Source organism: Capricornis sumatraensis, chromosome X, assembly GCF_032405125.1.
Source record: "Capricornis sumatraensis isolate serow.1 chromosome X, serow.2, whole genome shotgun sequence".
Lineage (NCBI taxonomy): Eukaryota > Metazoa > Chordata > Mammalia > Artiodactyla > Bovidae > Capricornis > Capricornis sumatraensis.
Window position 1 is genome coordinate 78328690 of NC_091092.1, and position 140927 is coordinate 78469616.

At 39.9% G+C, this 140927-nt stretch overlaps 2 protein-coding genes and 1 non-coding gene across 5 annotated transcripts; 1 reads left to right on the forward strand and 2 right to left on the reverse strand.

Annotated features, from left to right (window-relative positions):
• Positions 1-12203: 12203 nt before the first annotated feature.
• LOC138072096 (small nucleolar RNA SNORA11) lies at positions 12204-12332 on the forward strand. Its single transcript, XR_011144246.1, has one exon. It is a non-coding gene; the product is annotated as a small nucleolar RNA SNORA11 (small nucleolar RNA).
• A 26986-nt stretch (positions 12333-39318) lies between these two features.
• On the reverse strand, positions 39319-109436 carry TAF1 (TATA-box binding protein associated factor 1). Of its 3 annotated transcripts, XM_068963364.1 has the most exons (39): positions 109317-109436; positions 108182-108296; positions 107923-108039; positions 101468-101587; positions 100126-100367; positions 99509-99727; positions 98901-99119; positions 98330-98537; positions 97047-97223; positions 96572-96699; positions 96367-96474; positions 96061-96234; positions 95150-95323; positions 94813-94917; positions 93113-93313; positions 92800-92941; positions 92293-92423; positions 91540-91620; positions 87428-87577; positions 87129-87248; positions 86674-86849; positions 85733-85911; positions 84087-84300; positions 83457-83622; positions 81928-82139; positions 78573-78681; positions 78278-78376; positions 77821-77998; positions 74623-74690; positions 73197-73319; positions 72304-72396; positions 72135-72219; positions 50881-50948; positions 50217-50333; positions 50062-50067; positions 46361-46486; positions 45068-45224; positions 44336-44513; positions 39319-41110 (listed from the first exon to the last, which is right to left on the reverse strand). In XM_068963364.1, exons 1-39 carry the CDS (start codon positions 109434-109436, stop codon positions 40891-40893), a joined length of 5625 nt encoding a protein of 1874 aa, XP_068819465.1. In that variant the 3' UTR covers positions 39319-40890. The 3 variants fall into 3 exon arrangements, with proteins under 3 accessions (XP_068819465.1, XP_068819466.1, XP_068819464.1); XM_068963365.1 differs by lacking the exon at positions 50062-50067 and having other exon boundaries at positions 100126-100304; XM_068963363.1 differs by lacking the exon at positions 50062-50067.
• Positions 109437-128538: 19102 nt separating this feature from the next.
• LOC138071289 (rho-related GTP-binding protein RhoG-like) lies at positions 128539-129339 on the reverse strand. The gene is made up of 2 exons (XM_068962812.1): positions 129307-129339; positions 128539-129129 (listed from the first exon to the last, which is right to left on the reverse strand). Exons 1-2 carry the CDS (start codon positions 129316-129318, stop codon positions 128539-128541), a joined length of 603 nt encoding a protein of 200 aa, XP_068818913.1. The 5' UTR covers positions 129319-129339.
• Between the last annotated feature and the right edge of the window lie 11588 nt (positions 129340-140927).

Consider the following 140927-nt stretch of genomic DNA (forward strand, 5'->3'; position numbering starts at 1 on the left):
ATTCAATATCATGGTAATCCAAGTCTATGCCCCAACCAGTAACGCTGAAGAAGCTGAAGTTAAACGGTTCTGTCAGACGAGTGTATGCTCCTCGGTTTTTGTCTCATCACAACAAAGATTTGGAGTGACAGACATTAAAGCCCCCTAGGCGTGTCACAGCTCTCGGGTCTTGGACAGTGTTATAGTTCTCAGGTCTCGAACAGACCGTGTTATAGCTCTTAGACAAATCAGTGTTACAGCTCAGTGTTACTTACAGCTCTATTTCATTTAGAAGATATCAGGAAAACCCATCTTCGAGGCGTGAGGGCACATCAATCCAAAGACGCGAAGAGAAGAGCACCCTAGCACGTGGGGGAAAGAGAGAGCTCTTTTTATGTTTCTCTCTCCCTGGACCTATCCTATGTAAATTGGGCCAGCCTGGAGTGTTGTTTGTTTTACCTGAGGTCCTCACTCCGGTCCTCAGACCTTCCTTTGTTCTATTTTCGTGGGCTTTTCCCTTCCTTGTCTTGTAGCCACCGCCATTTTGGACTCCTTTTCCCTGTTCTACCTACCTAAGATTCCCCCCTCAAGAGATGGGAGGCCCAATTCTTTGGGAATAGGAGCGTCAAGGTCTTTCTGGCTACTTCCTGCTGAACTGGAATGGCGAGGGGTATTGGGCCTCCCGCTCTTGCTAGTCTCAAGCCTCAGAGTCCTTATAGTGGTGTCCGTCTACGGGTGTGTGATATTTTCTGTGGTCAGCTGTAGTTTTATATCTTTGTTGAACTGGCACTGCATGTTGTAGCTTGTTGACCTGGGCAGAGACAAAACAGGTTAGACAATTGTCAGTACATGGAACAATCATAAGCATCGTCAATTCAGCATAACGAGGACTAGTAGGGGCATTAGCCCATTTTAAATTCATATTGCCAGGATGGCTCAAGTCCCTCCTTGTTCAGGGATCAGAAGATCTATCTCCTGTCTGTTTTGGAGTACAGTCCCTACCAAGCTGTGTTGGCTCTTTAGAGCTATCCTGAGAAATCTTACCCGTAGAAACCAGATTTGGGGGGTGTTCATTAGACTGGCACTCATTTGTAGTTCTGAATAGGAATCTGAGATCTCCCAGGGGCTCACAGGTGTATTGAGTGTCCTCTTCTGTTTTCTTCCACAGCTTGACTCATGAGTAGTGAATCCAGGTGTCATGTCCTGGTACCTTGACTGCTGTGGGGGTAGAAAGTATTACAGGGTAGGGGCCCTTCCATGTGGGCTGGAGTTGAGCCTTTGGGGACCCATCTTTTCAGACTTTAATTAGGACTTGAGTCCCTGGAGCGGTGACTCCTTAGAATCTTTTGGGTCCTGGTTCATACCCCACAAGCGTATATCCTGTTGGAGTTGCCCAATGGCCATGGTATAAGACTGGAGGGTCTGAACCTCTGGATCTAGGAAGAGGTCATTGACATAAACAAAAGGTCTCCCATATAGCATCTCATAAGGACTAAGACCAAGCTGTTCCCTAGGGGCAATGCGGGTGCGGAGGAGAGCTATTGGCAAAGCCTCCTTCCATCCCAGGGAGGTCCCCTGGGTTATCTTTTTTTATTGCTGATTTTAAGAACTGATTGGCTCTTTCTACTTTTCCCGAAGATTGAGGCCTCCAGGCACAATGGAGATAATAAGTAATGCCCAATGCTTTTGAGACCCCTTGGGTGAACTTGGAAGTAAATGATGTCCCATTGTCACTTTGTAATGACGTGGGCAGACCAAATCTTGGAATGATTTTATGGAGCAGTTTTTTTACCACTTCCTCAGCCTTTTCAGTCCGGGTGGGAAAGCCTTCAATCTATCCTGTGAATCTATCTATCACGACTAATAGGTATTTATACCCTTGAGAAACTGGCATCTGGGTGAAGTCCATCTGCCAGTCCTCTCCTGGGTAGGTCCCACGTCGTTGGACAGGCTGGGCCAGCTGGGGTCTTTGAGCTCCTTGGGGGTTGTTTAACTGGCAAGTGGGACAAGAGGAGACCACCTGTCTTATAGTTGTTTGGAAGCCTGTTCCTCTGAAGGACCTTTCTAGTAATCTTTGGAGGGCCTTTTCTCCTAAATGAGTGGTGGCATGTAAGGAGTTAACCAACTTCCATTGGAGGCTCCCAGGCAGAAAAAGGAGTCCCTCCTTTTGGAACCACCCGATATGATCTTGAAAGCCTTCACTCTTAGCTTTAAGACTCTCACCTTCAGTATATGAAGGAGTTTCTGGCAAATTGGTCTGTGGAACTAAGGTGGCAACCCCTATTAGGTCATGGTTCTGTAATGCTGCTCTCTTAGCTGCCTGATCAGATTCTTGGTTTCCTTGTGCCACTTCTGTGCTCCCTTTTTGGTGTCCTTTACAGTGGGAGACTGAAACCTCAGTGGGCAGATGGACTGCCTCCAAGAGTCTAAGAATTTGATCACCATATTTGACTGGGGACCCTCGGGTGGTCAAGTGGCCCCTTTCTTTCCAAATAGCAGCATGTGCATGTAGCACCAGAAAGGCATACTTGGAATCAGTGTAAATGGCTATTTTTTTTCCTTTTCCCAGCTCTAAAGCTCGAGTCAGGGCTATGAGCTCAGCTAATTGGGCTGAAGTACCTGGTGGCAGAGGCTTAGCCTCTATGGTCTCAAAATTGGAGACTACTGCATACCCGGCTCTTCTTTTTCCATCTAAGACAAAGCTGCTTCCATCAGTACCAGATTTCCTCAGGATTGGTCAGAGGATCTTCTGACAATCCCTCTTGGGGTTTTGTCCAGTGGTCCAAAGTTTCTAGACAAGAGTGAAAGGGGAGAGAGCCCTCGGTGGTAGGCAGGAGGGTGGCTGGGTTAAGAACCTCACAAGGCAATATATAGTGAGGCCTGGATTTTCCATCAGCATTACTTGATATTTGAGGATTCTTGATCAGACATCCATAAATGGTCTCTCCGATTTAGGAGTTGTTTTACTTCGTGGCTGGTAAAAAATAGTTAGTTTGCCCCCAAAGGAGAGTTTTAAAGCATCTTCTATCATGACTGCAATAGCTGCAAGATTTCGAAGGCAGGGGGCCCAGCCTCGGGCAGTTGGATTGAGCCTCTTGGATAAGTAAGCTACAGGCTGGGGCTCAGATCCCAACCTTTGAGTTAACACTCCCAAGGCTATTCCCTCTCTTTCATGGACATAAAGTTGGAATGCTTTTTCTGGATCTGGCAACCTCAAGGCAGGTGCCTGGGTTAAGGCCTGTTTTAGTGTAGCCTCTGCCTTCTTTTGAGGAGTTTCCCACATCAGTGGAATTGAATCATCTCCCTTTAAGCTTTCATATAAGGGCTGGGCAATTAGACCATAGTTGGGTATCCAGATTCTACAATACCCAGTTAGCCCCAGGAAAGCTCTCAATTGTTTCCGAGTTGTGGGGGACGGCAACTGGAGGATTCCTTGTACCCGATCAGAGGACAGCCTCTTGGACCCGTGTGTAATCTGAACTCCCAAGTTAGTGACCTTTGTCTTGACCATATGTGCCTTAGCACAGGAGACTTTATATCCCCTTTCTGCCAAAAAGTTTAGAACCTGAATTGCATGTTGTTGGGCACTTTCTCATCTGGAGAGCAGATTAGTAGGTCATCTATGTATTGTGATATTTTCCCATTAGGTCCCAGGTCCAGATCTAGGAGATACTGGCTAAGGGCCTGTCCAAACAGGTGGGGGCTATCTCTGAACCCCTGAGGTAACACTGTCCAAGTCATCTGTTGGTGTTTTTCTCCTGGGGCCTCCCACTCAAAGGCAAAAAAATATTGGGATTCTTTAGCCAGCGGTATGCAAAAAAATGCATCTTTGAGATCCAAGACTGTAAACCACTTGGCACTGGGTGGGATTTCTCCCAAGATTACATAGGGATTGGGTACTGTGGGATGGAGGGGGACTACAGCTTCATTTATGATCCGGAGATCTTGAACCATTCTCCAGGTCCCATCTTTTTTCTTTACTGAGAGGATTGGGGTGTTACATGGTCAACTGGTGGGACCAATAGCCCACAAGCAAGGAATTCATTTATTAAAGGCTGTAGTCCCTCCCGAGCCTCTCTTTTGAGGGGATATTGTTTCTGGTTAGGAAACCGAGTGAGATCTCAGAGGACAATGATGACCAGTTAAGCTTGGTGGGCTCGTCCAGGAATTCCCTGGTCCCACACCTGGGGGTTAGTTTTGTTTTCCCATAGTTTTTGGTCCCTCTCTATTGAAGAACGTGTAATGGGTTCTTCAGTAGTAACCAGGAGCTGTAGAGCTCTAGGGGCTGAAAAACTTCCCATCACAAGGGTGGTCCCTAATTTAGTGAGTATGTCTCTTCCCAATAAGGGAGTAGGACACTCAGGGACCACCAGAAACTGGTGGGAAAATATTTGCCCATCCCAGCAACAAAGAAGTGCTTGGGTGAATCTTTTAGTAGTTGTTTTTTCCTGTAGCACCCAAAATGGTACAGCTTTGGGAGGAGAAGGCTCTGGAGTAGGAGATCAAGACAGAACAGGTAGCCCCTGTGTCAACCAAGAAATTTTCGGACCTACCTGCCACATCCATTTGCACCCTTGGCTCCAGCCCCATGATGGTTATCTGTGACAGGCAGGCTGGCTGGAGTGGGCTGCTTCAGTCCTCTTGAACCATTATGAGGGAAGGCTTGGCGCTTGACCTTGAGGCCCTTGGCTCCCGAGGGCAGAGTGCTGCCCAACGTCCCAGTTGATGGCATGTGTGGCAAGCCGTTTTAGACTTGTCACAGTTTGGACACTCTTTGGCCCAATGCCCCGCCTGTCTACAGATTAGGCATTTGCCTAGTGTCTTGTCCTTCAAGGACTCGGGGTTTGCCATAGGGCTTCTCTGGAGGGGGGCCAGCATCTGGGCATGCCTTGTCTCTTTCTCTCCCTCTCCTGGGCCTTGGCCTCCTTCTCCTGTTCTCTGTTATAAAAGGTATTGGTGGTTGTTTGGACCATTTCTTCTAAAGAGGAAGCAGGGTCCTGCTGCTGTAGCTGTTGTAACTTAATTCTGATATCTGATGCACATTGGGACAGGAATTTGTCCTTTAAAATCGCCTGTCCCTCGTAAGAGTCTAAGTCCAGATTGGTAAACTTTTGGAGAGCCTCTTTTAGTCAGGGTGCAGGCTGAGGCATGACAGCCTCCTGAATCCCTGGGCAGGTCAAGGCATGACGACCTCCTGGGACCGCTGGGACTGGCAGATCCCCAAGCAGGTTGAGGCGTGACATTTCAAGGACCAGATCCCTAGGCAGGTCAAGGCATGATGACCTCCTGGGACCCCCAGACTGGAGTTTGGGCATCCCCAAGGTCTCCAGCATGACCACTGCTGGGTAGAATTAAGGGGTTTGTAACTCATTGCTAGTTTGCCCACCATGGACGGGAATAGATATCATGATGTAACCTCATCCTACTTAGTACTGTTTGCAACCTGAGAGCCAGGCGTCCCTGGGTCAGGGTGCAGATCCCCAGGCAGGCTGAGGCATGACAGCCTCCTAGAGATTGAATCCCCGGGCAGGTCAAGGCATGACAACCTCCTGGGAACCCTGAGACTAGCAGATCCCAGAGCAGGTTGAGGCGTGACAACCTTTTGAGGACCAGCTCCCTAGGCAGGTCAAGGTATGATGACCTCCTGGGACCCCCAGACTGGAGTTGGGCGTCCCCAAGATCTCCAGTGTGACCAATATTAGGTAGGATAAAGGGGGTGGATATTACACAGTATTTCCCTCCCAAGGCCAGCTATTTTCTGGTTGTCTCTCCAGAAGATTGTAGAGGCAACCTTGTGGGCCTGGATGGGGCTCAGGAAAAGAGCATGAAACAGGAAGAAAGAGGGCAGAGCACAACCTTTGAAAGAATGACATAGCACAAGGGTATAACGGAAACCAATAGAATCAACTGGGTCCAAGATGACAAGTCAAATTCAAGTAAACCTTAATCCCCAATCTATAAACCAACAGACACACCCAGAGGTAGGACAGCTTCAAGTCACTGTCAAAAAACGGAGGAGTGGGTGGTTCCCCAATGGCTGGGATGATCTTCCCACTCATTAGCATATGAATTCATCCCGCTCGCAAAACCTAGCTTGGCCGCATTCCATGGCCAGTACCCTGTAGAGTGGGCGCTTCTCTCTGAATCTTAACAAGTCCAACTCTTACCTATCGCTTTGTCTCTCACTGAATTTTTGCAATGAGACATCAGAGCCTGAGCTTCATTAGGTCCTGAAGCCAGGCATCCTGGGTTTTGGTCGGTCTCAAGTCCCAGGAAAGAGAGCTGAAGGACAGGAGGAAAAAAAAGCAGTGGGAAAAATGTGCCAAGGGATCCCCTTCATAGTGTGCTGGAAATTTTGCTAAATATCTGACCGGTGCTCACAGTTTTCATTGGTCTGATCCTTGGCACAAAGAAAAGTAAGGACAGAAGAACCCCCACTGGCTTGTGTAACAGCTACTGGGGCTCAGCAGATAGCACCTTTGGGACATGCTGAGGAGTATCCTCTCCAGAGTCCCTCAGTTATGCCCACTGCCGCCCGCCTGTTCGCGGGAGGTTCGAGAAAACAAGAAATGAGAGATTGTAAAGGAATTAAGATTTTGTTAGGCATGTCCCTCCAGCCATAGGAGCGAGGACCTCCTACCTTAACCAGAGGTCTTCTGGAATCTGACACTGAGCCGCGTGAGTTTCTGCTGAGTTCATTTTTCACTGTCCCGGTTTCCAGCACGATGGGCCTTCCCCTGTGCTGGGTTTTCTTTGCGTTCAGCTTCTACCGCGGGAGCTTCGCTGAGTTGGGCTCCTGCTGTGCTTGGCCTCTTCTGCGTGGAGGTTGTTTCAGCCAGGTTAAACCCGAGTCACGACACCATAGATGTCAGGCGACTGGATGCTCCTCAGTTTCTGTTTCATCACAACAAAGATTTGGAGTGATGGACATTAAAGCCCCCTAGGCATGTCACAGCTCTCAGGTCTTGGACAGACCGTGTTATAGCTCTCAGGTCTCAAACGGACCATGTTATAGCTCTTAGACAAATCAGTGTTACAGCTCAGTGTTACTTACAGCTCTGTTTTATTTAGAAGATATTAGGAAAACCCATCTTTGAGGCGTGAGGGCACGTCGATCCAAAAACGCGAAGAGAAGAGTGCCCCAGCGCGCGGGGGGAAAGAGAGCAAGAGAGCGAGCTAGCTTTGGTTCCTCTTTTTATATGTTTTTCTCTCCCTGGGCCTGTCCTATGTAAATTGGGCCAGCCAGGAGTATTGTTTGTTTTACCTGAGGTCCTCACTCTGGTCCTCGAACCTTGATTTGTTCTATTTTCGTGGGCTTTTCCCCTCCTTGTCTTTTAGCCACTGCCATTTTGGATTCCTTTTCCCTGTTCTACCTACCTAACAGTTCTATGAAGACCAAGGCCTTTTAGAACTAACACCCAAGAAAAGATGTCCTTTTCATTATAGGGGACTGGAATGCAAAAGTAGGAAGTCAAGAAACACCTGGAGTAACAGGCAAATTTGGCCTTGGAATACAGAATGAAGCAGGGCAAAGGCTAATAGAGTTTTGCCAAGAGAACGCACTGGTCATAGCAAACACCCTCTTCCAACAACACAAGAGAAGCCTCTACACATGGATATCACCAGATGGTCAACACTGAAATCAGATTGATTATGTTCTTTGCTGCCAAAGATGGAGAAGATCTATACAGTCATCAAAAACAAGACCGGGAGCTGACTGTGGCTCAGATCATGAACTCCTTATTGCCAAATTCAGACATAAATTGAAGAAAGTAGGGAAAACCACTAGACCATTCAGGTATGACCTAAATCAAATCCCTTATGATTATACAGTGGAAGTGAGAAATAGATTTAAGGGACTATATCTGATAGAGTGCCTGATGAACTGTGGACAGAGGTTCATGACATTGTACAGGAGACAGGGAGCAAGACCATCCCCAAGAAAAAGAAATGCAAAAAAGCAAAATGGCTGTCTGAGGGGGCCTTACAAATATCTGTGAAAAGAGAAGCATAAAACAAAGGAAAAAAGGAAAGATATTCCCATCTGAATGCAGAGTTCCAAAGAATAGCAAGGAGAGATAAGAAAGCCTTCCTCAGTGATCAATGCAAAGAAATAGAGGAAAACTACAGAATGGGAAAGACTAGAGATGTCTTCAAGAAAATTAGAGATACCAAGGGAACATCTCATGCAAAGATGGGCTCAATAAAGGACAGAAATGGTATGGACCTAACAGAAGCAGAAGATATTAAGAAGAGGTGGCAAGAATACACAGAAGAACTGTACAAAAAGATCTTCATGACCCAGATAATCACGATGGTGGATCACCCACCTACAGCCAGACATCTTGGAATGTGAAGTCAAGTGGGCCTTAGGAAGCATCACTACAAACAAAGCTAGTGGAGTTGATGGAATTCCAGTTGAGCTATTTCAAATCCTGAAAGATGATGCTGTGAAAGTGCTGCACTCAATATGCCAGCAAATTTGGAAAACTCAGCAGTGGCCACAGGACTGGAAAAGGTCAGTTTTCATTCCAATCCCAAAGAAAGGCAATACCAAAGAATGCTCAAACTACCGCACAATTGCACTCATCTCACATGCTAGTAAAGTAATGCTCAAAATTCTCCAAGCCAGGCTTCAGCAATACATGAACCGTGAACTTCCAGATGTTCAAGCTGGTTTTAGAAAAGGCAGAAGAACCAGAGATCAAATTGACTATATCCGCTGGATCATCAAAAAAGCACAAGAATTCCAAAAAAACATCTATTTCTGCTTTATTGACTATGCCAAAGCCTTTGACTGTGTGGATCCCAATAAATTGTGGAAAACTCTGAAAGAGATGGGGATACCAGACTACCTGACCTGCCTCTTGAGAAACCTATATGCAGGTCAGGAAGCAGCAGTTAGAACTGGACATGGAACAACAGACTGGTTCCAAATAGGAAAAGGAGTATGTCAAGGCTGTATATTGTCACCCTGCTTATTTAACTCATATGCAGAGTACATCATGAGAAACGCTGGGCTGGAAGAAGCACAAGCTGGAATCAAGATTGCTGGAAGAAATATCAATAACCTCAGATATGCAGATGACACCACCCTTATGGCAGAAAGTGAAGAGGAACTAAAGAGCCTCTTGATGAAAGTGAAAGAGGAGAGTGAAAAAGTTGGCTTAAAGCTCAACATTCAGAAAACGAAGATCATGGCATCTGGTCCCATCACTTCATGCCAAATAGATGGAGAAACAGCAGAAACAGTGTCAGACTTTATGTTTTTGGGCTCCAAAATCACTGCAGATGGTAATTGCAGCCATGAAATCAAAAGACACTTACTCCTTGGCAGGAGAGTTATGACCAACCTAGATAGCATCTTCAAAACCAGAGACATTACTTTGTCAACAAAGGTCCGTCTAGTCAAGGCTATGGTTTTTCCAGTGGTCATGTATGGATGTGAGAGTTGGTCTGTGAAGAAAGCTGAGTGCTGAAGAATTGATGCTTTTGAACTGTGGTGTTGGAGAAGACTCTTGAGAGTCCCTTGGACTGCAAGGAGATCCAACCAGTCCATTCTAAAGGAGATGAGTCCTGGGTGTTCATTGGAAGGACTGATGCTGAAGTTGAATGTCCAGTACTTTGGCCACCTCATGCGAAGAGCTGACTCATTGGAAAAGACCCTGACGTTGGGAGGGATTGGGGACAAGAGGAGAAGGGTTCGACAGAGGATGAGATGGCTGAATGGCATCACCGACTTGATGAACATGAGTTTGAATGAACTCTGGGAGTTGGTGATGGACAGGGAGGCCTGGCGTGCTGCGATTCATGGGGTCACAAAGAGTTGGACACGACTGAGCGACTGAACTGAACTGAACTTCCCAGAACAAGACTTTAAGCATATCTATAGTAGTATAAGAATATCCAGCACCAAACAAGGTAAATTTCACATCTGGCATCCAGTATGGTTAGGACAACAATACTCCCCAATGCAATCTACAGGTCAATTTAATCTCTATCAAAATGCCAGTGGAAGTACTTTCCTGGTGCTCCAGTGGCTGAGACTCCCAGCTTCCACTACAGGGGGTGCGGGTTTGATCCCTGGTCAGGGAACTAAGATCTTGCATGCCACACAGTCAAAAAACAAACAAATAAACAACAAAAGAAAATACCAGTGGAGATTTTGCAGAAATAGAAAAACTCACCCTGAAATTCATATTGAATAGAAAAAGTCACCCTGAAATTCGTACTGGATTAAATACTGAAATTCAGATTGAATCTCAGTACAGTTCAGTCACTTAGTCATGTCCGACTCTTTGTGACCCCATGGACTGTGGCACACCAGGCTTCTCTGTCCATCACCAACTCCCAGAGCTTACTGAAACTCATGTCTATCACATCAGTGATGCCATCCAACCATCTCATCCTGTCATCCCCTTCTCCTCCCACCTTCAATCTTTCCCAGCAACAGGGTCTTTTCAAATGAGTCAGCTCTTTGCATTAGGTGGTCAAAGTATCGGAGCTTCAGCTTCAGCACCAGTCCTTCCAATGAACACCCAGGACTGATCTCCTTTAGGATGGACTGCTTGGACCTCCTTGCAGTCCAAGGGACTCTCAAGAGTCTTCTCCAATACCACATTTCAAAACCATCAATTCTTTGGTGCTCAGCTTTCTTTATAGTCCAACTCTCACATCCATAGATGACTACTGAAAAACCATAGCTTTGACTAGATGGACCTTTGTTGGCAAAGTAATGTCTCTGCTTTTTAATATGCTGTCTAGGTTGGTCATAGCTTTTCTTCCAAGAAGCAAGCATCTTTTAATTTCATGGCTGCAGTCAACATCTGCAGTGATTGTGGAGCCCAAAAAATAAAGTCTCTCATTGAGTCTCAAGGAACTCCCAAAGAGTGAAAATAATCTTGAAAATTAACAAACCTGGAGGTCTCACACTTCCTGGTTTCAAAATTCACTACAAAGCTATACAGCAATCAAAACATTGCTGTGTAAGGATAGACATAGACCAATGGAACAGAGTAGAGAGCCCCCCCAAACCCCTCACATCAGTTGATTTTTGACAAGGATGCCAAGACCATTTATTGGGAAAGGACAGTCTCATTAAGAAATAGTGTTAGTTTTCTCCCAGAGCTGGTTCTTCCCTGGGAAGATGACTTCAGGGGTGGCCACTCCCCTGTTCCCCATCCTCAGCTGAAGTTTGATGGAACAACTGGTTATTCACATACAAAAGAATGACATTAGACCCTTACCTTACACCGTATACAAAAAGTAACTCAAAATGGATCAAATACCTAAAATATAAAACCCTTAGAAGCCAACAACAACAACAGCAAATTCAAAAATTGATAAAGGACTCAAATAGGCATTTCTCTAAAGAAGATTTATAAATGGCCAACAAGCACATGAGATTTTGCTCAACAGTACTACCCACAAGAGAAATGAAAATCCAAATAACAATGAGATACTACTTCACGTCCACTTGGAAGGCTATTATATATATATAAATTTATATATTTATTTATATATATGAAACTAACAAGCATGGTTGAAAATGTGGAGAAATTAGAACCCTCATGCATTGCTGGTGGGAATGCAAAATTGTCCAGCTGCTATGGAAAACAGTTTGGCAGTTCCTCGAAAAGTTAAACATAGAATTACCATATGATCCAGAAATTCCATACCTAGGTATACACTCAAATGAATTGGAAACAGGGACTGAAATAGATACTTGTACACAAGTATTATTCACAGCATTATTCACAATAGCCAAAAGGTGGAAACAAACCAAGTGTCCATCAACAGAAGAATGGTTAGTAAGTAATATGTGATATATACATACAATGGAATATTTTTCAACCACAAAAAAAGAATGAAGTTCTGATACATGCTACAACATGGATGAATCTTAAAGACATTATGCCAAGTGAGAAGCCAGTCAAAACTGGAAAAATACTGTATGATTCCATTCATATGAAATACTTAGAGTAGTTAAATTCATAGAGTCAAAAAGTAGAATAGCGGTAACTAGGGGCTAGGGACAAGAGGAAATAGGGAGTTATTGCTGACTGGGTACAAAGTTTCTGTTTGGGTGATAAAGGGTATCAGAAATAGTAGTGATGGAAGCAAAACATTGTGAATGTAGTTAATGCTAGTCAACTATACATTTAAAATGGTTAAAACAGCAAATTTTATGTATATTTACCATGATTTAAAATACACACACACGTGTGGTGTGCTCAGAGCAGGGGCCCTGAAGAAATGGCTTACTGTTTACAACACACCCAACAGGAATCTGGGTTCATTGTGACAGGAGACACAAAATACGTGGCCTTTCCTTGAACAAGTACCCAACACATGTAAAAAAAAAAAATAAAATAAAATAAAATACACACACACACAGCACAGCACATCATAATCACATTGTTTACAACTGGTGATAAAGAAAAAATCTTAAAAGCAGCCAGAGAAAAAAGATATGTACAGAGAAATAAAGATAAAAATGACAACAGGTTTCTTGTGAGAAATATAAACTAGATGTAAACCAGAATTCAGCAGAGCAACATCTTTAAAGTACTGAAAGAAAAAAAAATGTTGCTAACTTAAAGTTCTATGCTCAGGGGCTATAATGGGGTAGCATGAGGGCTTCCCTGGTGGCTCAGTGGTAAAGAATCTGCCTGCCAATGGAGGAGACACAGGTTCGATCCCTGATCTAGGAAGATCCCACATGCAGCGGAGCAACTTAAGTCTGAGCGCCACAACTACTGAGCCTGTGCTCTATAGCCCAGGAGTGGCAACCACTGAAGTCCAACCATCCTAGAGTTCTTGCTCCGCAACAAGAGAAGCCACAGCAATGAGAAGCCAACTCACTGCAACAATAGAGTAGCCCCTGATTACCACAACTAAAGGAAAGCCCTCAAGCAATGAAGACCCAGCACAGCCAAAAAAAAAAAAGGGGGTGGGGAGGGTAGCATGAGCCGTCCTGAGCTGGAACCGCTCTATATTTTGACAGTGGTCGTAGTGGCACAAAACTACATGCATGAGTGGGGTAAGGAGAGGGTGGGACAAACTGAGAGAATAGCATTGACATATACACTACCACATGTAAAACAGCTAGTGGGAAACTGCTGTATAACACAGGGATCTCAGCCCTGTGCTCTGCAAGGGCATAGAGGGGCTGGATGGGGGAGTGGGGAGGAAGGCTCAGAACGGAGGGGAATATATGTATACTTATGGGTGATTCACATTGTTGTACAGCAGAAACTAACACAACACTGTTAAGCAATTATACTCCAATTAAAAGATAAATTAAAAAAAGAAAGCATTGGTTTACATTTGTTAATCCCAAACTAGCAGATGCAAACTAGTTTATACAGGATGGATAAACAGCAAGTCTTACTGTATAACACAGGGAACTATATTCAGTACCCTGCAATAAACCATAATGGAAAAGAATATAAAAAAGAACATATATGTGTATATCTGAATCACTTTGCTGTACAGCAGACATGAACAGAACATTGTAAATCAAGTATACTTCAATAAAATAAAAACAGATTGGTAACTGTAAAACACGTGTGATAAAATTGCATAGAACTAAACACACATACAAACACAAGCCCAGATGAGCATACGGAAAGCTGGTGCACTATGATAAGGTTTATGGATCTATGTCAGTTTCCTGGTTGTGCAGTACACCATAGTTATGCAACATGTTACCACTGGGAGAAACTGCGTGAAGGGTGTTGGGATCTCTGTATTACTTTTTTTTTTTATCAACTGTCTGTGAATCTATACTTACCTAAAATTAAGAAGTTAAAAAAAAGAATGAGGGGTGTGTATGTGTGTGGAGAGAGAGAGAGAGAGTGAGATACATTCACAATATATTAAGTGTAAAAAGAAAGTATACCTGACAGACTTGCCAGTGGTTAGGAATCCACCCACCACTGCAGGGGACATAGGCTTGATCCCTGGTCTGGGAAGATTCCACATGCCAGGGGGCAACTAAGCCTGGGCACCACAACTACTGAAGCATGGACTCCAGCCACAAGAGAAGTCAACACGAGAAGCCTGCACACTACAACTAGAGAGTAGCCCCTGCTTGCCGCCCATGAATAGCAACAAAGACTCAGAGAAGCCAAAATTTTTTAAAAAGTATACCTCTCATCTAACACACACACACATGCACACACACAAGACTTCTAGATCCTCACATTCCCCTTGAGATATTATCTCCTTTCTCTCTTCCCCTTAATAGGAAAACTCAAGTGTCTATTACTCACTGTTGCCACTTCTCACCATCCATTCTCTCTTAAACCAACTTTAACTAGGCTTTCACTACCACTGCTGCATGGAAACGGTTCTTGTCAATAATACAGTTACCTTCATTTATTCAAATCCATTTTGCCTCAGTTCTCAGACAGCATCTTACTGGACCTCTGAGCAGCATTTTATATAGTTGATCATGACAGTACGTCTTTGTTGTTTATCTATTTTATATATTGTATGTGGTTAGGAATCTGCTAATCTCAAACTCCTAATTTATCCCTTGCCCTCTTTCCCTTTTGGTAACTATAAATCTGCTTTCTCTGTCCGTGAGTCTATTTCTGTTTTGTGAGTAAGTTTGTTTGCATCTTTTTTTTAGATTCCACATATAAGTGATATCATATGATATTCATTTTTCTCTGTCTGACCTGCATTATGTATTATAATAATCTCTAGATGACTTCCTTTTTAAAATTCTTTTCACTTGGCTTCTAGAAATTGTACTCCCACCTCCTAGTTTTCTTTTTACTTCACAGTCTGTTCCTTCTTGACTTCCTTTAATGAATCCTCTGCATCTTCCTGGACTCTCTATTATCAGAGGACCTCAAGATTCAGTCCTTTAACCACTTCTCTTCTCTGCATTCAATTCTCAGGCATCAATCTCTCCTAACCCTATGGCTTTAAATACCATCTACATAGTGATGATTCCCAGATGCATATCTCTAGCCCCAACCACTCCCCTCAACCCCAGACTCATAGAGCCAATTTCTTATTCATCATCTCCACTTGGGTGTCTAAATGGCATCTCACTGGGGAGGGAGGCTCAAGAGGGATGGGACTATACATGCTGCTGCTAAGTCACTTCAGTCGTATCTGATGCTGTGCAACCCCATAGACGGCAGCCCACCAGGCTCCCCCATCCCTGGGATTCTCCAGGCAAGAACACTGGAGTGGGCTGCCATTTCCTTCTCCAATGCATGAAAGTGAAAAGTGAAAGTGAAGTCGCTCAGTCATGTCTGACTCTTCGTGACCCCATGGACTGCAGCCTACCAGGCTCCTCCGTCCATGGGATTTTCCAGGCAAGAGTACTGGAGTGGGTTGCCATTGCCTTCTCTGGGATACATATATATATATATAAATAATTATGACTAAAGCACATTGTTGTATGGCAGAAAGCAACACAACACTGTAAGGCAATTATTCCCTAATGAAAAAAAGAAATAAATACAGAAGTTAGCTTTAAAAATTAATGGCATCTCAACCTAATATGTCAAAGGGTATTAGTCGCTCAGTTGTGTCTGACCCCATGGATTGGGGCCTAGCAGGCTCCTCCATCCATGGGATTTTCCAGGCAAGGATACTGGAATGGGTAGCCATTCCCTTCTCTAGTGGATCTTCCCGACTCAGGGATCAAACCCAGGTCTCCCTCATTGCAGGCAGACTCTTTACCATCTGAGCCACTAGAGAAGACTAATATGTCAAAAATGGAACTCTATTTTCCTCTCCAAACCTTCTTTTACTTCAGTGTTCTCCATTTCACTAAATAGGATCTCCAGCCTTCCAGTCTCTTAGGCCTGGGAGTCACTCCTGACTTCTTTCTTTCATACCTCACATCCAATCCATTAGCAAATCCTGTTGGTTCTACCTTCAGAACACAACCCCACTCTAATCCTCTCTCACCATCTCCATTACTACCAACCTCATCCAAGCTACCATCATCTCTTGCCTGGATTACTACAACTGCCTACTAACTAGTCTCCCTGCTTCTCCCATTGTCCCCTAATATTTACCACAAAGCTTAAAGTGAAAGTGAAAGTTGCTCAGTCGGGTTCGACTCTTTGCAACCCCATGGACTATACAGTCCGTGGAATTCTCCAGGCCAGAATACTGGAGTGGGTAGCCTTTCCATTCTCCAGAAATCCAGGATTCCTTTCCAACCTAGGAATTGAACTGGGGTCTCCTGCATTGCAGGCAGATTCACCAACTGAGCTATCAGGGAAGCCCAAAGCCTGAGAGATCCCTTTAAAAAAATAAAATAAAAATCATGTCACCCCATGCCTAAAACCTTCTAACAGCTTCCCATGCCACATGAACTTACATAATCTGGCACCTGGAAACCTCTCTGACTTCATCCCCTTCCTCTCTCTCCCCATGTTTACACTACAGCAGACATGATGGGCTCCTTGCTGTTCTTTTAACACGCCAAGCACCTCAACTATCTCAGTGTCCTTGTACTTGCTGTTCTCTCTGCCTGGGATGATCTTCCCCCAGATATCCACATGATTTATCTTTTCAGTTCATTAAGTTCTCTGCTCAAATATCACCCTCTCAGAAAGGCCTTCCCTGAACACTCTGTCTAAAATAGCAACTCACTCCCCTCCACACACACTCTCTCTCTACACCCTTACCTGACTTCAGTTTTTTCATAGTACTTATCACCACCCTCCATATACAGTCATCCCTCGGTATTCTGGGGGAGGGGATTGATTCCAGGACACCCTCCCCAACACCAAAATCCCTGGATGCCTGAGTCTTTTAATTGCATATAACCTATGCACATCCCTCCATATATTTTAAGTCATCTCTAGGTGATTTGTAATACCTGTGTGTGTGCTCAGTTACTTCAGTCATGTCCGACTCTTTGCAACCCTTATGAACTGTAGCCTGCCAGGTTCCTCTGTCCATGGGATTCTCCAGGCAAGAATACTGGAGTGGGTTGCCATTTCTTCCTCCAGGGGAATCTTCCCAACCCAGGGATCGAGGCCACCTCTCCTTTGGCTCCTGCATTGCAGGCAGATTCTTTACCTGCTGAGCCACCTGGGAAGCCCATTTGTAATACCTGGTACAATGTAATGCTATGTAAATAGTTGCCAGCATGTACCAAGTTCATGTATTGCTTTTGGAAACTCTAAAGTTTTCCCCTCAAATATTTTCAAGCCATGGTTGGTTAAATCCGTGGATTTAATACCCGCAGATGTGGAGGGCCAAGAGTATTTGTTTACTGTCTCTCTCCCTTCAGGAAAAAGGGGATTTTATTTTATTCTGTGCTATATTCCCAGCACTGAGATTACAGCCTGGCAGAGTATTCACTCAATAAATATTTGTTGAATGAATAAATGAATTAATGATTCTAGACTGAGTGATTTCACTTTCACTTTTCACTTTCATGCATTGGAGAAGAAAATGGCAAACCACTCCAGTGTTCTTGCCTGGAGAATCCCAGGGATGCGGGGAGCCTGGTGGGCTGCCGTCTATGGGGTCGCACATGACTGAAGTAACTTAGCAGCAGCAGCAGCTCTTAGAATAGGAAGTAACTACATAATTGAATAAATGTATCTCTATACCCCAGGGCCCAGCCTAGATGGTATCAACAAACTTTTGTTGAATCAATGAAAAAAGTCTATAAACATGCTATAAGTATTTTTAAAAATCTGATGATGATCCCATTTCTCCCTCTAGTTATTACTATTATTCTCCTTCCCTTCACAGCCTTCCAATTATCATTTCTTAGCCTAAAACTTTTTTTAAATAGGTATTTTTATTTATTTGGCTGTGCCAGATTTCAGTTGCAGCACATGAGATCTTCAATCTTTTTTTTTTTCCCACCATGTTTAGTTTATTATTCCAATGGCACTAATACAGCTGGAGGTGCTCAGTGACACTGTGCGGGCGGGGTTTCCTGCCTTCTAGCTTCTGTCCAAAAAGAACATCTACCCGCTTGTTTCTTGCCCCCTTCTGGAGGAAAATCCACTAGGGGCCATTTACCCAAATAAACCTTTTACTGCGTTTATTTTTAACTTTTTTTGACATTAAGTTTCCCTCTCAACAAAAAAGTATTGGTTGTCCCATCCCCTCACCCATCCCCACCGGCCAGATAAGTCCCTGCTCCGAGGGCACTTGTTGCCCCTGAAATCTGGAAATAAATATTGAAATAAACAGCATCAAGTGTTATCTTTATTTCAGCATGTGGGATCTTTTTTTTTTTTTTAAGTAGCAGCACGTGGGATCTAGTTCCCTGATCAGGGATGGAAACCTAGCCTCCTGCTTTGGGAGTGCAGAGTCTTAGCCACTGGACTACCAGGGAAGTCCCAGCTTAAAATTTTTTGAAACATATCACAAATACAAAACAATATATACATATATATTCATATGATTTAATTATTTAAATCATATATATGAATAATAAAAATCATATATGTATGTGATTTAAAGAATAATAAAATGAATACCCATGTAACCCACCAATCAGCTTGAGAAACAGAACATTGACAGAGATTTTAAAGCCCTCTGTATGCCCTTCTGCATTGCATTCTTCTCCTTCCCTGCAAGATAGAACTGCCCTGCAGGAATTTTGTTTTTCTTGATTGCTTTCTCACCTATGGTTTGGAGTTTTACATACATGGAATCATTCTGTATGAATTTTTTTGAACCTGACTTTTCTGTAGGATGTGTTTGTGGGATTTATCCATGTTGATATTGTAGCTGTAGTAGGTATTCATTTTCACCAATGTGTAGTTTTCCATTTTATGATTATACTGCAATTTATGAAGCCAAATGTCCTGCTGAGGGACATTTGAGCTGTTTCCAGCTTTTTGCTATTAAGATCACTGCTGCCATGAACACTCTTGAACTCTTGTACATGCTTTCTAGAACTTCAATACAAGACTTTTTCTAGTGCTCATGGCCAGGAGTAGAGTTGCTGAGTCAGAGAGCATGATCATTTCAGATTTACTCAATGTCAAAATATATCCAAAGTGATTGTATTAATTTACCCTTCTGCTAGCAGGATTTTCATTGCACAACCTCCTTGACTACAGTGATAGTATCAGACTTTTTAAATATTTGTCAGTCTGATGGGTATAAAATGAATCTCTTTGTGGTTAAATTTTGCATTTCGCTGATTACTGATGAACTAGTTCATCTTTTCATTGTTTGTCATTCCTTATTTTTCTGTGAAATGCTTATTCATGTCTTTTGGTCAGTTTTCTATTGTGTGGCTTGTCTTTTTCTTACTGATATATGGTAGTTAAATATACATTTCATACATCCTATATATATATACATTTTATATATTCTTTATATATATATATATATATATATATATATTCAGAATAGTTATCCTTGAAGTTATCAATTAAGTTAGAATACTCTGTCACACCATACACAAAAATAAACTCAAAATGGCTTAGAAATTTAAATATAAGACATGACACAGACTTCCCCAGTGGTCCAGTGATTAAGACTCTGCCTTCCAAAGCAGGGGGCATGAGTTTGATCCCTGGTTGAGGAACTAAGATCCCATATGCTGTGGGGTGCAGCCAAAAAAAAAAACATGCCACCATAAAACTCCTCGAAGAGACCATAGACAAAATATTCTCTGACATAAATCATATCAATGTTTTCTTAGATCAGTCTCCCAAGACAATAGAAATAAAAGCAAAAATACACAAATGGGACCTAATCAAACTTAAAAGCTTTTGCAGAGCAAAGGAAACCATCTACATAAAAAGATAATTCATGGAATGGGAGAAAATATTCTGCAAATGATGCAACCAACAAGGGCTTAATTTTCAAAATATACAAATAGCTCATATAACTCAATAACAACAACAACAAAATTCAATCCAAAAATGGGCAGAAGACCTAAATTGACATTTCTTCAAAGATGACATTTCTCCAACAGGCACATGAAAAGATGCTCAACATCACTAGTTATTAAGAAATGTAAACCAAAACTACCTTGAGGTATCACCTCACACCTGTCAGAGTGGCCGTCATCAAAAAGTCTACAAATAAAATTCTGGAGAGGGTGTGGAGAAAAAGGAACCCTCTTACAATGTTGATGGGAATGTAAATTGGTGCAGTCACTATGGAAAACAATATGAGTTGTTGTTAAAAAACTAAAAATAGAGTTACCATATGATCCAGCAATCATACTCATGGGCAAATATCTGGAGAAAACTCTAATTTGGAAAGACACCTGCACCACAATGTTCAGAGCAGCAGTATTTACAATAGCCAAGACATGGAAGCAACCTAGATTTCCATCAACAGATAAATGAATAAAGATGCAGCATATATATATATATGTATGTGTGTATGTGTGTATACACATATACACACCTAATGGAATACTACTCAGTGATTAAAAAAGAATGAAATAATGCCATTCACAGCAACATGGATGGGCCTAGAGATTATTATACTTTATGTACTAAGTCAGACAAATATCATATGATACCACATATATGTGGAATTGAAAAAAAAAGTTTCAAATGAACTTTTTCACAAACCGGAAACAGATTGACAGACATATGGTTACCAAAGGGGAAAAGGGGGGGCGAGAATAAGTTAAGATTTTGGGATTAACAGATACAAACTACTGTATATAAAATAGATAAACAACAAGGTCCTACTGTAGAGCACAGGGAACTGTGCTATATATCTTGTAATAAAGTATAATGGAAAAGAATCTAAAAAAGTACATATATATCCATTTATACATATATATTGTTATATATATATATATATATCCAGTTATATACATATTCAGTTATATAGATATATTCAGTTATATATAAACTGAATCACTTTGCTATACACCAGAAATTAAAACATTATAAACCAACTATACTTTGATTTTTAAAAAAATTATGTCTTTTGATGAACAGAAGTTTGTCTTAAAAAAAAAACAATGTTAAATATATCAAACTTTTCTTTCATGGTTTGTGCTTCCTATGTTTTGTTTAAGAAATACTTCCTCATACCAAGGTTACAGAAATATTCTCTTATATTTTCTTGTAAAAAGTTGCAAAATTTTGCCTTGTACATCTAGGTCCTTAATCCATCTAGAATTGTTTTTGCTTGAGGTATGAGGTAGTGATATCATTTCATTTTCTTTTTCCTATATAGATAAGCAACTGTTCCAAAGCTGTTCATTGAACAGTCCATCCTTTCCCTGCTGATCTGCAATGCCACTTCTATCTTCTAGGCTCTCTTTTCTGTTCTATTGTCACACTGCTGATTCCTGTGTCAATTTCAAAATCTCTTAATTATTGCTTTATAATGCATTTTGATATATGAAAGTTCAGATTTCCTCACCTTCTTTGTCTTTTTGGCTATTTTCAGTCTATTCCTCTTCCATACAAAGTTTAGAATTATTTTGTCAAGTTCTACGAAAAACCCTTATAGAATTTTGATGGAAATTGGAATCCATAAATCAATTTAGGACATCTTTACACATTTACAATATTGAATCTTCTTCTTCATGAATCTGGTGTCTATTTATTTGTCTTTAATATCTTTTAGTAAAATTTCATTATTTTCTTCATAAAGGTCTTAGAAACCTTTTATTTAAAATTATTCCTGGGCATCTTATTATTTTTGTTATTTTAAGTGGTATATATATATTTTAAAATTATATTTCTGTCCAATAATTCTTTGAGTCAGTGAAAATCTAGTACTTCCTACTCGTACCACTCCAAATTGGCACTCTAATTGCCAAATTCAATGGGTGCTTTTTAGTTCTTACTTGACTTCTTTTACACATTTGCTCACTGTTCTCTTGCAATCACCTTGCTGACTCCCCTACCTTTCCTCACGCATTAAATATTGGCTCTTTTCCCCAGAGTTCTGCCTTTGGCCCTGATCTCATTTCCATCATTTCAACTGCCATACGTAGGCTAATGGAATGTGAGGGAATTGAAACTTTCCCTTTCCTATATCAAGATGCATTATAAAGCAATAATTAAGAGATTTTGAAATTGGCACAGGAATAGGCACATGTGACAAAAGAACAGAAAAGAGAGCTGCAATTCTGGATGCATTAAGGACTTAGATGTGCAAGGCAAAATTTTCAACTTTTTACAAGAAAATATAAGAGACCATTTCTATAACCTTAGTATTGGAAAGGATTTCTTAGACAAAACATAGGAAGCACAAACCATAGAAGAAAAGTTTGATATATTTAACACTGTTAAAAGACAAACTTCTGTTCATCAAAAGACATCATTTTTAAAAATCAAAGTATAGTTGGTTGGCAATGTTGTTTTAGTTTCTGGTGTACAGCAAAGTGATTCAGTTATACATATAACTGAATATATATAAAAACAATATATATGTGTATATATATATATATATAACTGAATATATATATACTCAGATCTTTTACATTATAGTTTATTACAAGATTTTTAAAAATTAAAGTATATAGTTGTATTTCTTTTGTATTTCTTTCCAGAGTCTTTCTATACTTATTTAACAACAAAAAAAAAATGGTCATACTTAATTTTGTATACTGCTTGTCTCACTTGACATTGTAGCACAAATATTTTCCCACTTCCCCTGTCCATCTTGTGGCTGTATCTTAATTTAATTCTTTATTGTTGAACACTCATGTTTTCCTTTTTTTTTTACCATGCTGTGCAGCTTGTGAAATCTCAGTTTATCTCGGTTTCCCGACCAGGGACTGAACCCAGGCCACAGCAGTAAAAGCCCAAAATCTTAACCACTAGGCTACCAGTTTTTAATATTAAAAATAGAATGCTCCAATTTTTAATATTAAAAATAGAATGCTTCGATGAGCATTTTTTACATAAATCTTCGTGTTCATCTCTGATTATTTCCTTCAGTTCAGTTCAGTTGGTCAGTCGTGTCCGACTCTTTGCAACCCCATGAATCATAGCACGCCAGGCCTCCCTGTCCATCACCAACTCCCGGAGTTCACTCAGACTCACGTCCATCTAGTCAGTGATGCCATCCAGCCATCTCATCCTGGGTCGTCCCCTTCTCCTCCTGCCCCCAATCCCTCCCAGCATCACAGTCTTTTCCAATGAGTCAACTCTTCGCATGAGGTGGCCAAAGTACTGGACTTTCAGCTTTAGCATCATTCCTTCCAAAGAAATCCCAGGGCTGATCTCCTTCAGAATGGACTGGTTGGATCTCCTTGCAGTCCAAGGGACTCTCAAGAGTCTTCTCCAACACCACAGTTCAAAAGCCTCAATTCTTCGGCGCTTAGCCTTCTTCACAGTCCAACCCTCACATCCATACATGACCACAGGAAAAACCATAGCCTTGACTAGACGGACCTTAGTTGGCAAAGTAATGTCTCTGCTTTTGAATATGCTCTCTAGGTTGGTCATAACTTTTCTTCCAAGGAGTAAATGTCTTTTAATTTCATGGCTGCAGTCACCATCTGCAGTGATTTTGGAGCCCCCCAAAATAAAGTCTGACACTGTTTCCACTGTTTCCCCATCTTAAGATAATGTTTTTAAACTGGAGTTACTCGGTGCAAAGGGATGAAAATTCTTAAGGCTCATGGTGCAGTGTCAAATGGCTTTCAGCCAAATTGTACTAAGTTATACTCCCACACACAGTGTGTCAGGGCCTGCTTTATCATATCTTCATTATAACATTTTCTTTAAAGCAGTATTGTGTTCAAAAACATGGGTTTCAGAAACAGATAGTCCTGTATCCAAATCCTGGCTCTACCATTTATAAATATGTGACTTCAGAAGGTCACCTAATTATTCTGATCTTCAGTTTTCTCATCTGTAAAAATGGGTTTACTATCACCAACCCTGAGGGTTATTGTGAGGATTAAAGAAGATAATGTATTAGGTTGAAACATATTAAATCACCAACATTCAATCCTTTTGACCTACAAAAATGTTTTTTATATAGTTCAGTCTAATACATAAAATATGCCATCTGGCATATTATGTGATCAATAAATGATAGTTATTGAAGTTATTATTGTGGAAATAGGATAACAAAATTGAATGGCATCCTTACTGAGCATTGCCCACCCCCTCTACCTCCCCACCCTCCCACCCCCCACACCCGAGCCTTAGAAGAAATAAGCAGAGATAAACTCCTAAAGAAAAACTTCTGGCCTTTTTGCAAAAACAACAGAGGCTCCAAGAACAAAAGGGAAAATGGGAAAAAGAGACTAAAACTAGAGGGAAAGAGTGGGGAGACCACCTACCCTTTCCCAACTGGAAATATTTCTCGTCATTTACATTCAAATGTCCTTACTTTGTGAAAGATGGGAAAATACAAATTTCCTAAATTTGAAAAAGGGAAATGAGGAAACAAACTATATAAACAAGGAAGCTATAAACATAAAGAATACGTTTTGAGTCGATGTTTAGCTATTGCAAAACAGGGAGAAGGGAGAAATGGTGTAAGTCAATGTTTCTCAAACTTGGTCTCATAATAAGAATCACGTGGGACGCTTTAAAGCTCGTTTCCAAGCCCACATCCTAGTCAAACTGAACCATACTGTGGAGGAGGGGCTGGGAAACTTGTTAAACAAGTACCCCAGGGCATTATGATAATCAGACAAGTCTAGGAAACTGCTGTACAAATACCTGTAGCTTTCAAGAAGGCAGTAACAAATTCATAATTAACTCCTGGGTGAAGAATAAGGAAGTGGTTGGTGGATAGTGTAGGTAATAGGTAATACTGGTAGTAATAATACAATTAAGAGGAGTTGAAATGTAAGGAGTCTGGCAGAATTGCCTGTAGTTCTATAGCAGTTATCTCAAATTGCAATTCTCTGCTATTCCTGAATGAATCCATTCTTCTGGTAAAATAACTGGCTGTTTTATTTATTTTTAAGGTCAACACCTTCAGTGGACTTTCATACAAAGCAGCCTTTTTCCAACTTTCCTTTTTTTTGAAAAGTAATATTCCTCTCCTTGGTCTCTGGTTTGCTATAGTTTGCATGTCCTTAATTACCATTCCTCTGCCACTCCTAAATAAACTCATATTTCTGGTAAAAAAGAAACAAGTAAGAAATCTATCACAGGTTCACAACTTCCTTGTTATTTCTCCTCCTAGGAGGTGGAACTTAATTTCCCCTCACCTTGAGTGTGAACTAGACTTAGTAACTTGCTTCTAAGGAGCAGTATGTAGGAAAGAACTAGTAATTTTATAGTGCAGAAACCTGGCAGACAGTTCTTTAACCAAGTGATTGAGATTTTACATCACTAGTGATAAGTTATCTTGATATTCTGTGCACCACCTGGTATGATGTGACGAGAAATGAGAAATGCACGTCACTGCTATGGCTTTCTTCCTCCACATGCATAACAGCAGGATAATGAGAAAAATATCAGACTAACCCAAATTAAAGGCCATTTTACAAAATACTGGACCAGTACTTTTCCAAAGCATCAAGATCATAAAAGACAAGAAAAGATCAAGCAATTTTTACAGACTGAAGGAAACTAAAGAGACATAATGATTAACTGCAATGTGGTATCCTGGATTGGATCCTAGGAAAGAAAAAGGGTGTAAGTGAAAAAGCTAGTAAAATTTGAGTGGAGTCACTAGTTTGGTTAATAGAACTGCACCTATGCTAATTTCTTAGTTTTAATAAATGTACCATGCTGCTGCTGCTAAGTCGCTTCAGTCGTGTCCGACTCTGTGCGACCCCATAGACGGCAGCCCACCAGGCTTCCCCGTCCCTGGGATTCTCCAGGCAAGAATACTGGAGTGGGTTGTCATTTCCTTCTCCAATGCATGAAAGTGAAAAGCGAAAGTGAAGTCGCTCAGTCGTGTCCGACTCTTCACGACCCCATGGACTGTAGCCCACCAGGCTCCTCTGTCCATGGGATTTTCCAGGCAAGAGTACTGGAGTGGGGTGCCATCGCCTTTTCCGAAATGTACCATGGTAAGATGTTAACATTAGAGGAAATCAGGTAATGATATGGGGGGAATTCTCTGTAATATATTTGAAACTCTGCTGTTAATCCAGTTATTTCAACTTAAAACTGTTGAAGAAAAAATATAATTTCTTATGTGGTACATGCTCAGTTGCTCAGTCATGTCCAACTCTTTGTGACCCCATGGACTGTAGCCCTCCAGGCTCTTCTGTCCATGGAATTTTCCAGGCAAAAATACTGGAGTGGGTTGCTATTTCCTTCTCCAGGGGATTATCCCCACCCAGGGATCAAACCCATGTCTCCTGCGTTGCGGGCAGATTCTTTACTGCTGAGCCACCAGGGAAACCCTTCTTACGTGGTTGGTACACATTTAATGATTTTACTATTCTTTATATCTAATATATCCATTATATTCTTTTTTAAAGTATAGTCAATTTATAATGTTGTGTTAATTTCTGCTTTATAGCAAAGTTATTCAGCTATAGAGACATATACATTCTTTTTAATATTCTTTCCCATTATGGTTTATCACAGGATACTGAATATAGTTCCCTGTGCTATAAGTAAGACCTTTTTCATCCATTCTCTGTATAATACTTGGCACCTGCTAATCCCAAACTCTCAATCCATCTCTCCCCTACTCTCCATTATATTTTTATACACATGAACTATTTCATAGTTTAAAAACCAATAAAGGAACAATGTAAGGGGTCTAAAATAAGCCATCTGTGGAAGGGATATATGAATAATTTTTAAATAATTTTATTTGGCTGTGCTGGGTCTTCTGGATCTTTGTTGCTGTGCGGGCTTTTCTGTAGTTGCAGTGAGCAGGGGGCTACTCTAATTGCAGCATGCATGCTTCTCACTGCAGCGGCTTCTCTTGTTGCAAAGCACAGGCTTCAGCAGTTGCCTCACTGCTCAGTATCTGTGGTTCCCAAGCTCTAGAGCAACAGGCTCAGTAGTTGTGGTGCACAGGCTTAGTTGCTCCACAGCACGTGGGATCTTCCCAGATCAGGGATTTAACCTATGTCTCCTGCATTGGCAGGTGGATTCTCTTCTTTTCTTTCTTTCTTTCTTTCTTTTTTTATTTTTTTTAACTACAGAGCCAGCAGGGAAGTCCAGCATATAAAAAATTTTTAATACTCCAGATTCAATAAAGTTGATTTGGGATAAGCACAGGATGGACTGTTTTTGTAGGTAAGAACCTCTTATTTTAGCAAATATACTGAGCTCCATCTGATGAAATGAGATACTAACAGAATAAAGATAGTCTGCAAGTCATCAAGTAAGACAGTCCAAGGTAGAGGCCAAAGTCATCAATACTCTCCAGCACTGTGTAGGGGGATGTTCTGGTATCAAATCCATTCCTATACAGAAGGTGTATGCATGAGGTTATCACAGCTTGATCCCAGTCACTCAGATAAGCCCATGTAACAACCAGATTTGTTACCAGATTGCTTCCTGATGTGATGCAATAGGAAGCACACACCATCACTTATGAAACATCTTGTTTCTCTCTCTCCCTCGAAAATAAAAGTATTTTGAACATGAATAATTAAACCTCCTGGTCTAACTGTCCAGGATATATTTACAGGATATACAGGGAATAGGAGATTGTTGGGGGTGCAATCAGCCACACTGGAAGAAAGTGAAAGTGACTGGTTTTCTAAACAAACAAATGCCTTTTTTTTTTTTTAAAAAAAAGAGATGGAACTGTTAACATTTAGAAACAACTTAAAAGCCATGGGTTTTCCTGGTGGCTCAGTGGTAAAGAATTCGCCTGCCAATCCAGGAGACAGGGCTTCAATCCCTGATCTAGGAAGATTCCACATGCCATGGAACAACTAAGCTTGTGCCCAGGGACGGCAACTACTGAAGCCCACATGGCCCAGAGCCCAGGCTCCACAATAAGAGAAGCCCCTGCGATGAGAAGCCCGAGCACTGCAACAAAGAGTAACCCCAACTCACGGCAACTAGAGAAAAGCCCGTGCAGCACAGAAGACCCACAAATAAATACATTTATACATAAAAAAAGGCATGTGAGCCAAATACAATGTTTGAATACTGACTTCAACAAGCCAAATGTATACCTTTTTTTGGCGACAAATGGGGACATTTGAACACAGGTGGGGTATTAGATAGTTTGGGGGGATTATTGTTATTTTTGATATATGATAAAGGTAACGGAGTTCTTAAAGTTTTTATCCATAAGAGATGCATATTGGGAAATTTTCTGGCAAAATACAATATCTGGGATATATTTTAAAATACTGCAGCACCTCTCCAGGGCTCCCTTGGTGGCTTAGACAGGAAGAATCTGCCTGCAATACAGGAGACCTGGGTTTGATCCCTTGGTTGGGAAGATCCTCTGGAGAAGGAAATGGCAACACACTCCAGTATTCTTGCCTGGAAAATCCCATGGAAACTGGTGGGCTACAGTCTATGGGGTCGCAAAGAGTTGGATACGACTCAACAACTAACACAAACACACACTAAGCACCTCTCCAAGAAAATGAGGAGGATTAGATGAAAGAAGACTGGCAAGATGTTGATAATTGTTAAAGCTAGAGGAAGGGTTCATGAGGGTTCATTATACTCCTCTTTCTACTTTTAGGTATGTTAGAAAATTTCCATAGTAAAAATTTAAAGGTAAAATCCAACTTACTGCCCTGGTTCCAATTGTCTCCTCACTGAGCAATATTCTTAATATAGTATCTTCTGATATAGACTCGTCAACTAGTAGAGAATGTACTAATTAGCAAATATGAGTACTTGCCTATTTGTTAAATTTCTCATTGCTGGTTGATAAATTAATAAATGTTTACGTATTAGTTGGATTTAAAGTTTAGACACAGCTTCTGACTGGTGAGGCAGAGACCATGGGCTGGAATGAATGCTACCAGTGGTCAGCTCATTGGGTAGCCAATTGGTCTTCCTTGAGTGGACATATTACCTCCCAGCAGTTCTACATTCACTTTTTTACCAACATGTCTTGCTTTCCTACTTAAACTGAAACACTGGTAGATGGTGATTTAGGAATTGATGAACTGTAGAATTAGAACAAGGGAAGGTCCACCTCTCTTCTCCTACTCATCATTATTATTTATAATAATAAAATCAGAGTTAAGAGTTAACATATACTGAGTGTTTACTATGTGCCAGACATTATTCAAAGCACTTCACAATGTATTTTTCATTTAATCTTTAGGATTATCCTTCTATCCTGCATTTACAAATGAGGAAACTAAGGCCCAGGCCCATTGCCTAAAGAGCCCTATGAGTTTGACTTAAAAGCACTAGAACAGATTATCTTCATCTGAAAACAATGCTGAAGTCATCTGGTTTACTTTGTAAATCACATCCAGGAATGTCTATTATCTCAAGGCTCTGAAGCAGCATATCACAGAGACTCAGAAAGTAAATATCTCCCTGGCAAAATGCACAAGGGTAGTATATGTTGGAGAACAGAAGAGTGAATGGAAATTCAGTTATTATTTTGTAATGAGTACTGAGGGAAGGGGACAAGGCAGTATAGCCTCAATCTATCTGTATACTGAGAGACTGTCTTTTAAGTCTTGGGCACTATCTGTGGTAGGACATGACACCTAGGGAAAGTGCCAGGCTGTCCTCTTTACACAGCTGCCACTGAATCAAAAGCAGTTTAACTGCTTGAAATTTGAATAATTAGAGGTTTGCATGGAAAAGCTTGGAATTTGTATGTTACAAAATGAAGAGCCCTTGAAACTAGAAATTAATTGACTAAACTGGTATGTAAAATGTGTATAAACTGAGTGGATGTATTACTGTGTAACTGCCTTTGAAATAATAATTTAAAAAATCATCATGCTCGGATGGAGTTAAAGGGAACAACTTCCCATTTAGTTGCAATTTCTCATCTCACCTTTTTTTTTTAGTTTGCCTTTTATATTTATTTATTTTTGCATTTATTGTTCAGTTATACATTTTAATATGAACACAGTCGGTTTTTAGTTTGGGTAAGTTGATCTGGTAGAGTAACCTTCACCTTTTTTAAGAATTTATATTTTCTGGCAAATTCTGCCCAGTCTGATATTTACTGCTCACAGTTAGGAGAAGACATACTTACTTGCTGACCTGAGAGTTAAATATGTTAACTTACTGTTTGATTCTAAAGTTTAAAAAAATGAAATCATAAGAGAAAATGAAATGAGAAGCAAAAGTTTTAAAACCCCAAGTTTTGGGAATTCCCTGGTGGTTCAGTGGTTAGGATTCAGTGTTTTCACTGCTGCTGCCCAAGTTCAACCCCTGGTGGGGGAATTAAGATTCTGCAAGCCTCATGGCCCAAAACAGAAAAACAACTGTAAATTTTTATTCTAAACTTGAATTTCAGAAACACATCCAGAAATTTGGAAGAAAAGCTAAAATAATATTTAAATTACAAAAGATAGTGGTGAATAAATTCTTCTGCTTTTTTCATATTTGCAATACTTTGGCTTTATTATAGTATGGAGCTGTCTAGAGCAGGGGTCCCCAACCCTGGACCAGTAGTGGTCTGTGACCTGTTAGGAATTGGGCTGCACAGCAGGAGGTGAATGGCAGACAAGCAAGAAGAGCTTCATCTGTATTTATAGCTGCTCCCTATCGCTGACATTACTGCCTGAGCTCCGCCTCCTGTTAGATCAATGACATTAGATTCTCATAGAAACATGAACCCTACAGTGAACTGTGCATGTGAGGGATCTAGGTTGCGTTCTCCTTATAAGAATCATCCTGAAACCATCCCCCCACCCTGCCCTATTCCATGGAAAATTTTTCTTCCATGAAACTGGTCCCTAGTGCCAAAAAGGTTGGAGACCCCTAGCCTAGAGCCATCAGGTATTTGTTTTACTTTAAATATATTTATTTACTTGGCTGTGCTGGGTCTTAGTGACACATGTGGAATCTCAGTTACCTGACCAGAGGTTGAATCCATGCCCCCTGCATTGGGAGCATGGAGTCTTAGCCACTGAACCACCAGGGAAGTCCCTTGTATTTTACTTTTATTTGACTGCGTCATTAAGAGTTGTTTATTTGAAATAAAGGAGAGTCAAGTAAACTGAAATGTTGTTTTCTGACCCTGCCAGAAAGAGAGATGAAGTCATTACATGGTTCTGAAGCTTTCCCCTCTGTCGGTGTATATTCTCATCTAACAGTGACTCACCAAGGCACTGATTTTCAGCCAAGGGGATAATAAAACTGTAGGTGTGAGTGAAAGTAACTCTCCATGTGGGGGGAGAAGACTAACAGGGAATGGGAGTTTGAAAATGCCTCAAGTAATTCTAACAAACCCTCCTCTCCAGAGTATTTCTATTTAGTCTGGAATATGACTAATTGGTATTTGCAATTTCACATTAAGATCAAGATTTCACTTTAAGTTGCTAAAATAATTTAAATTGGTCTAAATGTGTGAACTACTGTCTATTCAGAAGAGACAATAACCACAGCTAATACTTATTGGGTGTGAACCATGTGCCAGGCACTGTGCTGAGCACTTCATAAGCACTATCTCATTTAATTCTCACCACAACCTTAGGAAACTGAATGTTACTTAATTGCTAGTAAGCTGTGGAAGCCACAAATGTAAGACTGTATTTCAAACCACTACAAACACTATTTCTAAGACACTTGGATATGAAATGTGGGATTTTGTTGAATTTTTCTTTCTTTGTAGTCCAGAAATAAATTCTACTGGAATCTGGAGTTACAGCTGGCAATTAGAAAGTTGCAGAATGAAAATGCATTGCCCCAACTTTTCTATTGTAAATTGACTATCCAGCCTATAACTAGCTTATGATTTGCAACTTAGATACTTTTGGAGAGTAAATATCATGAAATCTCAGACTACATCTCTTTTTAGTTTCTTAACCAGGAGTCTACGAAGCACCTGATAGTATATACAAAACTTATGTACACACTGCTATATTTAAAATAACTGACAAGAACCTATAGTACAGCACAATGAACTCTGCTCAATATTCTGTAATAACCTAAATGGGAAAAGAATTTGAAAAAGGATATATATATATATGTATAACTGGATCACTATGTTAACACACCTGAAACTAACACAACACTGTTAACATATTCCAATATAAAACTTCAAAAATTCGAGACAGCAAAAGAGACACAGATGTATAGAACAGACTTTTGGACTCTGTGGGAGGGGGAGAGGGTGAGATGATTTGGGAGAATGGCATTGAAACATGTATAATATCATGTAAGAAACGAATCGCCAGTCTAGGTTCGATACAGGATACAGGATGCTTGGGGCTGGTGCCCTGGGATGACCCAGAGAGATGGTATGGGGAGGGAGGTGGGAGTGGGGATCAGGATTGGGAACTCATGTACACCCGTAGCGGATTCACGTTGATGTATGGCAAAACCAATACAATATTGTAAAGTAAAATAAAGTAAAAAAATAAATAAAAATTCTTTAAATAAAAAAAAACGTTATGTGTATTTATATTTTTTTGTGGAGGGAAAATTCAGTTTTTACCCTATTTTCAAAATTGTCCATACTCCAAAAACTGGGTAAGATCCATTGTTTTAACCATTGTTTGAAAGAGAACAACGATAAAAGGCTGAAAATTCCTTACTGATAAGAAATCAATTCGTTTTAAGTTTACATATTGAGGCCTAGGAATTTTTGTAATGTATCAGTAATATGGAAAAGCTTTATCAAATTGTCCAAATCAGGGATTAGAGAAGGATGGGGTGGGGGGTTGGAACAAGTCTCCCTATCACTTGTTTTTTTGATTAAGTCGTGTCCAACTCTTTGTGATCCCATGGACTGTAGCCTGCCAGGCTCCTCTGTCCATAGGATTTTCCAGGCAAGAATACTGGAGTGGGTTGCCATTTCCTTCTCCAGGAGGTATTCCTGACCCAGGATCAAACCCATGTCTCCTGCATTGGCAGGCGGATTCTTTACCACTGAGCCACCAGGGAAGCCCAGCTGGGAGGCTTTAAAAAAAAAAATTCTCCTTCTAGACTGGTGAGCTTCACCACTACATACCTAGGAGTTATCTCACACACCCCTCCCAGAATCTAGAACCTTTGTTTACTAATAAAAGTTTATCTTAGTTCATTTCAGTTCAGTCGCTCAGTTGTGTCTTGACTCTTTTCGACCCCATGAATCACAGCACGCCAGGCCTCCCTGTCCATCACCAACTCCCAGAGTTCATTCAAACTCATGTTCATCAAGTCAGCGATGCCATCCAGCCATCTCATCCTCTGTCGTCCCCTTCTCCTGCCCCCAATCCCTCCCAACATCAGGGTCTTTTCCAATGAGTCAACTCTTCGCATGAGGAGGCCAAAGTACTGGAGTTGCAGCTTCAGCATTAGTCCTTCCAATGAACACTCAGGACTGAGCGCATTTAGGATGGACTGGTTGGGTCTCCTTGCAGTCCAAGGGACTCTCAAGAGTCTTCTCCAACACCACAGTTCCAAAAACATCAATTCTTCAGCACTCAGCTTTCTTCACATTCCAACTCTCGCATCCATACATGACCACTGGAAAAACCGTAGCCTTGATTAGATGGACCTTTGTTGGCAAAGTAATATCTTTGCTTTTCAATATGCTATCTAGGTTGGTCATAACTTTCCTTCGAAGGAGTAAGCATCTTTTAATTTCATGGCTGCAATCACCATCTGCAGTAATTTTGGAGCCCCCCAAAATAAAGTCTGACACTGTTTCTGCTGTTTCCCTGTCTATTTGCCATGAAGTGATGGGACCAGATGCCATGATCTTCGTTTTCTGAATGTTAAGCTTTAAACCAACTTTTTCACTCTCCTCTTTCACTTTCATCAAGAGGCTCTTTAGTTCCTCTTCACTTTCAGCCAAAGGGTGGTGTCATCTGCATATCTGAGGTTATTGATATTTCTCCCGGCAATCTTGATTCCAGCTTGTGTTTCTTCCAGTCCAGCGTTTCTCATGATGTACTCTGCATATAAGTTAAATAAGCAGGGTGACAGTATACAGCCTTGACGTACTCCTTTTCCTATTTGGAACCAGTCTGTTGTTCCATATCCAGTTCTAACTGTTGCTTCCTGACCTGCATACAGATTTCTCAAGAGGCAGGACAGGTGGTCTGGTATTCCCATCTCTTTCAGAATTTTCCACAGTTTATTGTGATCTACACAGTCAAAGGCTTTGGCATAGTCAAAAAAGCAGAAATAGATGTTTTTCTGGAATTCTCATGCTTTTTCTATGATCCAACAGATGTTGGCAATTTGATCTCTGGTTCCTCTGGCTTTTCTAAATCCAGCTTGAACATCAGGAAGTCGTGGTTCACATATTGTTGAAGCCTGGCTTGGAGAATTTTCAGCATTACTTTACGGGTGCGTGAGATGAGTGCAATTGTGTGGTAGTTTGAGCATTCTTTGGCATTGCCTCTCTTTGGGATTGGAATGAAAACTGACCTTTTCCAGTCCTGTGGCCACTGCTGAGCTTTCCAAATTTGCTGGCATATTGAGTGCAGCACTTTCACAGCATCATCTTTTAAGATTTGAAATAGCTTAACTGGAATTTCATCACTTCCACTAGCTTTGTTCACAGACATGCTTCCTAAGGCCCACTTGACTCTACATTCCAGGATGTCTTGCTCTAGATGAGTGATCACACCATTGTCATTATCTGGGTCGTGAAGATCTTTTTTGTTTAGTTCTTCTGTGTATTCTTGCCACCTCTTCTTAATATCTTCTACTTCTGTTAGGTCCATACCATTTCTGTCCTTAATTGTGCACATCTTTGCATGAAATGTTCCCTTGGTATCTCCAATTTTCTTGAAGTGATCTCTAGTCTTTCCCATTCTATTGTTTTCCTCTATTTCTTTGAACTGATCACCAAGGAAGGCTTTCTTATCTCTCCATGAGTTCTTGGAACTCTGTGTTCAAATGGGTTTATCTTTCCTTCTCTCCTTTGCTTTTTGCTTCTCTTCTTTTCACAGATATTTGTAAGGCCTCCTCAGACAGCCATTTTGCTTTTTTGCATTTCTTTTTCTTGGGGATGGTCTTGATCCCTGTCTCCTCTACAATGTCACAAACCTCCATCCATATTTCATCAGGTGCTGTCTATCACATCTAGTCCCTTACATCTCTTTGTCACTTCCACTGTATAATTGTAAGGGATTTGATTTAGGTCATACCTGAATGGTCTATTTCCCTACTTTCTTCAATTTAAGTCTGAATTTGGCAATAAGGAATTCATGATCTGAGCCATAGTCAGCTCCTGGTCTTGTTTTTGCTGACTGTATAGAGCTTCTCCATCTTTGGCTGCAAAGAATATAATCAGTCTGATTTCGGTGTTGACCATCTGGTGATGTCCATGTGTAGGGTCTTCTCTTGTGTTGCTGGAAGAGGGTGTTTGCTGTGACCAGTGTGTTCTCTTGGCAAAATTCTATTAGCCTTTGCTCTGCTTCATTCTGTACTCTAAGGACAAATTTGCCTGTTTCTCCAGGTGTTTCTTGACTTCCTACTTTTGCATTCCAATTCCCTATAATGTAAAGGACATCTTTTTTGGGTATTAATTCTAAAAAGTCTTGTAGGCCTTCATAGAACGAACCGTTCAACTTCAGCTTCTTCAGCAGTACTGGTCAGGGCATTGACTTGGATTACCATGATATTGAATGCTTTGATTTGGAAACAAAGAGATCATTTTGTTGTTTTTAAGACTGCATCTAAGCACTGCATTTCCAACTCTTGTTGACTATGATGGCTACTCCATTTCTTCTAAGGGATTCTTGCCCACAGTAGTAGATATAATGGTCATCTGAGTTAAATTCACCCATTCCAGTCCATTTTAGTTTGCTGATTCCTAGAATGTTGACGTTCACTCTTGCCATCTCGTTTGACCACTTCCAATTTGCCTTGATTCATGGACCTGACATTCCAGGTTCCTATGCAATATTGCTCTTTACAGCATCGGACCTTGCTTCCATCACCAGTCACATCCACACCTGGGTGTTGTTTTTGCTTTGGCTCCATCCCTTCATTCTTTCTGGAGTTATTTCTCCACTGATCTCCAGTAACATATTGGGTACCTACCGACCTGGGGAGTTCATCTCTCAGTATCCTATCTTTTTGCCTTTTCATACTGTTCATAGGGTTCTCAAGGCAAGAATACTGAAGTGGTTTGCCATTCCCTTCTCCAATATCCTGATAATTAAAAATTTGCAATTCTATATTTTTTCCAAAGCACTTATGTTTACCAAAGGATCATTATGAATATTGTCACAAGGACTATGTGTATCAGAATTATAGGTATGCATACTGAAAATGCACATTTCAAGCCCAGGAATTTAAATTTACAATAAGCAACCCCTATTTCCATATTGATGTGATGCTTGTTTTAAAAACAGTTGATACAGAGGATAGCATTAATTTGGGAATGTTGCTGCTTATTTAACTTATATTCAGAGTACATCATGCAAAATGCTGGGCTGGATGAATCACTAGCTGGAATGAAGACTGCCAGGAGAAATATCAACAACCTCAGATATGCAGACGACATCACTCTAATGGCAGAAAGTGAAGAAGAACTAAAGAGCCTCTTGATAAAGGTAAAAGAGGAAAGTGAAAAAAGCTGGCTTAAAACTGAACATTCAGAAAACTAAGATCATGGCATTTGGTCCCATCAGTTCATGGCAAATAGATGGGAATAAAGTGGAAACAGTGGCAGATTTTATTTTCTTGGGATCCAAAATCACTGAGGATGGTGACTGGAGCCACAAAATTGAAAGACACTTGCTCCTTGGAAGAAAAGCTATGACAAACCTAGCAACATATTAAAAAGCAGAGACTTCACTTTGCTGACAAAGGTCCATCTAGTCAAAGGTATGGCTTCTCCAGCTGTAATGTATGGATGGGAGAGTTGGACCATAAAGAAAGCTGAGCGCTGAAGAACTGATGCTTTTAAACTGTGGTGTTGGAGAACACTCTTGAGAGTTTATCCCCTGGATTGCAAGGAGATAAAATCAGTCAGTCCTAAAGGAAATCAGTCCTGAATATTCATTGGAAGGATTGATACTGAAGCTGAAGCTCCAATACTTTGGCCACCTGATGCAAAGAGCTGACTTACGGAAAAGACCCTGATACTGGGAAAGATTGAAGGCAGGAGAAGGGGGTGACACAGGGTATGAGATGGTTGGATGGCATCTCCAACTCAGTGAACATGAGTTTGAGCAAACTCTGGGAGATAGTGAAGGACAGGGAACCCTGGCATGCTACAGTCCAGGGGGTCACAAAAAGTCGTACATGACTTAGTGACTCAATGACAGGGAACTAAGATCTCTCAAGCCACATGGTATGGGGAAAAAATCACTTGGAAAGAAAAGAATCACTTGGGGTATCTGTAAAATATACAGACCACCAATTTTCCCTAGGCATTGTGACTCAAGAAGGTTGAACTGGGGCCTAGGAATCAGTGTTCTTGAAGCACACCAGTGATTTATCTTCAAAGTCAGGGGAGAATATTAGATTATTATATTCAGCAAATATTTGCAACATAATTCCTAAAACCCTGCAGTTGCCAAAGAAGCTTAACTAAACTACCAACAGGAAAAGACTGGCTATTTTTATACTGATACAGAACTCATGTTTTGGAAACACAATCCTGAGGTCACCTTTTCAAGCTCAATTCTACTCCCACTGAAAAATTTCCCACTACTTTCAGGATTTAGACAAAACTTCTTACCAGGGTCTACAAATGCCCAGAGGTATGGTTTCCTTCTTACTGCTTCTCTATCCAATACTCATCTTTCTGGTCTTAAAGGTGACCCTTCTCCAGTCCAGTTTCCCCATTAGTAAAACAGGAATAGTAACACCTATCTCAGATGGTTCAGGATCAAATGAGATCAGGTAAGAACTCTCTGTACGGAAGTTGGCAAAGTGAATGGCAGCTATTATTTAATCAAATCAAGCTCTGTTTCTAGTTCTTCACATTGAGTTCTTCAACCCACCTGCCATCTGGTTTTTGTACCCACCATTACAAAGAAACTATTTTCACAAGGCTCACCAACTACCAAGTCCAAATGACAAATTTCAGTCTTTATCTGACTGACCTTTCTGCAAGTAAGGGGGAGACAGAGGATGAGATGGTTGGATGACATTACTGACTCAATGGACATGAGTTTGAGCAAACTCTGGGAGATAGCGAAGGACAGGAAGCCTGGTGTGCTGCAGTCCATTAGGTCACAAAGAGTTGGACATACCTTAGCAACTGAACAACAAAAAATGTGTATCCTGGTTTCCTCATACTTCTGGCCAGTCTTTCAAAGTAACTTTCTTGGTTCTTTCATTGCTTCCTTTTTCAGACTTTTATGTTTTATCACAACAACACATGCTTATTTATACACCGATGACAGCTACTCAGCAAGGTCTTCCTTGACCATTAAATTAGAACCTTCACCCCAAACCCTCTCATATCACTTTGTCTTCAGAGTACTTCTCTCGCTCTCATTCACTTATCTGTCTTCCTCTCCCATGTTTTATTCACTGCTATAGTCAGAGCACCAACAATAATGCCTGGTACTCACTAGGCTCAATCAATGTTTCTTCACTAATTAAGTGAAATATCGCCCACATTTAATCACTTGTAGATTCTACCTCCCCTCAATTCTCTCAAATCTTTGCCTATTCTTGCATAAGAACTGACTCATACTTTGCTTAAATGACTCACACCCATATCCAGTCCTGTTCTATAGTCCATGGCCCAAACTGCTGCTAAAATTATCCAAATCCTTCAATAGATTCTTACTGTCTTTAGGATTAAGTCCAGATTCTTTTGCATAGAGAGCTCTCTGTGACCTTCATGTGTGCTTAGTGGCTCAGTCGTGCCAGATTCTTTGCAACCCATGGACTGTAGCCTGCCAGGCTCCTCTGTCCACGGGATTCTCCAGGCAAGAATACTGGAGTGGATCGCCATGTCCTCCTCCTGGGGATCTTCCTGACCCAGGGATCAAACCTGTGGGTTTCTTGTGTCTCCTGCATTGACAGGCAGGTTCTTTATATCACTAGCACCACCTGGAAAGCCTGGTGGCTCAATAAATGCTGAATGAATGAATGAATCCCATGTACCCATCCAATCTCCTAAACCAAAATTCTGGAAGTCACCTTCCATTTTTCCTTCTCCACTCCCAAATGCCAATTGGTCATCAAGTCCTGTTGATCTGTCCCCTAAATATCTTCCAAATTTACCCTCTTCCTCCCTATCCGAATGCCACAGTCCTAGTTCAACTATATTTGCCACCTTCCAAACCATTCTCCACACTACCACTGGAATTATTTTCTTGTAATTTTTATTACAAAAATAATATGTTCTTATAAAAATTCAAATACAGAAATAAAAGTACAATGCCCCAGCCAGTATACAAATAAGCATATAGCCCCTTCCCCTCCAATTTCATTGCCCAGAGGTTATCACTGTCAACCATTTTGTGTAAATCCTTTCAGACTTTTTCCTTTGCATATGCAAGTATATATAAACACATATAAATATATACATGTGGTTTTATCATTTATAAAAATGGGATCACACTTGTTACACATGACTCTTCAATTTATTTCATTCAATATACTAAGAATTTCTAAAACACAAATCATATTTTATCACTCCACTAGCACATTTCATTCTCCACTAGCACATTCTCATTAATATAAAATTCACATTCATTAGCATCAAATTCAAAGCTCTTGATGATATGCTTCCTGTCCATCTTTCAGTCTCACCTAGAGCCATTCCAGTATGGAGGGACTGGAACATAAACCACCTTAAATCCTTTCTGGAACAAGGCAGGTACAAACAAACAAACAAACAAACAAGGAACACACTCTGCTATTTGCCATTTCTGGAGTTTGGCCTTTTCATTTCATGTGACACTCTGCCTGGACTTTTCCATCTGGCAAGCTCCTACTAATTCTTCAACAGTCAGCTTAAAAATTATCTCTAAGAAGACTTCCCTGACTTTTTCAGACATGACTGTTCCTCTATTTTCTCCTATGTTTTATATCTAGCTTAATTGCACTTATCTTACAGTACTGTAATGATTTATTAACATGTTTTGAATTTCACTCTCCCTCCCCCAATTTAATGGTGAGATCTTTCAATAAAAGGAATGTGTCTTATTTAATTTTGCATCCCAAGGAGCTGATAGAAAGCTTATCATGGAGCAGATGCTTAACAAATCTGTTGAGGATTTTATGATTCTAGGAACATTTACTGAGTACCTATTCTGCACAGAACCATATCCTAAGCATGAAAAGAAACAGAAGACACAGTCTTTGCCCTAAAGAACTTACCATTTCCCTACCATTTCCCCTGGAGGGGGAGGGACAGAACACATTTACATGGCGACATATCATTTCTGACATATATGCTGTTTCAAAGATTTATAATTTATTTGCCTCCAATCCACTTAGGAACAAGGCATTGTATAATCAAATAAATAATAAATAAAGGGCAGTTCAGTTTGTCCAATAGGTTTATGGTTTTAGTGTGGTACAGGGTCCACCAGAACGCAATTCTCTGTCCCAACAGGGGGCTGTCAATGGTTACAGCCTGCAAATTAGAAAACTGAGATGATATCATGCTTGGAAATTTTCTAATACATCAAGAGGACATAAAGTTATTAAATATTTCATAATTTCTCTTCCTCCCCAGGAACAAAATGATACCAAGAGCAATTAATAGAGTTAAGGAGAGCATTGCAGAAGGAGGAGAGTGCTCTCTTTTTGTTAGTGGTGGGGGAAGGGGGTTGCCTGGTTTTAAATCAAAGGGTGGCACTGCCCCAGGAAAATCAAAAGAGTTAATTTATTATCATTTACTTATTATTTTTTAAAAAGCTACAGTATTAATTAATTTGGTAGTTTCAGGATCAGACACTGTAACAAATAAATATAAACAAATGGGGGAAAGGTGAGCCACCTAGGCTGGAGAACAGGGAAGGCGGACCAAGGAGGCCGAAAGGAAGCCTCATTCATCAGAGTCCAAGTCACTGTCCCCAGCAATGGAGTGGAAATCCTCACTGTCCTCCTCGTCCTCTGACAGCTGGACCTGGCTTAGTACGCTCGGCCCAGAGCGTTGCTCTTCCTCCTCATCTTCTTCCTCCTCTGATACCTCATACCCACCGATGCTGCTGAAGCTTGTGTCTTGGGTGTTCGACTTGGGATCAGGCTCCTCATAGCTCCCATAACTGAGAAAAGAAACATGTCATCTCTCAAGCTCGGACACCATCCTCTAGCTGACCAGTCCCGTTCTCAGTGCCACCAAGGGATCAGCCCATCTCACCTCCCCTGGCCACTAAAATGATGGCTCTGGACTGTTCTATGGGTACCTGAGAAAAAAATGATCCTATTCTAAAACATCAACTTGCCAACTTCATATACGCAAGAATCTGAATGAAACTCCCCTACACCTGAACAACACACTGCTAGCTTACATGACCATAAATGCTCTGATAAGCCTCGTAGGTTTGTTGACCACTTATAGCCTCACTCACCTACATATCCAATTAGTCAACAGTCCTAAAGATTCTACCTCTTCAATATATCTCACCTTTATCCCCATCTTTCCAGCCCTATTCTGCCTGCTTTGGCTTCATTCTTTGAGATCTCTGGCCTGCACCACTGTAATCAGTCTTCTTCCAGTCTTGCTCTCCCCAATTAATTTCTTCACATTTCTGCCAGAGTGCTCTTTATTTTTGTTTGTTTGTTTATTCTTAATTTTACTTAAAAAAAATCACACAAGTAATGAACGTTTACTGGTTTTAAAAAAATTAGAATATACACCAGAAAAAAAAGAAAAAAATCACCAATAACTCTACTACCCAGAGATAATCTTTCAGTATATGACCTTCCAAATTTTTTCTATGCAGTTTACTTTGATGCTTAAACATTTTTTTTTAATTTACAAAATTGGAATGCTCTATATACTCTTCAGGAATCTGCTTTTTCACTAACGTTTATAATGAACATCTTTCCATGTCAATAAACATACATCGATAGCATCATTTTAACAGCTGTGTGGTATTCCACTGTGTGGCTGTAACATGATTTATTTCAGTCTCTCACTAGAACATTTAACCTGTCTTCAATTATTCCACTATTAGAAACAATGCTGTGATAAACATCCTTGTACAAACATCTTGATGAAGGTTATTTTATTATTCCCATGGAATAACTCCCTAGATATGGAATTGGGAGGCCAAAAAGGATACGCATTTTTTAAGTTTCTGATTTGTAAAATAAATTGCTATACCTCTCTCACCTACCCCACTTTTTCAATTTCTATTACCAACCAGTGGTTTCTGAATGTCCTTTTACTCACATTTTTTCCAACACTGGGCATTATTATTCATTTTAATCTTTGCCCATCTGATAGGTAAAAAATTGCATTTGGTTGTTTTATTGCATTTCTTTGATTCTTAGGGAAGCTAAGTTTTCATAATTTATTGGCCATTTGCATTTCTTCTGTGAATTAATTCATGCCTTCTGCCCATCTTTCTTCTGGGGTACAGAGCAATCTTTTTAAAATACAGATTTGATCATACTACTCTCATTCAATGTCTGCTCAAAATTATCAGGCCCTTCATGATTTGGTCCTTATCTACCTCTTTAAACTGTCTCTATTACATGGATCATGATGAAAAGCACCAACCACACTGAGCTACTTGTATTCTTGAGAAGTGTTTCATGTCTCTGTGTGTTCATACATGCTCTTCTTGGTCTCTGGAATGCCCTTCCCTTTCTTCTTCATTTAGCTAATTCCTACTCTGATTCAGCTTAGTTTCTCTAACCAGCTCCCCTACTCCACTCCTACCCGAGCCCCAGAAAAATCCTGTGGTTTTCTATTACAGCACTTTTCATGTTACACTGTGATCATCATCTGTTTGCCTGTTTTAGACTTCCCACTAAACTGAACTCCTTGAAGGAAGGGATAACATCCTAGTTGCTTTTGTACTTGTGACAAATATTTGCTCGATGAATTAAGACTCTTAACTGCTTGCCGGATGTGTGCTTAGTCGCTCAGTCATGTCTGACTCTGTGACTCCATGAACTGTAGCCCGCCAGGCTCCTCTGTCCATGGGGATTCTCCAGGCAAGAATACTGAAGTGGGTTGCCATGCCCTCCTCCAGGGGCTCTTCCCAACCCAGGGATTGAATCCCGGGTCTCCCTCATTGCTGGTGGATTCTTTACCGTCTGTGCCACCAGGGAAGCTTGCTGGATACCTTTGGCTTAGATGTATCATATGTATCTTAACATATCCAAAGACAAATTCATTTTTTGCCTCCTTTCCCACTCCATCCAATACCTGTATTCCCTCTTTCTTATGTCAATGACATTCACATTCATTATGTATCTAATCTCCTTACCTCTTAAATCCAAATGATCTATCTTCTAAACAGCTCTTAAATATGTCCCTTCCCTTTCCTCCACTCCTAACAGATCCTAGTTGAATTTCTTATTATTGCCCTGAAAGTGAAAGTGAAGGCTGCTCAGTCATGTCTGACTCTTTGTGACCCCATGGAGTCCATGGCATTCTTTAGGCCAGAATACTGGAGTGGTTAGCCTTTCCCTTCTCCAGGGGATCATTCCAACCCAGGGATCGAACCCAGGTCTCCCACATTGCAGGAGGATTCTTTACCAACTGAGCCACAAGGGAAGCCCAAGAATACTGGAATGGGTAGCCTATCCCTTCTCCAGCAGATCTTCCCAACCCAGGAATTGAACCAGGGTCTCCTGCATTGCAGGTGAATTCTTTACCAACTGAGCTATCAGGGAAGCCCAATCATTGGCCTAGAGTTATTTAGCACATAAACTTGATGTTACTTTCTTTTCCTTAAAGTGATGATTCTCATTAACCACAATCCACATGTCTTAGCACGCCAGTTAAGGTTCTCTAACAACATAATCCCTTGCTGCTTCTAGAGTCACAACTCCCAACAACTTCCCTTTGGTCTGAAATTTCTTTGCTATATTTCTGTGCCTTTGAACATACTGTTTCACCTCTAAGGATCTCCTCACCTGTTGCCACTTATATACTTAGTAGACTTCTATTTATCCTGTAAGGCCCAGTTCAAATGTCCCCTCATTTGTGACACTCCCTGATTACTCCAAGCAGAGTGAGACACTTCCTCCTCCTCAGTGTGACTTGGCACTTTGTACTAAACTTATGCTATACAGCTCTTCTCACACTGTATTGCAATGATTTTGTATCAGTCTCTACCACTAGACTGTGAGCTCCTCAAGGGCAGGATATGTCTTGCTCCTTTGTGTATCCCCAAGGGCCTAGCATAGTGCCTGGCCCTAGTAGGTGCTCAAGCAATGTTTGATGGATGAAAGTAATATGATGCTGGACCCTCTGACATCACAGCTGAGCATTGATGCCACAGCCCCCGTAGCATGTTGCTATCGATTACCTGATATAGCTATCCTCCAAACCATGAGAAGCCTCCCCACTGTCTCCCTCATAGGACATCATGCTTTCTTCATTTTCCATGCCCATCCTTGTGTTTTCTTGAAGCATGCGGGGCTGTTTGGGTCTTATCCCACCAGATCCTACATCCGAGTCACTTCCACTTTCACTCAGCTGGATAGCTATGAAAAGAGAGAAATCCTGAGATAAGCTTGACAGAATTAACATCTTTGGCTTAGTCTTCCAGAACTAGTTAATCCCATGCATCTACACAGGTATCTTGCCCGGACTCTTCACCTCAGAGGACTGCCTAGGGTCAACACTGACAAGATTTATAGTTTGGAAAATGAGTTAAAAAACCATTTCAGTCCAATCTGTTTTTTTCCCCTATCATCTCCTTCTATATTCTTCCCCTACTATGGCAATTAATTCACAAAACATCTCTTTTTCTTAATTTTCTTTCCCTATTGCCACATATAACACATCTTTATCATTTTTATCAAGTATTCAAATCAAACTTGCTGCTTTGGCATTGCTTTTCTGACTATCATCTTTTTCCACCTATGCTGTATTTTTTCACCTCTTCTAAGACCAATGAATTTAATCATCCTATGAGTGAATGCTCAGCACCCTGAGGTCTATTAATGGGACTTCAATAAAAGAACAGCTTTTGGTAACAGCATATGTGGCCCAGAGCTTCCTCTGAGCCCTGAGTGTGCTATGGTGAGCTATGTACCAGAGAAAGGATTATCTCCTTCTTCATCACTCCCAGCATCTTCCTCATCATCTTCTCCTTCAGACATAAGCAAATCCTCATACAGGACACTGGCTTGAGGCTGTTGCACAGTTCCTTCCTCTTCATCTGCAAGATCACCATCTGCATCTTCACCTTCCTAAATGAGACCAGTTGAGACCATTAACTGACCAAGTAAGAGACCAGAAGCCACCACCAGCCGCCCCCTTGCTGCCTTATAAGATATAATTTTGGTGGATAGATTTGGTCAGCTGGTTCCAAGGATTAAAGTCATACTGGGCCTCACTATAGAGACCCTATGGTATCGCCTGGGGACTTGGCCTGTCCTGTACTTCTGGGGCACCTACCATATAAAGGTATAATGAAACCATAAGCTTTCTGTAAGCATACTCACTGGGGCTGGTGTCTTAGGTTTCCCATCCTCCTCCTCATCATCATACCCTTCAATATCTACATCAGAGTCTTCCTCGCCCAGCCTACCTCGGCCCTGGTGCATCTGAGTAAGGAACACAAATAGCACATCATTGAGGGACATGCCGGTAGGAGGAGTTAACCAGGGGCTCTCACCCAGGACAGATGCTCCTCCCTGATATCCCGGCCAACCCCACAGCTAGTGGGGGCTGTTACACAGCTCAAAGCATGTGCATTTTCCCCCATTCATTCTTTGGAAATCACAGGTAGGGTAAAAATTAAACCCAAAGAATAGGAAGGTCCTTGGTCTGTTATTAGTATAGCATCACAAGGAGACTTCCTTTCTAAACAAGCTTTCCCTAGCTTGTGTTGGACTCTTTGGGACAGAAAAACCCTCCTGGATTTTGCACTCGCCAGTGGAACCTTGACCGAGATCAGCTGATAAGATTTCTGGCTTCAGATCAGGAGTATCTGCTGATACCTCTAGAAAAGGCCAATTTAAAAAACTTAATTTTAAAAACAACTTTGATAACAGATGTACAGTAAAGTAGCAGGGCAATTATTTTGAACTATGTCTCTGAATGCAGCTGGTCTTTCCAGTCAGGCTACTCTGATGCCTCACACACTTTTCACACTTGTGTCTTAAGTTCTGCTGTGCCTGACTCTGCCCAGGATGACAGAAGACAAGCCAGTCACGTGACCTGCCACCATCCCACCTTGGAATCACATTTCCAGGCTTTCACTCCCAGGGCCAAGGGGTCTGATCATCATCCTTGACACATGTCATATATCACCACCATCACTCACCCATCCCCTACCCCTAAGCATACTACCAATCTCACTAAGAGAAAAAGACTATCCTACCTGTGTCACCTGCTTTTCTGGAGTGGCAGTGGGAATATCCAGGACAGACATATTGCTCTCATCTTGAAATACAGAGGCATCTCGAGACATACTGAGGGATGTGTTGGTATCATACAAATCAGGAGGCTGTGGCACAAATCATACAACTTAGCTTCTATTTAGTAAAGGGAGTAAAAAATTCAGAGAACTCCCCTTTAGTGCATTCACTGAAGAAAATGTCATGCAGAACAATCCATTTAAGGAAAAAAAAAACATAGTTTTGACACAGCATTATGGGCAAGTTTTGGGGTATCTCACAAATCTTGTTCATTCTATTAAAGAGGCATCCGATGTATATGATCAGAAGCCTGAAGTAGAAAAGCATCCAAGCTATGGGACAATTCTATGTCCTAATAGCCTCTCTGGTCAATAACCTAATTTCTTCTAAGTGTGGTCTTATTGCTTTTAGGCCCAGGGCTCCACACCACTGCTATTCTGACTGTTTTGGTGTAGAGACATCTAAAATGGGATAAAGAAATGTCAATTCCAACCAGAACATGGAAAGGGGTAATAGCTTCTGAGCTCACTAGAGGATAATACGAAGCAAAATAGCATGGTGAAAAACACGGACTTTGGAGTAAACTGCCCTAGGTTTGAGTCCTGGCTCCACCATTTGCTAGCTGAGTAACTTAAACAAATAACTTAATGTCTCTAAACCTTAGTTTCAATTTTAAAACATGGATGGTAATGTCCACCTCACATGGTTGTTGGGAAAATTAAGAGATGTGTATATATGCTCCTTACCCCATGCCTGGCAGTCAAAAAATTATAGCTCCCTTCCCTCTTCCCTCTCCTAAAGTGAAGAGGGATTTAGCAAATGGACTATTTAGTGAAAGGAGGGTGTGTGAAGTAGCTTCAGTCATGTCTGAGTCTTTGAGATCCTACTCTGTCCATAGGGATTCTCCAGGCAAGAATACTGGAGTTGGTTGCCATGCCCTCCTCCAGGGGATCTTCCTGATACAGGGATTGAACCCGAGTCTCTTATGTCTCCTACATTGACAGGTGGGTTCTTTACCACTAGCACCATCTAGGAAAGGAGGGCAGGAGGGACTAAAAATTAACAGGCTAGCAAAGCCTGCTCATTTAGGAAAGGGCTCTCTGAAAAGTTGGCTGAGGGTAGAAATATCACACAGTTATTAAAAATGTCTTCAGAGACCATTTAATGAAATAAAATGCTCATAATATAATGTGAAGTGAAAACAAGACACAAAATAATAATGACCAATTTCACATTATAAATGCACACACACACACATTACAGATTTGAAGAAACACACCAAAATGTTCACAGTGGTTTGGTTCTTTCTCGGTGGTGGACTTGATTTTTAAGTAATTTATTTATTCTGTATGTTTCCCAATTTGTCACAATGAACATGTTACTTTTATCAACAAAGAACCCACATATGTGTTACTTTGCTGTTGGTTTTGTTTTTAAAGCAAACAAACAAGGCTGAACAGGAACAGGGTTCTGGAGAAAGGAAAAACTGAATTCAAAAGGATTACAAGTGCAGATAAAGTAGTTGTGGAACAAAAGAAGAGAAAATTAGGGAATGAAACACTATGTGGAAAAATATACAGCAAGCAATTTTAGATAACATGTCAAGCTGAATGTATAGTGCAATATAAGCTGGGTAGAAAGAGTTGAGTGAAAATACATTGATTACCACCCATTTAGAGGTGGCAGTAAAGTATGATTACTATCATATTTCTACACAACAAAATTGTATTAAAAAGGCAAAGGCAAAGCACTCGCTCAGTCATGTCTGACTCTTTGCGACCCCATGGACTGTAGCCTATCAGGCTCCTCCGTCCGTGGGATTCTCCAGGCAAGAGTACTGGAGTGGGTTGCCATTTCCTTCTCCAGGAAATTTTCCCAACCCAGGGATCGAACCCGGGTCTCCCACATTGCAGGCAGACGCTTTACTGTCTGAGCCACCAGGGAAACTTACACACATTTTAATATTTAATAGCATTTGGGTTTGAGAGTAATATTAAGTAAGGACAATCACTCACATGCATCTTCCTCAGGTTCAGAGGTAATGAACTGGGCTTACTAAATGTGTATATATGAGTGAAGGCAATGATAAGAGAGTGAACTGGAATAATGAAGAGGCAATACCTATACCCTACTCTTACCAGGAGATCCTTTAACTGCACCAAACAGCTACTGCTCAGGAGGGAGCACAGTTGCCAGGTTTTCCTCAGCTATTTTTGAGACAGTATGGGAGGGGAAGGACTCACCACAGGGCTAGACTGATGCTGTCATAGACCAGAGCAAACCATGTGCCGCTCTCCTGAGGAATGATGGCTAAAACCCAGGCTTTAACTTACCAGAAAGGGTCTGTGGAAGCTGCTGGGCCTATTAGCAAATAGGACCTTCCTGGGGAACATCACTCACCCAAGCCCCCTTGACCCAATCTGCCCACATACTCCTAGAGCTTTTTCTTGTTCTGGGCCTGGAGGAAGTATCTTAGGGCTCTTTGTATTTGGCCCCTCAGTGACCTAGGTTTTAGGGTGAAAGAGAGAGTAAAAGATAGATAGGGAGACTGTATGAATGAGATATAGACAGCAATTATCCAACAAAGATCACACAGGCTGCATTTATTAGTTCAGAGTGAAACCTGAACAGAATGAAAAAGTTTTCCAGTGGGAATTGGGAGAAACTTGCATTAGAATATTTGTAAATTTGAAAGAACCTCTGAGAACCCTGTAGATGACTTTCATACACATAAGGAAATAAACATTTACTGAATGTCTACTGTGTGCTAGGCAAATGGCCTCATTTAATGTTTACAACAATCTTGAAAAGTACATTTTAGAGAAATGGAAACTGGATTAGAGGGGTCAATTTCCCAAAGTTCACAAAGCTAGATAGCAGCAGAGCTAAGACTCAAAGCCAGGACTGTTTTATACCAAACTTCATGTATTTTCCACTTTACCACAGTGCCTCCAACACAGTTATAGTCTGGTTAAGTCCTAGTCTTCAAATATGCTGGCCCTCTAAGAGTACAGTATAGATGAAATACTCTTAGTATATTCAAGGGTCAGATCAGAAAGACTAAAAATTTCTTATTAATCTTGCTCTCTAGTCTTTGACATGGAAATTTAAGAACATTATAAACATTACCTTCTTCATTTACAGGGAGAGAAAGTCAATCCAGGAAAATGGGTGATGTCTGAGCTACACTAAGACAATTCAGAGGGAATAATGTGGCCCATGTCTATACTCTTGGGATGTCACAGAACCCTAATGGGTGCTTCCCAGGTGGTGCTAGTGGTAAAGAACCTGCCTGCCAACACAGCAGATGTAGAGATGTGAGTTCGATACCTGGGTCAGGAAGATCCCCTGGAGGAGGAAATGGCCACCCACTCCAGTATTCCTGCCTGGAGAATCCCACAGATAGTAGAGCCTGGCGGGTTACAGTCCAAAGGGTCGCAAAGAGTTGGACACGACTAAAGCGACTTAGCACAGCATACACAGAACCCCAATGCTGGGGGCAAAGGAACTCCAGGGATTCAAGAGGATGCCTTTGGCCATGGTAGTCAGGAGTCTGGTACTCCTAAATACTGCCTAAATGACTAAGACCCCACCCCATTCATACATCCCACACCTGTCTCTTTTGGATCCAACAAGGCTACCAAGACCCATGGCCCTCACTCACCTTAGCCTTTGAGAAGACAAGAAAGCACACGAAAGGCATATGAAGAGGAAGGACAGAGAAGAAGGGTATCTCAGTAAATACATCTGTTAACATGCTCCCAATTTCCAAAATCAATAAGAAAACTGTAAGAGGAAGTTTCTAGTCCTCAGACTTACCTGAGGTGTGTAAGGCCCTGGGGTCATTGGGTCCAAGCTTTCTAATTCTGCTTCCTCCAAAGCTGCTTCTTTAGCTGTACAAATATCCTTCTCAAGCTGAGTCAAATGCTCATCATACTGAGAAAGAAAAGTAGAGAATTCATTCAACATGTGTTTTAGACATTGAGCAGCAAACAAAAATCCCTGTCTTCGTGGGAGGGAGGTTCAAGAGGGAGGGGACCATGTACATCTATGGCTAATTCATGTTGATGTATGGCAGAAATCAAACCAATGTTATAAAGTAATCATCAGTCAATTAAAGATAAATATAATTTAAAAAGTTAAAGATGAGCACAGAAAAATAAGTTTATAAAAACCACTTTCTGATGAACTTACTAAAGTGATGTCAGCCTGTGAAAAAAATCCCTGTCTTCATGAAGCTTCTATTCTTGTGGCAGGATACAATGATACATATGGTAATAAAGTAAATAATTATACACTTATTAAAAACATTTAGTGCTGGGTAAGAAAATAAAGCAGGGAAGGAATACAGACTGTGGGTTGAGGGTTGAGGTGGGATATTACATTTTAAAAAAGGATAGGCAGAGAAGGCCTCCCTCAGCCCTAGGGAACAAAAGGGTTCCAAAAAGTTAGATCCTACAGGGACCTCCTCTTTTTCACTTACCTCAGTCAGTGTCTGGTAACAGATGTTCACAATCTCCTGAGCAGTCTTAGTATACTGACTTTCAGGCCCTATAAATGAAAAAAGAGAATGCCATTACTTTAGCTCCAGAAATGCACTTTCTGTCACCAGCAGTGGTGTCCTCTTGTCCTGCTGCTGCTGCTGCTAAGTCGCTTCATTCGTGTCTGACTCTGTGCGACCCCATAGATGGCAGCCCATCAGGCTCCACTGTCCCTGGGATTCTCCAGGCAAGAACACTGGAGTGGGTTGCCATTTCCTTCTCCAGTGCATGAAAGTGAAAAGTGAAAGTGAAGTTGCTCAGTCGTGTCCGATTCTTAGCCTAGGTTCAAAAAATCATGCTTCAGCTTTAACTTGGACTCTTGCTCTAATTTTGGAGGTGGAAAATTTCAAACACACACAAAACCAGAGACACTAACATAATGAACTCCCATGTACCTCTTACCCATCTTCAACGATTATCTATAAATGGTCAATCCTGTTTCATTTTACACACCAACTTTCACACTCTTCCCAAATTATTCTGAAGCAAATTCTAGCATTTCATCCATAAATTGTTCACTATGTGTCTTAAAGGACTCTTTAAAAGAAATGAACATGGACAATTCTATAATGGTAGATACATGTCATTATACATCTGTCAAACCCATAAAATGTACAATATCCAGAGTGAACTCTAATGCAAACTATGGACTTTGGGTGCTAATGATGTAGATTCATCAGTTGCAACAAATGTATCCCTCTAGTGGGGGATGTGGATAACAGGGGAGGCTGTGCATGTGTAGGGGCACAGGGTACATGGGAATACTCTGTACCTTCTGTTCAATTTTGCTCTAACTGCTCTAAAAAATAAAATACAGTAACAACTATTAAAAAAACAATGACTGAGGATTTCCCTGGTGGTCTAGCGCCTAAGACTCCATGCTCCCAAAGCATGGGGCCTGGGTTTGATCTCTGGCTGGGGAACTGGACCCCACGTGCTGCAACAAAGAGCCTGCATGCCACAACTAAGAGCCAGTGTAGCCAAATAAATAAATAAATGTTTTTTTAAATTAAAAAATATATATATTATACCTAAGGTAGCTAACAATAATTCTTTAACATTATTAAATGGCCAGTCAACATTCACATTTCCCCAATTGTTTTATAAATGCTCTTTTACATTTTTGGGGGGAATTATAATCCAAATAAGGTCCACACACTGCATTGGACAGATGTGTCTCTTTAAGATAGTTAACCTACTGGGTGATTCTTAACCTAACTACACAGTTCCCCATACAGATTTTGTTATAAGTTGTAAATTGGTGGCTTGCAGGTCTATCAGTTTTATTTGGCTCACAAAAAATCAGTTCAGGTGGTGATCAGTTTGTGATGTGAAGAAATATCAAATTATTGTATTATATACCTGGAACTAATATATTGTTTAGGTCAATTATACTTCAATTTAAAAATCACTTCAGTCTGTGAAAACGGATTGAGCTGCGTACTCATACACTTCTGTATGTAAATTACACCTCAATTAAAAGCTTAAAAAGAGCTTAATTAGTTGGCTACATTTAACAATCAAGAGATTTCATATAAAAACCCAAATGTCTGGCTTCTCTCAAAAAATTAAAAGGTGGCAACACACAGTCAGCATTCTCACGCAGCACCAGTGGGCTGATCTGAGGAGCAGCTGCCTCTCTTAGATAAGGCATGTGTTTCACACAGTCCCTACCAGCTCTGCTTGTTTATGCCTGGAGCCTGAAAGCATCTGAGTTGTTATTCCCTGTCTTAAGTGCTTTATAATATTCTTTAATATACTATTTACTCACCTCCTCATTTGTAAAACAAATTTTTGAGTACCTCTAGGTGCCAGGCATAATACACAGACATGACTAAGATACAGACTATATCCTCAAGAAGCTTATGGTCTAGCACAGTGTGCGTGTTAGTCACTCAGTCGTGTCCAACTCTTTGCAACCCCATGGACTGTTGCCCTGCCACACTCCTCTATCCATGGAATTCTCCAGATCTTCCCAAGCCAGGGATCAAACCCAGGTCTCCTGAAATGAAGACAGATTCTTTACTGTCTGAGCTACCAGGGAGCCCAGTGAGACAGACTATAAACAAATGAGGTGATACAATGCAGTGAAAAAATACATAAGAGGGTTTAGTAGAGGCATAGAGGAGGAAGTGACCAATGCTGGGATGGAAGAGGCAAAGAATTAGGAAAGGCTTCATAGAGGAGGTGATCCTTGACTTAAACCTACTATTTATCAGGATGTAAAGTATAAAAAATATACCCCATGTGACATCTTCGTGCCATAACTACATAACTACTCTGAGTATTGTTATTAAGCTATTCTTCCCTGGTGGCTCAGCTGGTAAAGAATATTTCTGCAATGAGGAAGACCCAGGTTCGATCCCTGGATTGGGAAGATCCCCTGGAGAATGAAATGGCAACCCACTCCAGTATTCTTGCCTGGAGAATCCCATGGACGGAAGTGCATGGTGGGCTACAGTCCACAGAATTGCAAAGAGCTGGACATGAGCGAGCGACTAACACTTTATATTTTTTATACAAACAAATAAGTTCACTTAAGATTAAATTTCTCACAAGCATAGGTCCATCTATTCTTCATAAAAGATGTAAAATAAAGTTGTATCCTCACACAAGCTGCCTGTGCCAAACCAGAAGGAAAACTTAAGTCAACTAAAAGATATTCAGGACATAAAGACAGCCAGAGCTGGCTCACAGTCAGGAATAGTTTTGAGAGATAGGAGTCCACAGCTCAAGTTTCTGAGTTCTAATCTCCTAAAGCCACCAGTAGGTTGGTCCTCAAAGTACTGATGGAGACAGACTGCAAAAGTTATCATACAAGCTTTCATGCTGATTAGAAATGCATGATGCTAGATAAAATAGGCTGCATACTAGTCACAGGCTTCCTTTACTGAGCAAGTAAATCAGCAGCTTATGGCGGTATCCTGGCTCATACACCTACAAGAACCTGACTCATCGCTAAAATTCCAGCCTACAGATTAATTCAGCTCTTCAGTTCTGAAACTGAAACATAAACCAACCCTTTCAATATCTCAATCTTCTCATTTATAATGCAGGGAAAAATTAATTTTATACATTTGCAAAGTCTTCTCCCTTAAACCACTTTAAAAATGTGACCTCTTCACTCCCCATTTTCTTTGCAACACATAACTCTAAAGAAATATCCACTAATAATACTCCAGAATATAAAAAATATACTTATTCATATAGCTAATACACTTCTCTCTGTGTTTTAATTACTAGCTGTGTCTGTTCTCAGTTTTTGACAATCCACACTCTCAGGAGTTACAAGCGTTTCAGCTACTTAACTCTACATATATGAAAAGTAACACTGAAGTATTTTTTAATTTTTTTTTGGTATCCTTTTATTGTAACCTTTTATTTTGCATTGGTGTATAGCCAATTAGCAATATTGTGATAGTTTCAGGTGAACACTGAAGGGACCCAGTCATACATATACATGTATCCATTCTCCCCCAAACTTCCCTCCCATCCAGGCTGCCAGGTAACATTGAGCAGAGCTCCACAGCACTGAAGTATTTTTGATGAAAGATAGAGGCAGAGTTGGCAAACCACTGTTACCACCATCGAAAAAGGATAAAAATACCCAGATATCTATACTTATACCAGAAATTCTTGAATGGGGTGGTAATGAGAGATCCATGAACCCCCTGAAACTGCAAACAGAATTTTGTATGTAATATGTATTTTTTTGAGTAGAAGATCCACGTTTTTCCATCAGATTCTCAAAGGGGTCTATAACCACCTCCATAAAGCTAAAAATTGTGCTCTATATTCTGCAGTAATCAGGTGCTTACTAAAAGTAGGATGATCAGCTTTAGGTTTCACAGCTAAGGAAGAAAAGAGTCATCCAGTGAAAAGACATACACAGACAACAAGGCCTCTGTGGGAATAATAAAGGTGCTGGGGCTATTGTGGGGGAGAAGAGAGTAAATAGAAACTGAGTTTCAATTTCCCAGTCCCTAAAGAATTACTATACAGAAAATCAGAATTTAGCAAGAATAACTTCCAGAATGAAACAAAAATGAATATGAAAGATAAGGCTGTCTATGAATTACCACTGTGTCTTATAAGAGAACAAGTGACCCATTTGCAAAAAAGAAATGTTTTTGTTTGTAAAAAAGAAAAGTTTTGTTTTTCTTCTCTCTCCTTATTTAGTAAATCATGGCAAAGCAGCTGCAAATGTAAAAAAATATATTTATATTTATACTTTGCCTCATTCATAAGGACTGGCAGTGGCCTACAGAATCATATGTAATTCAAATTCAATGTCCCTAAATAGTGATAATTCCAGTGACAGCTTTGGAAAGTGGATACTTTACTAAAATCAAAGAAAATTCCTTTTGTCATTTCTAAGTTAATTTCGCTCTTTAGTAATGTCAGGAGAAGAAAGCTACAAGCTTTGTAGTTCTAGTAGTGAGATAGCAAACAAATTACTGCTATCTAAAAGGTTTCAGAGAAAAAATACCATTAAAGTTAAAAAATAAAATCTCAGTAGCAGTAGAAAGCTTTAAAATCAGTGCCAGATTTAATATATATATAAACACTCACATATTTTTTATTGAGGCATAGTTAAGTTACAACATAGTAATTCAAAATTTTTATACATTATATTCCCTTTAGTTATAAAATACTGGCTAATATTCCCTGTGCTATACAATATATCCTTGTACCTTTTTTATACATAGTAGAAGCCACAGTATTTTTTTAATTGAAGTATAGTTGTTTTACAACATTGTGATAGTTTTAGGTATACAGCAAGTGATTCATTTATTTATATACATTCTTTTTCAGGTTCTTTTTCATTATTGGTTTTTATAGGATATTGAATATATTAATAGTTCCCGATATTTAGCTATTTTACATATAGCAATGTGTATCTATTAATTTCAAACACCTAATTTATCCCTTCTTCCACCTTTCCCCCTTGGTAATTGTAAGTTTGTTTTCTTTTTTTAATGTTTTATTTATTTATTGACTGTGCTGAGTCTTTGCTGCTGCAAGAGGCTTTCTCTATTCATGGTGCATGGGCTTCTCGTTGTGGTAGGTTCTTTATTGCAGAGCACAGGGTCCAGAGCATGCAGCCTTGGTAGTCGTGGCACACAGGCTTAGTTGCCCCATGGCATGTAGGATCTTCCTGGACCAGGGATTGAACTCGTGTGCCCTGCACTGGCAGGCTGATTCTTAACCACTGGGCTACCAGGGAAGCCCTGTAAGTTTGTTTTCTATGTCTGTGAGTCTATTTCTATTTTGTAAATAAGTTATTTTGTATCACTTTAGATTTCACATATAAGTAGTATCATATGATTCTTTTTTATGGTTGAGTGATATTCCATTGTGCGTGTGTGTGTAAATTCTTTTTTTATTCATTCATCTGTTGATGGACATTTAAGTTGATTCCATATCTTGGCTGTTGTAAACAGTGCTACTATAAACACTGGGGTGCATATATCTTTTTGAATTAGAGTTTTCATCTTTTCCAGACAAATGCCTAGGAGTACAACTGCTGGATCATATGTAACTCTATTCTTATTTATTCTTTTTTTAAAAAAATTTTTATTGGAGTATAGCTGCTTTACAATGTTGTGTTAGTTTCTGCTGTACAACAAAATGAATCAGCTATATGTACACATATATGTCCTCTTTTTTGGATTTCCTTCCCATTTAAGGTCACCACTGAACATTGAGTAGAATTTCCTGTGCTATACAGGTTCTCATTAGTTATTTTATACATAGTATCAATACTGTATATATGTCAATCCCAATCTCCCAATTTATCCCACCTTGCCCTTCCCCCCATTCCCCTCTGGTATCCATATGTTTGTTCTCTAAGTCTGTGTTTCTATTTCTGCTTTGCAAACTAGTTTATTTTTAGTTTTTAAGGAATCTCCATACTGTTATCCATAATCAGCAGCCACAGCAGTTTTAAAAGCAAAGTAGAAATTCAATTTTTTTCTGAAGCATTCATAATGCTATACAGTTCATTCTTTTGCCTTTTTGAGTCATATAGAAACAGAATTTACTTAAACAATATCACATACTTAGATGAATGAAAAATTGTCCGCAACAATGTCAAGTGAAAATTATACAACCAAATATATGCTTTCATTTGTAAAAAAAAAAAAAAAAGAAAGAAAAATATATGGTATGTATAAAAAAGGCCCAGATGCTTCACACCAAACCCAACGGTACTCTGGAGAACAGGATGGGGAAAGGGGAAGGACAGGGAGATTTTTCCTTTTCACTTTATACAATTTTATATGGTTTGATTTTTTTTAACATTTTAGCATGGAAAATTTCAGTTTAAGTTATATACTTGAATTTTACAGACATAATTTGGCAAAGACTTTAAAACACTGATAATCCCAGAGCTGGAGAGGTTGTAGGGAAACAGACATTCTCCTTCACTGTCATTTTTATTATAAACAGGTGCAACCCTTTTAGAACACAATTTTAGAACATCTATCAAATTTTCCTACAAATGTACAAGGATATCAATTATGATACAAATATACATGCTATGGAATACATTAAAAAGAATGATAGAGATTTCTATGTACCAACAATAAGATAGGATCAGTAAAGATGTTAATTCTCTCTAAATTGATCTATAGGTTTAACTCAATTCCTATTAAAATTCCAGCAAGACTTTTTTTGTAGATATAGAAAAAATACTTCTAAAATTTATGTGGAAAGGGAGAAGAATAAGAACACAATTTATAAAAAGAATAAAGTGAGAGGAATCACTCTACCTGATGATAACATTTACAGTAGCTTAGCTACAGTAATCACGGCAGTGTGCAGAGGGATAGGTCAGTGGAACAAAATAAACCCAGAAACAGACCCATGCATTTAGCTGATTTTTCACAAAGGTGCTCAGAGCAATTTACTGAAGTAAGAATAGTCTTCTCAACAAACAGTAATGGAACAGTAGAACATCCATTGGCAAAAAGAAAACGAACCTCAATCTAAATCTCATATTGTATATAAATTCAAAATGGATCATGGATTTAAATGTACAACACTAAAACTATAAACTTTTAGAAAAGAAAATATAAGAGGGCTTCCCTGGTGGCTCAGAGGTAAAGAATCCACCTGCCAATGCAGGAGACACAGGTTTGATCCCCAATCTGGGAAGATCCCACATGCTGCAGAGCAGCTAAGCCCGTGTACTGCAAATACTGAGTCTGTGCTCTCAAGTCTGGGAACCCCAACTACAGAGCCCATGCGCTGCAACTACTGAAGCCCAAGAGCCCCAGAGCCTCTGCTCTGCAACAAGAGAAGCCACCGCAATGAGAAGCCTGCACACTGCAACTAGAGAGCTGCCCCCACTAGCCACAACTAGAGAAAAGCCTGCACAGCAACGAAGACCTCGCAGAGCCAGGAATAAATAAGTAAATAAATAATAAAATTTTTTTTAAAAAGAAGATATAAGAGAAAACCTTTGTGATCCTGGGTAAAGCAACAACTCCTTAGAGATGTACCAGGAGCACAATGCAAAAAGAAAGAACTGATAAATTGGATTTCATCAAAATTAAGCATTTCTGTTCTTCCAAAAATACTGTCCAAAGACTGAAAAGATACAGACTAGAAAAATTCTTTGTAAATCATATATCTAATAAAGGAAGTGTACCTAGAATACATAAAGAAACCTTAAAACTCATTAATCATAAGAAAACAATGCAATTAAAACTGGGGAAGGACTTCTCTCGTGGCTCAGTGGTAAAGAATCCGCCTGCCAATGCAGGAGACATGTGTTTGATCCCAAGTCCCAGAAGATCCCATATGCAGTGGAGCAACTAAGCCAATACACCATAACTACTGAGCCCACGTGCTGAAACTACAGAAGCCCACACACTCCAGAGCCTGTGCTCCACAACAAGAGAAGCCACCACAATGACAAGCTTGCACACCACAACTAGACAGTGGACCCCACTCGCCGTAACTGGAGAAAAGCCAGAGCAGCAACAAAGACCCAGCACAGGCAAAAAAAAAAAAAAAAAAAAAAAACACACCTGGGGCAAAGAAACAGATACTTCACCAAAGACAATACATGGGTGGTAAATATGCACATGAAAAGATATTTAATATCAATAGCCATTAGGGGAATGCAAAGTAAAAACACAATGAGAAAGATGAACAATTTATTTAAATAGTGGTAATACTAAATACTGCAGAGAAACTGTATGATTCGTTCATTGCTGGAAGAAATGCAAAATGGTACAGGCATTCTGGAAAAGAGTATAGCAGTTTCTCACAAAACTACACATATATCTACCATCTCATTCTTGGGCGTTTATCTCAGAGAAAGGAAAATTTACATTCATACAAAATCTTGTACACGAATGTTCATACCAGCTTTATTCACAATGGCAAAATACTGGAGAACTGATTATCTTTCAATGACTGAATGGCTGAACAAACTTCTGGTATGATGAACACTACTCAACAACTCAAAACATGAACTACTGACACATACAATAATTTGAATGGATCTCAAGAATTATGCTTAGTGAAAAAAAGGTCAGTCTCAAAAATATTGTACTATTCTTTATATAAGATGCTCAAGTATCAAAAGTATAGAGATGGAAAACAGCTAGGTGGTTGCCAGGGAACAAGGAGAAAGGTGCGTGCACATGGAGGGACAGGAATACAAAGAGGTATCATCAGGGAGTTCTTTTGTGATGACAGACCAGTTCTAAACCTTGATTGTGGTGGTTAGGTGATGGCATAAAACTGCATAAAAAATACACATGCACAGATGAATATAGATTTTTTTCAAGGTGCAAACTGAATAAGGTCTGTAATCTAGTTAATGATAATGCATCAATTTCCTGATTTTGATATTGAACCACAGTTATCTAAGATGTTGCCACTGGAGGAAGGTATATAAAGGGTATACAGGTCTCTATAGACTATTTTTGTAATTTCTTGAGTCTAAAATTATTTCAAAATAGAAGCTTAAAAAAAGAGGATCGGGATATATTCATGAACAAAGAGAGCAAATTACAGAATAATTATCTATAAAAATGTCCATTGTTGCCAAAAGAAAAAAAAGACAAAAGTTAAACTAATGTGTAATTATTTACCATGTTTTGAGTCAAGTACAGAAAACAGTATAAAAGGATATACACCAAACTGTTACCTCTAGGGAATAAAACCACAGAAATAGGAATGTACAGGTAGGAAGAAGCTTTTCTCTTCTTTTTCAGGAGAAGGAAAGATTTATTACTTCCAGCAAGTAAGAACACTGGGGATCTTTCCCAAAGCAGTGTCTCCAGAAGTTTTAATATTTAATTCTATTTCTGTATCATTTGACCTTTTTTATAAGAAGTATGAATTATTAAAGAGGTCTGTTGTTTAGTCGCTCAGTCATTCCAGCTCTTCATGACCCCATGGACCATCATGGGATTTTCCAGGCAAGAATACTGGAGTGGGTTGCCATTTCCCTCTCCAATTAAAGAGGTCTATTTGACAAAAATGCAAATGACAGGTTAGAAAGAGGTGTAAGTCTCGAAGTCTAGGCTGGGATATTGGCTAGGTGACTATTTATTGTAATAATTTAGGCAAAATATAATGAGGGTTTTAGTGATATGCTAGAAGTCAGGGATTTATTCAACAGGAAGAATCAAAAATAACTCTGAGGTTTCCAGCTGCTACTCAGTGATGCTCAGTTCAGTTCAGTTCAGTCGCTCAGTTGTGTCTGACTCTTTGCAACCCCATGGACTGCAGCACGCCATGCTTCCCTGTGATCACCAACTCCCGGAGTTCACCCAAACTCACGTCCATCAAGTTGGTGATGCCATCCAGCCATTTCATCCTCTGTCGTCCCCTTCTCCTCCTGCCCCCAATCCCTTCCAGCATCAGAGTCTTTTCCAATGAGTCAACTCTTCGCATGAGGTGGCCAAAGTATTGGAGTTTCAGCTTTAGCATCAGTCCCTCCAATGAACACCCAGGACTGATCTCCTTTAGGATGGACTGGCTAGATCTCCTTGCTGTCCAAGGGACTCTTAAGAGTCTTCTCCAACACCAGTTCAAAAGCATCAATTCTTCGGCGGTCAGCTTTCTTTATAGTTTAACTCTCGCATCCATACATGACCACTGGAAAAACCACAGCCTTGACTAGATGGACCTTTGTTGGCAAAGTAATCTCTCTGCTTTTTAATATGCTGTCTAGGTTGGTCATAACTTTACTTCCAAGGAGCAAGGGTCTTTTAATTTCATGGCTGCAGTCACCATCTGCAGTGATTCTGGAGTCCAGGAAAATAAAGTCAGCCAATGTTTCCACTGTTTCCCCATCCTATTTCCCATGAAGTGATGGGACCAGATGCCATGACCTTAGTTTTCTGAATGTTGAGCTTTAAGCCAACTTTTTCACTCTCCTCTTTCACTTTCATCAAGAGGCTTTTTAGTTCCTCTTCACTTTCTGCCGTAAGGGTGGTGTCATCTGCATATCTGAGGTTATTGATATTTCTCCCAGCATGATGCTAGTAACTCATTAAATCCAGACTGAAAACAGTAAAGGAGTGAGTCAAGTAAAGGACAGAGGGAGAAAGTTGGAATAGAGAAGATATTCAGTTTGAAGCATGTTTCAAGTTCCACTGGGACATCCAAGAGGAAATGTTCAGCAGGTGGTTGGGATATATATAGATCTTTGCCCAGAATAGAGTTGAGAGTCATCAGAAAGAGGTGGTGGTTAAACTTGTAGTAACAGGCAGAATAACATTCAGTAAAGGAGACTGAAAAGTAATGGTCTAAGAGGTAAGAGGAAAGTAAGAGCTGAAAGTTGTCATGAAGCCAGTCATACTATAATTTCAAGGAAGAAATGCTCAATGATGTCAAAGAGTGGGGTGAGGTAAAGATAAGGACTGGAAAGTGCCCACTATACCTGGCAATTATGTGATCCTGTTCACTTGGTATGTTTGGCAGGGTAGAAACTAGATTAAAGCTGAGTGAGACATGAATGGCAGGTAAAGAATAGGAGGGACACATTACATGTTCATTAAAAAAGAAAAAAAAAAAAGAAATTCTGATCCATGCTACAACATGGATGGTTGAACCTTGGAAGCATTATGCAAAGTGAAATAAAAGCCAGATACAAAAGGACAAATATTCTATTTATTGTATGAGTCTACTCATATGAGGTACCTAGAAGAGGCAAATTCACTGAAAGAAAGTAGAATAGAGTTTACCAAGAACTGGGGGAATGGGAGAATGGGGATACTGAGTTTCTGTTTGGGATAAAGAAATGGTTCTGGGAACCGATAGTGGTGATGGTTGCACAACATTATGAATGTACTTAATGCCAGCGAATTGTAAACTTAAAAATGGTTGAAAAGATAAATTTTTATGTCATGTATATTTTACCACAATAAAAACAAACAAAAAGTCAGGTATGAAAAGAATGGATGGCAACAAGGGGCTGAAGCGATATCAAAAGAGATTTTATTCTCTTTAATTTTGTGAGACTTAACCTCTTTGTAGGAATACTTATACCTTGGCCCCAATCTAAGGAAAGTTGTTGACAGAAAAAAAGAACCTTAATATTTATTAATGGCCAAACTTACAGACTTAGAAAGTAGTATACAAAAATACTTTAAGCATTATATTAACCTGTTAACAATACTATTTTTCAAACTGATTGAAACCTTTAGATTTAATAACCACTTTGCAGGAGGGGAGCACATGTACAATAGTGCAAAACTTTTAAATTAGCCAGGAATAAACTCAACAACAACAAAAGTAGATGCTCAATAGCAATAAAAACTATAAAGTATATAGAAATAAACAAAAGATGCCTAGAAATTATACAACATAACCTAAAAGTCTTTACTGACAAAGGTAAAAGAACATGTGAATAAATGAAGAAACATGAGCTTCTAGATGGAGAAACATATTACAAAGACACATTCTCTTCAAATTAATCCATAAATTAAAATAAGATTTCAAAATTATCTGTCTGTCACTGACAAGTTAGAATTTAACAAAATGATCCTAGAGTTTATTTAGGCTAATTGGGGAAAGATAGTCACATCAGAGGAATTTAAAATTATACAGTCTGAATGATAATCAGAGACACTATCTGGTGATAATAGTGTAGATTAGATAAACAAATAAATAAAACAGAAAGCTCCAAAATAGGTTAAAGAATATATAAGAATCTACTCATGATAAAGGTAGCATTTTGTACTAATGTACAAACGGACAGACCATTCCATAAGTACAACTTGGACACTTTGGCTAATTCTTTGGAAGAGAAAATAAGTTAGGTATTTACCTTATATCTTAGATTCTATTTTTAAAAATCAGTAAATGTTTAAATACTATACATATTAGAAGAAAATATAGTTGGCTATCTCAGAGTAGGGAAGGTCTTTTAAACAATTATACAGAAATCTAAACAGCAAAGACTGATAAATATAACTACATAAAAATGAAATTTCTATGTCAGAAAATACAATACACCTAAAGACCTTCTTGGGCACAATAGAGTAATTGCTATTGAATTAGTCTTCCCACTGTAACCAGAAAACTGCAAAAAAAACCAAATGAAATAACTGTTTCTGACCAGGAAGTATAGGACTGTCATTTTTGAGAGAAAGGAAATAAAGGAAGTGAGCCCTACAATTGTCCTTGGCTTTCTGCTGAATCCAAGAAAAGCACAGCAGTCTGACTAAGCCATAGAAACAGATACTGGAGTTTGAGGAGGCTAGAACAGTTAGAAATTGCAGGACAGAACTGGAGAGGCGGGAACTCCACAGACAATCTAAGATCTCCAGAAAAGCTCTTAAATCTTTGGCTGAATGCTAAGCTGCACGTGTGTGTATGATGAGCTCCACAAAAGAGTCCTATACACAGAACTATTAGAGATCACACAGGGTTGGGAGTTACTCAAACAAAAGTGTAGAAAAAAACTTCCCTGGAGATTTTTTGGGTAAATTTATTGTTTTATCTAATCTAGATTGTAGGGTCCTGCTGAGCATTCTAAAACTTCAGGCACTGAGATTTTATGATATGTGATCTACTTATCATAGGTATGATGGTTTCTTATTAATTTTTGGTTTGAAGAACACTGGAGGAGGAACTTGTTAGGAAATTCTTTGGGAAAAGGGGTTTCATCACGAATAGTTTGGCATCATCTATTTGTACAGACTATGCGGGCATGTGTGAGTGCTCAGTCATGTCCAACTCTCTGCAACCCCGTTGACTGTAGTCCGCCAGGCTCCTCTGTCCATGGGATTCTCCAGGCAAGGATATTGGAGTGGGTTGCCATGCATTCCTCCAGGGGATCTTCCCGACCCAAGGATCAAACTTGTGTGTCCTGTCTTCTGCATTGGCAGGTGGATTCTTTACCACTGAGCCACCTGGGAAGCCCACAGACTATGCAGTTTATCTTAAATTTAATCAAACATTAAGTATTAAGGCCTCTGCCAACTACTTTACGGTTTTGCTAAGACTGGTATAAAGTTTGGGTTGTGTTTTTCAGACAGGATTTCTTTATCTGTATCATTCTCACTGACATGGAATGTTATGTGACTTTTAAGACTATTGTGAATAGTTCTAATCCCAAGTTTTGGGTTTCTCTGATTATTAATGTTCCTTCAAATGTAATCTGAACATGAACAGAGGCTCTGCAATTGATTCAGCACCTATGTGGTAGCTGAACAGACCCCCTAGAGGCTTGAACACTAGCGTGCAGTCTATCACCACCACCTCGAGTACAAGACCTGAGTCCTCCAACATGTACTGCATACTTGTAGGTGAAGTATCACTTGTTGCCTGATGATCCTAACCTTAGTGCTAAGCATTCTAGCTATGTACAACTTAGCTCATATGTTATATACATGATAGTGAAAGTATATAAAATGCTACAGAAATATGCCATATGCAATGTGGTATGTGTGAAGAATTTGAATGGAAAGGGTCAAAATAATGTTAACCAGAGATACCATTCTACTAACTTTGCTAGAAAATTTTTTGAAATCAAAATGTTAAAGCAGGGAATAGATTCCACATGGACTTTATTACTATTAATTAGAAATAGAGGCAGGTTCATATCTGGCCAAACCAACACAGTTTTAAATAAAAGTATTATTTTGTATATAGTACCTGATGGTAGGAAACATCTCATATGTGCCTTCAACTCCATTATGGATATCCTTTTAGCACACAAAAAAGATCACATTTCTTATTTCATGACACCACTACCCCTTTCTGCCCTATTCAGAGGTTTCCTATACTCTCACCCACTGGTTAGGGATAAGGGGAAGACAGCCTTCTAGACTGTCTACTGCTGCTACCAAATTATCATTTACTTCCCCTTGGGGGGAAAAAAAAAATTCCTCCTACTTTGAGGCTTGTTCTCTACCATGCCAGAGGTTGAAAACGAGTTGCCTTGGAGCTAGATTTGGCCGGTAGATAGATGTTTTTATTTGGCTTTCAGAGTTAAAAATTTTTTTCTAAACTATTTGCAAATATGTAAAAATGGGAAATGTCACAGGTACACAAAATCCAGATTTTTAGCTTCTCGTGAAAAATTAAGATACCAAGTGACATGGATACTCATTTCCTTAGGAAACAATCAGATGCAGTAAAGTACAAGCTTCTTTAGATGGAATATACATACTCTTCCAGTTTACCTCAATCCACACTTGGCCCACTGCAACTCATTTACATTACTAGCCTGGCTCCTATAGGCCACTTGAGTTTGAGATCTCTGCTCTTCACCTTTACTCACCATCATTAACCAACTCACATTCACCAAGGACTTACACACCTGGCACAATCTTCTTGGCTCCAAATTCCTCTCCACTATGATGGGTTACTCTAATGTTCATATGTACCACCTATCCAAAATCCTTGTAAATCTTCATGCCAATGGTTTGCACCTCCATTCCAGCCAAACATATCCATGGCTATATCTAGAATGCTGTCTTTACTGCTAACTGTTAAGCAGATTTTACTGCTTAACCTCTGAAAGTTTCAATTCCAATATCCTACATTTCCTTATCATAGCCTTGTATCTGTCCAGTCTCTTCATTCTCTCTCTCATCCAAAGGAAACTTGCATCCCCATTAAATCCTGTCTCTATCAGGCCTCTCCTAACTTTAGTTCAAAAACTAAGGCAATGTACAGCAGTATACCAAAGTAAGCTATAGGACTGTTGTTATTTATCTTTCTTCACCAGGAGGTGGGGGTGGGGGGATTTAAAATAACTTGGTAAGAAATTTGAAACACGTTAAACTATAAACAGATTTTCCCTAATACAAAATTTGTATTAATTAAAACCTTTATCTACATTTCTCTTCAAATTCTCTCTCCCACCACCTCACTCATTCTTAGCAAAAGACCGTTTGCTATTTTGCAGAGAGAATGAGACGCTACTGGGCAGAAACATTCTCAATGTTTATATTCCCATTCTCACAGGGATCTTATCTCATATTCTTTATTTTCTTCTCTTTCATCTATACAAAGATCCCCTCTGTCCAACTGACTTGTCCCTTCTAACACATTGATTACAGTCTTCCTTCTTCCCTTCTTAGGCAAATTTCACCCTCCACTTTTTAAATTCTCATTCACTCATATCCTCTGTAGTCTGGCTTTTGATTCTACCACTGCACTGAACTAGCTCTTCTAATGACCATTCTCTTTGATCTTCTCTGTAGCACTTGATCTGTTGGCCATTTTCCTATTCTCTAGGTTTCTAGAGCATTATTCTCTTCTGGTTTTCCTTTTTTTTTCATCCTGGTCACTCCCCAGTATTCTCCACCCTATCCCTTAAATGCTGGTTTGGTATCTGTCAAATATATTCTCATCCTACATTCTCTCTTAACAGTGGTTCTTAACCTTTTTGGGTCACATATAACTTTGAAAATCTGATAAAGCTATGGTCTTTCTACCCAGAAAGACATACAAGTGTATTTCAGCTACAGCATCAGGGGGTTCAAGGAATGTACCTGACTCCCTATTTGAACTCATCCATTTGTATTTTTATATGCTGATGATTTGGAAAAAATATCCATATATACAAACAGTACAGACTTCTCTTCTGAGCTCTGGACCTCTATTATCTACTCAAAGTCTTTACTTGGATATCCTACCTCAATACAACACAGCCCAAATTGAACTCTACCACTTTTCCTCCAAAACTACTCCTCCTTTATTTCCTATTATAGTCAGCCCTCTGTATCCATGGGCTCCACAATGATGGAATCACTGGGCAAAAACATTTGTGAAAAAAATTTCAGAAAGTTCCAAATTGCAAAACTTGATTTTTCTGCACACTGGGAACTATTTACATTGTATTTATAACTATTTACATAGCATTTACATTGTATAGGTATTGTAAGTAATCTAGAGATGATTTAAAGTATATGGGAGAATGTGTGACAGTTAGGTGCAGATACTATGCTAATTTATAAGTGACTTGAGCATCTACAGATTTTGGTACCCCTGGGAGTCTGGACATCGAGGGACGACTATATTAGTCAATGATACCACCAGTTTGCCCAAGTCAGAATTCTGAATGTCATCTGACTTATCCACCCTTCCAAAAACCAGATTTTTTAAATTAACAAAAGTACTTCATTCTCAATTAAAAAAAATTCAAACACCTAAGTACAAAAAAGCATAAAGTGAAGATTATCCTCCACCTCTCCCTTTAGTAATTCTGCCTTATGACAACAATTGAACTAAATAGTGACTGAGCCCTTTAGATGGGCTCTTCAGTTCATCATTACTACTGAGCCCATTTCACTCATTTATGTTACCTGTCTGGCCTCCATAGGATCTAAATTTACAAATCCTTCTGTATATACTGTTGAGTGATCTAGTTTTCATCAATACATATCTTGGATATATTTGGGTATCAGCATATACAAGATACAGCTTTATTTGTTAGCTAATCTACCATTCTGATGGCTAAACAGTATGTACCACAGTTTAACTATTAATAATTTCTTATTGTTGGATATTTTAGAATGCTGTTTTCTTAATTACAAAGTTGTAGTTACAAACATATGTACATTTGCACATATGCCTTTGCAAACTTGTATGAATATTCCTTTGAGATGAACTTGCTTAGTCAAAGGGAATATACATTTATTGTCCTCTAAAAAGTTTGTACCAATTTATGTTTTCACCAAGAAAACAGGAGTACTTGGCATCATTTTTAATTCTCCCTGTCCTTTACCTTGGAGAAGGCAATGGCAACCTACTCCAGTACTCTTGCCTGGAAAATCCCATGGATGGAGGAGTCTGGTAGAGTGCAGTCTATGGGGTCGCGAAGAGTCGGACACGACTGAGCAACTTCACTTTCATGCATTGGAGAAGGAAATGGCAACCCACTCCAGTGTTCTTGCCTGGAGAATCCCAGGGACGGGAGAGCCTGGTGGGCTGCCGTCTACGGGGTCGCACACAACTGAAATGACTTAGCAGCAGTCCTTTACCTATACCCTCAATTTCCAACCATTTATGAAGGTTATCAATTCTATTTCCTCAGTATCTCTACCATCTGTCCCCATCTTTCCATTTTTATTGCTTCATAACTTAGTTCAAGCTCTCAGTGCTTTAACTTGGATGGTTGTCAATAGTTTCTTTATTGGTGATTTGTCCTTTTAAAGGCTTAGTGAGACATACTAGACACCTTTCATGATTTGGCCCCACCTAACTTCATTGGAAGGACTGATGCTAAAGCTGAAACTCCAATACTTTGGCCACCTCATGCGAAGAGTTGACTCATTGGAAAAGACTCTGATGCTGGGAGGGATTGGGGGCAGGAGGAGAAGGGGACGACAGAGGATGAGACAGCTGGATGGCATCACTGACTCCATGGACATCAGTCTAAGTGAACTCCGGGAGTTAGTGATGGACAGGGAGGCCTGGCGTGCTGTGATTCATGGGGTCGCAAAGAGTTGGACACGACTGAGCGACTGAACTGAACTGAACTTTAAAAACACCTTTATTAACACCCAAACCAGCTCCCACTCTGCACCATACCCAAACTCAACTTTTTGCACTTCCCTGTCCAAGGTGCTCTCATCTTTCTAGCATTTGCACTCTCTATCTGGAAGTTCTTCCCTACCTTTCTCCACTTGACTATCTGCTCAGCACAGCAGGTGCTCAATAAAGAATTAGCTGCAATAATCATCATCCTTTAAATTTTACTCAAAAACTATCTCCTCTCGAAAGAGTTTCCTGCTTTCCATACCAGTAGAAAACTTGGAAAACTACAAAAGATGAACATGAAGATAATCCTAACCTTACATCTCAGAAATAACCACTATTATCATCACTTTTTTTTAAATGTATGTATCTTTTCATAAAAAGCATAACTGAGATGAAATTAAAGTGATGTGTTTTACTTTTCTCACAACATTCTAAGCACTTTTGTCATTAGTTTTTTAGAATAAGCTTTCAATCTTTACACAATAATCTATCATGCAGGTGGCACACTAACTAGTCATTCCCTTTACATTAACCGTTCAAGTTATTTCTCATTAATATAAATGACATTATTGTGAATAGCTTTTTCTGTATCTCTGATTAGGACAGATTATCTTACTACATGCTAAGCACTTACAATCATTATTTCCTGTACTCCTCACTGTAGCCCTCTGAGGAGGGTATTATTATTTCCCCCATTTTACAGATGAGAAAGCAGAGTCTAAGTTGCTTGTTCAAAGTCATACTGCTATGAAGTTGGGGCGGGGGGCAATATTCAAATTCAAGTCTACCTGACTATAAGATCTGTTCACTTAACTATTTTTAAGTCTCAGTGCTGTCAAAGAGCTTTCTAGAAATGTCTCATAATTTTATACTGCATATGTAAGAGTACCTACCTCACTAGCATTTTGAATACTTCCATTAAAAAAGAAACCAATCTCATCTAATAGGCAAAAAAAAAAATAGTTTATCTGCTTCAATTTTCATTTCTTTGATTACCAGATACAACTGAATATTTATTCATTTTTATTTTGCATTTCATTTTTATCTTGTGATTTGTCTACTGCCCTCTGCTCATTCCAATTAGCATCTTCTGGGTTTTTCTTCTTATTGCCTTACCTAAGCTCCTCATAAACCTGCCCTCTATCTTAAGGCAGCTATCCCCAGGCCAAGCATCATCTCTGTAACATTCCTGCTTGCTTATTACTTGTTATATTCATTTTAAGACACCTGTGAGGCTGCTAACTTCTATTGCCAGAATTTGGGCTGATTAGCTTTTGGTATTTTCAGGAAACAATAATGGAAAGATAAATGACCTGTGTTTCCACTTTACAATCAGCAATAAGAAGGGTACAAGGGACAAAGTAGATTCTTTTAACCCAACCTAGATGGAATAAACTAGAAGGCTCATCTCCTACCACTTCTCTTAATGAAATATATAGGTTCTAGCCAAGTTCAGTTCCCTGAACTTGCCCTGTTCTTTCATTCCTCCATGATATTCTATCCTCTATACCCATAATACCCATTTACTCATCTGTCTTTCCGGTTGTCCCCTCCTTCACCTCCTCCTCCTAATTCTCTGTCCCTTCTGATGAACTTAACAGCCACACTACTTGGGCTGCTGAATACTGTAGGAGAAAAGTCATATAGACATGCAGATTTTTAGTTGAGATCTCAGTATGCTAGGCAATGCTCTTAAATTCCCTTAGCTCCCTCTTCTTTTTTGCTTCACAAGCTACATGGGATTGTCATTTTGCTGCTTAATTATTTCAGTGTTCTTCCATTTAGGATAAAGTAAAGGAAATCAGTTCTGAATATTCATTGGAAGGACTGATGCTGAAGCTGAAGCTCCAATACTTTAGCCATCTGATGCCAAGAAGCTGACTCACTGGAAAAGACCCTGATGCTGGGCAAGACTGAAGGCAGGAGGAGAAGGGGACAACAGATGGTGAGATGGTTGGATGGCATCACCGACTCAATGGACATGAGTTTGAGAAGCTCTGCGAGTTGGTGATGGACAGGGAAGCCTGGCGTGCTGCAGTCCATGGGGTCGCAAATAGTCAGACATGACTGAGTGACTGAAATGAAAAACTCTTAAGTATGATATATGGCATACACTAGGTCCTCTTATGATTTGACATCTACTTCTCTACACATAACAAGTCATTCACTACATTTAACTCTACACTTAATTGCAACCCCAATAACTCATTTCTTAAACTCAAGATGTAATTTCAGGCTTCTGTGCCTTCACATATTGCTATTCTCTCTGCCTATAATGCTGTCTCCTCCACATCCTTTGCTCAGTAAACTCCACTGATTCTTTAGAACTCAGCTTAAGAAAATTCTATTATAGGAAGCTTCCTCTCATCCCACTCTGATTAAGATATTTTGTTTCTGTTTTACTTTGGCATTCTGTGCATGCATCTAGCATTACAACAAGTTCTGCGATTTTTCTTTTGTTTTCCCAACTAAACTATAACCAATTTGGGGGCAGAGAACATATGATTTTATATTTGTAATATCTATCAGTGCCAGCACATACTAAGTGCTCAGTAGATGTTTATTTAACAAGTGAGCTGTTCAAAACTGAACTTCATTAACTTGTTTACAAAGCCTTCCTAACCTCTAGGTGAAGGTGCTCCTTCCTCTCCTCTAGAGCACTTCATACATCCTTCTAATATAGCCCCTGATAAGCTGCATTTTAACTGTTTCTCTTCACTGACTGGACTGTGAATTACATGAGGACAGTGATGTCTTTCCCATCAGTAGATGGGAGTAGCTAGCACAGAATCTGACACATATCATTCAATCAGCTCATATACTGAGCAGGAATTCCATGCTCTAAGGAAGCACACCATGGTCTATGTTATGTTAACACATTTCCCTAAGTTCTATCAAAGGGCCTGGGGAATAGGTAAGCTTTCACAACTCATGGAAAGTAGTGATGGCCCAAAGTGACATCCACATGATTTTTATTCTCATTTCATTTGTCTGTGCTTTTTAAGTTTAGAAAATAAATGTACATTGCTTTGTCATCATTAAACATTATTAGCAAACTTTACAGAACATACTAAAATATGTCTTTTTTTAAAAAAGCAGAGTTAAGTCACTTGATTGACTCTGCTGACTATCACAGCTCAAGCCTGCTTTATGCACTTAACTTTTAATAATGCTAACTAATGTTGGGTGGATATACTGATGGAAAGAGAAAAAAAGTAGAAATACTCACCATTGTATTTAACACTGTTGGCCAGAATAAGGTTGACATCGTCTAGAAAGCTCTCCCGACTCTGATATTTGTGCTTGGAGATATTCTGTGATTAAAAGAAATCAAGGGACTCAGATACACATATAAAGTTACTTGCTTCCAAAAAGATATTTTAGATCAAATCACTCACTTTACGTATGGTCTCTAAATCCATTGGACTGACAATTACTTTGTAATAATCTGGAACAAACTTCTTATTAACTGGGTGATGAAACGGCCAAGACTAGTAAAAAAAAAGCATGAGAAATTAAATGGAAACCATTCTTTATACCAGAGCTTCTCAACCTTCACTGGGTCATAATGTTAAGACCCTGACAAAAGCTATGGACCCTTTTCCCAGAAAGACACATTATCATACAAAACTTTGCATATAATTTAAGAGGTTCATGGATTCTTTTAAGGGTTCATGTGCCCTGACAGGGTAAGGACCCCTGCTCTATATTCACAATTAAAATCTCGCATCCCCTAGTCCCACTGCAGAGGGTTCACAGCATTACTGCATACACAACATATGCCTATAACACAAAAGGAAACTCAGTTCAGAATTCCCTAGGGAAGATCATTATAACAAAATGATATAGAGACCCAACGTGGTAGCCCTGTCATAAAGTTGCAAAAGGGAAAAACTGAAACAGAAGACAACAAATGCTGGGTAATTATCAAACTCTCGTTTGTTAAGAAGCACCTCTAAATCCAAAGCCTCCCATATTACCTGGCATCCTAATTTCTCTCCCAAGCTACTCAGAAGCATTAAATACTGAATGTCAACAACAGGAATAAAGAACCTCTCTATATCACAGATTCCTGGCATCTTTGATTTCAATGATAATGCACTTATACAGCAAAAAGGTTTCTTTTTAAAATTATATACCAGTTTGAAAAAAAGAAAAAAATTACATACCAGTTTGAATTGACAAACACCACACTCCAGACTCCCCAGTGATACACACACATACAGACACTCTTTTGTCCTTTCCTTTCCTTTGTACTATCTTCACAATATTCAACATACAGACCACTTACATCTGGAACTGCCATCATTTTCTGGGTGACAATATTGTCCAGAATAAAAGAAAATGCCACTTGGTCATCATCATCCAGCAAGGGGTTGATTGCTTTCTCTAAACGAGCCAATTTATCTTCTTTCTGACATGAAACAAAGCAAAGGAAACATAAAGGCTTCCCTGAGGTATAATCATCATAGAGTATTAAGGCCAATTAATATTTCTCTTGTCCCAAAGAGTCTAACTTTGAATTGCAAACTCATCTGTTCCAGACAAAAATTCAGCTAAGAAATAATGCTCCAGTAAAAGGATCAAAAGAGATGTGTCAACCATTCTTATAGTATTCTATCTTCTATTCTTGTAGACCATCAAAAATATACACCCTTGGGTAACAACAGCTTAGTTCCCACAACAAAAACATCTTCACCAAATTAAGTTTTAATATCACACTCTTTTCGCTGTAAAACTATCACTGAAAACACTGAACACATTATTGTTGATTAGTAACTTTTATACAAGGTAATCTAACCCAATAAATTTTATTATTTATACAAGGGAATCTAACCCAATGAATTCATTTTAGACCGACTATACTACGAAAAAGTCTGTGTATCAATTGCTCCATGTCTTAACCCACTAAAACTCAAATCTTCTTAAAAATTATCATGGGCTTCTCCTGTTGTAGAGCACGGGCTCTAGAGCTTGGGCTCAGCAGCTGTGGTACACAGGCTTAGTTGCCCTGTGGCATGTGGAATTTTCCCCCACTAGGAATCAAACCTGTGTCCCCTGCATTGACAGTTGGATTCTTAACCACTAGACCACCAGGGAAGACCATGTCTTTTGTTTAAGTTTTTTTTCTTTTTTAGCCTTTCTAAGTGGGTATGAAGTATTAACTGGTTTAACTGGTTTGAATTTTTATTTCCACAGTGATCAACCAAACATAATCTTTTCATGTTTATTGGCCATTTGGCAATCTTCTTTTATGAAATTTCTACTTCAATATTAACATCATCACATTTATATTTTTTAGGCCTGCACAGCTGCCATATTTTGTTGTTGTTAAGAAGATAAAATACAGATCATCTTTTAAAAATTAAATTTATCCCTGCCAAAACAGTCTCTTAGCTTCAGCTGGCTTTCCAGGAAGTCAATTTCCTTAGCCCTTTCTAAAGTGTTATGTGGATTTTAGATTTTAATCCTAGCTCTACTATTTAACAGCCACAATGCCCAAGACAAGTTAGTTTCTCCTATGGACCTCAGTTTTTCCATCAACAAAAGGGAGGGAATTAAACTATATGATTTCTAAGGTTCCCTCCAGACTCTAATGTATGAAAGACCTGCTTCTCCCTTATTTCGCTAATCTTCTGTTACATTTCCTACTTCCTCAATTCTGGTACCTGTCAGCTTCAAATTCTACTGCCTTTCTCTCATTTTAAATGTCTTACCTCTTTAAGTTTTTCATCACAGAGATCCAGCATTGATTGAGAGATCTGGGTCAGTGAGTGCTTTGGCCCTAGATTACAGAGAAACAAACAGGAAGAGATGAGACCACGGACACGGGAAGCAAGAGTACCAACACCTCTCCAAACTTGCACCAACCTAGCTGCTGAGTCAGAGAGATGTATCAGTCTTACCTCCATTTTTCAGTGCCTAACACATACCAGATGCATAATACGGATGAATAAACTAATTTTAATTCTCTCCCTTAGTTGTGTATATCCACACACAGCAGTACTACCTTTGATATTGCTGGCTTTAATACCTTGAAAATAATACTATGGCTAGGGAAATGACAATTTATTTAAGGATGACTAAGGAGATCATCTTTAGCATTCAAAATTTGTGACTGCAATTTTCGTTTGCAGAACTCATGGTTTGTGATGTCCGCCCAGCATATGGCTAATCCAAAGCCTTTGGCAGAAAACAACCTCCATCCTAGCTCAGACTACTACTTTAGTTTCCCTGAAGTCCCTAACAAGAGTTTCACAAAATCCTCCAACTATCACCTACATTCCCTGCTTATGGCTACCCTAGTTTAAGCTCATCATAGGGATAGTTAAAACATTTTCTTCTAAACAGTAATTCTGACTATTTCCTTGCAGTATCCTTTATTTATCTTCCTGTTAATTCTTTCAAAGTAAGTGTTCCCCAGAGCCTAAACCTCAGCTCTATTCTCAACTACTTATTAATTAATTAGCTGGCATTTATTTGTTCACTCAGCAATTTTTTTTACAATGTAACTTGCTTTATTTTTTAATTTAAATTTATTTTAATTGGAGGTTAATTACTTTACAATATTGTATTGGTTTTGCCATGTAACTGTGATATGTTCAATGATGAGATTAAAGGGAAAATAAGACATAAGTCCTACCTTAGAGAATTCTTGGTTTAGTCAAAGAAAATGACATGAAAATAAATTGCTATATGATAAGGTATAAGTGCTTGAAGTATCTATGAGTGAAATGATATGATATCTGGAAATATAAATAATGAACAAGACTGGCCATATGCTGTTAAGTGCTGAACTGGGTGAATAGGTGTACTGAAGTTTATTTACTTTCTCTCTACTTCTGTATATGCCTAACAATTTCCATAATAAAAGTTTTAAAAAAGTGAGTATAAGTGCAAATAGAGGAATATACTGATTACTATGAACTGTGGAGGGTTTGCAACAGTTTCAAAACAATTAAATCTGAGTACCAGGAAGGAACAGGAAAGGCTTGTTGTGACTGACACTTGAGCAGTGTCACTAATGAAGAGAAGTCCACCAGGTAGATAGTATTGTAGAAAAACATTCCAGAGGGAGGAAAAAGTGTGCAAAAACATTTAAGTAAGCAAATTCATGGAAACATGAAGTAACACATTTCACAACAGGAATCACAAGTAGTTCTGTACAACTGGAATACAGGTATGTGTGAGGAAGAAAAACCGGAAACGGAACTTGGAAAGGCTGGATGGGACATATTACAATGGTCTCATAGGAGATACAAAGGCATTGAAGATTTTAAGCTACAGAGTAATTTTTCCAACTTGTATATCAGAAAAAAATACCGTCAACAGTATGAAGAATTAAGGCAAGCAGCAGAGAGAAAGTCTGGAAGCAATTGCAAGAGGTCAAAGAAGAGATGACAAGGGCTTCAACTAAGATAGTAGCAATGGAGTCCAAAAAGAAGGGAATTTGTTCTAGCAAAATTTAGAAGGTACAATTTATGGAACTTAGTGATCTATGAGTGCAGGAGAGGGAGAGTGAATCAACGATCAGTAATATTTCTAGGTCGTATAACTGGAAGGATAGTAATACCACTGATGGTGGTACTATTACTATTACCATCATTTGGATATAAGGAAGAAAGAAGATTGAGCTAGAGGGGGATGTAAGGAGAAAATCATTTCCAAATTTTTACTAACATTGCCCCTAAATGACCCACAGGTACCTCAAGCTCTGCATTTTCAATGTCAGCTCTTACCTTGCGATTCCCCTTCCAAGAGGATTTTTTTTTATGCATTTATGCTTGCCAACTTGAATGATAGTTGGAGCTAACAAATTTATTCTTTCTTTGTATGTGTCAGGTACCCTGCTAGGCCCTTGGAATAGAAAGATGAATAGTCTCTCTAGGAGGTCACAAAGTGGTAGGAAAACCAAATATATAATCAATTATATGTAATACAATAAGAGCTATAAAAGTTGACTTAACTGTGCTAAGGGGCACAGATGATTGAAAAATGGGTACTGTGGGCAATGTGATACATCTTCATGAAGCGAGGATATGAGCTGGTCTGGAAATATGAATGGAAAGAGAATAAAGGGCATTCCTTACAAAGGGCAAAGACTGTGCAAAGGAATGAAGACATGGGATAGGATATTTAGTGAAATACAATGCTGAGTGTGGCAGGAATCACATATCTATAGTAGGTATGGGAGCCAGTCACTGGAAATGAGACTAGATAAATGGGTCAGGCCTGCTTGTGAAAGGTATTAAAATCTAGGTACAACTATTGTCCCATGTGTACAGGTGAGAAAACAGAACAGGTTATAAGATGCTAAATAAGTCATCTAAGGTAATTCAATTAAGTGCCATGGTTAATCTGTATCCTTAATCTCTATACTTACAGACGAATCTGTGCTCAAGGATACAACTGGAAATCAGAAAATTTTATCCTTTACCTGCAGAAGCTGTATGTACTATATCTTAAACTCTTTAATACTCAGAAAACAGATTTCTTCCTCCTTGTCTTTTCAGTTTTTGAGCAAAGGGGATATATAACAGCCTCTATAACATATTTGTAGATCAAATCAAAGACAAATACAGTCACAAGCACATATTCTGTGGGGGTTCCATCCACAGCGAACGCCTCTTCTATTTACCTAGGCTCACTTCATCCTCCCATACACCCCATGCAATTGTTTCATTTCAACAGATACTTAAAATTCTCCAGAGGATACATTAAAAAGTGGGAATAAAAAGCAGCAATATCTATTAAATGATTAAAAACATATGTTACCTGATTTTCATAACCCTCAAATTCACTAATACATTGTAGGTCCTTTCCATCCGTCCAATCTAGTTTGAATTTAGGACTAGTAAGGAATTAAGTAAGGATCTGAAAGGTGACCTTTGCAGTCAAAGACAGGTGATTCTTACCATTGTAGGTTGCACTATTTTTCACAATTAGCTCCAAATGCTCCCTGAACTCTTCCCGAGATGGGTAGAGGCGTTTACGCACATTTTCACGGAGTGTCTGTAAGTCCATTGGCCGGGTGATGATCTTGTAGTAGTCCTTTACGACCTTTGCATTGACTGGAGTGTGGAAAGGGTAGGTCTGTGCAAACAAGAGTGAGCACCATCCATGAGCAAAGAACATTTGCCATAACCAATTCCTCAAGACTCTCACATCTTACCTGTCTCTACCTGGCCATCAACTCTCAAAGGAATCTCTCTAGATGGAGCAGGTCTGACTGTTTCCTCTACTAACTGTTAAAAAATAAATAAAAACTATATCCCGAAGAATAAGGAGTTTGAGGTTCTTAGGACTATACTGCCCTCTATCTAACAAAGGGCCTTGCCATCCATACTGTAGACCTGAATGCAGTGAACTCACATTCGGAAGATCTCTCATGTCATTGATGATAGACTCCAAAATGGATGACAATGTCACCATGGGGTCTGTCCGGCGCCGGTGAATGGACTTATGAGGTCTCTAAGGAGAAACAAAATATCAGAATGCTTCTTTAAATTAAAAAAAAAAAATTGGAAACCTTGTAATGAGCAGTACACGTAATTCTCAGGGCAACGCCACAGGGAGAATCTAAGGCTGTATCAGGGCCACGGCTTAGAGGACTGGGGGAATTAATGAGAATCCCATCTGGTCAGAAAGCAGCAATGCAGATACTCACATTCAAATAGTCACAGTGAACAGTAGTTCCAACTCGCCGTTTCTTCTTGGGAGGAAGTTGCTGCTTAGGGAACTTGAGAACCAAAGATTTTCTGCGAACCTCATCTGCACTGTAATAATCATAACATTTTCATAGCATGCAGTCCCTATTTCTAGCCCCCAGAAAAAAGTCAACCACAAAGAAAAAGCCCAAAGTACCTGAGCATGAGCCTGGGGAGTAAAAAGCCAAATTAAATGCCAGACATCCACATCCTAAGGCTCAGATCAAGCAAGACCTCATAGTATCTCCAAATTAATAAAGAACTAGGCAAGCCACAAGTTCACCTCAGTTTCCTACTTGCAAGATAAAGGAACTAGGCTAAAGGAATTTCAAGAATCCTTCTATCTTGAACATTCTATCTCAGGATAAAAGGACTAGGAAATTTAACTTATTCAGAATAGAAACAAGGAAGAAATTAAAGCTTGCTTGAAAAGAAAAACTAGGGACTTCCTTAATGGTCCAGTGGTTAGGACTCCATGCTTTCACTGAAGGAGGCATGGGTTCAATCTTTGGTTGGGGAACTAGGATTCCGGATGCCACATGGAGTGGCCGAAGAGAAAAAACTAGTTTGAGTTTCCCGCAATCATTAAAAGCCCAACTACCTACTTCCCATTAATCATAAGATATCAAGATATTATTATTTTCTTTTTCTAATGTGCTGCAAAATGTGACTACTATAGATGTTGATAAATTAACAAGGATAGGAAAAAAAACTCTCAAATCTAAACAGAATAAATGAATATAACTACATATTGAATTAAAAATTACATACTCAAAAAATAAATATATTTTGAATGTAATACCCTGATTATACAACATCAGTGGCATATAATCCAAGGACAACAAATTACAGAAAATATCTTGAATCTACTTTACATGTTTGTTGTTGGTGGTAGTATGTGTGCTCAGTTGCTCAGTTGTGTCTGACTCTTTGCGACCCCATGAACCGTAGCCCGCCAGGCTCCTCTGTGCATGGGATTTTCTAAGCAAGAATACTGGAGTAGGTTGCCATTTCCTTCTCCAAATTCTCAAACTATCTTGCACATATCACAGCATGGGCAAATGTATAAATACACTGATGCTGGGAACCAAAGAGGATATAAATATAAGCAGAAAAAGAATAAAACTTAATGATGTACAAATAGTGGTGATACAATGTTTTCATTGATTTTAATTAAATCAAGAACCTAAAAAGTGTGAGCTAAAAATAAAATGCAAACTATAGCTAAAAAACAGAAAAAGACAAAGAATCTATAGATATAATTTGTATTGGAAGTATTGAATGAGGTTGTGACTTACAATATTTGTGTATTTCCTAGTTCTATCTACTAAGAACCTAGAGGCAGCGAGCGACATCTCAGTGGCAATGAGCACACCTAACACCTAGATATTGGTTCCAAAATACTATTCCCCAATAAAAGGAACCAGGACTCCCTGACAAAGGGCTGATTCTGGGTCTGGGACAGAGAAATTTCAAGGAAAGCCTGACATCTAGTGCCAGAAAGCAAAGAAGTTTGCAAAATTTATAGGTTCATTTCAAAAGGACACAGGTTCTGGCTTGAAGGGATCAAATCTGGGACAATCTGGGCACTCAAATTAACAATGATGTTAACAGATAATATATTATAGTTTACAAAAGGAAGAATTTCAGAATCCATAGTAATATTCAAAAAAAGAGGGAGAAGTCCTGCTTTACAGAATGTTAGTTAGTATAAAGAATGATAGAATTAGAAAAACAATTAAGCAACCCCCTATGTAATAACTGAGTTAGGTAATGATCATCAATGGATGTTAAAACTATTGAGAGAAATATTGTAAGAGAACAAGATATTCACCCACAAATTAATTACAGTGGGAAAAAAATATCTTTATTACAGAGGAATCTGAGTATTACCACTTTAATAAGATGATCAAAATACTGAGGAAACCTGACATTATATGCTTTCTCATGTGGTGCAGTAAATGCATAATATTACTTCTGCTGCAATCTTGCCAAAGATAAATATAATCAATACAAAAACAGACATATGTAGAATGTGGAATATTTTATGAGACCATTGACCTGGACTCTTTAAAAAATTCAATGTCATGAAAAACAAGGTGGGGAAGACAGTTCTACATTAAGAGATTCAAAATACTTAATGTTTGAACTGGAATTGGATCCTGAATGGAAGTAGGGTGTAGGCAATAAAGAATATTGAGACAACTAGGGAAATTTGAATAAGGACTGAATATTAGATACTACTAAATTAATGTTAAATTTCTTAGGTGTAGTAATAGTATCATGTTTGTGCATGCTAGGTCACTTCAGTCATGTCCGACTCTTTGCGACCCCATGGACTACAGTCTGCCAGGCTCTACTATCTATGGGATTTTCCAGGCAAGAATATTGGAATGGGTTGTCATTTCCTTCTCCAAGTATCATGTTTGTTATGTCCTTATTCTTTGGATATGTGTGCTAAAGAATTTGAGAGAAATGTCACGATGCCTACAACTTTCAAATGTTTCAGCAAAATAGAAAATGTTTTAGATATATACAGATGAAACAAATGTGACAAATGTTAACGTTTGGTGAATTTAGAGAAAAAACATATTATTCCTTCAGCTTTTCTGTAGGTTTGCAATTTTCAAACTAAAAAGTTGGATTTTTTTTTAATTTAAAAACTTTTCTCATTGTACAGCAGAAACCAATACAACATTGTAAAAAATGAATTAAAAAAATAAAAACTTTTCTACTTGATTATCAAATTCTCTGAGGACAACGGCTAGGTAAGTATAAGCATAGTCTGTCTCCTCAATCTTTTTTGGCTGGTCCATTATCAGAACATCTGAGATCAGGGACCTTACAAATATTACAAGTGCCTGGAATTAGAACAGGAAGAACATCTAGTATATACCAGGTACTGTACTACTTGCTTTATATAGTCTCCTTCATTTTATCTTTTTTAAAAATATATAAATTTATTTTTAATTTAATTTTTTAATATAAATTTATTTATTTTAATTGGAGGTTAAGTACTTTACAATATTGTATTGGTTTTGCCATACATCAACAGTTACCCTTGAAAGGGTGATTTTATTTTGTAAATAAGGAAACTAAGACTCAGAAAAGTTGAGTAGCATGCCCAAGGGCAAGTAGGTGGTGGAGCCTAATGAGTGCTTTACAAGACTGTAATTTCCATTACTGGCAATAATTACCGAGGAAAGTCCATTAAAGTTCCTACATCCTCAGTTCCACTTCAGAGAACACATCACATCCACCCCTGGCCCCCACCAATATCGCCAACCTCCAACAGATCTCTCCCACCGCTCTTACCTCTCAATTAGCTGTTTCCCTAGGACAATCTTGGTCCCTTCAACCTTGATAAGTTCCTCATTATCATTATGAATGACTGTCTTTTCCAACTCCTCCTCCTGCTCCTCTGTCATGGCAACAGGGTTGGAAGGGGGAGCATTTGTTTGATAATAAAGAGGGCAGAATTTGTTTGTTCTCATGTGCCCAATGGCACCACAAGCCCCACATTTCAGCTGTAAAAGGAAAAGTATCAACATGTCAGAGATAAGCAGGCTTCTTCATGTTAGCTTTAACAAATACACAGAAGGCAGAAGAGAAACAAAGGCAGGCCCAGAACTTTTATTCTCATAGACTCGTTACACACCTTTCAACCAGAAGCCACTGAACAAAAGTACATGTATGGAAATGACACATTAAAAACAAAATGAAATCCAGAGACTGAACATTACTTTAAAAATTAAGTGAGGAAGAAAAGGCAGAGGATTTCTAACCGAACTTAAGTTGTAAACTATGAAAACATTAAAAATGCAGAAGAAAGACTACTGGAAGCCCAAGGTTGCATTCAGCAGCACAGGTAGCCAGAATGAGTACATTCCCTGTCTCAAGGAAAAGGCTTAATAATACTAAGTCTCTTGAAATTCCCTAGCAGTCAGTGATTAGGACTCTGTGTTCTCACTGCAGAGGACCTGGGTTTAATCCCTGGTCAGGGAACTAAGATCACACAGGCAGTGAGTGCAGTGCAGTAAAACAAAAAACAAAAAACAAAAAACACTCCACACACAAAAAAGCCAAAACAACAACAAAATAAGTCTCCATCTTAGTTGTGCAATTGCCCTCACTGTCATCTATAAAATGGGATCAATACTGTATCATATAATATCATATACAAGAAACATTAGAATACTTAATGAGCTCAGTACATGTTAACAGTTCACATTTGTTGAGAATTTTACCAGGTATAAAGTGCTTCCCATGTATTACATTCCTTAATACAATACCACTGTGATATAGGTATCATCTTAAAGAAGAAAAAACAGGTTGGAGAGGTTATGGTCACAGTTACTAAATGGCAGAACAAGAACCTGAACCCAGATCTTCTGTTTCCAAGTCCACGGCTCTTTCTACTGTACCACAGTTGCCTCATTTTGTGCTGCACATTATACTGTACAGTGATACCTAAACTATGCAAAGCAACCTGTATTGTATGTTTTCTCAGTCACTGCTTTTAATACATGCAATTTAAAAACAAGATGTGTCTACATATGTACATAAATATACACGTCGAAAAAATCCACCACACCTGTCTCCACTCACAGAAAATATTTTCAATGGATGAAGCATAAAATGATACCCAATGACACCAGATTAAATCTGGTATTGTCAGTTCCAGTTGTACTAGCGTTTATAACACCCAAGTGGCCACATCAGTTCAAACTAGCTTTCCATAGTACTGCCTTCATTCCCAGTAAGGGAGGATGCCAAAAGCTAAGGGAAAAGGTATGCTTTCTTTCTCTGCTTTGTTAGTTATGATCATATTACACTATACTTACTTTTAGGTCAGGACGCTCCTTCATTTTTTTGGGCTTCTTCTCAGGAGGACCCTTAAGCTTCTCCTTTTCTTGGTTTCGCTTAAGTCGCCTCAGTTGCTCTTGAATCCTCCGCCGTTCTTTTCGCATCTCTTCTCGATGTTGTTCATCAAAAAGGGCAAATTTTCGACTATATAAAGGGGAAAAAAATTCACGGATCCATAAGCAAACTTAAAACCAAGAAGACTGTCCTGATAACAAACATCTCAGAACTAAAGTAATATTGAAACAAAAGGGGCTACATGGTACTCCTACTTACCCTGCTCATCAGTCTTCCATGTGCAGAGGGGTACCTCTCTCAGAATGAGGAGCCCTGAGGAGTCCCTAAGATTTTTGCCAACCAACCAACAAAAATACAAAGGACCCAAAGAGAACTTGAAACATGCCTTTATTTTACAGCAAACTGGGGATTCTCCCTGTGATCTGGCTCTGTTCAAACCCAAAGTTCTAAAGGCAAGATGGTTCTCAATTAACACAGATTTCCAGGGACAACTGTGCAGAATCTTGTTACTAAAATTCAAGTATCCGTCCTCACCCCCTTCCCCATCATTATCATTCTCTTTATCACACTGGCAAGTGGAGAGTCAAACTCACATAAATTCCTCATCTTTTGTGGTCCGTATGCGCACATAGGCATCAATGACAGCTGGCTTTCGGACTGTCTCACAGCGAACATATTCTTTCCCCTCCTCATCTCGAAATGTGCGATAAATCTTGAGACAACGGCCAGTGGCAGAAGAATTAAGGCTTGTCACAGAAGCGGTGTCATCATCTCTGTGATTGTTTCCTGATGCTGCTGAGCCTGCTGCTGCAAGGAGAAAAAGACACAGTCCCCCTACCACCTAAATGGCTATTTTCTTGGGGTTGAGTAGAGACCCCAAAACTCAACATGCCACAAAACTATTGTTCTATAGAAAGCATCAAAGTCACCACCAGCCCCAAGGATACACTAGTTGTCCTTTCCTGACTTCATTTTATCACCGTCAATGTTCCCATTTTTATAAGTACAGAAAGTTCCGAGAGGATCTCAAAGAAACACGTTTGTCATATGGAGGACAGCAGAGCAGCAGCTGTATTCTGATTTCTTTGAACCAATGCACAAAAGGAAAGTCCAAGCAGGAAGTACTTGATGATCACACCATAGAAAAGCACCCAAGCACTGGGGATGGCGGGGGTGGGGGCTAGGGCGCGGCAGGCAGAAATGACATCACAGAAAAACTCCAGTCTTAAGGCCTAGAGTATGCTTCTCAAACTTTAATATGAATGAACAGGAATCATCTGAGGATCGTGTTAAAATACAGATTCTAATTCAGTAGGTTTGGAGTGAAACCTGAGACTGCATTTCTAACAAGCTTCTACATGATGTAGACATTGCTGGTCCAAGACCACATTAAAGGAAAGGCTTTATCACATCTTTACAAAGTACTCAGAACAACCAAATCACACAAAGCTTTTACAAAGGGAAAACAAAGGAAAGACTACCGTGAGTGTAGTCATTTAAAGTGTTCATCTTCAGCCTTTATCCTCTCTCAGTATCTACATCCAAGTTCTCAATTGCCTGTTTGACATCTATACTGGGGAGTGTCATAAGGACCTTGAAATCCACATATTATACCTTTCCTTCTTAAACCTGCTTTTTTTCCTGAAATGTACTACCCTAATCAATGGTACCACCATCTTTACAGCAAGCCAGAGTGAAACCTTAACATCACTTTGACTTCTCTCCTTTTTTCATTCCCAATGACCACATCTCAAACCAGTTCAGGTCTTCATCATCCCCACCCTCAATTTATGCAATTTAGGGTTGGTGAGTTTAAACTCTTTTAGAATCCAAGACTCCTCTGAGAATCTTCCAAAAGCCATGGATCTTTCTCCTCAGAAAAAGTACACCTGTACAGACTTCCCCCAAATTCATCCACGGATTTTGTATTAAAGACTCTTACCCTCTAGGATGAATACCCAGAAAGCTCAAGTGATATAGAGCACTGACAGTCCTGCTTTGGCCAGGCCTGATATAAACAAAGGCAGTAGCAGACTGGCAGCATCTCTTCAATTTGTGCTCCACAGACATACCTAGAGTCCAGTTTGCAGAATCTCTCTAATTCATCTATGGGCTTTTCTATACTCATCTCCCACTTCTCCTGCCTCCATCTTTACCTTAGTTATTAGTGAGCAGTTTTTTTACAATTTTTCGATCTTTCTTTTTTTTGTCTGTCTATCTGTAAAGTCACTACCCTCACCCAGTATCATCCTCTGTAGTTCCTTCCGTTCCTGCTCCTCCCGTTCACGTGACAGCTGAGAGCTGGTTTTCTTATTCTGCAACATGTTCTCTATGTTTTTTCCCATTTCCTCAAAGTCACTGTCTTCAGCTGAGCTGCTGTCTGTGTCAGTTGATAAGATTTCAGTTGATGATAAAACCCTAAAAAGGCAAAATATAAATTAAAAAGGAGGGGAAACCTAAGTTTTAAAAAAAGCTGAAGAAACAATTTTAGTTTAGGCAAGAGTAGGAAATTGAGAAATCAACCTTAAAAGAGAAATATTCAAAAATCCACTAAGACATGGAACCCTGAACAGAAAAGCTCTACAAGTTTTCCTAGAAATTCAGTCAACGAGGCAAGTTCAAAATATGAAATAGTATAGCAACTCTTTCAGAATTCTTGGAAAAAGCCTGAGAAACAACAAATCAGCATAGTAGTCATTTTTAATAGGGCATTATCATCCTCTAAACACTAAGCCTCCAAAAAACCCCCACAATCCCCTATCACCACTGTAATGGCTGCCAGGCTCAAGTAGGCCACAAGATTTGCCATGGAACCTAGCACTTCTTGCCACTGAAAACCTCTGGCAGGCCTGGATGGGAGTGGAGTTTGGGGAAGAATGGATACATGTGTATGTATGGCTGAGTCCTTTTGCTGTTCACCTGAAACTATCACAACATTGTTAATTAGCTATATCCCAATACAAAATTTAAAAAAGCACAACAAACAAAAAAACAAAAACTTTGCCTATTGTTTTGAAGGGAGTGGGTACCAGAGCACTATCATGAATAGATACCACCTGAAATCTCAGATACCTGACCACCTAGTCACATTTTTAGGTGACCTTCTCTCCCCTATAAAATAATGTCTGAGACCCCCTCCCCTTTCCAGCTTAGATCTTCTGCAGTACTAAAACAACACACTTGTTCTGCAGGTCAAAGATGCGCTGACATTCCTCTTTGTAACGTTCTTGATGCTCAGCCACAGAAAACCTTGATCCACGGGCAAATTTACTCATGGGTCCCTCTCCAGAGCGGGCTTGTTCTGTTGACATTGTGCGTACTACATCGATCACTTCCCAGCGGGACAACTTCTTAATCTACAAGAGACACAAACACAAATCATTTGGAGATTTCAAAGGAAAAAACCAGTGCACATGGTTAGAAAGCCTCTAAATCAAAAAAAAAAAAAAAAATCACCCAAAGCAGGTTAGACAGAAAGCTTTGAGAAAGCTAACTCTTGAAGAAGTCTCTAAGATTCAGTCTACCACAACATAAATGACAAAATTCTCCAGATAGTTCTTAATATTTGTCTCCCAGCTTTCCCCTCTCTACAAAGAGCCCCAGGGAGCCTCTAAGTTTTTCTCTTCCATGCCCACCTCTTCCTCAGGCACACCAAATTTACGTAGAAGTTGCTTGGCATTTTTCAGTGAAAGGCGACGGAGGTCTGCGTCTGTTCCTGTCACTGTCTTCTTCACTGGCTGAGGCTCCTTATCATCCTACCTCAGAAACAAAACAAGAAAGAATCCTAGCAAGCTGAACTCTTTATAGTAGGCATCTAAGATATACTGTTAACATTTCCATGGCTTCCCAGATCCCCATCCATTCATCTCCATTCCTTAACCTCTATTTCTTCCTCCCCTGATTTTTCACCTTCCAGATATTCAGACAGTCTCACCTTCTGCTGTGTTGGTTTGTTTGGAATCTTCACATAGGAGAATCCTTCACCACATCCTGTGGGATCTGCCACCCCAGTCACCTCCAGGAGACACTTGCCCTTCATGGCAGCAATGAAAGCCCGTGTGGTGTTCCAAGGAGCAGTGCGAACCTGAAGTATAAAAAAGATTCAGGGGGTGGTGAAAAACATTTGCTCTATATCTAGCCACACTTAGAAGGTGGGGATAATAACAATAATGTACAATCTGATGCTTTCTTAAACTGTTCACAGAGATCAATAGCTACATAAAGCTGCCCAGGACACAGTCTGTTCTTTTCTATGGTACTTAAATCATGATAATAAGTAAGAGGCCAAAGTCTCAGTCAGTATAAGTAGGAATATGTGGAAAAGTGGTACCCCCTTCTTCAGCTCCATATCACTTGGGTTTGACTGAGAGTTCTCAAAGACAGTGTTGTCCCCATCCTCATGATTTTCAAAGAGTTAAGTTAGACTGATGACCACATTTGATTGTCTAATTGCTCAAACACCTTCTTTAGAATGACCCATTTACATACTCTCCCAATTAGACGATAAACATGCTCTACAAAGTACTGGCCCCAGTCTCAGTAGCAATAAACCAAAGTGTATTCCACCTCTGCCACAGGTTTGGTCAAAAAGACCTGTCCTCTCCTAGAACCCTAAATGGTATTTATTGACCACATAAAATAAGCAGGCAATTAAGACAAGGGGAATGTGCTTGTCTAAACAGACTAGAAAAGGTATATGTAACTAGCTTAGCTATAAAGTGGCCAATTCTCTATTCGAGATTCAATCTTGAAGGCCGTCAAAAGAATCTTTCATTTTGGAAATTCTGACATCCACTCATTGTTCACTCCAACCTCAAAAGTACAGTATATACAACAATGCTTCTTTACTCACTCTGCCTGACCTCACTGACAAGCATTCACTCATTTAGCAAATATTTATTGAATATCTACACGTCAAGCACTACTTTCTCAAGGGCCTAATGTCAGTGAGGGAAAGACAAATAAACCAACTAAATTCAATACTGCATGATCAGTGCCATGATAGGAAAGTAAAAAGTGCTATATGTACACAAAGAAGGAAAGGATGGTAATCCAATCTGAATGAAGGGTGGGAGTGAGGGCAAGAGTCAGGGAAAGCTTCCAAAAGAATATAACTTGCAGATGAAGGTCAGATGATAGAGGAGGGGAGAGGAAATATTCTAGGCAGAGGGAATAACATTTGCAAAATCCTAAAAAGCAGCAGAAATCAATTTAGAGAACTGAATGAACTTTAGTATGTTTGGAGCTTAAGAGTATAAGATGGTCAGTGACAGATGAGAGGAGATGAGAGCTATATTACAAGACCAAAATCACACAGAGCCTTGTGAATCATGTTACGGATTACTTCCTAAAACAAATGAGGACCCAAAGGAAGTCCTAGAGCAAGAGTGATATGATCAAACTTTTGTTTTAAAAGACCAATTAATTTTTTGACAAACGGTACTAGAATAACTGGACATTCATATGCAAAAAGATGAACCTTAATCTAAACACCCTGCATCCTAAACAAAAATTAACTCAAAATGGATCTAAACCTAAAATCTAAAACAATAAAACCTTTAGAAGAAAACAAGAATAATTGAATTAGATAAAATTTTTGACCTGACACAAAATTCGTAAGCAACAAAGGAGAAGATTTACAAGTTAGACTCCTGCTCTTCATAAGACACTGCTAAGATAATTAAAAGACAAGCCTTAGATTGGGAGAAAATCTTTGTAAATCATATACCTGATAAAGGACTAGGACCCAGAATACATAAAGAACTCTCAAAATTCAAGAAGAAAACAAGTAACCAATTAAAAATAAGAATGGGTTACCCATTTAAAAATGGGTTACCATTTTAAAAAAATAATAAAAAATTTAAAAAAATAAGAATGGGCAAGAGATAAATAGATCCTCAACCAAAGAAGATTACTGGATGATAAGCACATAGAAAGATGCTCAACATCTTTAGCTATTTGGGGAATGCAAATTAAAACTGCAATAACACACCCACTATAGTTGGGCAATAATATAATAAATGGAAAATAACAAGTGTCGACAAGGATGTGGAAAAACTGGAATGCTCATACACTGCTAGTAGGAATGTAAATGGTATAGCCACTGTGGAAAAGTCTGGCAGTTCCTCCAAAGGTAAAACAGAGCTACCATACCATCCAGCAATTCCACTTCTAAATATTTACCCAAGGGAAAAAAAAAGAAACATATGTCCTTATAAAGATTTATACATGGAAACTCATAGCAGTTTTATTCACAATAGCCAAAATCTGGGAACAACCAAAATGTCCTTTGACAGGTGATTAAACAAACGGTGGTACATCCATACTATGGAATATTATACAGCAATAAAGAGTAACAAACTATTAATACGCACAACCACCTGGATGAATCTCAGCATAATTAGAGTGAAGAACACAGACAAGAAAGAATGTATACTTTTAACAAATGGTACTGGGAAAACAGAATACTCACATACAAAGTAATAAAGATGGACCTTTACTTTACACCATATACAAAAATTAATTCAAAATGAGTCAAAGACTGAAATGTAAGAACTAAAAATGTAAAACTCTTAGAAGAAAAAAAACAGAGAAAAAGCTTCCTGACAATGGATTTGGCAGTGATTTCTTAGATGTGGAACCAAGAGCATAGGGACAAAAGTAAAATTAGGTAAACTGGACTAGCCTACACCAAAATGTAAAATTTCTCTGCATCAAAGGACACAACAAAGTGAAAGGCAACCTACACAATGAGAGAAAATATTTGTATAACATACACCTGAAAAGATGTTAACATCTAGAATATGTAACTCCTACAACTAACTCAATTACAAAAAAACAAACAACCCAATTCAAAAATGAGCAAAGGACTTGAATACACGTTTCTCAAAATAAGACATACAAACAGCCAACAAGCACATGAAAAGATTCTATCAGGGAAATGCAAATTGAAACACCACCGAGATACCACTTCACACCCATTGAGATGACTACTTTTCAAAAAAAACAATAAATAACAAATGCTGGTTAAAGTGTGAGGAAACTGGAACCCTTATACATCATTGATAACATGTAAAACAGTGCAGATGCTTTGGAAAACATTATGGAGGCTCCTCGAAACACTGAAAATAGAACCACCATATGATCCAGTAATTCCATTTCTGGGTAGACATGCAAAAGAATTGAAAGCAGGGTATTGAAGAGATATTTGCATGCCCTTGTTCACAGCAGCACTATTCACAACAGCCAAGATGTAGAAATAATACAAATGTCCATCAATGGACAAATGGATAACCAAAACAATATTCCATGGTTTGTGTGTGTGTACATATATACCACAGAATATTACTCAGCGTAAAAGAGGAAAGAAATTCTGACATATGCTACAACATGAATGAGTATTAAGAATATTATGCCAAATGAAATGTATCAGTGACATAAAAACAAATACTGTATGATTCCACTTAGGCGAAGTACCTAGAGTAGTAAAATTCATAGGGACAGAAAGTAGAATGGTGGTTGCAGGGGGTTGGGGGAGGGAAAAAGGGGGAATTACTATTTAATGAGTAATCAAGTTTCAGTTTTGCAAGATGAAAAGAGTTCTGGAAATTGGCTGAACAGTGTGAATGTACTTTAACACTATTGACTACACACACAAAGGTTTAAGATGATAAATTTTATGTTACGTGTATTTTACCACATTTTAAAAAAAGAGTACCTGATATAACTGTATGGTTCCATTTATCTAAAACGCTAAAAAATACAAACTAATCTGTGACAGAAAGCAGATCAGTGGGTGTCAGGGGACAGGGAGAGTTAGAGAGAAAGGAGGAGAGGGGAGAAAAGGATTTTAAAGAGGCACAAACTTGTGGAGGTGACAGGTATACTCATTATCTTGTCATGACAATTTCACAGGTATAAACATGCATCAAAACACACCAAATAGTACACTTTAAACATGTGCCATTTACTGTATGTCAATCATCTCAATAAGCCTGTTTTTTTTTAAGGATAAATGGGATATACTAATAAAGATTAAAATCTCACCTCATCATCAATCTTCATCTGGAAATCTTCCTCATTTTCCTCTTCTGGAGCAAAAAAGGACTTCTCACCATAGCCAGCATCCTGGAAGAGGACAAATCCGTGTGTAAGTCAATCGATAAATTGGAAAATGCAAAGCACAAGTTTCACCAAATACCAAGTACAGAACACCAATGCACAGTTTTGCATAGAGAATGGAGTCTGTAAAGTCTTAGGTATACCTATCACCACTCTACACCCTTAAGCTAACATATGTGGACAGTTAGGCCCATGAGGAAGCTGAACAGAGATGCTCATTAACTCAGTGGGACACAACTGTGCTGTCCCACCCCAGCTAGATCTTTCCTATTTTGGCCTAATAAGGATATTATGCTTCTCCAAACCACATGTCCAGCACCATCAGCATCTCTGCCCACCTGGAAGGCTGTGGAAAACAACTAAGAAGCACTTTCCTTGCTTATACACCTGTTTTACAAAGAATAGAGATTAAAGCCATCACCCAAATGAATGAGCAACCATTTTCAAGGCAAAACAATATTCCCTAAGTCCCTCACTAAGCCTTCCCACTGGTATTTCTCTACAATGTAGTTTACCCCAGAACTGGTATACATGGAGTACCTTATACAGTTTGACTTTTGAAATAATTAGTAATAATCTAGTATGCATCATTCCTAAGCTAGTGAGAAAAGTTCTTCGCCCTCATCTCTCTGAAAAACACCCACAGGCATAGGTGGTGCCTAAAAGGAAAGTGTTCACCTTCAGTCGCTGCTCTGCAGCTATCATGCTGTAATAAGCACAGCACTGCTCTGGAGACACCATAGCCCTGATCTCCTCTTCAGTTGGTAAACGAAAATCAGACTTCAGCACCCACCAGTTTGAATCCATGCCTAGAACAGATAAGAGAAAATGAGACCATTCGGAATTCCAAAGGCCCTTTCATTGCCATTAACAGGAACAGCAAACCAAGACTGAACCAGGCAATGTTCCAGAAGGCATCAGGCTTAGCCAGTCTGAATGTCTGGCCAAGAAAAGCCCTGCTGCTAGGTTTCCTACATCTAAGACATCAACAATCACACTGAATTTCCTGACTGGCAAAATTAAATTAGCAATCAGAGCCTCCATAATTAGAAGATTTGCTACCTCCTTTTGATGACTTCAATTTTTTTCCTATTTTATTAGTTGTATGCTTATCCTTTAACTGGAAGCCTTAATCCTTTCTTGGAAAGAGGCAGAGAGAACATATAATCAGCCACAACTGATGACCTGTGCGTTTGAAGTCAGCGCAGAGCTTTAGCCTCTTCCGGATGCTGCTTTCTGAATGAGAAGGAAAGGCTTTTTTTATATCTTCCATTCGGATCCGTCGTGGGCGATCCTTACTCTTCCAGAATAGGCGGTAAATAAAAACCTGCTCAACATACCAAATTTTTTTTTTATTTGGCAAAATAAGGATAAAATTCCTCACCATGGCTCCTTCCCCTGCTAAGCCCATAATATGTTTTATCTTCCCTGATATGCCCCCAAATCCAAATATCCTTTTATGTACATTCAGACCCTCTCCCTGTCCTCTCGTTCTTACCTGGAGAAAGTCTCGAATATGAGTATTGGCCCTTTTCGAGTTGGGCCCAGGAACTTCAAACAAAGGGCACTGCTGGCCAACCACAAAAATATCCACTAATTCCCGAATATAGTAACCTTGTCTTGTGCGAATGATAAGGAAGTCAGTTTCTGGCATCTTATGAAGATAAATTGGAGCACGAAAAAGGTTGTTCTCAAATGCCTAACAAAAATAAAAACACAAAAGTAATATAAAGAGAAGCCTTGGAAATTTAGTAAACTCATGAGAATGGAAAATCAAGCTTGTTGGCTCTCCATCCCCATTATGCCATCTAAGGTCTATCGAGTAACATAAATTAAAATATGGAATATCAAATGGGATTAGACAGATAATTTTTTACCCATTGGTCACCTTTAAGAGTCAGTAGTGGGGAAACTATAGGATTTGACACTATAGATGACACTGGCTGTGCTAGCTCACTGTATGATGTCAGATAAGTTACTTAATATCTATGAGCTCAATTTTCCTCATCTACAAAATGGAGATACTTAAAACTCCTATACTCACAGGATTACTATGAAGATTACATCTGAAAATCACTTTATAATCTAAAAAGTACCACACTGCTTATCCTAGACCCCAGCAGAGCCCCTGACATAATATGTGAAATCAAAACATTTGTTAAGTAAATTAATTAAAAAAACAACTAATGAATTAGAAACTATGCTTAAAAAAGACAAACTAAAGATGCAGGACAGAAACATTTGAGCTTGTTTAAGTGGCAGCCAGATGAGGATCAAACTGTCATTAAGAATCTGTCGTTAAGATTCCAAGGAAAGACTTCTCAAAAAAATCAGAAAAGTAGACAGAAAGAGGGAGGATCTTCAATACATAGGTGTGGAAAGAAAATTCTAAATGTGGAAAAAGTCACAGGGGAAGATGAAAAAGGATATCTGAGAGACTACGAAAGTAGCCACAAAAGGGTAGGAACTGGTAGAAAACTTCAACAGAAAGTTATAGGGACAGGAACTCTAGGAACAGTATGAAGGTGATACTCAAAATCTGGTGGAAATGGACTATAGATGCAAAGGATTAAAAGAATGTGCTTTGTAGATGCTTTAAGAGAATAAGCAATAGAAACAATGGGATAAACTAGGTATAAGAACAGTTAAATTGGTTAAGATTGCCAAGGGAAATAAACTGGGGAGGGGGTCGGGGGAAACAAGGTAGTAGAGTGCTAAAGATTTCCTCACACCATTCGTGGACCTCTATACCTTCCCTTAACAAAGTATGTAAAAGCTAGGTTACCAGAAGGCATTTCTATACCCATCAGAACAGAGAGGGGAAAAATCATTTCACTATAGCTGGGGTGTGGTTCAATACTCAAAACATACCAATCTTACACATACAAATTAAACATTCATAAATTAACTATAGTAAATTATTAATCCAATTGACTTCCCTATGCTACCCAGATGTTTTTGGACTTCTTACCACTATGTATTTCCAAAAGACTATTTAAAATTTAACTTATAGGAGCCAGTTTTAATAAAAAGATACAAAAACAAATTTTTGGATTATAATAATTTTTAGCTTATATTGTTCTTTCCCATACTTTAGTTAAACAGTATCTCAATCAAACAGAATTGGTTCTTTCTGGGCTGACTAGCTCATCTGTCAATTTCCTTAGGAAAAAGTTATAGTAGGAAATAATTCCTCACCTGCAGCAATTGTCCAGGATGGAGTGAGCCTAGAAAAGGAGATGTATGGCAGTAAACAGTTTCTCCATATTTACAATCTGGGGCTCCAGGATCTTTTCCGGGTTTCTACAAAGAATGCAACAGACCCAGTTACTATCCCAGAACATAATCAATAAGCCTAAATAAAACATTCCATGAGCACAGCATTCTACTAATATTGCTAACTGCAAAACAGATACCATTCCTTTCTTCCAATAAATTTCTAGTATTAAATATATATATATATGTTCACATATGGTAGCTGAACATTTAACTACAATTATTTATTAACAACAAAGATTTTTCTGAGAAGACTCACTCGCTTATAGTAGTTTTTTATCTTGGTTGCCATGCCAACTTGCATCATTAATGGTCCGTTTTCCTCACTATATTCTGCAAGAATAAGATCTCCATCTTTGCCTGTGAGGTCCTGAGGTGTGCGCATGAAAAACATCTCTCCACCACCTGAAGCTTGCCTCTCTTGTTCTCTCATCTGCAGAGAACAAGGAGAATACAGTACAGCTACTGACAGGACAATAATTACACACAGTGATATTGTTCATTGAAACATCAAAAACTTTATTTGCTTTTTTTCCTATTTTATTGCAAAAATGTTTATGCATAAAGTCAAAACTATGAACACTTATTATGCCACCACTTATATATTACTTTATATTTTACCATATTTGTTTTAGCTATAACTATCAATAGATTTTGCTGAAACCTTTTTCCTTTTTTTCTTTTTGGCTAAGCTGGGTCTTGGTTGCTGTGCACAGGCTTTCTCTAGCTACAGTGAGTGGGGACTACTCCTTCACTGTGTTGTGTGGGCTTCTCATTGTGGGTGACTTCTCTTGTTGCAGAATACTGGCCCTAGAACATGCAGGCTTCAGTAGTTGTGCACAGGCTTAGCAGCTCTGTGGGATATGGTATCTTTCCAGACCAGGGATTGAACCCATGTCCCCTGCATTGGCAGGTGGATTCTTAACTACTGGACCATCAGGGTAGTCCATGAACCAGTTTTTAAAGTTGAAGTTATCATGACACTTTACTGTATTTTCGCATGCATCTCCCAAGAATACGGACATTCTCCTAAATAACCACAATAATATTTTATCACTTCTAAGGAAACAGACAATTTCCTAAAAGCATCTAATATCCAGTCCATCTCCCCCATTTGTATTCCAATGCCTTTTATAGCTTTTTTTTTTCCTAACCAAGATTCAATCATACCTTTGCCTTCTTTTTGATGTGCTTTAGCAAGGGCTGGACTGAGTGGGGACCTGGTTGAGATAGTGCCCCAAAAGAGTACTTCTTCAGAGGTGGGCGATGGAACTGCCGGAGTTTGATGGGCCCCATGTGGGTAGGAAAGAAGGGCTGCCGTAACTCCACAGCAGGAATTGAATGCTAAGATAGAAATATAAGGGTTCAAATTGAACTCCAGTCAAAGAAAGATTTACTCATGTCTACACCAAAACAAAGCAGTGGTTCGCATTCACCACAGAAAAAAGAAAACAAAACAAAAAACGCTACTTTTACCTGAATAATATTTCCTCCAAAGGTGCCTCGAAGACCTTGTTGCTTAGGGTAGTAATATTCATCATTGGAGAGATTCCATGGATCTTTCACTTCTGGTTGAGACATGTTCTAATGACAGGTTATCAAATAAACCTTAGTCAGACTACCCTTCTTCATTACCTTTCTTTGTTCTTCTAAATACCAAATCCCTTTTCCCTTCACAGACCTGCTGTGGTTCCTCCTTGATGACTCCTGTTTTCCCTAACAGAATTCGACTCTTCTTCAGAGATGATTCTTTCTTACTCTCCTTGGAGGGAGAGTTAGAAGTAGCCTCTTCCTTCTCATCCGGAATTTCTAAGGAGGAAACAAGTCACCCTGGAGTTGTTATCCCTGAAGATTCACCTTTCCTACTGACACCTTTGCAATTTCTAAACAGATTTTCATCTCCTCCAAGACCACTTCTAGTCCAACCAAACTACACTCCTAACATCTCCAAGGTACTACTTTCCAACATTTCTACATTATGAGTTTTTCCTAAAACAATACACAATATTAGAAACTGACAGCCACAACTTTGCTGTCTCAAACTGCTATCTAGAAGCTTCCAGTCTTGACCTTCCCAACCCTTCTGATTTCCTCTTGCCTGCTGACAGCAAGCTATCAGTTATGGAGAAGGAACACTGACCCAGCCAGTACCATACCCAAAATGAGGTTCTCATCATTGGGATCAAGTGTCAAAATAGGAGGCTCCAAGAACCGGGGCATGGCCTGAGCATCCCAAATGATATTGTCCTCCCAGCGTCCGTATACCAGCTCCTCATTGTCAATGGGAAAAATGGAGTACCAAGGCTTGTCATCATCCAGTGTTGCTGCAAAACCTAGTCAAAACATGAGGAAAGAATAAACAAAACATTTCATGCTCCCTTCAATTCTAGCAAAGGGAAAAGGAGTATCCGCTAGTAGTTACTCATGTAGCTACTGAAAAAGAAACTATTGGAAACAGTGTATTTCTCACTTTTAAAAAATAATGCAGACAAAAATGTTCACTGTAGTATTTTTTATAATAGTCAAAATTTAAACCACCAAATATTTAACATAGGACTGATTAAACAAATTATGGTAATAAATAATATGGTAAGATATGCTAACAATAAATGTAATAAAGTATATTTAAAATACAATAATAACTAAAAATATGAAGATATCCATATATGACTACTATGTAACCAATAGTGTTTATAGACAGAATGGAAGGAAAAAAGAAAAAAATTATTTCTTATATTTAAAAAATAAGACATTTTTGGTTTTCCACTGAATTACAAAAGAAATCCAGATTAACATAAGAAAATTTGGAAAAGACAGTAAATTTCCTGTTTATATAGTGTGCATATCTGGGCTTTTTTTTCCCATTTAAAATGAGTTTCCCATGTCGTTAAAAACTTCTATGAAGAATTTTAAATGACATAAAATAACATTAAGTAAAAAGCACAACACATAAAACTGTACCTCTAGGAATAAGCTCAGCTTACATACACATACAGGATAGAACACTGAAAGCTTAATACACCAAAAAGGTAGAGCTGATAGTCTCTAGAATTACCAGTTATTTTTGACACTGCATTGTATTTTCAAAGTTTTCTACATTAAGCATAGCATACCATTTGTGTGTGCATGTGTACTTAAGGAGGGAAAAAGCAAATTCTAGAATGATAAAGGGGCCTTTGGAAACAAAAGTAGACTATAAAGATAAAAGCATTATTATATCTCAGAAATATTTTTAACTTCAAAGTACTTTTCACATTTTTTAATGAGAAATCAGAGTCCATCCTAGCTCATTAATAGTGTAAAAAAAATTACAAACTAGAATCAGGGCTCAGATCTAAAACATTTCACTGTCCCTCAGCAGCAAAGATCACAGCTAAGCTTACTTAGGATGACTGAGGTGAAGGACAGTGTGCTGGACACAGTGGGCACAGATGCAAACCTTGTTGAACATTGTAAGCCATAGCATTCCTAGTCATGCTGGAAGGAAGCCAGCCTGCCAGGCTAGCACGCTGTGGTTTTGTCCCTTTGTGTTTGACATCCTCCCCATCCCAGATGATATCATCCTCCCAATGCAGCTGTGTCACCATCAGGAAGTTTTCATCAGCCAGAAGATCGGTGCCACTGCTTTCCTCAGGTATCCTGTATTCCTACCAAAGTAGGGGAAGAACAACAAATCCCTGAATGGTCACTGGTCAGAGTTCCCACTTCAAATCCCACAGCAGATAAATCAGATACATCAAATGTGGTCCTGACTTGAGAGACACACACCTGATAATGAAGGAATACCTGCCTCCTCCCACTCCTAGTCTGACACAACACTCATTTCACAAACAAGAATCTTTGCAATAGGGCCAAGTTGCCAGGGCGGTATACCACACCAAACAAAAGGTTTAGACACCTCAATTTCCCACCAAAGAAACCCTACTCAGTGTCTCCCCAATTGAAAAGTAAAGTAATACTGATAGGGCTCTGGGCACAGTGATTCCTTTCTTACGTACCGTGTTGCTTACGTCTGTCATTCTACATTTCATCACAGGTTCCTGTTCCATCTTTCTTAGTTTGAAGCCATAGTCAAACCCACTGCCATCTTCAGGGACACCCAGCATATCATACCACAGTCGAGCAGGCCCATAACGCCACTCAGCCACTCTTGGTTTGGTGTCTGTCACTTTATCTGTATCTCCAGTTGACTGGGAAAACTTGGATTCCACAGGTGCCATCATTGTGATCTGTAACAGAACAAAGCAGAAGGGGAGGTAGACATCCTGATCCCAGATGCCCTAAGGCTATAGGGAGTTAATGGGCAGGAGGGGGAACTTAGAGAAGCCATAAGGATGATTCTTGAACAGGACTGGGGTTAAAATGCAAACAATGGAGGTGTATCATGGCACACTCTGCCTATCATTCAACTTTCCTATTCACCAGTATATCACCATCTGCCTGCCCAAAATACTTCTCTATTACAACAGGGAAGGGATAGCTACTGGGACTGAAATCATGATTACTTAATGATAATAGGCACAGGACACTAAGGTGTTGCTTTCAATTTAGACATAAGCTAGGAAGAACTCATTTGTTGCCCTCCTGGGTCTTAATTCCAGATCTCTATTTTGCCTACTTCATCATCAGAGAGGCACTGCTCTGGAGGTGGTGGTGGGGCATAGTCATAGTTCCACAAAGATTTCTGGTTGACTTCTGATTCTACTGAGCACTCCGTCTCCTGGATCTGCTCTTCCTGTATCAGTTCACGGTGTTTCTTCTTCCTCTTTCTCCGAGCACTGCGCCAAACAGATGGGACATTCTTTCCTGGTCCAAAAAGACGTAGGAAGCGCAACACCTAGAACACAAAACATGTTTCTATGTACGAGACCCAATGTCAGATAGGAAGACAGTAGCTCTGAGCTAGAACTCCTTTGAGAAGTCTACTCAACTGTGAGGGAGGGATCAAGAAATGCCGAACTCAGATTTACAACACCAACCAAGAAAGTAAAGTATTCTTTAATAATTTGGACTAGTTCTCTTAGGATGGAAAGGACAATTCCTAATGAGAACTATATAAATCACATGTATTAATATGATCAAGGCATAAAACTTAAAAAAAAAGACCCAATACAATATCACTGAATAAGAAAACCTTTACTTTCTGCTCATTCTATATTCAATATCTCAACAACACAACTCAGTATTTACAAGAGGGCAGTGGTTTGGAATGCAGGCATTCTCCACCAGAAGTACCTTCCCAGGACGAAATTCTGGGAAAAGTTCTGTGACACTCGGCAACAGCTTGGTGGCATCGTGCTGCATAATCCCAGCCAATGGTAGGGTCAGCTTTCCATCCTCAGATTCTGTCTGTGCTGCTTCCTGAGGTCCCATCTCAGATTCTGAGTCAGAGGAACTACTGAAGTCCACTTTCTCTGAGGCCAAAGAGGAAGGGGCAATGATGGAGGGCAAGATGATGCCTTCTCCATCTTCAGACACTGCAACAAGGAAGAGAAACCCCTTTGGCATGTAACTGTGAGCATATTTCCTCAAATTCAGCCAACACCCACTCTAGGCTTAAGCATGGCTCAGTGGCAGGGGATACAGTTCTAGGCACCCAGATTACTAGGTATGCAACCCGGAAAACTCATTCCAACTCATTATCTCCCACCATCCACAACTCACCTTGTACCTGGTACCCTGGGGTTGTGATGAGAGAAAACAAACACTATTACTACATTTACTACTTTCTATATTAGGTTAAAGAAATGTAACCAATAGAAAAATTACGTAACACTTTTATACCAATCAGGCCTTTTCATGCCCAATTCAGGGACCCATAAAGTGGAAACATTTAAGCCCACAGGGTAACCATGAAATTATTTAGCGTAAAACAAAATCTAAGACACAAAGTTACCAAATGCTATTTAGCCTGCAGACTAAAAAGGAAAGGGCTTAAAACTCTCCTAGGAGACATTTAGGTTGACATAAGCCTCAAAACACTGGAGATCAAAGACACTGCTCTTCCCCAACCTTCTAGCCTAAAACAGGATTACTTACCACAGCTGCAGACATAGGAATAGGTGAGATAAGTCCCTGCCTTTGAAATCTCTGAATCTGACAACTGGCTGTAAATGGTTTATACCCATTCTAGGTACCTTCTCATTTAATCATTTTTTAAAGAGAATCATCAGACAGGTCATTTCCAAATACCAGTACAGATCAGTTGCATCAGAAATGACTTGAGGAAATTCTATGAAATCCCTGGGCTCTACCCCAGATCTTCTGGATCAGATTCTCCAGGGGTGAGAGCCAGAAACCTGCAATTTTTTGAAGACTTGAGGTGACTATGATGGGCAGTCAGATTTGAGAACCACATCAACCTAAACTACTTTTTCTTGAGCCCATGTTAAAATACTATTGTCAAATGTTTTAAATTTTACCTTTAACACTGAAATTTGAAAACTGTATGAATCTCTTATAGAAGTTGTATCATTTGCTAGCGGCTTAATCTGAATAGCCCCCTAGGAACATGCCAAAAATCTGGACCAGAAATAGAACTTGCTCCTTAGATAAAAGTAAGTAAGTCTCTACTTACCACCAGCAATTGCATCCTGGTCCTTATCCTTTTTCACTGGTCCTGGAGGTGGAGGTGGAGGAGGCATCAACTTGCAATCAATGTCTTCACAATCAGCATCATAGTCATCCTCATCATAATCTAATAATACCAAGAAAGTGAGTTCAATATCCAGAATGTCACACAACAACCTTGAGCTCCCTCATCACTCAATATTTTAAAGCATCATATGAAGAACTATGCAGATTCCTTGAGAATACACAAGAGGCACAGCTTCTGCCTTTAGAAAGAGATGACACCATATTGCCAAATGCTGTAACACTACGTATATCTCATACAGGAATTTAGGGAGCCCCCAAGAACTCTGCTCTTTCTCCTGGTCAAACACTGTTTCTTTTCAACCTGCTCAACCTCATAATTAAATTTAACAATCTTCTTTCTCTGTCAGTTTAAAACTGGACTTTTTTCTCACCTCCCAAGTCTTTGACACTTTTTCTGTCTGACTTCTGTAGCCTGTTATTCCTTCCACTAACCTTCAACCACTGGCATCACTCAATACTTTGTCCTGAACACTCTGCTTTTATTCCTCTATAAAATTCTTCATTCCCTTTCTCAAGAATCGCCTTTATCTAGACTAAATCCAAAGCTGTATGTCTTGCCCTGACTTAGCTCCTCTACAATAGTACTGCATGTTCTGCTGCCTAAAGAGCTTTTCCATTCAGCTATTCAACAATTATACTTCACTATCACACTGAAATATCCTTCAACTCTTTTTAATTCCCTTTTGTTACTATCAATACCACCTCCATCCTCATTTTCCCAGCTTACGATTTTAGCCTCCTGTCTCCTTCAACAATCTCTTACACACAACACATTTTTTCCAGTAAATCATTAATAGCAGTCATTAGGCAACTTCTATTCACTAGGCTCCAGGTATTATGTGCCAGGTATTTTTAGTTATTTTATCTATAATCCTCCCAGTAATGCTACAAAGCAGAAATTATTCTGAGCTACAGAAGTTAAGTGACTTCCTTAGGGTCACATAATTTTAAGCAACAAAGTCAGAATTTAAGCCTGGTTTAACAACAGTGTCTTTGTGTCTTTCCAACACACTTCCTCACTTACCAAGTCCTACTGATGTTTTATCAGCAACTATAAAGTCTGACTCTGCCTATCATTTTCCACAACTGTCACCCTACTCCAGACCTTGGTAACTTTTGGTAACTTTACATCTAGCTCACAAAAACAGTCTCTCAATTAGTTGGCCTCTTTATCCTTTTCCTCTATTATTTTCAGCTGCACTGAGTCTTTGATGCTTTGTGTGGGCCTTCTCTAGTTGCAGCACACGGGCTTATCACTGTGGTGAATTTTTTCATCCTGAAGCAGGCTCTAGGCGTGCAGGCTCCAGAGAAAGAGGGCTTCAATAGCTGTGGCATGTGGGCTTACTTGCCCCAAGGTATGTGGGATCTTAGTTCCCTGACTAGGGATCAAACCCATGTTCCCTGCATTGGCAGGTGGATTCTTCATCGCTGAACCACCAGGGAAGTCCCCCTTTACCCTTTTCCTAATCAAAATCCCAAAGCAACAAGTATCCCTTTTCATTTTCATTTAGGAAGGGAAGATAAGCAACATTTAAGGAGCTCCTACCATGACACTGTTCTATGTAGGTGATTTCATACCATGTGATAATGAACTTAAATTCCCACCAAAGTCTTATTAATGAGGTAACTATTAACACACATAAGCAGACAAGAAAATTGAGGGATTATTACAAATGAGAAATACAAGCCTCAGGGACTAAGCAACTTTCCCAGGGTCAAACTAAATATGGAGTTGGGATTTGAACCTATGACATTCTGACTCCAAAGTTCATCTTCTTTTCATTATACCACCCTGCCTCTTATTCAACAATCTATATCAGATTACAATTCTTTACAGCATGAAACTCCAAGTAATGTGTACAGAAAGGTGCTGTCAAACTGCTCTATGGGTGACTTCCCTGGTGGTACAGTGCTTAAGAAACCTGCCTTCCTAGATCAGAAGAATCAATATAGTGAAAATGAGTATACTACCCAAAGCAATCTATAGATTCAATGCAATCCCTATCAAGCTACCAGTGGTATTTTTCACAGAACTAGAACAAATAATTTCACAATTTGTATGGAAATACAAAAAACCTTGAATAGCCAAAGCAATTTTGAGAAAGAAGAATGGAACTGGAGGAATCAACCTGCCTGACTTCAGTATACTACAAACCTACAGTCATCAAGACAGTATGGGACTGGCACAAAGACAGAAATATAGATCAACGGAACAAAATAGAAAGCCCAGAGATAAATCCATGCACCTATGGACACCTTATCTTTGACAAAGGAGGCAAGAATATACAATGGAGAAAAGACAATCTCTTTAACAAGTGGTGCTGGGAAAACTGGTCAACCACTTGTAAAAGAATGAAACTAGAACACTTTCTAACAACATACACAAAAATAAACTCAAAATGGATTAAAGATCTAAACGTAAGACCAAAAACTATAAAACCCCTAGAGGAAAACATAGGCAAAGCACTCTCTGACATAAATCACAGCAGGATCCTCTATGACCCACCTCCCAGAGTAATGGAAATAAAAACAAAAAATAAACAAATGGGACCTAATTAAACTTAAAAGCTTTTGCACAATGAAGGAAACTATAAGCAAGGTGAAAAGACAGACTTCAGAATGGGAGAAAATAATAGCAAATGAAGCAACCAACAAAGAATTAATCTCAAAAATATACAAGCAGCTCCTGCAGCTCAATTCCAGAAAAATAAACGACCCAATCAAAAAATGGGCCAAAGAACTAAACAGACATTTCTCCAAAGAAGACATACAGATGGCTGATGTTGATGCTCAACAAAACTCATTATCAGAGAAATGCAAATCAAAACCACAGTGAGGTACCATTTCAGGCCAGTCAGAATGGCTGCTATCCAAACGTCTACAAGCAATAAATGCTGGAGAGGGTGTGGAGAAAAGGGAACCCTCTTACCCTGTTGGTGGGAATGCAAACTAGCACAGCCACTATGGAGAACAGTGTGGAGATTCCTGAAAAAACTGGAAATAGAACTGCCATATGACCCAGCAATCCCGCTGCTGGGCATACACACCGAGGAAACCAGAAGTGAAAGAGACATGTGTACCCCAATGTTCATCACAGCACTATTTATAATAGCCAGAACATGGAAGCAACCTAGATGTCCATTGGCAGATGAATGGATAAGAAAGCTGTGGTACATATACACAATGGAATATTACTCAGCCATTAAAAAGAATGTATTTGAATCAGTTCTAATGAGATGGATGAAAATGGAGTGAAGTAAATCAGAAAGAAAAACACCAATACAGTATATTAACGCATATATATGGAATTTAGAAAGATGGTAACAATGACCCTATATGCGAGACAGCAAGAGACACAGATGTAAAGAATAGTCTTTTGGACTCTGTGGGAGAAGGCGAGGGTGGGATGATTTGAGATAATAGCACTGAAACATGTATATTATCGTATGTGAAAGGGATTGCCAGTCCAGGTTCGATGCATGAGACAGGGTGCTCAGGGCTGGTGCACTGGGATGAACCTGAGGGATGGGATGGGGATGGAGGTGGGAGGGGGGTTCAGGATGGGGAACACATGTACACCCATGGTTGATTCATGTCAATGTATGGCAAAAACCACTACAATGTTGTAAAGTAATTAGCTTCCAATTAAAAAAAAAGAAAAGAAAAGAAATCTGCCTTCCAGAATCAATATTGTCAAAATGACTATACTACCCAAGGCAATCTAGAGATTCAATGCAATCCCTATCCAATAACCAATGACATTTTCCACAGAACTAGAACAAAAACAAATCTCAAAATTTGTATGGAGACATTAAAGACCCTGAATAGCTAAAGGAATCTTGAAAAAGAAAAAGGGAGCTGGAGAAATCAGAGTCCCTGACTTCAGACTATACTACAGAGCTAGTCATCAATATAGTATGGTACTGGCACAAAAATAAAAATATAGATCAATGGATCAGGACAGAAAATCCAGAAATAAGCCCATGCACCATAGAATCCACCTTCCAATGCAGGGAAGTGGGTTCAAGCCCTGGTCAGGGAACTAAGATCCCACATGCCACAGAGCAACTAAGCCTATGCACCACAACTAAGACCTGATACAGCTAAAAATAAATTAATTAATTAAATACCAAAAAAGAAAGAAAGAAAGAAAGAAAATCTGCTGGCCAATTACCTTCACACTACTTATTTCTATCTGCAAACCTTTACGAAGCCATGTTACCAAACCAAAATGCCCTGCTGCTCCTCTCTGTCAAACCTTATCCTTCAAAATTCACCTCCATGAAGACTCTAGAATGACTTATACCTACTTGTAATTATTCCAAAGAAACACCCTTGTAAATCAAGCCGTGTGAAGGGGCCAATGCCAGGGAAGGAGGAAGCTAAGGGCATAGATGAAGACAAGATAACTTGGAAATGAGCTCCCAGAGTACCAACACTATCAAATATAGCATCCTCCTTTTCCAGGAAGTCAACTCATACAACCCAAAAGAACCCCTTATCTAGCCTCTTCCTTACTATCCCTAGCCACGACAACAAATCCAAATCTGAAAATTATAACATTCTCTGAAAACCAGAGCTCCTACCACCTTCCCCTCAGTCTGTCAGGATGCTAAAACTAATAGCTATGCTCTGACTTAGCTAGTTTGGCAGCCTTTCAGAACTAAATAAAGCATTCTATACAGAAATATGAGCTGGCAACCGGTTTATGTCTTCTTATTATGAATAATTACGTTTAGCATTCGTTTATTCTGCCTTTCCCAAATGATGATAATATTCCTGAAAGTAAAGCTTGTATTTTCTGTTTTTCTAAGTTACTTCTTGTATATACAATGTAGTTAATCTCTTTATATAAGAAGCACCCAGGGACTTCCCTGGTGGTCCAGTGGCGAAGAATCTGCACTCCCAATTTAGGGGGCCCAGGTTTGATCCCTGGTTAGGGAACTAGATCCTACATGCTGCAACTAAATATCAACTAAAAATCTTGCATGCTTCAACAAAGACTGAAGATCCCAAGTGCTGCAACTAAGATCTGGCAGTCAAATAAGTAAATAAAAATAAATATATTAAAAAAAAGAAGCACTCAAATCCATTAACTGACTCTGAAGAAACTTAAGTTCAGCTATTTACCAAGGTTTGACCTACATTTCTCCACAAGCTGAAATCTAATTCAAAGAAATGGATAATGAATAAACAATGAACAACTTCATACAAAAGTCCCAAGATGGTATACGGCAGTGGAAAGAATGAACTATGACCAGAACTGAGCTCCTCAAAAATCAGAAAATGGATTTTATTATCTTTGTACAATACTATTACAGTTTATAGCATATAATGGGTGCTCAATGTTTAATAAACTGAAATGTTTAATTAGTCAAGGCCTGCCACTAGCTAATTATAGAACTTTTAATAAAGTTCCACATTTTATTAAAGTTCTCTGAAGTTCAAGTCTATCTATGATGAGGTTAAGAGTAAATAATCACTAAAATCCCTTCGAGCTCTAACATTCTGATTCTATAATGTAGCAACTTATACCAAGAAGGAAAACCAATATTGTGAGCAAGCATTAAGTGCACTGTGTTGGCATACAGGTAGTGAGCGACCAACAGAAGCTGAATCAATAAATACATGTGCTCATTTATATATGAACTGCATGCTTAATCTTTCTTGAACTACCAATTCCTTGAGGGCAAAGACTGAGTTCAAATAGCATCTAAATTAGTACTGTGAACCCCACAGGAACTCAAATACCAGATGATAAGGAGGAAAGCATTATCATTCTTATTTGGCATTCACCAAGAATTTGGGACTAACCAGTATGAGGAATAAAAGCCTAAGTATAATAATGCTGCCCCAGAACATAAAAAGGATAGCAGCTACTTGGAACTGAGCTGACAAACGGAGACAAGCAAAGACATAAAAAGCAGGAACAATGACAGAAAGCTTGGATAAAAACAAACTGAACTACACAGCAAGAAAATGTACTAGGGGCTTCCTTGGTAGCCCAGTGGTTAAGAATCCGTCTGCCAATGCAGGGGACTCGAGTTGAATCCCTGATCTGGGAAGATTCCATATGCCTCAGAGCAACTAAGCCTGTGTGCCACAACTACTGAGCCCTTGCTCTAGAGCCCGTGAGCTGCAATTATTGAGCCCATGCACCACAACTACTGAAGCCTGTGACTAGAGCCTGTGTTCTGCAACAGGAGAAGCCACCGGACCATAACTAAGAGTAGCCACTGTTTACCACAACCAAAGAAAGCTGGTATGCAGCAACGAAGATCCAGCACAGGCAAAACATTATAAATAAATAAACCTTTTTTTTTTTTAAAGAAAAAAAGTACTAGAATGTTCTTATTGATGGCACTGAAGAATCACCTGCATGGCAAAGAGGCTGCAAGCTCCCCATTGTCTGCTGATATCTTCGGCTTTCATCTTCTGCTACCTCATTGATGTCTGAATAGTCTACAGCATCTTCTGTACTCCTGACCCATCCTATAAATAGAAGTGGGGGGGGGGTAGATCTAAACAAAGTGCCAGTAACTCTCACTCCCTTAGATAATTCCCACTGAAAAGTACATGTACAGTAAGTGGCTAGCTTCCTCCCCCACCATACTCCCCATGACCCAGACTTCACCTTCATCATTTACCAGGGCAGCATCAGTACCAGTCAATTCTTCATTTGCTGTGAGTTCAGTTATCAGGCTGCCCAGCCCCAAAGCCCCCAAGCCTGCTAAGTGCTTCTTACACTCCTGAAAAAGGGACAGCACCAGAGTCAAAGACAATAACTAAACCTAAGTTTCCCACACCACAAGGTTTATTTCCAGATCCACAACAAAGTTATAAACCCATATAAATGACTCCACAGCATGCTAAAAGAAGCATCACATTTGAGAACTGTGAAGTACATCTTCCACGTCCACACTGATCAGATATAACACATCATATTCAATTTTATTACCATACTTCAAAGTAACATAAGGAAAAATTATTCAAGGAACCACCGCCAAGACTAAATAAATTAAACAGCAGATCCGTGAATAAAGTCTAAGAAAACAGGTAATTTCGACTAGAGAAAACAAATCAAGAACTTTATTGTTATCTTTACTGTGTGTTGCAGCGAAGGAAGAATACTGGTCAGTACTTTCTCCTTGAGAAAATGAACTTAAATGAAGATAGGTTTAAGAGTCGACTGGGCACAGGAAACAATTTCATTGTTCAATGTCAGTGAATGGTGGAAAAACTATGTAAGCAAGTGTGCACTGGGACCAGAAGGGGCCTGCAATGGATGGTCTGAACATTGGCTGTTCTAAGAACTGGGGCCTGAACCACAGGATTTGGTGCCGGTCTGTCCTCTAGCTCTAGAGCCATCTCTATCTAGTCAGTGATGTCACAAATGTAGAGTTTCAAGAATCTCCAAGAAGGTTCTCATAGCAACCATCTGAATGTAATCTCAGTAGCTTAGGCTATTTTTCCTCCAAAGCCACCCACATCAGCGCCGCTTGGCCGACCATTCACCTCTTGTCCCCACCCTCGCCCAGAACTGAGCCCCCTCACTCTGTTGCTAGTAGATTGTTACTATACAACCTACTAGCAAGGCAACCGCTTCTCTCTTCGCATACGTTAAGTGCGCCCTCTCACTAACGGAGGGCCACATCGTCCTCTCTTCTAGTTTCCTAAGCACTCTCAACTCTCCAAGCACCCTAAACTCTCCTCACGCCTTTTCCTCAGCCGGTACACCCTCTAGCTCTATGCCACGCCCATCCCCTCACATCGTCCAAGACGCTTTCTCCCTCCAGCTGCCCGGCTCCATTGATATTGCCGAAAAGGAAACCAGTTAAAGAAAATGGGCCGCCTCCAGCGGAATCTTCATCGCTATCCGTGTCTGACATGATGGCGGCGGCAGCAGCGCTGCCTCAACGGATACAGGCGGCTACAAGGCACTGTCTTGTCCCATAGCCCGGAAATAAAAACCATTCGCCCAGAAGTAATTCACTGAGTTCCTGGATACGATCCGCTCCCACCGGAAGCGGAATAAAGAACCGGAAGGACCGCCCGTCCTATGAGAAAGGGAGAATTGGTGACACTACGTTACTAGGGGCTTTTGATTGGACAATACGCGATCAGGAGGCTGGATCTGTGAAAAACCGTTGGTCGAAGAGAATGTTTGGTCCCTCCCGCCTCTGCTAATCTGCGCAGGCGCTGTCTCAGTACCTTGGGGAAGAGTGACGGATCTTCCTCCAATCAGAAGGTGATCTGTGGGTCACGTGACCCACTTCCTCGTTGCCACGGAAATGAGAATTAGAACCGTTTCGTCGGTTTTGTGGGCTTCTGGGATGGCTCAAGTGGTAAAGAATGTTCTGTCTGCAATGCAGAGACACAGGAAACGTGGGTTCGATCCCCGGGTTGGGAAGATTCCCTGGAGGAGGAAATGGTAACCCGCTTCTGTATACTTACCTGGAATGAACAGAAGAGCCTGGCGGGATACAGCCCATAGAATTTGCAGAGTCGGACGCGACTGAGCACGCACGTTCACGTTCTTCCCGTCTGCGCTGTCGGTGCCTTTATTGCACCGTCCCAAAGAAACTGGCCGTGTATCGCACTGTGCCGAAGGCACTAGTGCAAGTTGGTTGTTTTGAATTGACATTCCCTTATAAAAATAGATTTCCTTCCCTCCTTTTTTGGAAAATATGAAAGTAAGAGATGAGAAAAATGAACACCTGACCCTTCACCTAGATTCATGATTTTAACATTTTGCTAGTTTTTCAAATCCTGAACCATTTGAATGTGGGTTACAGATACTGTGATTCTTCACCCTTAAAAATAGTCTTCCCTAGTGGCTCAGACTGTAAAGAGTCTGCCTGCAATGCGGAAGACCCGGTTTTGATCCCTGGGTCGGGGAGGTTCCCCTGGAGAAAGGAACGGTAACCCACTCCAGTATTCTTGCCTGAAAAATGTCATAGATGGAGAAGCCTGGTGGGTCCCAATCCATGGGCTTGCAGAGAGTCGGACTTGACTGAGTGACTAACACTTTTCACATAGTTCAGTTCAGTTCAGTCGCTCAGTTGTGTCCGACTCTTTGCGACCCCATGAATCACAGCACGCCAGGCCTCCCTGTCCATCACCAACTCCCGGAGTTCACTCAAACTCATGTCCATCGAGTTGGTGATGCCATCCAGCCATCTCATCCTCTGTCGTTAACCATAATACTATTCAGAGAAGGCAATGGCACCCCACTCCAGTACTCTTGCCTGGAAAATCCTATGGATGGAGGAGCCTAGTGGGCTGCAGTCCATGAGGTCGCTAAGAGTCGGACATGACCGAGTGACTTCACTTTCACTTTTCACTTTCCTGAATAGGAGAAGGAAATGGCAACCCACTCCAGTGTTCTTGCCTGGAGAATCCCAGGGACAGAGGAGCCTGGTAGGAGGCCGTCTATGGGGTCGCACAGAGTCTATGGGGACACAACTGAAGCGATTAGCACATCTTTAAAACTTAACGTTAAGTCAATATCATTTAACATACAATCCACATTTAAATTTCCTGTTGTCTTAATTGGAGCATTTTACATTTCAATTCGAGATCAACTCAAGGTTCATGCATTTATCTTTCTTTAGCCTCTGAATTCAGAATCCACCAGCATGTTTCTTTGTACTGCATGACACTACCTATTTGAAAGAATCCAGGGAAATTCTCTTGAAAATATTTTATACTATGAATTCGTGTAGCCTTTTCTTCAAAGTGATTCTGGTTAAATATCTTACTGGCCATCAGAAGGCACAATGTCAGGTTGTCCCAACGTTGATAATGCTAAATTTGAGCACTTCAAGAAAGTGGTGCCCAATAGATCTCTCCATTGCAATGGCACATTTTTCCTTTTGTAATTAGTAAATAATCTATGGGGGTGATACTTTGAAATTGTATGAACATTCTGTTCCCCATTGTCCTTACACTCAAAGGTTGTAGCATCTGCCATGATCCTTTCCTGAATCAATTATATTAGGAGAGGGTTCAGGCAGTTGGAACACAGTTGGAAGAGAATTTCCAGACAGAGCATTTATGAATGGCGTGAGTTTATTAAGAACAAAAAGAGATAAAAGTGGGCACTATGAGTGAAGCAGGCCGACCTCCTGACAGACCAAGGAGAGTTGATGTTGTTTGTGGGTTAATAACCAATTTATATAGCCTTAAGACAAAATTCTGGCTGGAAGGTTGACGTTAGGTGATTGGCTGGGATGCTATAGGGTATTTACTGGAGTGGGCATCTTAGCTTAATTGGGAGTGAGGAAGCTTGTTACTGATGATCAGGGGGCTCTTGGCAAGGTTACAAAGAAGCTCAGTCAGCTTCAGAGGTGACTTTGGTTCTGGGCTCTGCTTCTGAGGCCTTGGTGCAATGCCTCATACCTATGGCCTGGGGCAGGATTCAACATTCCCCCCCCCCCCTTCTTACTAATGGGCCAAATCTTCGGCCCCTGAACACCCTGCTCATGTCTAACTACCTGCCTATCTCCATGGGACATGGGGACACAGGTCATTGGGGAAAGGGGCGGAGACTGCTCTGGCTTCTTCCTGCTGGACAGGGGCATCATGGGGTCTGGGTCCCGATGCCCACTCTGTCAGGGTGCACATATGGAGGAAGATGAGAGTCCATGGAATGACAAGACCACTTGTTCCAACATAATCCATATGTCAGCCAGCTGATGTCCTTGTAGTACCATCTGGAGATTTATTTACCATATTTTAGAAGAAACAAACTTAACAGGAAGTTAGAGATACATAGCCCCAAGATGAATAGAAGTAGAAATGCTGCTAAGGGGCCTAGAAGAGGTGCTAGCCAGGAGAACCAGGGCTAGATGTTGACTTGTGATGTTGGTATTTCTCTAGGTATGAGAAGATGCAAGAATTTGGGCTCATGAAAAATTTTTCTTGAAAATATATAACAATCTGAGGCTTGTCCTGCCAGTTTTCCCCAGAGCACAGAATGTCTCATTCATGATTTCTACCCTGAACTCCTTTCAGGGGGTATTGAAAGTCAGCAACTGGAGTGGCTCCTGATTTACTCTTTGTACAGGCAGATGGCAAGTGCCAGTTTTCAGTCGGCAGGGCCCCTTCATTGCCTTAAATTTGACCATGGTTTAGGGGCATTTTATGATCATTTTGTCCCACATTGCTAGGAATGCTCATTCCCAAGTCTAGTGAAGATATTTTGATTGGCCACTCAATGTGCTGTTACTGGACTAGGCCATGAAAGTAGCAAAAGTCCTGGACCTTATCTGTGTTACTAATAGTCTCCTACAGTAGAGGAAAATATTCCCTCTTGTTACTTCTTCCCGTCTAGAGTTACATTATTACAATCATTGATTTCATATGGAACTATGTATCATCATTTTATTAGAGGCTCAGTCACACATTTGGTAATGTAAGAGAATAGTCTTATAAAACTGGCAATATGGAAAATAATATAGTTTGCAGTAATAGTAAGTTCACAAGTAAAAATTTAAGAACTTTTTTTAGGTGTAGTCCAGTATATACCATGTTGTCTGACTTAGTTTGTTGAATGACTATAGTCTGATGTTAATCTCCTGGTTGTAGATCATGAAGCATCTGATTCTTATCTTGTAACATTATAACATAACAGCAAGGGACTAAATGAGAAGTGAATCTTCAGTAAACACAGACCTTAACTAAAAAAACTAGAATTTAGTATTCAATGAAATTTTTTTTTTTCTGAAATTATTCCCATTTTTTTAAAACACAGCCAAGACTAATTTGTTTTTAAAATAAGTTTGGTCCATTGACTACAGATGCCACAGGCCTGTCATCAGTTTTTGTTGAGGTGGAGTTTTTTCTTCTAGAGGTCCCCACTATACTTTGAGATGTCTGTATATGTCAGAAGACAATCTTTTTATTTACCTGATAAATCTATTCAGAACTCAAGTGTCTCCAATTTCTAGAGGGACAAGGCAGAGAGAAAAGAAAAATGTTTTAATTTTACCCACAAGTGTAGATTACCAAATTGTTTTAAACCATAAGTAGCTTGAGGAGAAAAGCTTCTTGATATCTGAAAACAAAGATCAGAAGCTAGTAATATGTCAGACAAAAAGTCATGAAAATTGTAATCATATTTAGCAGTTTGTTTAATCCCATGTAATTAGTTTTTCTTCTGTTGTCCTTGCCTAATGATTGAGGTTGATAGTGACAGTGATAGTTTTAAGAAGTTTGAAAAGTTTTTGTTAATGATGGTATGATTTGTCCAGTGAAGTGTGTGCCTTGGTCACTGGAGATTATAGAAAGTATACCCAAAGTGCAAAGCACATTTTAACCATTTTTTCCTCTGTTGTGAGAGCATTAACCCTGAAGTTAGGAAAGACTTTATCCCATCAAATAAAATTGAGGTTTGTCAAGGAGCCAGGAAAAGCCAAGCGGCTATCTTGGATTTCCCATAACCCTGATTTACGGCCATTGTTTATCCATTTTATTTATTATTTTTTTTAATTTTTTTTAAATTTAATTTTAAAATCTTTAATTCTTACATGTGTTCCCAAACATGAACCCCCCTCCCACCTCCCTCCCCATAACATCTCTGTGGGTCATCCCCATGCCCCAGCCCCAAGCATGCTGTATCCTGCGTCAGACATAGACTGGCGATTCAATTCTTACATGATAGTATACATGATAGAATGCCATTCTCCCAAATCTTCCCACCCTCTCCCTCTCCCTCTGAGTCCAAAAGTCCGTTATACACCGCTGTGTCTTTTTTCCTGTCTTGCATACAGGGTCGTCATTGCTATCTTTCTAAATTCCATATATATGTGTTAGTATACTGTATTGGTGTTTTTCTTTCTTTTCTTACTTCACTCTGTATAATCGGCTCCAGTTTCATCCATCTCATCAGAACTGATTCAAATGAATTCTTTTTAATGGCTGAGTAATACTCCATTGTGTACATGTACCACAGCTTTCTTATCCATTCATCTGCTGATGGACATCTAGGTTGTTTCCATGTCCTGGCTATTATAAACAGTGCTGTGATGAACATTGGGGTACATGTGTCTCTTTCAATTCTGGTTTCCTCGGTGTGTATGCCCAGCAGTGGGATTGCTGGGTCATAAGGTAGTTCTATTTGCAATTTTTTAAGGAATCTCCACACTGTTCTCCATAGTGGCTGTACTAGTTTGCATTCCCACCAACAGTGTAGGAGGGTTCCCTTTTCTCCACACCCTCTCCAGCATTTATTGCTTGCAGATTTTTGGATCGCAGCCATTCTGACTGGTGTGAAGTGGTACCTCATTGTGGTTTTGATTTGCATTTCTCTGATAATGAGTGATGTTGAGCATCTTTTCATGTGTTTGTTAGCCATCCGTATGTCTTCTTTGGAGAAATGTCTATTTAGTTCTTTGGCCCATTTTTTGATTGGGTCGTTTATTTTTCTGGAATTGAGCTGCATAAGTTGCTTGTATATTTTTGAGATTAGTTGTTTGTCAGTTGCTTCATTTGCTATTATTTTCTCCCATTCAGAAGGCTGTCTTTTCACCTTGCGTATATTTTCCTTTGTTGTGCAGAAGCTTTTAATTTTAATTAGATCCCATTTGTTTATTTTTGCTTTTATTTCCAGAATTCTGGGAGGTGGATCATAGAGGATCCTGCTGTGATTTATGTCTGAGAGTGTTTTGCCTATGTTCTCCTCTAGGAGTTTTATAGTTTCTGGTCTTACATTTAGATCTTTAATCCATTTTGAGTTTATTTTTGTGTGCGGTGTTAGAAAGTGATCTAGTTTCATTCTTTTACAAGTGGTTGACCAGTTTTCCCAGCACCACTTGTTAAAGAGATTGTCTTTACTCCATTGTATATTCTTGCCTCCTTTGTCAAAGATAAGGTGTCCATAAGTGTGTGGATTTATCTCTGGGCTTTCTATTTTGTTCCATTGATCTATATGTCTGTCTTTGTGCCAGTACCATACTGTTTTGATGACTGTGGCTTTGTAGTAGAGCCTGAAGTCAGGCAAGTTGATTCCTCCAGTTCCATTCTTCTTTCTCAAGATTGCTCTGGCAATTCGAGGTTTTTTGTATTTCCATACAAATCTTGAAATTATTTGTTCTAGTTCTGTGAAAAATATGGCTGGTAGCTTGATAGGGATTGCATTGAATTTGTAAATTGCTTTGGGTAGTATACTCATTTTCACTATATTGATTCTTCCGATCCATGAACATGGTATATTTCTCCATCTATTAGTGTCCTCTTTGATTTCTTTCATCAGTGTTTTATAGTTTTCTATATATAGGTCTTTAGTTTCTTTAGGTAGATATATTCCTAAGTATTTTATTCTTTTCGTTGCAATGGTGAATGGAATTGTTTCCTTAATTGTTTATCCATTTTAAATTCCCTAATTTAGGAGTAAATGAGGGATTAATTTTTGTAGAAGTGGAATGAGCTTTGTCTATATGTGTCATAGTCTTCATAGATCATTGTGAAATAATAGTTTACCAAAGTAACAAAAGATTTTAAAAACAAATATAAATCACTTAAAGGCAAAGGAATTTACATAGTCTGTTATCAAAAAGCTGCATTCTAAGAAAACTTTGTTCATTTAACAAGGAGAGAAAACCAAATTCCAGTTTGGTACCGGCTTATATTCACTGTGAAACAATAGTTATTCACTTAGGCACAGTAAAAATAAAAGATTTCAAAGACAGTTTAATGTCTTAAGAAACTTGTACCATGCACAAAACTCTCTTCTCGGGGTCCACTTCTCACAAAACTTTCTTCCACTTTCTGTATTCATCACTTTATTTGCCCATTCAGAGAACAGCCACCAGTAAGTTCAGACTTACTTTATTTTCCCTTCAGTCAGTTCAGTTCAGTCGCTCAGTCGTGTCCGACTCTTTGCAACACCACAGACTGCACCATGCCAGGCTTCCCTGTCCATCACCAACTCCCAGAGTTTACTCAAACTCATGTCCATTGAGTCAGTGATGCCATCCAACCATCTCATCCTCTGTCATCCCCTTCTCCCACCTTCAGTCTTTCCGAACATCAGGGTCTTTTCAAATGAGTCAGTTTTCAGCATCAGTCCTTCCAATGAATATTCAGGACTGATTTCCTTTAGGATGGACTGGGTGGATCTCCTTGCTGTCCAAGGGACTCTCAAGAGTCTTCTCCAACACAACAGTTCAAAACCATCAATTCTTCAGCACTCAGCTTTCTTTATAGTCCAACTCTCACAACCATACATGACTACTGGATAAACCATAGCTTTGACTAGATGGACCTTTCTTGGCAAAGTAATGTCTCTGCTTTTTAATATGCTATCTAGGTTAGTCAGGCTTCCCTGGTGGCTCAGAGGGTAAAGCATCTGCCCGCAACGTGGGAGACCTCTGTTTGTTCCCTGGGTCGGGAAGATCCCGTGGAGAAGGAAATGGCAACCCACTCCAGTATTCTTGCCTGGAGAATCCCACGGATGGAGTAGCCTGGTAGGTAGTCTACAGGGTCGCAAAGAGTTGGACACGACTGAGCGAGTTCACTTCACTTCACTTCTAGGTTAGTCATAACTTTTCTTCCAGGGAGCAACTGTCTTTTAATTTCATGGCTGCTGTCACCATCTGCAGTGAGTTTGAAGCCCCCCAAAATAAAGTCTGTCACTGTTTCCATTGTTTCCCCATCTATTTGCCATGAAGTGATGGGACCAGATCCCACAATCTTCGTTTTCTGAATGTTGAGCTTTAAGCCAACGTTTTCACTCTCCTCTTTCACTTTCATCAAGAGGCTCTTTAGTTCTTCGCTTTCTGCCATAAGTGTGGTGTCATCTGCATATCTGAGGTTATTGATATTTCTCCCACCAATCTTGATTCCAGCTTGTGCTTCATCCAGTCCAGCATTTCTCATGATGTACTCTGCATATAAGTTAAATAAGCAGGGTGACAATATACAGCCTTGACGTTTTCCTTTCCTGATTTGGAACAAGTCTGTTGTTCCATGTCCAGTTCTAACTGTTGCTTCCTGACCTGCATACAGGTTTCTCAGGAAGCAGGTCAGGTGGTCTGGTATTTCCATCTCTTTCAGAATTTTCCACAGTTTGTTGTGATCCACACAGTCAAAGGCTTTGGCGTAGTCAATAAAGCAGAAGTAGATATTTGTCTGGAACTCTGTTGCTTTTTCTATGATCCAACAGATGTTGGCAATTTGATCTCTGGTTCCTCTGCCTTTTCTAAATCCAGCTTGAAAATCTGGAAGTTCACGGTTCATGTTCTGTTGAAGCCTGACTTGGAGAATTTTGAGCATTACTTTGCTAGCATGTGGGATGAATGCAATCGTGCGGTAGTTTGAGCATTCTTTGGCATTACCCTTCTTTGGGATTGGAATGAAAACTGATCTTTTCCAGTCCTGTGGCCACTTCTGAGTTTTCCAAATTTGCTGGCATGTTGAGTGCAGCACTTTCACAGCATCATCTTTTAGGCCTTGAAATAGCTCAACTGGAATTCCATCACCTCCACTAGCTTTGTTTGTAGTGATGCTTCCAAAGGCCCACTTGACTTTGCATTCTAGGATGTCTGGCTCTAGGTGACTGATCACACCATCTTGATTATCTGGGTCGTGATGATCTTTTTTGTATAGTTTTCTTGTGTATTCTTGCCACCTCCTAATATCTTCTGCTTCTGTTAGGTCCATACCATTTCTGTCCTTTATTGTGCCCATCTTTGCATGAAATGTTCCCTTGGTATCTCTAATTTTTTTGAAGAGATCTCTAGTCTTTCCCATTCTATTGTCTTCCTCTATTTCTTTGCATCAATCATGGAGGAAGGCTTTCTTACCTCTCCTTGCTATTCTTTGGAACTCTGTATTCAAATGGGTATATCTTTCCTTTTCTCCTTTGTCTTTAGCTTCTCTTTTCTCAGCTATTTGTAAGGCCTCCTCAGACAAGCATTTTGCCTTTGCATTTCTTTTTCTTGGGGATGGTCTTGATCCCTGTCTCCTCTACAATGTCACAAACCTCTGTCCATAGTTCTTCAGGCACTCTGTCATATCTAATTCCTTGAATCTATTTGTCACTTCCACTGTATAATTGTAAGGGATTTGATTTAGGTCATACCTGAATGGTCTAGTGGTTTTCCCTACTTTCTTAAATTTAAGTCTGAATTTGGCAATAAAGAGTTCATGATCTGAGCCACAGTCAGCTCCTGGTCTTGTTTTTGCTGACTATATAGAGCTTCTCCATCTTTGGCTGCAAAGAATATAATCAATCTGATTTCAGTATTGACCATCTGGTGATGTCCATGTATCGAGTCTTCTCTTGTGTTGTTGGAAGAGGGTATTTGCTATGACTAGTGCGTTCTCTTGGCAAAACTCTTATTAGCCTTTGCCCTGCTTGATTTTCCCTTAATAGAATGAAATTCCACTCCTTATACCTTTTTATTAAAAACACACATCCTACTTTCCTTCAGCAACCATGAACTGTCCTTTATATCATCATTTTGTAGATTGGTAAATATAAATCACCCAAAGCTCTTACGTTATTTGCATTTTCTTTCCTTAAAAGTTTCTTCACAGTGAATTATTAAGATACATCTATATTAATCACATTAACAAATGTTAATACCAGGTATTAATTTAATAGTGGATATTTCCCAGTTCACATGTACCTGAAATTCATTTAGTTTTTTAATTTTAATTCTTCTTGAATTTAGAATTATTTTATTTATAAGCACTTACTTGTCTTTAGGCCAATTAAATAGAGCTCATTGGCAAAATAACTTCAGCAGTATTATTCAAAGATAAAGACACACACTGAGACATACATAAATCTGGACCGAGATCTCAGTTTTCACTTCAGATTTAAAATGTCTCTTTACTCTTTTTTCCCCTTGGCTTGAAGTTCTACTAATTTGCTCACAGCTGGAGTCTCAGGCAGAGTGGGCTCTGTATCTCAAGGACATGATAGGCATTAACCTCAGGTTTTTTTTCCTAGGCATGTTCTGTTTTCTCATGTAGGGTCAAAGCTCTAAAAAAAATATTTTAATAAGCCAGCTTTTTCCTAATTAATTGCACATACAAAAAGAACCAGTTTTATAATTTCAAAAATATTTCATTTTAACCAGTTTTTTCCCCCGGGTCTAAAGAATATCATGGCCATCCAGTGTCAAAAATGTCATCTCTCCTTTTTGTAGTCATAGTTTCATAGCTAAATTTAAATTAGAGTTCTCAAATTGGCTCTGATGACAGGGGCAGACTGACTGATAAGATGGTGTCCCCGCAGGGACTTTTATCTGGGGAGATGGGATCTTAATTTGATCAGAAGAATCTGAAGGAGTAAGAGAACTTGAAGCATTAGGGGAAGCTTGGTTCTTTTTCCACTTTCTTCTCCCCCATCCATGCCCACTCCTAGAGACAGGAGGAGTTAGGAGGGGATTCTTTAGAATGTTAGGAGAGTTTTTTCCTGGCTTTTGATTATAGGAGAAAGTCCTGAGCTAGGAGATCTGATGGAGAGGGAGAGACAGAGGGGGAATGAGGGGATAGGGCAGCAACAGAAAGACATGTGGCATGAATCCCTTACGTCCAGATTCTGACTGAGTGTCATAAAGGTTTGAGCATAAGGAACAGCAAAAGAGGTCAAGGGTGGAGATTATGTTATAATTTAAGCATGCCATTCAGAGGTCATTTTTCTTGCTTCCCCAATTTGTACTGGCTCCATGTTTTGTTGCAAAAGAATGTGAGTCTTTTCTTTTTTAGGATTTTCAGGGTCAAATTTTTTCTAGGTCCTGAGAATACAACCCAGAGGTGAGTCTGAAGGTGGTTTTTGAGACATACCTGAGCCCATTCTTGGAATGGGGGTACCGAGAGTTCACCAGCCACAGAAAGAGTCCTCCATGTCCCAGTGAACCCTCTGCGTGCAACAAGGCACCGTGTGGCTAGTGGCCAACTGTCCTAACAATTGCATCCAATAGTTAGAGGTGACCCCTGAACATGTGACAGAGAGTGGCACAAAACCCTATGGCTAGGAACAAGCCTAGGCACAGTGTGAAAATGCATAGAGTGGCACAAAACCCTGTGGCTAGGAACAAGCCTAGGCACAGTGTGAAAATGCATGTGGTGACTAGGGCCAGAAAGGACAGAAAAGAGTTTCCCAGAACCAACAGTGACTCACCTTTTAGCAATTCCCTGAAACATGGAAGGCACTCTCTAGGATGATTCAGAGGTTGCTCCTAGGTTCCTGTAAATTAATCCAGACAGAGAGAGGAAAAGTGAGAGACAGAGAAGACAGGCTGAGGAATCCACCTTGTAGTCCTGCCAGGAAGCCGGTGGCCTGGGGAATGGGCTGTGTTTTGCTTGAACCAATATGTGCCTAACATGGTGCACAGAAGTTGTCTTGCTGAGGGCAGATGCTCTGGTAGCCTGGTCTGTTCTGTGACCCCCCCTTATCCTGCCATGGGAGTCTTTTCTAGTGGCTTTTAAGTGCCTGACCTGTGCCTGCACAGTTTTATTGGCCTGGTCCTCAGCTCAAGGGAGAAGGAGGAAAAAGGAAAAGAGAGCCCTCATCTACTTGGGTGGTAGCTACTGGGGTACTGTGGGCAGTGGAGCCTTTGGAACACACCAGAGAGTAACTCTGGCAGAGTTCTTTAATTGCTTCCACAGCCACTTGCCTGTTGGCAGAGGGCTCAAGGTAAAAGAAAAGAAAGAGGAAAGGAGAGTGGGGGCTCTCTCACGGGGAGAGTAGTACAGGCCACCAAATGTTGAGACAGTCCAAGCACGGGCTGGAAAAGAATTTCCGGACACAGAGCATTTCAGAAGGGAGTGAATGTATTAAGAACAAAGAACAGAGATAAAGTGGGCACTGCAAGTGAAGCAGGCAGACCTCCTGACAGACCAGGGAGAGTTGGGTTTTTGTTTTGTTTTTTTTTTGTAGGTTAATAGCCAATTTGTACAGATAGCCTCAAGACAAAATTCCTGCTAGAAGGTTGACGTTAGGTGATTGATTGGGACACTATAGAGTATTTACTGGAGTGGGCATCTTTGCTTAACTGGGAGTCAGGAAGCTTGTTAGTGGTGATCAGGGGGCTCTTGGCAAGTTTACAAAAGGGTTCAGTCAGCTTTGGAGGTGACCTTGGTTCTGGGCTCTGCCGAGGCTTTGGTGACCTCACACCTGTGGCCTGGGGCAGGACTCAACAGAGAGTGCGAGTGCCAAAGGGTGATTTTTCTAATTCTTAATTCCTTCTACATTTATTAATCGGACTTACTCAGTAAAGAAGAACTTTCCCTTTACTTACCTCCTTTCTTGAATTTTTATTTTAATGTGTTACAGTCTAACACCATCATTTTCCTTTTTTGATCCTCAAACTGTTCCAAATTTGTCACTCTGGCCCCTGTGTCCTTTTGACACGACTCCATTAGTCTTTGAGCACTTCCTTGCTTTTTGACACAAGATGTTCCAGGCTCACTCTGCATTCCCTGTCCTGGACCTGGTATACGTTATTTGTCCAAGGAGCCCTGGTTCCTTTTAGTGGGGAATGGTGTTTAGAAACTGAGAAATCATCGCTTTTAGGCCCTTTCAGTGGAGAGAACTAAAAAAAAAAAAAAACGGCTTTATAATAATACCTTCAATTCAAATCTAACACCACAGAGTCCTCCCTTGTCTTCCCCCATTTCATATTCGTATCTTGCTTCTCTTACAATGAAAACTCTGGTCCCCAACACCAATATATATGTACTCTTCAGAATTATAAGACCAATACCACTACCAACAATTAGCCTAAGTAAAGTTCAGAAGTTCTTTGCAGTCTTCTATCCTTAGACTATATCCTATTAAGGATATACAGTGTACTATGTTTAAAAATTACGTGAATCAGGGCCTTCTCTGGCAGTCCAGTGGTTAAGACTCCATGCTTCCACTGCAGGGGGCACAGGTGCAATCCCTGGTCAGGGAACTAAGATCCCACATGCTTTGCATCCTGGCCAGAAATAAGAAAGAAATTTTTTTAAAATTACATGAATCATTTTTTTTCCTCTGTGGAGTTTTTTCCATTTATATTCAAGTTTAGGATTTGCTTTTATCATCCTTTTTAGTAAAAATGATACATTATTTTTAAAATATATAAACTTTCATGTGGCTCAAAGTCAAAACTATATAAAAAGCTATTTCCAGACAAGTCTTGCTTCCATGCCCTGTGCCCCATTGCCACCGACTCCCTCTAAGTACCCATTTTCATTAATTTCTGGGTATCCTTCCTGTGTTTATTTTTTTTTCAGTTGAAGTATAATTGACACACATTAGTTTCAGGTGTACAGCATAATTCACTATTTATACTTCCTGTGTTTCTTGGGCAAATATATGCAAATGAGTATATATATTCTGTGGGTTTTTTTGGTTAAACACAAAAGATAGCATACTATATATATTCTTTTCACCTTGCTTTTTTTTCCACTTACTAATATAGTCTGGAAACCACACCATACCACTTAATAGCATTCTTCCTCGTTTTTTTTATGTCTACATATTACTTCATTGTATGAATATTCCGTGGAATTTTTCTTTTTCAGAGACAAATGTTGGTCTGGTTCAGAACAAGAGAGGAAAACAAACCCAGGAGGAGACTGGAATATTTTGATAGTAGTTGCATTTCTAGACCAGATGACAAGTCTGCCAAAACCTGCATGTAGCTGAAATGCATTTTGGTAATGAAAAGTTAATAGAATACTATTGCCTAACTAATGGAGAAGGCAATGGCAACCCACTCCAGTACTCTTGCCTGGAAAATCCCATGGATGGAGGGGCCTGGTGGGCTACAGTCCATGGGGTCGCTAGGAGTCGGACACGACTGAGCAACTTCACTTTCACCTTTCACTTTCATGCACTGGAGAAGGAAATGGCAACCCACTCCAGTGTTCTTGCCTGGAGAATCCCAGGGACGGGGGAGCCTGGTGGGCTGCCGTCTATGGGGTTGCACAGAGTCAAACACGACTGAAGCGACTTAGCAGCAGCAGCAGCCTAACTAATAAGACAAAAAAGCAAAGTAGAATGCTTTTTAATGTATCTTATATAGTCTCTTGAATCTTATGCTTATGGAAAAGCAGTTTCAACGAGGTAGAGACTTGTAGAATATGGAAGGGGATTTCAGTTACTATAAATATTAAAGATGCCATTCTTGACTCAAAATGTGGTTTTGCATTAATTTACTATATGACTTTATTTTTCTGGGCTCCAAAATCACTGCAGATGGTGACTGCATCCATGAAATTAAGATGCTTGCTCCTTGGAAGGAAAGTTATGACCAACCTAGACAGCGTATTAAAAAGCAGAGACATTACTTTGTCAATAAAGGTCCGTCTAGTCAAGGCTATGGTTTTTCCAGTGGTCATGTATGGATGTGAGAGTTGGACTATAAAGAAGGCTGAGCACCAAAGAATTGATGCTTTTGAACTGTGGTGTTGGAGAAGACTCTTGAGAGTCCCTTGGACTGCAAGGAGATCCAACCAGTCCATCATAAAGGAGATCAGTCCTGGGTGTTCATTGGAGGGACTGATGTTGAAGCTGAAACTCCAGTACTTTGGCCACCTCATGCGAAGAGTTGACTCATTGGAAAAGACTCTGATGCTGGGAGGGATTGGGGGCAGGAGGAGAAGGGGATGACAGAGGATGAGATGGTTGGATGGCATTACCGACTCAATGGACATGGGTTTGGGTGGACTCCGGGAGTTGATGATGGACAGGGAGGCCTGGCATGCTGCGGTTCATGGGGTTGCACAGAGTCAAACACGACTGAGCAACTGAACTGAACTGAACTACATGACCCAGCAATTCTACTCCCAGGTATATACCCAAGACAGTGGAAAACATACCCACACAAAACCTATATGAAGGTTCACAGCAACATTATTTGTAACAGCCAAAGTGTAGAAACAATCCAAACGTCCCTCAACTATGAGTAGATAAAATATGGTGTATCCCATACAGTAGAATATTATTCAGTAATAAAAAGAAATGACTACTCATATTTGCTACAAAATGGATGAACCTTGAGAAGATTTTGCTAAATGAAAGAAGAGTTCCAAGTGGCCACATATTTGATTCCATTTATATGAAGGGCTGGGGATGGGAACAGGGGATTAACCACATGAGGGATCTCTTTGCAGTGATGGAAATGTTGTCAAACTGAATTTTGGTAATGGTTGCATGACTCAGTAAATTTACTCAAAATTGTTACATTGTACACTTAAAATGGGTGAATTGTACAGTATGTAAATTATACCTCAATAAAGTGGTTTTTAAAAACAAAAAACATGGTTTTGCTCTTCCTTGTGCACTTACTAGTATACCAGCATTATTTACAGTTGCCAGCCAAGATTAGGTATTTTGGGGGGAGGAGGGAGGATCGAACCTGTGCCTTCAGTAGTGAAAGCACAGTCTTAACCACTGGACCACCAGGGAATTTCTTAGTTCATTTTTAAAACAAACAGGAGGAGATTTTCCTGAGCTAAGTGGAAGAGGCAAAAGATATTAAATGCAGAATCTTTCCTAGCCCCTGGCACAGTCAAGCCTGTAACACAATAAGAGCTTGATAACTGTTTACTGAATGTAGTGTAATAAGTGAGAAAAATCACCAACAGGGAACTAACTAATCCGTCATTATTGAAAACCAGGATATGAAGCTAAATCCTGGAGATGAATAGGTGAGGGGTGGGCAGGAACTAGAGAATCAGTGTTAGCAGGACAGACAATTCCTTACGCTGATTATGTGATATAGAAAAATAAGTACAGTTACACATAGGTGCCATGTGCAATATGACAGTATAGTTATTTCATCCTTTGCAAGCTGAAAAGCATTTAGAAACCATTCACTTTCCCTGGTGGCTCAGACGGTAAAGAATCCACCTGCCAAGGCAGGAGACCCAGGTTCAACCTGGGTTGGGAAGATCCCCTGGAGAAGGGCATGGCAACCCATTCCAGTATTCTTGTCTGGAGAATTCCATGGACAGAGGAGCCTGATGGGCTACAGTCTCTGAAGTTGCAGAGTTGGACAAGATAGAGCAATTAACACACACACAAGACAAAGGGGTGGTGGTAAGGAATTGCTTGGATTTTTAGAAAGCAACAGACCCAATAAAATCAGAAAAGTTTATTAGCATTCCTTATGAAAAATTTAAAAGTGATATTAGCAGTTAGTCTTCATATAAATTAACTATAAAAACCAAGATGTCAGTGTATACTTAAGACTATTAAATCAGAGCAATACAAAACCACTCACTCAGACTTGTGGATCACAGCACCATTTATTAGAGAATACAAGTTTGCCCAAACCAAACCCAGGCTTACATTTGTGAATTTGACAGGCAAAAGAGGAGCAGGAGGCACTATTAAAATAAAAGCTAATTTAAAAGATTTCAGTAGCTAAATAGAAAGTTCCCAGAGACCTAGATGACAGCCATGTTTCTAGCCCCTTTCAACCATGAAGTCCTGTGAGCACCCAAGGTGGCATCCATCAGAACATCATGAGACTGGAATACACTTCCATTTGACTGTCTTTGGAAAAACCCAGTGACTTTACACAAGGCCAGTGGGCCCGTTGCCCAGAAGCCAGTTGACTTCCACAGTGGCCACATTATGGTAATAGCCCCACTTTCCAAAGTGCTATTGAGCCTTAGTTGAGGAGGGCCACACTCACCCTCTTCCAGTTAACACAATGCTCATACGGAATCCCTGCCAGCCTCAGGAGACCCTGAGTTGCACACTGGAAAATAGATACAGTACATTGGAACTGAGAAGGCACGTGCTGGACAATAGTATTCATCCTGGATTCTCCACAGCTTTAGACAATTAACATTGTAGACATACACACCAATGGAATATTGCTTGAAGTGGCAAGTACAGTGATGAAGGAAAAAGAAAAAGCACTTTAGTCCACTGTGAGGGAAAAGGGAAACCAGAAGAAAAGGAGGAAGAACAGAGTATTTATATAACCTTTTATATTCTATCAATACTTGATATTTGCTTGACCTCCAGGTTCCAGATTCTCAAAGAGTAAACAGATCTAGCAAATAAAAATACAGGATGCCTCATTAACTCTGAATCTCAGATAAACAGAAAATAATTTTTTAGTGTTAAGCATGTCCCAGATATTGCAAGGTACACACTTACTTACACTAAAAAATTGGTTTAAAAAATTATTTTATCTGGCAACCCTATCCAGGAGGTTCAGTCAGCTTGAGGTTACTATGATCTTATCCTGTCAAAGAGCAACAGCAAGACAATCACAGAGCAAAGCACAGGCACTTCACCCACCCCAAGGGGAGGTATGAGATCCTTTTAGCTCCATTTCCCAAACTCTCAAAAATCCCATGCTATTCTGGCAGGATAAGAGGACATGTGCATGATGGAGTTGCTGACCACTATCTGTCAGGTAGAGAAGTTTTCCTTCCATATCAAATGAAGAAAGTCAAAAATATAGCTGGAGGAAGAATCAGCAGGTCCACGGGGATACAGAAGTCAACTCATCTCACCCCAGAGCAGACTGAGGAAAGCCAACAAAACTGCCACAAGGGTGAGGACAGCCCCTTCGGCCTGGAAACCCAACATACTCCAGCACTCTTGGGGCAAACTCAAAAGGCACACAGGGACGAACACACACAAACAGGGAGACATACAGAGGAGGGAGGAACAGGAAGAGAGCAGAGTAGCCTTTATAATGACTCAGAGGAATGACAGCAGAAGAGACGTCTCAGAGGGAATCACAGAACCCCTTGAGAGTGACTGGCAGGAAGTCTTACTTGTTTGGTTGTTTCATTGGTTTCACTTAGAGGGTTAATCTTCAGTGGTCTTTCCTTACAGTGGAAGGGTGATGTGAGAAGAAAGGGCCACACAGAAGCCTCAGAGACACAGTTTTTCACTTCACAGGGCCCAGAATGCTAGCAGAATCAGAGAGCAAATCTGAACATCTGATCCCACAGACAATGTACTGTTATGACTAAGTGCCAAACCTACCTCCTGAGGGTTGGAAGAGGAATCAATAACAAGGCCATGGCTGGTAAACATTCCTTTCAAAGGCACAGAGAAGGAAACATCACAAAGAATAGGACCACGTTATGTTTTTTTTTAAGTTTCCACCATGGGAATACCCAGTCCCCAGTAACCCAGCATCTCTGTAACTGTGTTCCCAGAGATGTTAATAGGTGCTACATGGGACCAAAAAACAAAAGTTCAGTGAAATAAGTTTGGGAAATATTGCATACTTATTTAAAGTTATAAAACTTCCTGCAGTAAAAGAAACTATTTGGCATTACTTAAATCAATGATTCTTGCCTTATTTGACCACAGAACCGTTTTTTGTTTTAGGTAAGAAGCAGACTTATTAAGAGAGAAACACACTCCACAGATGGAGCGTGAGCCATCTCAAAAGGCCAGAGGCCCATAGAACCCCTTTAAGAAACATCTGTTACGATCTCACAGAACTCTAGAAATGCTGCTTAATCATTATTGCAAAAACGTCTCATCTCAAGAATGGAAAAAATATGTCAACACTAGGAACACCCAGGAATCACACCTAAAATGGTTTCCAAAAATAAGTATATCAGAAAGCTTCAGGTAATGATTTGAAAACTTGGAGAACCCTGTCCTTCTGTGAGGTACTAGCTCAATGACAAATACATCCAGGAAAGCTGAAATTAGATTTCAAACAGTCAAGCAAAAGCCTACAAAGAACAGTACTAGGCTGATCTGCTTAGTTGTGGCCTGGCCAGTGCTGAAAAGAACATCTGGTGACGTCTCCTCTCATCACTTCGATAGGAGAGACACACACTCTCTCACTCTCAAACTTTCTCTAAAAGGTTCAGACTGAATTTCAAAGCAGCCAAGTACAAACTAGCCTCTCTTCATTCCTCCAAAGCCAAATAACCTGGAGCCTAGGGTTTCCAGGAGAAGAGATAAGTGGCTCACGCTGGCAATATTAAATGCTATCAAGGGAATTTCCCCTTTTTCTCCATAGGCGCAGTCCCCAAGCAGCATCCCAAAAGCTATAAGAGGACACACTTCTTGGTGTTCTTCTTTGTGGCAGGGTAAAGCACAGCCCGGATGGCTTCCAAAAATACCTCACGGACCCCATCATGCATCAGGGCTGAACATTCCAGATATTTCACAGCCCCCACCTGCTTAGCCAGGGAAGTGCCTTGCTGAGGAGTTGTGGGCACTTGGCTCTGTTCCTTTAGCTTCTTCACTGTCTCAAGGTCACTTCGCAGGTCCCTCTTGGTGCCTACCAGCAAAACAGGTACATTGGGGCAATGATGGGACACCTCGGGATACCACTTATGCCTCACATTGGCATAAGAAGATGGGTTGCCAATGGAAAAGCAAATGACGAAGATATTGGTCTGGGGGTAGGACAGTGTTCGCAGTCGGTCATACTCTTCTTGGCCAGCTGTGTCCCAGAGGTTCAGGATGACAATCTGGCCATCCACAGACGTCTGGGCACTATAGTTGTCAAAGACAGTGGGGATATACTCCTCAGGAAAGGCATTTGTTGTGTAACTGATGAGGAGACAGGTCTTACCTACAGCCCCATCTCCCACAACCACACATTTGATCGTCTGCATTCTTCCTTTGGAGTCCTATGTATAAGAGAGAAGGAAAGAATGTTCATAGATGTTTGGTTAATCTAGGAACCTAAGCTATATAAACATTTCTCTCTGAGAAGAAAGGAGGTAAGGCCCTCCCCCCCACCCCCACTACCTGGCCTCCTGACACCAAAGAAGCTGGGAAAGGTTGTATGGGGCAAGAATTCTTACCATGGAGTCCATGGCCTGCTAGAAGATAGGCTTCAGAAGATTCTAGAAGCCACCTCTGCAGTTGTGCACAATATTATGTGTATGTGCATAGGTAAATTTTTCTGGAAAGAAGATCCAAAGCTGTCATCAGACTCAAAAAGGACTGTGAGCCCCACAAGATTAAAAACTATTATATACAAAGGTTACAGTATTGTCATAAGGCCTCACATATACTGTATCAAAGCTACTAAAATATTATAGGTACTAAATAAATGTTAACTAATTTTTTTAAATTGGTGTAGAAAGAAGATTCCCAAGGTTGAAACAAAAGGAAAGACAGCTCTCACTTCGGATCTGTGGCTACAGACTCAGCAAAGATACACTCTCTTCCTGAAAAACTGTTGTTTGTTATTGTTCAGTCGCTCAGTCATGTCTGACTCTTTGTGACCCCATAGACTGCAGCACGCCAGGATTCCCTATCCTTCACCATCTCCAGGAGTTTGCTCAAACTCATGTTCATCAATGATATCTAACCATCTCATCCTCTGTTACCTCCTTCTCCTCCCACCTTCAATCTTTCCCAGCACCAGGGTCTTTTCCAATGAGTCAGCTCTTCACATCAGGTGGCCAGAGTATTGGAGCTTCAGCTGCAGCATCGGTCCTTCCAATGAAAATTCAGGGGTGATTTCCTTTAGGATTGACGGGTTTGATCTCCTTACAGTCCAAGGGACTCTCAAGAGTCTTCTCTAGCACCACAATTCAAAAGCACTAATTCTTCAGTGCTCAGCCTTCTTTATGGTCCAACTCTCACATCTGTACATGACTACTGCAAAAATCACAGTGGCATCAAAATACTGGAGAGAAAAGTAGGCCAGTCAGATTCAGCCATATAGAGAAGTGGCTGAGAGTGCAGACTCTGAAGTCAGATCGCCTGGCATCGAAAACCAGTCCTCTCTCTTCCTAAGCTCTGTGAACTCGGGCAAGTTTTTAACCTGAAGCTTAAATGAAAGAATGCATGCGCTGTACTCATTAGTGCCTGCCACATAGGAAGTACTCATTAAAACGTTAGAAGCTACTATGACTTCACAAAAATTACTCTTCTGCTGGGGAAGGTAAAAGTTCTATGATGTGATTACAATGCTAGACAAACCCTTCTGTCTCATCCCTTCTGTCCTTATCTGAGTAAAACTACAGTTCATAACACACCACTATATTCTTGTCCATTTCTTCATGAATCGAGTATTTGTGAGTTAATGATGAAACACAGATGATCTCCAAGGAACATGTTTACTATGAGCTCCCATGTTCCCAGCTGGTGCCAGTGTTAATGAACCCACCTGCCAATGCAGGAGACATAGGAGATGTGGGTTCGACCCCTGGGTTGGCGATATACCCTGGAGGAGGGCATGGCAAGCCCTCCAGTATTCTTGCCTAGAGAATCTCATGGACAGAAGAGCCTGGCGGGCAACAGTCCGTAGGGTTGCAAAGAGTCAGACATGACTGAAGTGACTTAGCATGCACACATCCACGTTTATACCCCTATATTAATATCCAATCAATGTCCTGCTGTGTCAGTGCCCCCACAGCACTCCATTTTCTTTAGCTTCTTAACTACTGCCCTAATTTCAGACCTGATCCTCATATCATTAACTTCAAGTATCAGAACATGGAGGAAAGGGGATACATTATCATATGTATTTGATCACAGAAAAAAAAATTGAGAATCAGTTTCTCACCTTGGGAATTCAGAGGAATAGATATATCTTCCATTCTGTTATCTTATTAGGCCCATATCATAGCCAAAAACTAAACCAAACCAAACACTTCATTTTGGGTCAAGGTAAAGAAAACAGCTTCTCAGATGGTTTAGAGGGTAAAGCGTCCGCCTGCAATGCAGGAGACCCAGGTTCGATCCCTCAGTTGGGAAGATCCCCTGGAGAAGGCAATGGCAACCCACTCCAGTACTCTTGCCTGGAAAATCCCATGGATGGAGGAGCCTGGTAGGCTACAGTCCATGGAGTCACAAAGAGTTGGACATGACTGCGCGACTTCACTTTCCTTTAAAGAAAAGTTGGCCCTCTCAGTATGCTTTGCACAGGCCCACAAGGAATAGCTTTCTGCTCACACAGCCAATTCTGACCAGTGAGGCATTCCCCCTAGAAGTCTTCCTTTCCTTGGCACAGGTCCCACAGCTAAAAGTCCAGAGCCTAGTAGGCAACCATCCCAGAGTATTCACTGACCATTGGCTCTGTCTTTTTCCATCTAGGAACAGACGTGAGGATCAAACATACAAAGTCAATGGAAATAATTTGGCCACCTGACGTGAAGAGCGAACTCATTAGAAAAGGCCCTGATGCTGGGAAAGATTGAAGGCAAAAGAAGGGGACAACAAAAGATGAGATGGTTGGATAGCATCACCAACTCAGTGGACATGAATTTGAGCAAACTCTAGGAGATAGTGGGACAGGGAAGCCTGGCGTGCTGCAGTCCATGGGACTGCAAAGAGTTGGACACTTAGCAACTGAACAACAACAATAGAAATAGGGCAAAGTCACCACCGCATTCCTTGAAAATAACCTTCCTTGGCTTTCCCAGTTTGGATTAATTTCTTTTGCATCTGATAGCAATTACTGCCTGTATGACTCATCTTCCCAGCCTCCTCTAGGTACCATTCAGAGTGACTGCTTTAAGGACAATAGTGCATCTGATGCGGGGAGGCGCTACTGAATCAGAGCAAAACTCTCAGGCACAAAGACCACTTTGCACCCTAAGTTTAGCTCCTCATCTCTGTAACTAGGAAAAGTCAACTACTCTTTTCTACTAGTTTACATCTACCAGTACTCCTGGTATCTATAATAAAATGATCTGCAGATAGGCACTCAAGTCACTAATGGTGGGCCTAGATGATGAAATGTACCTGAACATTGCAGGTCTGAACAAAACAAAACATAATCACCTGGTGCAAACTCTCAATGAAAGGGAGGGGTTCAGCAAAAGGAGGGAGGTGCTTTGTACAGCTGATTCATTTATCCAGCTCACATATTCATTATACGATTTTCTCTACTTGTATGCATATTTGAACTTCTCCATAGTCAACAAGTTTAAAAATAATACTAAAAACTAAAATCCAAGAGAAATGACGATAGGATCTCAAAAAGATAATTTCACATCCATGTTCACTGCATCATTATTCACAATAGTCAAGAGGTGGAAGCAACCTAAATGTCCATCGATGGATAACATATAAAGAAATACATACACACACACACACACACACACACACACACACACATATCTATAGCTAGATAGATCAGCCTTCAAAAGAAAAGGAAATCTTTTCATACACTACAACATGGATGAACCTTAAGGACATTATGCTAAGTGAAATAAGCCAAGTCACAAAAAGCCAAATATTGCATGATTTCACTTATATGGAGTATCTAGAATAGTCAAGCTTATAGAAAGTAGAATAGTAGTTGCCAGGGGCTGGGGGAAGGGGAAATGGGGAGGTGTTTAAGGGGCATAGAGTTTCAGTTTTTCAGGATGAAAAAATTGTAAAGATCTGTTGCACAAAAATGTGCATATAGTTACTGTACACTTTAAAATGGTCAAAAATACTGAAAATAAAAACAATACTTTTTAAAGGGCTGGGAGCTCTGAGAGAAGGCTAGGAGTTACAAGAGAAAGGCAAATATTCTGTTTATCACTGTTAGGAGAAAAGCTTGTTTCTTTAGCTCCAGCATCCAGCACAATGCTTTCTCCTTACAAATGACCCATAGCTTTCCTCTCATCACCACCACTATCCACCCACATTCCCTGGTACTACTATGCACAATGTACTGCTAGGAGGGACTCAAAAAAGGGTTAAAAACAACAAATGATGATAGAAGCTTATAGTTTTATGGTAAAGGCAGGACTTTTATAAAAAGATAAACAATAATACACAGTAATGCATGGCCCAGAGGAAATAGTTGCTATGAGGAAGCAAGTGGAAGTTAAAAACTGAGAGCTTGTTATAGGCATTGTGTAAAATACTTTCACATATCTTATTTAAGCTTCATAGTATCGCTATGAAGTGAAGTAGATACCAGCTCAGTTCAGAGATCATTAAGTATGCCTCTAGGATTGGAAACTGAAAGTGGCCTCAATCTGCAGAGACCAACATCTCAGAAGGCACTCACTTTTAACCCTGGGATTATAGTTTCTTCTAAATCTTCCAATCTCATCTGACAAAGCATCCTTCTTCAGATGTATACCGCTCAGCAATCAATTTTCTCCTAGGTTAGACACACAACATAAAAGGCACAGTAAGGACAAGAATACAGGTCAAAGTATTAATATTTCTAGCACATTCTCCCCCAAGTCTCACCCTTTCCAGAAGTCTAATGCACTTTAAATCACTCTGCAACTTTCTGAAACAAAACAATTCAGAAGATCCTCATTTTTATTTACTACTTTCTGCAAATTAGTTATCTAAGTCCAGGAAGCTTTTTCACGTTTAAGACTGACTCTTTTGGTTCAAGTCCAGTCAAAGACAACTTCGAGAATCTTGGGGAGGAAGGAAGCCATGTGAACACTCCCCAACTCGGAGCAAGGGGAGACTATCCTGTGCCTGGAAACTTAAACCAGGGAGGCAATTGTAGTGACCCATCCATAGCTACCACAAGCCCACTCGGCACTTCCTTCGCAGCCTTTCCACCAGGGGTACTTGGTTCTGGAATTTCGGTTGGACTCGTGATCCTGGGACAGATAAGTGCCTAACGTCGGCTTCCCAATAAGAAGGGCAGGCTCAATCTCCCCCGAATATATACAATTCATCTCATTCTCAAATCCCTCCCATCCAAGGAAGTGGCAACCGTCCTGGAGATGGGGAGACTCAATGAGAAAACAGCGAACAAGGGGCCCGCCTAGCGGGGTGGTTCTCGATAAGGATTACCTGGCAAAACGGTCGTCTTCCAGCGCCGTTCAACCGCAGCTCACATAGCCTCCCAGGTTTCTCATGGCTGAGCGAACGAGGCGGGATCGGGGCTTCATTCCGGCAGCGACCGAGTCCCACCCCTGTCGTCAGACGCAGTCTCCACCCTGTGCCCCGAGACCTCCTGGGAAATGGAGTTCTAGCGCCCGCTGCGCGGTCTGCAAGCCACTGGCTTTTAAACTACACTTTTGGGTAATCAAGGATCACTGGGGTGTGGACCCCAATACCAGTTCCTCGGTTCGGAAATCCCCAAGTTTCACATTTCCTGTGACAAAATGAGACCACTTCCTCCTCCGCAGACCCGTGTTTTCTCAAGACAAATATTAACATAAAGAGGCAATCAGGGAATTGAAAAAGTGTTAGGAAAAATGGAAGCAGTAAAAGAAAACGTGGTAGTGAATTAAGGCAACTGTCACCATATATAAGTTTGTGTCTTCTAGAGTTTTATATAAATGAAATCATAAACTATGGACTCTTTTTTTAACAGCTTTATTGATATATAAATTCACTCATTTTTTTGTAGCCATGCATTCCGGGAAACAAACTCACTCAGATGGACAATGCAGATAGTGGAGTGCAATTTATTACACCATGGGGCCCAAGGCAGAGTCTCCTCTTAGCCAAGGACTCCGACCAGTTTTTGTGAAAACCTTATATACCTTAAGTGTATATGATCAAACCCACCTCCCCAAACTCCTTGAAACTAGTCTAGACAAGGTAAAAGAGAGATATGATCAAAGTTAACCCATGATTCATGTGTCATAAGCCTAGATAATTAAACAGTGGACATTCATCGATAGGCCTGTGGTCATACCCCTATAAGCATAATGGGATTTACGACTTTGTTCTGCTACAGAGATAATTAGTATATTCTTTTAGGTGATGGATCATCTAGGTACAAGTCCTGAGGCTCCTTCATCCAGGGGGTCTGGTTTTCCATTGGTATGTCGTTTCCATAGATACTGGGCATATAGCTCAAAGTCCACAGTCCAGCCCAAGATGGAGTCCTGCGTTCAAGATGGAGCCTGTTCTGTTTCCTCCTTCAGTTTAAATTGTACAATTAGATAGCTTTTGATATACTACATTATTAATTTTTTAAAAGTGTAGAAAATATATATAACACAAAATTTGCCACTTTAAAGTGTACAATCCAGTGGCATTTGGTACATTCACAATGTGTGCAACCATCAGGATTGTCTATTTCTGAAATTTTTTTGTCACGATGTCAGGGAGTTTGTAATTTCCTCCTTTGTCTCATCGCAACAAAAATTTGAAGCAACGGACAGACCAGCCCTTAGATGGACCAGTGTTACAGCTCTCGGATGGACTAGTGTTACAGTTCCATGTTACAACTCAGTTTTATTTAGAAAGTAAAGGAAAAATACACCCTCAAGGCATGAGGGCATGCCTACCCAAAAGACTCCAAGAGAAGAGAAGCCCCCGGCCCAGTTTTGGCTCCTCTTTTTATATGTTTTTTCTCCTCCCCCTGGGCCTGCCCTATGTAAATTTGGCTAGCCAGGAGTGCTGTTTGTTTTACTTGAGGTCCTCACGCCAGTCCTTGGACCTTTCTTTGTTCTATTTTCCCAGGCTTTTCCCTTCCTTGTCTTTTAGCCACTAAGCAATAGCTGCTCATTCCCCTCTTTCCACAGCCCCTGTAAGTCATCCTATAATCTACTTTCTCTCTCCATGGATTGAACTTTTCTGGCTGCTATTTATCTACTGATGGACATTTGGGTCATTTCCAAATTTGACTACTGTGAATAATGCTGTGATAAACATTGGCATGCCGAAAGAAGCTGAACAGTTCTATTAAGACCTACAAGATCTTCTAGAACTAACACCATAAAAGATGTCCTTTTCATCATAGGGGACTGGAATGAGTAAGTAGGACGTCAAGAGATACCTGGAGTAACAGGCAAGTTTGGCCTTGGAGTATAGAATGAAGCAAGGCTAACAGTTTTGCCAAGAGAATGCACCGGTCTAGTAAACACCCTCTTCCAACAACACAAACGATGACTATACACATGCATGTCACCACATGATCAATACTGAAATCAGATTGATTATATTCATTGCAGCTGAAGATTAAGAAGCTCTATACAGTCAGCAAAAACAAGACTGGTAGCTGACTGTGGCTCACATCATGAACTCCTTATTGCTAAATTCAGACTTAAATTGCAGAAAGTAGGGAAAACCACTAGGCCATTCAGTTCAGTTCAGTTCAGTCGCTCAGTCGTGTCTGACTCTTTGCGACCCCATGAATCGCAGCACGCCAGTCCTCCCTGTCCATCACCAACTCCCGGAGTTCACTCAGACTCACATCCATCGAGTCGGTGATGCCATCCAGCCATCTCATCCTCTGTCGTCCCCTTCTCCTCCTGCCCCCAATCCCTCCTAGCATCAGAGTCTTTTCCAATGAGTCAACTCTTCACATGAGGTGGCCAAAGTACTGGAGTTTCAGCTTTAGCATCATTCCTTCCAAAGAAATCCCAGGGCTGATCTCCTTCAGAATGGACTGGTTGGATCTCCTTGCAGTATGACCTAAATCAAATCCCTTACAATTATATAGTGGAAATGACAAATAGACTCATGGGATTAGATTTGATAGACAGAATGGCTGAAGAACTATGGATGGAGGTCCGTAACATTGTACAGGAGGCAGTGATCAAGCCAGAAAGAAAAACACCAATACAGTATACTAACACATATATATGGAATTTAGAAAGATGGTAATGATAACCCTGTATGCGAGACAGCAGGGGAGACACAGATGTACAGAAGAAATGAATCGCCAGTCTATGTTCGATACAGGATACAGGATGCTTGGGGCTGGTGCACGGGGATGATCCAGAGAGATGATATGGGGTGGGAAGTGGGAGGGGGTATTCAGGATTGGGAACTCATGTACACCCGTGGTTGATTCTTGTCAATGTATGGCAAAACCAATACAGTATTGTAAAGCAAAATAAAGTAAAAATAAAAATTTTAAAAAAATTCTCCACCCCACCCCAAAAGAAAACAAACCATACCCAAGAAAAAGGAAAAAAAAAAAAAGCAAAATGATTGTCTGAGGAGGCCTTACAAATAGCTGAGGAAAGAAGAGAAGCAAGAGGCAAAGGAGAAAAGGAAAGATATACCCATCTGAATGCAGAGCTCCAAAGAATAGCAAGGAGAGATAAGAAAGACAAGAAATAGGGGAAAACAATATAATGGGAAAGACTAGAGATCTTGTCAAGAAAATTAGAGATACCAAGGGAATATTTCTTGCAAAGATGGGCACAATAAAGGACAGAAACGGTATAGACCTAACAGAAGCAGAATAAAGAAGAGGTGCCAAGAAGACAGAGAAGAACTATACAAAACAGGTCTTAATGACCCAGATAACCATGATGGTGCGATCACTCACCTAGAGCCAGACATCCTGGAATGTGAAGTCAAGTGGCCCTTAGGAAGCATCACTACAAACAAAGCTAATGGAGGTGATGGAATGCCAGTTGAGCTATTTCAAATCCTAAAAGATGATGCTGTGAAAGTGCTGCACTCAATATGCCAGCAAATTTGGAAAACTCAGCAATGGCACAAGACTGGAAAAGGTCAGTTTTCATTCCAATTCCAAAGGAGGGCAATGCCAAAGAATGTTCAAACTACCACACAATTGCACTCATTTCCCCTGCTAGGAAAGTAATTCTCAAAATCGTTTAAGCAAGGCTTCAACAGTACGTGAACTGAGAACTTCCAGATATACATGCTGGATTTAGAAAAGGCAGAGGAACCAAAGATCAAATTGCCAACATCCCTTGGATCATAGAAAAAGCTAGAGAATTCCAGAAAAACATCTATCTCTGCTTCACTGTCTATGCTAAAGCCTTTGATTGGGTGGATCACAACCAACTGTGGAAAACTCTTCAAGAGATGTGAATACCAGATCACCAGACCTACCTCCTACAAAACCTTTATGCTGGTGAGGAAGCAACAGTTAGAACCAGACATGGAACAACAGACTGGTTCCAAATTGGGAAAGGAGTACATCAAGGCTGTATACTGTCACCTTACTTATTTACCTTCTATGCAGAGTACATCATGCGAAATGCCAGGCTGGATGAAGCACAAGCTAGAATCAAGATTGCCGGAAGAAATACCAATAACCTCTGATATGCAGATGACAGCATCCTTGTGGCATAAAGCTAAGAACTAAAGAGCCTCTTGATGAAAGTCAAAGAGGAGAGTGAAAATCTTGGCTTAAAACTCAACATTCAAAAAACTAAGACCATGGCATTTGGTCCCATTACTGCATGGCAAATAGATGGGGAAACAATGGAAACAGTGACAGACTTTATTTTTGGGCGGCTCCAAAATCACTGTAGATGGTGACTGCAGCCATGAAATTAGAAGATTGGGAAGAAAAGCCATAAAATTAAAAGACTTGGAAGAAAAGCTATAACCAACCTAGACAGCATATTAAAAAACAGAGACATTAACTTTGCTTACAAAGGTCTGTCTAGTCAAACCTATGGTTTTTCCAGTAGTGATGTGTGGATGTGAAAGTTGGACCATAAATAAGGTTGAGTGCCAAAGAATTGATGCTTTTGAACTGCGGTGTTGGAGAAGACTCTTGAGAGTCCGTTGGACTGCAAGGAGTTCAAACCAGTCTATCCTAAAGGAAATCAACCCTGAATATTCACTGGAAAGACTGATGCTGAAGATCTGGTACTTTGGCCACCTGATGCAAGGAGCAAATTCATTGGAAAAGACCCTGATGCTGGGAAATATGGAAGGCAGGAGGAGAAGGGGGCGACTGAGGATGAGATGGTTGGATGGCATCACTGACTCAGTGGACATGAGTTTGAGCAAGCCCTGGGAGATGGCAAAGGACAGGGAAGCCTGGTGTGGTGCAGTCCATGGGGTCGCAAAGAGTTGGATACGACTGAGCAACTGAACAACAACAAACATTGGCATACAAGAATATGGTTTTGTTGATTTTCTCTATTGTTTTTGTTTTCTCTCTCACTGATTTACACTTTGATCTTCATTATTCTTGTTAATTTGAGTTTTATTTGCTCTTCTTTTTACTGAGCTGAAAGATGAAGTTATTGTTTTGAGACTTTCTTCTGTTCTGATATAGGTGTTTAGTGCTTAAAATTTACCCCCTAACTATTGCTTTAGCAGAATGTCATCAGTTCAAAATATGTTCTTAATTTTTTAATTTCTTCTTTCTCCCATGTGTTATCTCAGTTCAGTTCAGTTCATTCGCTCAGTCATGTCCGACTCTTTGTGATGCTATGGACTTACCATGCCAGGCTTCCCTGTCCATCACCAACTCCCAGAGCTTGCTCAAACTCATCGCCATCGAGTTGGTGATGCCATCAAACCATCTCATCTTCTGTCATCACCTTCTCCTGCCTTCAATCTTCCTCAGCATCAGGGTCTTCTCTAAGGAGTCAGTTCTTCACATCAGGCGGCCAAAGTATTAGAGTTTCAGCTTCAACATCAGTCCTTCCAATGAATATTCAGGACTAATTTCCTTTAGGACTGACTGGTTTGATCTCCTTGCAGTCCAATGGACTCTAAAGACTCTTCTCCAACACCACAGTTCAAAAGCATCAATTCTTCAGTGCTTCAGCCCTCTTTATGGTCCAACTCTCACATCCATTCATGACTACTGGAAAAACCATAGCCTTGACTAGACAGACATTTGTTGGCAAAGTGATGTCTCTGCTTTTTAATACGGTGTCTAGGTTGGTCATAGTTTTACTTCCAAGGAGCAAGGGTCTTTTAATTTCATGGCTGCAGTCACCATCTACAGTGATTTTGGAGCCCCCCAAGATAAAGTCTGTCACTGTTTCCATTGTTTCCTCATCTATTTGCCATGCAGTAATGGGACCGAATGCCATGGTCTTAGTTTTTTGAATGTTGAGTTTTAAGCCAAGATTTTCACTCTCCTCTTTGACTTTCATCAAGAGGCTCTTTAGTTCTTCTTAGCTTTATGCCACAAGGGTGCTGTCATCTGCATATCAGAGGTTATTGGTATTTCTTCCGGCAATCTTGATTCTAGCTTGTGCTTCATCCAGCCTGGCATTTCGCATGATGTACTTCGGTATATAAAGTAAATAAGCAGGGTGACACTATATAGCCTTGACATAATTCTTTCCCAGTTTGGAACCAGTCTGTTGTTCCATGTCTGGTTTTAACTGTTGCTTCTTGACCTGCATACAGGTTTCTCAGCAGGCAGGTTAGGTGGTCTGGTATTCCCATCTCTTGAAGAATTTTCCAGAGTTTGTTGTGATCCACCCAGTCAGTCTTTGGCATAGTCAATAAAGCAGAAGTAGATGTTTTCCTGGAACTCTCTTGCTTTATCTATGATCCAAGGGATGTTGGCAATTTGATCTTTGGTTCCTCTGCTTTTTAAATCCAACTTGAACATCTGAAAGTTCTCAGTTCATGTACTATTGAAGCCTGGCTTGGAGAATTTTGAGCATTACTTTGCTAGCGTGTGAGATGAGTGCAATTGTGTGGTAGTTTGAACATTCTTTGGCATTGCCCTTCTTTAGAATTGGAATGAAAACTGAGCTTTTCCAGTCTTGTGCCATTGCTGAGTTTTCCAAATTTGCTGGCATATTGAGTGCAGCACTTTCACAGCATCATCTTTCAGGATTTGAAATAGCTCAAC

Excerpts from the sequence above, each read along its gene's own strand:
- TAF1 (XM_068963364.1), bottom strand. The coding sequence starts at position 109,436 with ATGTCAGACACGGATAGCGATGAAGATTCCGCTGGAGGCGGCCCATTT. Across the intron at positions 86,850-87,128 it reads TTGGTGTGCCTGAGGAAGAG|ATTAAGAAGTTGTCCCGCTG; the intron begins GTGGGCATGGAA and ends TGTCTCTTGTAG. Across the intron at positions 44,514-45,067 it reads AGGAGATAATCCTTTCTCTG|CTATCCAGCTGAGTGAAAGT; the intron begins GTACATAGCTCA and ends CTCTTTTCATAG.